Below are 114,120 nucleotides of genomic sequence, written 5' to 3'. Positions count from 1 at the left end.
GGAGAGGGTGTAGCGAAGTTGGAGCAGATACCCTCATCTCCCTCACTACAAGTTTAACCAGCTAAAATCAAGAGTTCTACCAACTCGGGAAACGGGGAGATCTGATCCATTTTCGGGAAGCTATGGAGTCGTGAATAGGTCATTTCAAGACGGCTTGTCTCAGTTCTTCACCCCTTCCCCTCCCCCTCACAGTGTAGCTCGTGGTCTGGCAGTAGAACTCCGCAGCAAAAAAGTTTGGTACGGAGCGCGGGACTTACCAGTGCAGTGGCAGGGAGCAGGGAGGGGGCTCGGACGGCTCAGAGGGTGGTCTGGGGCGGTGGGGGGGAGGGGGCCCGGCGCCGCTCCCGCGGTCTGCACGGCTGGAGGTCAGTCCGGCAGCTGGACGCTGCAGCCGCAGCTCCTCCTGGGCGGGAGCTCCGCCCGGCCCAGCGCTGGGGCTGGGGCTGGGGCTGGGGCTGGGGCCGCCCTCTCCCGTGTAAGCCCGCCAGGACGGCGGAGCAGTGGGGAGGGGCGGAGTCTGAGGCGGGAGAGGGAAGGACTCAGAGGCAGGCGCTGGAAAGATTAACTCCTCTAGTGAGTGGATCGAGAGAGTCGTTCTTGGATCTCATCATTGTCACTACTGCTCTGACCCTTGTGCTGCTGTATGCGCTTAGGGTGGAGGCAAGGTGCAAAGAAGACTGTGGATCGGGAATCTGATAGCATATAGAGGTGCCTACTTAGAATCAGGCGCTGTCCCTAAGGGAAAGAAAACCTGGGCTACTAAAATCCAAAGTGTACCTAAACCCTAACTCTACCTGTGGTCCCCTACCCTCTACCTCAAATACAAAGACTTACCAGAGACCGCACACCTTTGCTGTAGCTGAAGGCAAACAGAAGGGAAGTTTTCTCACCCAAGAAAGGCATCTTTCTGACAGTCTGAACTGCTTACTAGTCCTTCCTCCAAAGCCTTAGACTTTCCAGAGGCCCCATTCTCAACTAAGCTCGTCATTCACAGTCAGATCCCTTGAAAGTACCAACTTTAGAGCAGTTTACCCAAACTAGGTAGTTGAAAACTCATAGAATTTCATATTAGTTGGCTGGGACCTAAGTGATAACTGTCTTGTTCAATAAATACTTGAATGCTGTTCAGAGAATGTTAGGTGCTGAGGACATAAAATCCTTGCAAGAGTTCTCAGTCTAGCATCAGTGACAAGATGGTTAAACCAATAACTGGCAAACAAAGAGTGCTTTAATAAACAATATGAATAATCCTCACATTTAGCTTAAACCTTCAGTATTACCTTTCCCATGAGACCTCACAGCCATAGGACAATATCCCCAAGTACCTGTTGAACTAGATCGTGCCCAACTACATTGCAGATTTTATCCCTAAGGAGGATATCCACCCTCTCCTGACACTCAGGTTCTCACCTTGCTGCTCTGCTGCCAGCAATGGTGGGAACTCAAGTTCAAGTATTTGGTTCTAAATCCCAACTGCTCCCTCCAACACTTGAGTCTGCACAGGCCCGGAGCTCATTTTTCTGTTCTCTTAAATCCACTAGATCAAAAGTTACTATGGACTAGTTTGTATCTTCTAGAATTTTCAGTGGTTTCAGAGAGAGAGAGATGGGGGTAACTCTTTGGGAGTGATGGATATGTTCATTACCTTGATGGTGTGATGGTTTTATGGGCCTATACATATGTCAAAATTTATCAAACTGCACACTTTACATGCGGTTTATTCTATGTCAATTATACCTCAATAAAGCTGTAAAATGTAAAAGAAAAAAAGAAAAGTCAACATCACCTTGATTTCTAATGATTTCATGGAGGGGGCGGGAATCTCCTTTAATAATTAATTTGAGTCCCCAAGAAAAAGAGGAAATTCTCTTCCAAGGAGGAGCTGCTCAGCAGTGGACCTGAAGAGGCTGCTGACAGCAAGAGCAACAGCTCCAAGAAAAAGAAAAAGTTCCAAAAGCTATCCCAGGAAGATTGGAAAGGACATTTCCCTGATGCGGCACAATCCACAGAGATATTTCCCAACCCACCCCCTCTATCCTAATAAAAACAATTCACAAGAAAAAAAAATAGTTAATTGAGATTATAAGTTCTAGCATCCCCACAGTATAACATAAAACTAGGAACCAGGGCACCTGAATCTGATCCTGCGTGCAAGCTCGCTCTATCCCCAGGGCCGGGCACATAATAGACCCTTTAAATCTCAGTTTAATAAATTACTGTTACCAGACAAAGGATGGAAGCTGCAAATCAGGACCACGTTTCAGATGGAGGGCATTCAAAAACATAGTCTGAACCCCATCATGGCTCACCAGGCTTCACCTACTCTCCTGCATACACTCCAACATCTAAAGCCAGGAGAACGAAGAGGAGTGAAACAGGAGTAATTAGTCCCTGCTGAAGTCCCAGTAAACAGACAGCCCAAGAGGAAAGAAGGGAACATTAAGACTACAGTTACTTTGGGAAAGAAAGATTTATTTATGAAATCAAGGAAACTGTCAGGGCTTGGGGTTATTGAGGTAACAATTTATGGGGGTGTCTAGAGAAAGGCTGCTTAGGAAGACCAGGAGCTGGAGAAAGTTCCATTTCTGTGTTAGCATTAACATCACTGACCGTTCCCACAGCTCAGCCATCCTGGGATCGGATTCCAGGAGCCGCAGAGGAAGCCAAAGCCCTGCCTCCCATCACCAAAGTTGTTTCCTGCTTCGTGCTTGAACTGCACAAAATGATCCACCCCTCTCTGGACCCTGTTCTCTGCAGTTTCTTCATTCTTCCCACACCACACCACACCACATATATTATATGGAAAGTAAATCCTTTTCTATTATTTGGTAACTCTAAGAGCAGGAAGGAAAAGAGAGGTTGTGTTCCCCTTAATAGACATGGCTTGGGTATGTATGCATGTATATGTATGACTGAAACACTAGGCTGTACACCAGAAATTGACACAACATTGTAAACTGACTATACTTCAATTAAAAAAAGAAAGAAAGAAAGAAATGGCTTGGACCTTTTGATGCTCCTTTGGCAGCTGCACCCTTCTTTTTCTCCATCAGTCTGTCCTCTCTGCATTCTCCCAGACCCATTCACACAAACACCAGAGCTGACTCTCCTGTAGGAACTCATCTACATAGCTGCTCTCTTCCTGGCCAAACCTTGGAGCCAGGCTCTGCAGCTTCCACCCACTCCCCGCGCCACTGTCCCTCCCCCGCTCCCCTCCCTGCCCCTCCCCCCGCCCCCGTCCCCGACCCCCACCCCGCCGGGGCCCCAGTCTTCCTTGACCGCTCCTCCCACTCTTCTCTAGGCCCATCAGTTTCTGTACTGCCAAACCCCAAATCCGCGGGGTTGGCCCAGCAGAACCCAGAAGGGGGCGGGCTGAGAGAAGGGATGGGGGGATCAGTGTGGGGGCCACCAAACGGCAATTCCAGATTTTGGAGGAGCTCGCTGCCTCACTCTCACCTAGTAGTCCGGAACGCTGGCGGAGAGGCAGGAAGGGGAGGAGACCCAGGGGAAGTGGCCAAGGAGAGATACATTTTTTCAGCCTGAGAACAGAACTGGAGGGAAGAAGCCAGCTCCGAGTATCCCTTTGTCCCTTTTCTAGGTAGGAATCAAGACTTTTCATCCCTCTTTGCACCTAGAACAAAGAACACTGACCACAAGAGACCTTGTACCTCAAATCTAGATACATGGTTTAACATATGAGAGAATATTTTAGATTGTACATCTTGAAGAAAATCCAGGTCTCTCAATTGCTCTTTATTAAAAATGATAGTGGACTCAGGAGTCCAAAGGTAAAGAAAAAAGACCAGAGCTGTGTCAGTCAGTAAAGACACACTTGAGAAGGAGAAAGGAAGTGTGTCAAACCTCATTTTTGCTGTTTTTCAGACTGAGTCTTGACCTATCAGTGGAGATGTTGTAACCAATATTTTTTTGATGGAATATAGAAAAGAATAGAAATAGTAAGGGTAAGTATTATTTCAGGTATGTAAACACAGGATGTAAAATGTATTTCTTACTATGGATCATAATCAAAGTCTGAAAGCAGCTAACTTATGAGGCCACTTGTGATCAAAAAGAAATGAGAAAGATTCCTTCCCCCACTCCCTCTTAGAGAGAAAAAAAAACAGACACCCAACACCATCCTGCCTGCTGCTTTATTTTCCTTAGCGTTGCCTTCCAACCACACCTCCTCAGGTTTCATCCATGCTGATTCCACGGCTCAGGTTCTCAGGTCTGGAGTTCAAATCATCAGGTGAAGCCCCACCCACACTATCCTCAGTGGCCAACCACCACCCACCACAGCCTGATGGAGCCTCTGGCAACCAAGGATGCTCTGTTCCCTGAAAGAAGAAATTCAAGGGTGAAATGCACATAATTCCATACCCTCAGTCTCCTCCACCCACACCAAGATGCTAAAGATGATCCTCATCTCTTTGGACTGGAGAAGACAGCCAACTGTATGGAAGCAGGGAGGAGAATGGAGGATGACCACACTGAATGAGTGGTGAGGGAGTGAAGGAGGGATTCTGGAATTTGTAGAGTACCACACTGGGAATCAACTGGGCACCGCTGTCCCACCATCACTCATCTTTCACTGGTGTCTATACCCCAGACTTTAGGAGAGTCACTCAACTCCTCTTTTCAGTCTCCATCGCATAAGTCAGACCCCTTCAGTCCATCTACTCACTGACTCCTGACTCCACCCAGTGATTCCCCATATCAGGGTTTCTCAATTGACCTCACCTCGAATGCTCTATGCCCCACAGGACCCCCTAGTGTCAGCTACCACATGGGACAAAAGAAGACTCCAGTTTCCATCCATCCTTCTGCTTCGTCTCCCAAGCCCTTTCTCCCAACCCACGACTCACAGCATGTTCTTCAGGGCACAGGCTGCCTCACTCCTCCTGCATGCTGAGGATTCGCAGTAGGATATTGTACACATCCTGTTCCATGTAGCCCTGTAGGTGGCAGGAAAGAAACAAAAGGAGAAGAACAGAAAGTGGGAGAGTTTCTGTGGTGCAGTAGAATGCTACTTACCAACTGTGTGCCCTCGCTTATGGTACTTAACTTCTCAATGGCTGTTTCCTAATCTTTACAAGGAAGATAACCATGTCTACTTTTCCAGATGGCTGTGGGAGTTACAAAGCACCTAGTGCATAATAAGCGTTTGATTCTTTGTAGTTTATTATTTTTCCTAATGAAGGAGCAAGCCACCCACCTCTTTTTCAGGAAAAAGCCTTACAGTGGACCAGAGAATTGAAAAGGAGGGGCAAACACCTCTCCCCCCCCCCACATTCATGCACAAACTCTCTTGATCTGCCTCTGAGATCCAGAGACCTGGCACTGGAATATCTAAAGTCCAGCCTTCTGAGAGATGACAGGAATGTGCAGGTAAGAGAAGGGACCCCAAATGCAGTGCCGCCTGCCCATCTCTCTACCTCTGCCTCCTCCGATGCTCACCTGAGCGGCATTCAGCAGATGATTCCTATAGGTGGAGATGATCTCTTCGTGGTTCTTCTGGGAATCCTGGGAGTGAGCATCAGTGGGAGGTCATGTGCCCCACCTCCCACACTCACCCGGATCCCCTCAACACGAAGAACAATGGGGTAAGGTGGTCAGCTGTGCCAGGTAGGCTCCCCTGGCCATCCCTGACTCAGCCTAGACCACTGCCTGCCTGGCCGGGCCCCTGGAATCCCCAGAATCTCTCCCATGGACATATCACTTCCACTGTGCACCCCATTCTCTAGCAGCGTACATCTCCCTGAGGGCCAAAACACACCTGCAGCTGTAGGGTGAGGCGAGCACTTTCTCCCCGAGCTGCTAGCACCTCCTCTGAGAGCTGCTCCAGCTTCTTCAGCAATTCCTTGATCTGAGGCCACAAGAAGAGAAAGGGAACCCACGAGGCCCCCATCATTTCCCACCTGGAGTCAAGTCAGTTTCATTTTACTGGGTATTCAATATCTGCCAGATACGTTTACACTCATTGTCTCACTTCATACTCAAAACGGCTCTTCTTCTGTTCCAACAAGAATAGTATTTCTCAGAGGGACGTATTGGTCACATTTTGTAGGTAAGGAGCCTGAGTTAAGTAATTTGTCAAAATCATACAGCTAATAAATGACAAAATCAAGGTTTGAAGCAAGATCTCTTTGAATTCATGGTCCATGCTCTTAACTCTGAACTGGATCCCAGTCTTCTTCTGGCTACTGACCACTGAGGGAAATGGAGATGAGTTTTTATGGCTTGTGAGGCTGAGGCACGAATTCGGTGAATGATAACCAGCAGGATTAGGAATGGTGGTAGTGGGAATAATGAAAATAGCTAACTTTTATTGAGTACTAGCCATTTGCCAAAAATTCTTCTGAGTATTTTTTAATAGAATACCTCATTTAATGTAATCCTCACAATGATTCTATTATTATCCCCATTTTATGGTGATGAGAAAATTATGATGAGAAAACTGAGGCTTAGAGGCTTCGATAACTCACCCAAGATCAAACAGTAAGTTTTGCAACTGAAACTCAAATGCAGATAATCTCAGTTCAGAGCTGACGGCGCTACTTATTTTTGACCATTTTTCTACTTTTACCTTCTCCTTCAACACCAACACAACATTCCTTGCTTTAACTAGCCTCACGCCACACTGATCCCTATTCTGTATAACATCCCTTCTATTTTTCTGTACTTTATCTTATGTAAAATGTATACTCCCTATATTTTTAAGCATTCTAACTTTGGTCACGTGCACACATTTTAATGAGTCTAAATTCATTCATTTCACAGATAGTTCTAGAATTACTAAATTCATTGGTAAGCTGATTTTTTAGAATTCATAAAACATGTCTCTTAGAAACATGTAGACTTGCATTTAATTTTAGAGCAATCCTTAGGAAACTCAGGTATCTAACAACAGTGCTCAAGCTTTTTTCTTCGCATTGGCACCCTCTTTGTCAATGGAAATCTTGTGCAGAATCTACTCTGAAGTGGGAGGGGAAAAGGGGGCTATAGCTCAGTTTACTTTTCTTAACCTCTCAGCCCCCGGAGTCACCTCCTCAGAACCCTAGCAAAACCATAGCTACTCGCTGTATTATCAGATGTCTTAAATACACTATTTAAGTCAAAATCCTAATAAACCAACGGTGGTAGCCCTGAGCACACTGCTGCTGAACCCTGAGTCCCAAATTTTAATACCTAAGTGTCCCCTTCTCTCTTCTATTTATAACTTACCTCACCTCCAGTCTCAACCCCAAGCCCCCCAAACTCAGGAGAACAGAGCATGGTCCTTGCAGATGACTGGTGTTCTATTTGGGGGATTACTCTGATGAACCGAAGGTAAATTCAGGTTAGCAGACCCCTGAACACACAGAAACCTTCCCTGACGCTCCCTCGCCTGCTCACCTTGGCCTCCTTGTCCCGGCAAGCGCCAATCAGATGCTCCACCTTGTCTTTCAGCAGCTCCGCCGTTTTCTCGAACTGCTCCGAGCGCCCGCGCATCTCGCTGGCCTGGCGCTCCTGCTCCGCGGCGCGCGCCGCTAGGTCCCCGCTCCTGCGGCGCTCCTCGGCCACGGCCTCCCGCAGCCGGCCCGTCTCTCGGCAGGCGGTGTTATACTTTTCCAGCAGAGCCTTCAGCTCCTGGCCCCACGCCTGGGCCTGGGCCACCAGCGATCCGCGAGTCCTCTCGTGCTGCCGCAGACTGGCGGCCTCCCGGGCCCTCAGCGCGGCCACCTCCTCCGTGGCTTGGTAGAGCAGCTGCTTCAGCTTCCCGATCTCCTGGCTTTTCCCGCTCATCGTGGCCTGGACTGCCCGCAGCTCTTCCTCCAGCTTCCCCAGGTCTTGCTCCAGAGCGGCCACTTGGGGGGGTGCTGAGACCTTGCAGGAGGCCCCCTGCTCCCCACGTGGGGCAGGGGAACTTCGAAGCCGCTGGTTTTCCTCTTCCAGCCGAGCCAGCGCCTGCTGGGCCTCGCGATGCCTGTCCACCAGGGCGCTGATGCAGGCCTGCAGCTCCTCCAGGGGCTCGGCCACTGTGCTCCGGGCACTCGCCTTGCCCACCAGGTCTGGGGGCAGGCGGTCCCACAGCCCTTGGAGGCCACTGCTCTGGGAGGCCAGGCGCTTCCGCAGCTTCTCGGTGGCCTGCTTCTCCATGGCCAGTTCATCTGTCAGCAGCCCCACGCTCCGCCGCAACTGCTGTAGCTGGACCTGCGCCTCTGGCTTGGGCACAAACTCCCGCTGGAGTCGCTGGCTCAGGGACTGCAGCTCCCCCTGCAACCGCTGCCGCTCCCGCCCCAGTTCCCCCAACTCCTCCAGCAAGTTACTGTTGCTCAGTCTCAGTGCTGACACCTCCTTCTCCAGCTGCCCCTCTGCCAGGCCTCCTCCTGCCATCTGTTCCCTTCCAGGGGCCCCTAGAGGCTCTCCCCGGACCCCAGGAGCCCTTTTTTCTCTCCCTTCATCCTCTTTGGTGATGGCCTCTGGGCCTACCTTTGGGGCTCCCTCTCTGGGCTCCTGGGCGGGGGCCTCAGGTTTTAGTTGCAGTCCTGCCTTTGCTCGATCCAGCCTCACCAGCACCCGCTCCAACCTGGCCTCCATCTTCTCCCAGGCAGCTGCTGCTGCCTCAGCCCGGGGCGTCCCCAGAGCTCCCTCCAGGACTGGTCTTGACAAAGCTCCCCAGGCAGCATCCTTTTCTCGCCACACCGCAGCCAGATCCTCCCTCAGTTGTAACAGGAGTTGGTTCATGGCCACTGTGCCTGTTGGTTCTGCCCCTGGGGCCTGGCGCCTCTCTTTCTGGCCGGCACACAACTGGTGTGTATGATCGGGGCCGAGGGCCTGCCCACTACTAGTGGTCAGTTGCTGTCCAGTGGCTTTCCCCATGGTCTCAGACTTTGGGCTCTGGGGTGGCCCCTGTTCTTCTGGTTGGGACCGTCCATGAGCTTCATACTGGATCTCCCCTGGGGCCGAATCCTCAGCCTTGTTGGAAGCGAATACTGGGTTTGCTGCACCTGCTGCCTGCAGCTGCTTCAGCTCTCGTACGCGCTTAGCCAGCAGGCCCAGAGGACAGCCCTGCTCCATGCCGTCTCCTCCAGGCCGGAGACTAGAGCTCTGGCCTTCTGGACCTGCGGGCTCTTGGGAGAGGAGGAGCCCCAGCTCCTGCACCTGCTCGTGAATCTGGTTCTTCAGGTCCAGGTAAGCTGCGGCTTGAGCCTTACACTCTTCTGTCTTCCGCACCAGCTCCTGCTCCAACTGAGAAACTTTCCTCTGCTCCTCTTCATACTTCCATTTCCACTCTTCTGAGCATGGGTCTTCCTCCTCCTCTTCCTCCGGCTCCTCCTCAGGCTCTGCTCTCCATGGGCTCTTAGGTGGAGAACCCACCTGAGGCTCAGCTGGAGAGGCCTATGAAGAAAAAGGAAGAGTGAAGTAAATCCAGGCAGCTGACCCAGGAGGGCCTTTCTTCCCTTAGACTGTCTCGATGCCCCAGTGATCACTGCCTGGGAGAAATCCCAGTGGGAAAGCCTGGGGTGGATCAGGAGCAAAAGGGGCAGGCACTTAGGGTCTTACCTGGGATGCAGGATCTGGGTGTTGAACTAGCTGGTGACCTATATGAAAAGACATGGGGGAAATGAGAGAAGAGATGGGGTCCCTGTGCTTCTAGCCCACACTCTGTCTTCAGCCCTTTTCTGAGAGGAGTGGGCCCTCAGCGCTGATGACCTTACCACACATGTCTTTCTGGTGCCAGAAGCCACCCCTATCCGATGGGTCCCTAACTATCTGGCAACCTCGGTTCCCTGTCTCAGATATGCCAGCTCATTCATTTTTTTCACTCACTTATTCATTGGACTACTGTGCCTGGTACCGTTATTAGGCACCAGGACCTCAGTGGTGAGCAAAACAGAGATGGCCTGTCATCTGAGGGGGTTACGGTCTAGTAGGGGAGAGAGAGACTGACCATCGAGCCACACATGTACAACTACAACTCACAGATGCCAGCGACAGCACTGGTCAGAGATGCCTTCAGGGAGAGACAAGGCTGCAGTAAAGAATTTGGGGAATTTGGAGTCATCTCCCAGCAGCAGCAATAAATAAGAAAACACTCAACTAAAGTGACCAATATTTGTCACGTGGATTATTTCCATGGGAACAAACGGTGTTTTAAGAAGTTTCTTTGATTCTAAGTCGATCGTGGAGCATCTTGAAGTTACAAAAGGGTATCCGCTTTACCTCCACGCCCCTGCCGGCTCAGGGCCTGCTGCAGCAGCCTCCACAGCGTCCCGTCCTGCGTGAGCAGAGCGTACTGCAAAGCATCGTGGCCCATGCTGTCCACAGCCCCCACATCTGCTCCATGGCTCAGAAGCAGCTCAGCCACTTCGGCACTGCCCTTTTCACAGGCCAGAATCAGAGCCGATCTGTGGGTTGGGACAAATCTGAGCATAGGCTTCTCCCATGGAATCCAGGAGTCCTGGTTTCAGAAAGTCACTCACAAGGTCATCTCTCACACAGTGTGCTCAGGGGAGCTGCAGACCAATGCCGGCCAGTGACAAAGCACTAGACTAGACCAGAACTTTTCAAATGTTACTCCTTGCAGCTGCAGCATCAGAAAGCAGAGGCCCAATTGGAAGGGCTCCATTTTCATCTGCTTTATATACTGAGGTTCTGCATAAATTCTTTATTGGGAAAAAAGGATTCCACTGTTTAGAAGATAGTTTGGAAACCAGTAAATTAAACTAGTGGATCCAGAGGAACTGATTCTACTGGCAGAGTCTTCTGTGCTGGGAAGATGGTGGTGGCAACAGCAGAGTAGGGACGTATGAGGATAACGTTCTCAACTTCCCGGGAGGAAAATAGGGAGGCAGCGGCAGAGCTCTTCTGAACCACTGCTGGGAAGGAGGGAGCTTCCCAAGAAAACAGGGACTAACCTGCTTTCTTCCCCAACACACATACACACACACACACGCATACACACTTTGCCCAGTGGCTCCTTTCTAGATTGGTCAGGGTCTAGATTTGGGGTGGAAAGATGGAGAAGGCTCACTTGTCATTCTTGTCAGTGACATTAACCCGGGCGCCTCTCTGCAGTAGCTGTGAGCAGATAGCTGCGTGACCACCCAGGGATGCAATCATCAGGGGTGTGCGTCCATCCTGCACAGATTGTGGGAAGGGTTCATGAGGAGCCAGGGGAGTCAGGGCTTTGACACACTCCTACCAGCCCCCTCCTCCCCGCACCGCTCCAGAAAAAAGCTCCAGGGGGCTCAGTACTCCTTCTTAGAGGGTTAGGAGCTCTGAGGAAGAGGAGGTGGTACTGCACAACCCCTGGTCATGGAACTTGGCTGATTAAGTTCAGAGAGAGCTGCAGCCTCCCCGGGTAGGGCCCTGCCCAGCTGCCCGGCTGACACTCACATTATCCAGGACATCCAGGAAGGCCTCGTGGTCACACAGGAGGAGCACACTTGAGGCACAGCCAGAGGAGGCTGCGGAGGGCGGAGGGGTGATCAGGTTAAGGGGAAGCGGGAAGACACCCAGTCAGACCACGATGCAGCATCCCCTCCGAGCATCTCAGCAGTCAGCCCTGACCTGCCCTTCCCACCAGATGTGATCCTCCCCTCCCTTCTCGCTGTCTGCCCCCTGCAGCCCTGTTTCCCACCAGTCCCTCAGCACACACCTACCTGCCCAGTGCAATGGACTACGATTATCCGCATCGACTGCGTCTTCGTTGGCACCATGCTGCAAACAGCCACAAAGGGAAGCAGCCTGGAGCATGGTGTTAACACCCTCATCCCATACCCGCTGTGGGGTCACTGACTTTCACGGTACTATGGGGAGGGACAGGAGGACCACGGCTTTGGCGGACGACTAGGCAAGCCCAGTCCAGTCCTGGCAGGGGATAGGCAGCCTTGAATTGTAGCCCTGGTTCGTAAACCTAGGGCCTAAGAAAAATCAGATTACTGGTGAATAAACATGTTAGGGAAAATGACACCTGTGTCTATGTTTGGTACTTTAGGATCATAACTGGGAAACTTGGACAGGGCCAGGAAGAACAGAAGCAGAGCGGCCATTTGCACAATGGCCTATCGCACTGTGCCTTTTGAACTTTTGGGGACTAATGTATGAACTGTCCACGTGTCATTTCACACGTATGTTTCTCTCTGTACTCCTAGACGACAAACTCCTCATAAACAGACAGTAGGCTTTGGGTTTAGCGTGAACACCTCTGTCACCCTTCCACCTGCCCATCGTCACAGCAGTTAGTCTCTGCCAAAGGCCGGGCGCAGTGCACGCATGTTGACTGACTGGCAGTCCGTCCCTGGCAACTCCGCTTTATGATGTGCCCCCAGGGGCAGCATTAAGCAGGGTCCCTGCATACGGTAGGTGTTAAGTAAATGTTTGCGAATTAATGTATAAGTGGTTACCAGCTCTCTTATGAGGACAAGAGGGCAACATTTGGCCAAATATGGCTGGTGAGTACCAGACAACGTTAGGAGTCTCTGATCCACTCCTTCCTTTCCCAGGAGTAGTATCGAGGGTTGCTCTTACCTGCAGCAGGACCTTGACACACTGTGGCTGGCAGGAAATGGTGGCCAAGTGCAGGGCGGTGCTTCCTGAAAGAGAAAGAAGTGGAGAGGGAGGGTGGGTGGCCCCATGCATGCGGATGACTCACAGGGAGGGAAGGCAAGAGACACACAGATAATAGGCGGGAGATTAGAGAGAGAAGCTCTCAGCCAGCTGGGGCCAGAAATTCCTGTTCCCCGAGTGCCTGGTACCTGCGGTGGAGGTGGGAGTTGGGGTGAGGTATGCCCAGCTTGCAGGGAGGGAAACCCCTGGAAGGATGCTGGCCGGAACTTATGAGGAAAGAAGGCGGGGGTGCTACAGTTGGAACCTCCAGCAGGGCCCAGCACTGGCCCCCCTGCTGCTATAAAGCGAAAAGCAAGCCGCTGACCCAGGTCTTAGCCTCACTCACCATCCTCATTCTTGCTGTTGATGTCAGCCCCGTTTGCAAGCAGTATAGTCAGACATTCTGTCAGACCTTTGGAGGCTGCCAGGTGAAACCTGCCAGAATCAAAGCCAAGAGGCAGAAGGATGAAGGGCCCGGGGGTCGAGGAATGGGAGAATCTTAATAAGCACTGCCTGCCATGCTCCCTCACCCCAAAGCCAACCCCAAAAGCAGAGAGGGACACTCCCCTAGCCTGACTTTCTGAGAAAGAGATGCCTATATACGTGGCCTACTGTCAGAACGTCAGGGGAAGCTGGAAGCAAAGATAGAAATTCTTATAGCTATGGGTCTCAAGCAATCTCAGAGTATCGCAGGGGTACCCAGGGAACACATAAATACCGTTGCTCTGAGGACAGGAAACTTAGCAAACTGGAAGTGTCGCAGGAAGAGTCGGCCAGAGCAGAGCAGAGGGCTGGACATTTGAGGGCAGAGACAAGGGATGACACCCCTCTTGTCTGAGCACCCCTTCCAGCCACATGTCTCATGGCTGCTGTGCACTCCCAATTTCTCACGCATACACCCCTTCCTCCTTGTGCAACGGAAAAATACTCTATTTAGTGTTGTTTCACTTTTCTGTTTGTTTCATGGTCTTTCTGGCCTTTTTGGTCAGTTTTGTCGATGTGGGCTGTGAGGTGTATGAGCTCAGGGACAGTGCCTTCTACCCCACTCTGTGCAACACGTGGTATGCAGAGACATGCGGGTATGCTTGTAATTAAGACAAAAAGGGCTCTGAAGTTGAAGGTATTCCCTGGTCTTACATCCTATTGGGGCTTGGGGTTTTCAAAGGGAACCACATGCCAAGGATGGGGTCAAGAGGACTTACTTACGGGGACTGACCGTTCGAGTCCAGCTTGGTGGGTCGGGCAGATTTCCTGGAGGCCAGGGCAGCCACGCGTCGCACGTCCCCCCGCTGCACTGCCTCCAGCAGCTTCTGATCACGGCGGTTCCATCTCTCCACCTGATCCAGAACCACAAATTGTGTAAATATAGGTGGTGAGAAAGGAGTGGAGAAAGCAAAGAAAGAGATGGTTAGGATGCCAGGCAAGGGAAAAGGGACATCCCTGAGAGCCTTTCAATGTTCCACGAGTCACTCTAGATCAGTTAGTCCTTCTTAGGTGGGCCAGTTAAATAGTCACCAACTCATATGCCACTGAGGACTATGGCCGGTGATTGCCAGCCCTGAACCAAAAAGTGCTTGGACTACTGAATTGAAAATCATTTTTGAGTACTGCCTGCCCATAGTGTTTCAAATGTCTGTTTAATTATCATTGAGATTATCGTTGGTAGGCGCACAACCCCGAGCAACCCTAGCCAGGACTCCTTTCCCTGTTGTTCTTAGGTCTTACTGGAGCAAATGGAACCCAGCTGACCATTCTGGGCTGGGTTTACATTGCCTCTCTACTCCCCAGGCTGCTCTGGGTTTTTGTTGCTGTTGTTGTTCTCATATATTCGAGAAATCAAGGCGCCTGGCTTCAGGTCACAGCTAGGAGTCCAAATACCAGCCATACCATCTCTACCCATTGGCTTTGGGGCCCAAAAGTGGGAGGAGACGCAGAGTTTCTGTTTTCCATCCTCATACCTATGCCCTTTGGCTAGTCAGTCATTCTTCCCCTTCCATGGCAACAACAACCAAAGGAGAAGGCCAGTCTCCAGCTAGGCCCGAGGGGGCAGCAAGCAGCAGCTCCCCTCCCACCCCTCCCCTCCCTCGTCATTTTCCTGGCGGGGAACAGCTGCCCAGACAACAGCCGCACCTGGGCACGCATTGTCCCGCCCTTCCAGCTTGACTTTTGCAGGCGGCGGGGTAATTACAATAACTGACATGAGACATGTATTACGGGACGTGAGAGAACCGCTTAAAAACACCCAGGGCTGAAAGCACAGAAAAGCCTGGTTTGACCCACGGAGGGGAAAGGAAAGGAAGAAGGGATGCAAAAATTTGAGGACTGGTGAAAAGGGCCCTAGATGAATGTCTGTCAGCAGGCCTGAGTCTGGGGTTCAGCTACTTGCTCAGCTACGTGACCTAGGTAAGCCATGGAACACCTCCAACCTGTGTCCCCACCTGTAAAGTGTGAAAAGTAGTAACTACCTCATCGTGTTGTAGTAAATGAGCTCATGCATATAAAATATTTCTGTAAACTGTAAAGAGCGATACAAGGGCATGGCATTCTTATTAAAAAAACAGGAAGCGGTGGGGGATTGCTGGGGGCACACTGGACTTTATGAGGTGTAATCCCGACAAGAAAGAGGCTATGGGAGGAGGTGGGGAAGAACAGAGTCTACGGATGAGGCCAAATAACTCATTTTCAAACACTGTTTACACAGTCATCAAGAACAGGAAAGATGTTAAATGCCCAAGTCATAAAATTAGCTAGGGCAGATGGATTCTGAGGCGATGCCCTGCACAGCGCTTGGAACTCCTCAGAGCCCTTTCAAGTGCTATTTCAGTTAGCGTCTCGGCGTCCCTGCAAGGTAGCGAGGGCTGACAGGATCTTATCTAGTTGACAGAAAAGAAACGGAAGCACACCGAGGTTAGATAACTGTCCAGGGCCACACCACAAAATAGTGGTGAAATTGAGATTAGAGCCCCGGCCAGCCGATGCCAGTCCTAGTTCTTCGCCGCTGGACCACACTGCCAAAGAGTTGTGGAAGAAGGTTCACTTGTTTTCAAAGGAACAGTCCATGACCACCTCCAGGGCGAAGCCACCCACCTTCAGACACTACTCCCTGCAAGGAGAAGAGTCTCCAAACAGGTTAATTCTCAAAGGACAAAATAAGCAAAATGCCTCCTCCACATACCAAGAGACTGAGACGTAATATTACAGTATCCAAGGTCCCCTGGGGGCCAGGCCACCCTCAGAAAAAGCAGAAAGCTGGAACTCCACTCCGCCACAGGGCACTGCCATCCGTCTGAAGTTCTCTGTTTAAAATCCTGATTCTAACACCTTCTATCCTCGTGACTTTAGGCGAGTAGCAACTTCCCTGAACCTCTGTTTCCTAATGATATAACACTACACGAAGCGCCTAGCACTGTCTGTCATGTAGTAAGTACACAGTAAGTGTTAGTCCCAATCCCCATGCTTCCTAGCCTTGCCGGGCACATTTTGGATATTCTTGGGCTCAGAATTCTCCATCCAGAGGAGTGGGAGGAAGGAGATCTTGCTCATATCAGCCAGCCAAGCTGTATAGATGGTAATGGTGTTTCCTAGCAATGTGGGTACTTCTCTTTCCTGCTCAATAGTTAGAAATCCAGCCAGTTCACTTCCTATAATCTTGTTATACCAAGAAGAATTTAGAATAGGTGGAAATTCTTCATGGACAAACTTCTGCAGAGCTAAGGTAAAGAAGAACAGAAGTATTCTCCCATACTCCAAGATCCAGTCTATTGCTCACCCCAGCGCCTTAGAAAAGAGGCAGTGGGTTACCATCACAGCCTCAAGGGCACAATCACCAAATTAATCAGCAGACTCAGAAGCAAGGATAAGCTTTGCATTTCTGTAGCCAAGATTGGGGGCTCTTTGTAGAAGTAATTGCAGCCTCTCCTTATCTCTGGCTGTGTTCCTATGGGAACCCCATCAAGATGGAACATGCCAACAGGAGAGAGAGAAAGAGCAGCTACCGCTGTAGGACAGGTGAATGGAAATAGAAAGGCTGCCCAGGAGGAACCAGGAACTGACTCTCAAGTTTTAAAATGCAACAGCCATTCCTCTAAGCTGATCCAGTGCCAGTGGTTTAAAGCTGTTTTCTGGTTTACTTCCTACATAGGCACAGTAAGCTAATATGCAAGACACCTTTAAGGTCATCCTCTACTTGAATAAAACGAAATGAGATTATAGGAGTTGGCTTTTATTTGTTTGTTTGTTGAAATTCCTATATTCTGGAAAATTTAGATTAATATTTAACTGATCACTGATCTTTCAGTCCTTATCGAAATCTGAGGGTGTGATCTGGACCCAGGGATGGGAGAGGGGATAGAAAGAGGTGATCTTCTGCTACGACTGGGAAGCTAGGCTTTGGGAGTGGTCAGGAAGGCTGTCACACTATTTCTCTGACAAACTGGTCCAGAGTGGTTTGCCACCCAGGGAGTGGAGGAATTTATCATGAGACGTGTGGGGACGTTTCATGAGGAAACAATTCGTAGCTGAAACTGGTCCATCGTCAAGCTTGTTGGATCCCTACCCTGACTGAGGAAACAGGTTTTTTTTTTCCCAGCTAGGAAGTCCTGACTCCACCCAATTTACTACCTATAATCTCGTTATACTAAGAAGAGTTTAAAATGGGTAGAAATTCTGCATGGTCAAACCTCTGTAGAGCCGCAGTGAAGGACAAATCAACTTGGTGATTGTGCCCTCGAGCAATTTTCAAACTCCAACATTCAGCCCGTAGTTCGCCCAGCATCCCAGAAAGGAGCCACTGACCGACAGCTGGAGCCACAGGAAGTACAAAATAGTTTCCCTGTCCCTAAAGAGCAGGTAGACTCCACAGACCTGAAGGGGAGGGCACTGTGGAGGACTTTTAGTAACCGAGGAAGAGTCCATGTGAGTAAGAAAATCATTATGAGGTAAGCAGAGATGGGCAGCCTCAGTTTCTGGTACCTAGAGCAGTCAGTCATTCAGTAAATGGCTTTTGATTGGTTGATTAATGTGTGGAAACTAAGTGAGGAAGCAAATGTAAGTAGGCCGAGAACAGGCCTCAACAGAGTTCCTACTCTTGCCTCATAGCTCACTTCCAGGCTTCCACGGCCCACCCATGCAGAGTAAGCTGAGCATTTCTCATGTTTGCTTGATGAGAGAAACCACGAGTCAAGTCGGGTTAAGCAATATCACTATAGGTAGTCAGCTACTTCACTTCTAAATGAGCCATAATCCCAGTCTGCACAGGAAATTTCATCCCCAGATAAGGGGTCTCTCTGTAAAAGACCTTCACAGAAGGAGAAGAGGTAGCCTCCCTTAGCCACTACCTTCTGTAGCTTCTTCCCTGTGTTTTGTTCTGAGAGAACAGTGGAAGGAGAGTGGCTGCTACTGGGAACTCTCAGAGTGAATCCACTTTATCCTCTCCTCCTCTCACTGTCACCGTTCCCCAGCTCAGTCCAAGGGAGCAGAGAGTCCAAGCCCTAAACAGCTGGGTGAGGGTTTAGAATGAAGGAAGATTCTGGAGAGAAGCAGGCAAAAGGCCTTGACTGGCCCAAGAACCAGTCTGATGACCAGAACTGCAGTGAACTGGCCAGGGTGGATTCTGCAGACAATTTACCCATTCCTTGGGGAGCAGCCAGGCAAATGTGCCTCCTCTGACACTGCCTGTCAGGCTGGCCAGGCCAGACTGCAAGATTAACTCACAGAGAGCAGGCAGGAGGAGATCGGGACAAAAGGGGGGAAAGTGGAATTGAACAACTACTGGACAGAGAGGGGCAGATTTTGAAGGGGAGAACAGGAAGGCTGCCGCAGTGGGAACACCAACTGGAAAGAGGTTTGGAGTGATGCCTGAGAGCCAGCGGTGGTGATGGGAGAATGGGAGTGGAAGTGCCATGGGTGAGGTGGGGGCAAGGACAGAGAAGACTCTATGAAGAAGGGCTAGAGGAGGGCACAGGGCTGGGAGTACTTATTAGGCTGAGAGGAAACAGCAAAGGTAGGGCCATATGGGAGGGTTGAGTTGTGAGGACAGGGCAGGGCTGGAAAATGGGGCCATGGGGCACTTGGAAGACAGAAAAGAGCTTGGGGATGAGCCGGGGCTGGGGAATAGGACAGATACTTTAGTTCAGTACTGGGAAACAGAGCAGAAGTAGAAAACAGAGCCTTAGGAGGGGGCAGGGGATGTAGGACACATATCAGAAGTTGGGGGTGTAGATGATAGGAAGACCAGAAAGCACTAAGGGAAAGGACCTTGGAGAGGACAGAGGTTGGGAAGGCAAGTCAGAGGTTGGGGGACAGGGTCTTAAGGAAGGCAGGGCTGGCGGGCTGCACTGCGGGAGCGGAAGAGCTAGAAAAACCGGTGAAGAGAAAAGGCATGGAGATGGGACTCAGGACTTCTGTCACCATAGGGCTTGGACCCCAACCCCATGCTCAGTCTGCCAGACATTTTAGCACCTACCGCCACCTGTGAACTGGAGCAGGAGAAGATGCGCTTCATGGCCGGGGCCAAGGCGACGGGGGGACGGGGACGCGAGGAGAGAGGGGCCACAGGTTCCCGAACCCACCGGACTCAGCTGCGGCTGTGCACAGGAGCTGTCAAAAGCAGAGCGGGGCCCGCCCCAGGACCCACCCCAGGACCCGCCCCAGACCACTTCGTTCAATCAGAGACAAGAACCCGAGGGCTGGGCTTCAAACTCCGCCCCTGATCCCGCCCCACTCCGCTGTTGCGGAGGCAAAAAGCCTGCAGTCTTCGGTTACGACGTAGTCTTGGCTTCAGCCTCGCTTTCCCAAACCGAGCCCGCCCCCAGCTCCGACCTGCCCTATAGCAAAAGGGAACCTACGGGCTCCGGCTAAAACACACCCCCAGCCCCGCCTCTCCCCGCTGTTCCAGGCTGCTGTTCCAGGCTGCTGCTCCGCCCTAAACCCCGCCTCAACCCCGCCCCCGAGCGCCGCCGCGGGAGGAAAGTAGGCCTTGGATTCTCCCGGTGTGCTCCAGTCTTACCAACTGTCGCTTTTAACTACTGGTGACGATGTTTTGATTATATCCAGAGACTTTTTCCAACCTCTACTTCCTGCCCCTATTCCGCGGCCAAAAACATAGGCACAAAATCGGATTTGAACAGTGCATTTTGGAAACGGGAGATTGTAGTGCAGAGCCAAAGGCTGAGCGCAGGTGATTCATGACCCACCACAACGTGGGGAAACCGGATCAGGCTTAATACCCTAAGGAACCTCTAAGATAGGAAAGGGTAGAGGGAGCGGAGAGAATTTTTTTTCATTTTAAGCATCTCCTTCCGCAAAAAAAAACTCACAAAACTGTCTTCACCATTTCCACTGCCCTTTAAATTAAGATTCTCAGCAATTCGTGCTTGGTTTGTCGCAGCCAACTGGTCTACTAGTCTCTCCTTTCTCTTCCCTGCAGCCAGAGTCCACTCCAATGCATATGAAAGCCTACCGGATGAAGTTCAAAGTTCTTAACGTGGTTTGCTAGGCTCGTCAGGAGTTGCACGCTGCCTTCTCAAGTCTCATCTCTCACTGCTTTCACAAATAGCTGAATGCTCAGGCTCTTACAATCTACGACAGCTCCCTTTCTGACCAGTGGTTAATCCTCCTGGAATGCCTCCTCTCACACTTGGTGGTCCCTCAAAGTTTTCCCTTATAACCTTCCCACCCCCACCCAAAAAAGTGTGCCTCTTGTGTGTGACACACTTCTTAATACCTCCTGCTATGTTGTCCAGCAACCAGCTTTCTGTATTTGCCATTATTTGTTTATATGTTTGCTTCCCCAACTAGACTGGGCTCTTTGATGGTAGGAGTTGTATTTTATATTATTCCCATTGCCTAGGACATAGTTGGTGCTTAATTTCTGATGAATGAATGAAGGAATGAAGGAAAGAACAAAGGAGCAACAATGAGAAGAAAGCAACACTTGTGTGTCTGGGGACAGCCTGTTGTTTCTACAGTTGCTTCGCAAACCAGCTGGGCTTCAACGAAGAGGTAATAGGCTTATTGAAGAAGAGGTTGGGATAAAGAGGGGCGATCTGTCAACATATCCATAGCTTCAGTCCCCACCCCAGAAGCAGTATGCTCCATAAAGTTTGATCAAGCCATAGCTTATATGAAGTGTATTGAAGGCCATCATGGACTTCTCTTGCCACAAAATAACTCACCAGCTTGCCACAGAATGGTTGTCCCTGCCTAATAGGCAAAACAGGCCTATTCTCAGGGTTAGGCAGCAAAGGCAGAGACATGGTCTCTAGAAGGCCATTGTTGAAGTGCACATGTTCCTTGAGGGTACTGGAAGAACTCTGGGTGTATGAAGAAATTGAATAGATTTGATTTCTGCCATTAGAACCTTAAGTTAATCATCTAAGTATCACCTTAGTGGGCACAGAGGGTTTAGAGGGCTTATTTCAAAGGGAATGAGGCATAGAAAGGCTAAGAGTTAGTGGGAGGAGACAATAACACCGAAGAAACAAATCTTCAGGGTCTGTGGAGGGCAGGTGAGTCACCAGATCAGGTGCACCACCTGCTGCTTCAATGCACCTTCTCTCTTAGTCCGCGCAACACACAGTAGGTGGGGTAGATTATTTTATAACAAAATATTTCTGTAACAATAGTTACCATTCATTGAGTACTTACTATATGCTCACTTTACTTGAGTCATCTCATTTAGTCCTCACACCCTAATAACTTTACAGTCAAGAAAGCCAAGACTTAGAGATGTTAAATCTGTTCAGGGTCAAATAGGGTTTAAGTGGTATAGCTTAGGTTTAAACCCAAGTCTGGCTTGATTCTTAACCACTGTACTACACAGCCTCTTATTGCTATTTGAGCCTCGGGTAGTTATGACTTGCCCAAGGCCACACAGCTAATAAATGGCAGACCTGGGGTTTCAATCTAGGTGTAAGTGCTAACCAAACCCACACGTTTACACCCTGTGCTCACCTAAGCAGGTGAGGGTTTCAGGAGGCTAGAGAACACCTCCAGTGGAAGAGTCCCAGAAAACATTTCAAATACTTCATAACTTTGCCTTCCAGGGACCAACTGTATAAGGTCGCAGGTGAACCAAGACTCCACCCCTTAACATTTGCGAGCAGCCTGCATACATCCCAGGGAACGCACATAGAGCCAGAAGTCATTTGACACTGAACTTTATTTGTTCTGACCATCTGATACACTGTCCACCCTGCTAGGAAACAGAGACAATGCCGTCTGCAAAAGGCCAGAGACACATCAAAATAAACACTGTAACCAGAGCTCAAGAACAGCCTTGCAGGACAGGGTCTGTGGCTGCTAGTCAAACTGCCCAATCAGGTCCCCTCTCTTTTCAGCTCTAAATGGGTGCTAATTCTTTGAATGGCTGTCAGAGCTGCCCTCTGGAGACCAATAACTGACTTTGGTACCCAAAGTCTTGATTACAAAAAAATATAAGTTACCTAGGTGTCAATGAGAATCCAACTCTCTTTACTGGCCATGACCAAAAAAATGGGAGTCAGGGGGTGGGATGGTCCAGAAATTAACTTGGGACTTTCCAGTAAACATCACGCAAGGGCTGGCAAACTGATTCCACCAGAGAAGCCCCACAAGATATGACTGGAGATCCTCCAGAAGCATTTCCTAGGAGCTATCTGTGCTACACAACCAGTGCCAAGCAAGTAAGGGCTTGCTCCTCAGAGATCTCCTGCACCTACTTCAGCTGCTTCCCTAACATGGACCCCATGTGTTCAGACCCCATAGGGCTGCAGCTTCCCAAAGCTGGTAAGCTGAAAGGGTTTCCCACCATCAAGCGGCAATCCTCTCCCTTCTCTCTTTCTATGACGAGGCTCCAAGGAGGGCTCAGGAGCTGGTGAGGCCTGAGAGAGGAGGAAACTGCCTGGGGCATTCAGTCTTCTGTTATTCCTGCTCTAGCCACGTGGGGGCCTCTGGCTCCAGAGAATTGGGCACCCAGCCCTGGCTTTGCTCCCAGGGAAGGCTGCGGAGTTGGGAAACCCTTGCCCAGCAGGCCTGGGGCAGCTCCCTTTCGCCAGCACCTGAGGGCGGGCGAGTGCACCAGGAAAGTCTCAGGTTTCAGTGGGATGGCAGTTGCCTGTCTAAAGGCTTCTCTGTTCCTTGGAATTGTACAGAATGTCTCTTGTGGCTTCTCCTCCTCCCTCCTTTTTTCCTGTTGACGCTCCCCATCCGGCTCTCTGAATCACCAGACTCCACAGGAAAGCAGCAGATGTTGACTTTACTTTTTCAAGCCAACGTCAGCTCTCTCCTGTGGAGTGGGGAGCAGGCAGGAAGGTGAGAAGCGGGAAATGGAGGAAGATGACCCCCATCCCTTCCAAATTGTGAGCGAGGACGTAGAGGGAAACTGAAGGAAGTCAGAGAACAAGGCAAAAAATTTTAGATTCCTGGGGGTTGGGGAGAAAGGGCCCTACACCAAAGCCCCAGTGTTGGCTCTGGAACCAGGATCATGAGGAGGGAAGCACAGGGTGGGGGTGTTCCTGGTTTTGGTTCCAGCCCTTCTTGTCTGAGGTAAGGCCTCATCTCTTGCCAGCAGCATCCTCGTGACTCAAAAGTCAGGCTGCAGGTCTGGGGAGATCAGAGGCTTCTTCTTGTCCCATCTGAGGCCCCCAAACTCCGCTCTTATGCAAGTCTTTTGGAGAAGCTGCCAGGAGGACTTTCTAGAGTTTATTCCACATTCACTGTTCCAGTTTCTCTTCTCTTTTTTCTCCCTCGGGGATTTTCTTACGGGTAAAGAAGCCAAGCTATAGAGGAAGAGATAAGAGTCATTGCCAAATGCCCTGCCTAGGGGCCTTGCCAACAGCCCTGAGATGTATCTGAAGTCTTCCATTTTGTTCTGCTTCCAAAAATGAGGTTCAAATTTATTGTATTTGGCTTAGTTTAATTCAACCAACATTTGCGGAAGAGAGTGAAGGCGATCTGGGCATGACACCCACAGCCTGCTTAGCTGTCCCGCACAAATCCAGTTCTCCGGTGCTATAATCAGGGATCCCTTAACGCGTGGGCGCCGTGCCCAGGACTCCTCACCGGAGCAGGGCTTACCTTCCAGAGGCAGAAGACAAGGAGCGCGAGCAGGAGCAGCCCTCCCAGGATGCTGCCAACGAGGACCCACAGGGAGAGGAGCACGGGGCGGGTCTGAATCACCTCCAGGAGGCTCTGTACAGGGAGGAGAGTTGTTTTTTACTTGCACACTTTGGGCCGGCTAGCCTCGCCCCACACTGTAGCAAAGCCAACCTTAACACAGGAGAATAAAAGGAAAGAAACTGAGGTAGGAAGGGAGGCGGTGGGACCCCCACCATTCTGATTTTTCCCTTCTGACCCCCTGACTGCAGCCTAATGAAGATGCCTCTGTTCTGAGAAAGCTCACAGGTGCCCTTATCTCATCCCCACCCTCACAAGTTTCACGGCTCTCAAACTCAGTCTCCAACCTACCTCACTCCAACGGGAGGCTTCAGTCAGCCGCAGGACACTCCCCTCCTCAGTTCCCAGCTCAAAGGTGCTGACCACTGTTAGAGACTTGAATTTGGCCTGTGGATGAGAAGACATTTAAAGTGAGCCATCATCACGGGATATGGCTCCCAGAACCCCTATAGCAAGGGTGAGGCTGAGAGGTGCAGCTCCCAGGACCCTCCAGACCAGAGGAAAAGATTGGAGAACAATGGGGAAAGAGAGGAAGGGTTATAGATGGAAAGCCTCTGACCCTTCCTGTACTGTGTTTGCTCAGCTTGAAATTCATTCAACTCCTACCCTTCCTTCAGGCTGAAGTTTAGATGTCCTCCCCTCTGGGAAGCAGGAAAGTGTCTTTTCCAAACCTCCACCACCCTGGGCTGGGTTAGAATATTCTCTTTACTTCTCTTTCAGCAGTGAGCTATAAGATTTTTGAGGTCAAGGGTAGTACCTTAGTAATTTATGTGTCCCAAGTACCTAGCACAGTTTCTCAACAAATCTTTGTTGAAAGAATAAATAAATGAATTTTTAAAAGGATACCAAAGGGAGATAAAGAGAGAACCAGACTTAGAGAGGGATGGTCTGTCAGACCTAACTTCCCTGAGACATACCTACACCCCAGGGATCTTGTGTTATTCAAAGTAGATGGCACGTGGGAAGGCACAATATAAACCCCTAGCACTAAAGAGCTGTTACAACCAAGATTTCATCTCCGTGCTCAGGAAATCACACCGACTCCTGCCTGCCTGTCCTGTTAAGTTCAATTTCATCTCCCTAGCTTTAAAGAGCTTTCATACTCTAGATCCCTTTCAGCTATGCAATGTCACTTCCCAGCACCTCCCTGCATGTGATGTCAACTATTTATTCATTCGTTTAACAACAATGTATTAAATCAGCACAGTAAGTTAGGCATGGTGCTAAATGTTGGCCATATTCTCCTCAGTGTCTACCTAAGTCAGGGCCTTTTATACAGTAGGTACTTGATGGGTCGATTGAATTTAGGTGTCCTGTAAATGTTGACTGATTATTGATACAGCACTAAGCGATGATAAACGGAGGGAAATAGAAACACAAGGATAGTAACTAGCTTCTAGTGAGTCCATCTCATTGTTCATCATTTTTTCACTCTTCTCTTAAATTCTTCTTTTGGGGGGGAGTCATTAGGTTTGTTTGGTTGGTTGGTTGGCTGGTTAATAGAGGTGCTGGGGTTGAACACAGGACCTCGCACATGCAAAGCAAGCCCTCTACCACTGAGCTATATCCCTACTAATTTATTCTTTACAAAAACCCCATGAAGTAGGTATTATCTTAGAGATAAGGAGAAAGAAGCTTAAAAAAATTAAATAACTGTGGTAGAAGGAGACAAAGCTAGAACTTGAACAGAGTCGGTCTACCCGAAAAGCCTGTGCTAAAGTCCCAGATAGGAGCAGAAGGGGAGAGCAGTAAGAAAGGAAGAGTTTACCCTCCGGAAAAATTCATTGTGAACCAGCCTCAGTAGCCCGACAGACACCTCTGTCCCCTTTGCCAGTCGCCCAAGGTGGCACCTCACGACCTGACACCGAGCATTGCTCCCGTTCTACCAGAAGAGAGAGACAGATCAGGACCTTGGGGTAGAGAGACCCCCCTCCGCCCCACAGCTCCCCCCTGCATTCCCATGCTGGAAGCCCTCTTCACCCTCTGTGACTCGTACCAGCCTGCTTGTGTCCTGAAGCTCCTCTGGATGCACAGGGCGGCCTGGGGGCTCAGTCAGGTTCTGCACTGTGCAGCTTGCCTAGAGGAAGATCCAACTTAAGGGACCCTCCGATGGTGAGGGCCAGCCACTCCAGGCTAAGCAGGAGCATACCGCCCACACTCCTGCAGTTCTTCCCTGGGTAATCCCGTTCTTTCTTCTCAAGGCAGCTATGTGCGTGAAAGAAAGGTCTCCCGGGGAAGGAGGAGCCCTGAGAGCAATGACCCAGCAGACAGGGAGCTGGGTGAGTCCACCAGATCGAGGTGGCGGGGTTCCATGCGCCCCTGGCCCAGACTCACGTTGTTAGTGATGACTTGAGACAGGGACAGGAAATAATGGCCCCCATGGGCCACAGCTGGAAGGAGGGCTGAGATGATGAGGCCACTGACCACATAGCAGCCAAGGTTCTGAACCTAAAAGGAGGATTGGAAATGAGAAGAGGTGGGAGATAGAGAAGGAGCCTTCTTATCTGTTCCCTTTACCCTGGATACCACTGAAATCTACAAGAGATGCTTCCGTCACTTCCCCAAGGACTCCCCCCCTCCCCCTGCTCATGCCAAGGCCCCTCCAGCTTCTCACCCTAAGAGTGGTTTTGAATTCGGGGCCAGGGCCCACTGGGAGGGTCCCATGTGGGTGAACCTCATAGCGGTGCAGAGTGGACTCACTGCATGGACACCAAGTCAGGAAGTACATGGTCACAGCCATGACACAGACGCAGGGGCACATGATCAGCACACAGACATGGATTCAGGGGAGGCAAGGCCAGCACATGGATAAAGAGATGGGGGTACACAGAGAAGACAGAAACGGGACATGACATAGACTTGGCATATACTTCATGACCACATCCCATTTTCCCTCACCCGAGCTCCAATCCCTAGGGCACAGCAAAGCCCTACGCCTAGGAGGTATAGGTATACCCATGCCCAGGGAAGTAAGATGTTTAAAAGAGAAATTTCAGCATGAGTGGGACTGAGGGCAAAAAGATGGAGGAGCCCCAGGGGTTTGGTGTTCAGGAACGCTGAAGCACATGGAGGGAGAGGGAGGAAATGGAGTATGAATCTGAGGTCAGGATGGAGTCCCAGCGGGAAGCTAGGCCGTACCTAGCAAATAGGAGGTGAGGCTCATATTGGATGTAGGCTGAGGTCTGGACTGTGTTGTCTTGAAGGGTTCCGTTTCTCTCCAGGCTGTTGCTGTAGGGTCAGGGGGAGAGGCTCATGTCCCAGCCCTGTCTCAGGCACCCCTCTCTGGAGTAAAGGAGCCAGTGCTGTTTCCACCCCTCCACCCCCTACCTCCCCACTGCCAAGACCCAGCAGGAGAGGGCCAGGAGGAAATTCTCCTTGTCCTCACCTGGCAGCAGTTAGCCTCACAAGGACCTGGCTCAGGAGGAAGGAGCAGCTAAACTCAAACTCCAGAAGAAAGGTCACCTGAGGGCAAGGGACATGGGGTCACAGGAGATTTCTTTTCATGGGGCCGCTACAGAGGAAAAGGAGTCATTGTGTGCCTCCTCCCCTAAACTGCCAGGCCCCACAGATTCCAGCCCCTGCTCTCTCAGAGCCCTTCCTTCCTTCCTTCCTCCCTCCCTTCCTTCCTCTCTCCCTCCCTTCCTTCCTTCCTTCCTTCCTCCCTCCCTTCCTTTCTTCCTTCATTCCTTCCTCCCTCCCTTCCTTCGTTCCCGCCCTCCCTCCTTCCTTCCTCTCTTTCTCTCTCGCTCCCTCTTTTTCTTTCTTTCTTCTTGAAATAGTCCCCTGGGCTATACAGTAGAAACTTGTCACTTAACTATTTTATACACCGTAGTTAGCATCTGCACATCTCCAACTCCTAATTTATCCCTTCCACCTCCCTTTCCCTCTGGTAACCATAAATTTGCTTCCCCTGTCAGAGCCCCTTTCTCATCCCGGGCCCCAGCTCACCTTGCCTCCAGACCGGAAGACAGGATGCCCCACGCTGCAGAGTCGGGAGTGAGGGGAAGGGGCTGCACATTCCACCTTTACTGCGCTGTCCCTCTGAGAGCAGAGCACCGAGGGTGGAGGCTGGAGCTGGGGCTGCCACTGCTCTCCTGCCTGCAGCTTCTAAATGCAGCCTTTCCCCAGAGCCCCTCACAGCCAACACCCCAGTCTTCTTCCTCCTCCTTCCCCGACTCCTCCCCAGCTCCCTCCCGCAAGGGCACCTGAGGAGTGAAGCTGGACAGATGGAGGTTTCTAGAAAAGCTGAGGCTCAGGCTCGTGTTGTAGGCGTTTTCCTCCCTGTTCTCCAGAGCTGCTGACACGAGCACCTTTCGCCGACCACCCCGAACCACAAAGGGCTCCTTCCTAGGAGGGGCGGGTAAAGGAGGGCCCAGACTTGAGGGGTGCCAGAAGCCTCACTTCTCTTTTCCTGGGTGAGAATCAACCCTCCGTCTCCCTTCAGGCCCCCTCTGGTCTGTCTCAGGTCACCCTGGTTTGGCCAGGTCATGTCCATCCCACCTGGAGCCTCTGATGTCCATACTGGCTCGAAGTGCCAGATCTGTGACACATTCATTGTCGGGGCCGCAGTCCTTTGAGAAGGGGACCTAGAGGGGAGAGAAGGGCTGAGGGCTGAGAGGAAGACAAGGAGAAGGAACGGGACTGGAGGAGAAGTGGAAAGACAAGAGGGGGTGCCCAGGTCAGATTCTGCTGTCGTCCCATGTCTCCTCCCTCTTTAAGCTTGAATGCACTGAGAAGGGCAGTGTTGGGACCCAGGGGCAGGGCAGGGCTTGGCACTGCTGACCAGCTTTCGTATGAAGGTGGGTGAGCCCTCTTCCAGCACAGGTCCTGGCTTTGTGGTGTTGTCCAAAGCAAAGGTCACAGTCAAGACGACTGGCCGGAGGTAATCTGATGTGTCCTGAGAGAAACCAGGGTCAAGGATCACGCAAAGCCGCGGTTAGGGATACAACCCAGGCCACCGGCTGAATGCGATCATGAGGGTGATCATTTACTGAGCATTCTCCGTGTGCTTGGCACTGTCCTCAGGTTTTATGAAGACTATTACATTTGCGGGGAGGGTATAGCTCAGTAGTAGAGTGCACACTTAGCATGCATGAGGTCTTGGGTTCAATCCTCAGTAATTCCACTTAAATAACTAAATAAACAAATAAATAAATAACCCTAATTACCTCCCCCTCAAAAGACTATGACATTTAATTCTAAGACACCTCCTATGACACAGTCATCTTCACTATCCCCCCTTTCCAGGCAGGGAAACTAAGGCTTGCAGGTTATGTGGCTTGCCGGAATTCACAGGTAGTACATGGCAGAGCTGCGCTTCAAACCTGGACTAGCCTCGCTCCCAGGTTTGGACTTTCTCACTTTCCTGGCTTTGGCTTTCTTGCCAGTCCAGCAGAAACCTCCCCTCTGATCCAGCCTTCCTCTCACCCCCAGGCCCTGATGCAAAGCAGTTCCTGCCCACTCCTCACCTGCACGTGGAAGTGAAGCTGCTCACAAGTGACATTCCCCACACTTAGCCAGAGCCGCCGAGGGGACAGTCTCTGGCCAGAGCCATCAAACGCTGCACGGGCCCCAGCTGTCCACTCATCCAGTGATGCTGTGAACCGCACATCTGAATGAGGCAGGCAAGAGTGGAGGTGGAGAAAGGTCCAGAGACCATGGCAGGCTGGGGTTCAGAGTTGCCTGGGATGCACTCTAGTCACTCACAGAATCGGCGATCCCAGCGGCCAGGAGTGCGGGAGGTCACTTGGAAGCAAAGGGCTGCGGATAGGCAGGCTGCCTCCTGGCCTCGCCGCCTGCAGTCCCTCTGAACCACACTGATGGCTGGCGGGGTCACTTCCAGTGAAGGGGCCAGGTGGACAATGGGCCGGGAGCTGGGAATAGGGAGGGAAAGAAATTCTACCAGTGGAAGGAAAGCCCTTTGAGAAAGGCAATCTCCAGTGATTCCCTCCCTGAGGTCAAAGGAAAGAATAAGGGGCTAGGTGACAGGTGACACATGTGTCTCCACCCTGCAACCTTCTGACAGAAGTAAGATAACAGCCAACATTTAACAAGGACTTTGCACGTGCTAGGCCCAGTCTTATGGTCTTTACATGGATTATTGTATTTAATCCTCACAACAAGCCTACAAGGCAGGTACTATTATTATTCTCATTTTATACACTAGGAAATGGAGGCACAGAGTAAGCTGATCAAGAAATCCAAATCCAAGTTTGTGACCCCAAAGCCCTTGCTTTTAACAGCTGTGCTATGCCATCCACTGCTACCCGAGCTGGGACCGCTCACCTGAGCAGGACGGCTGCCCCTTGGGCACCCACAGCCACATCTACCAGGTCATCTCCATCCAGATCTAGCCGGCCATCCACACTCCGGCCAAAGTAGCTGAGGGCCTGTGGCATGGAGACAGCAGCAACCCGCTGAGAGGGAGAGAGGAGGGACTGAGCAGGGGCTTACACACCGGGTTCCCTAGGTCCCCCACCTGGCTCTTTCTAACTCTTCCCCCAGGCATGAGGCGGAACAGGAGGAGCTTGCCTGCGTTCAACAGTCCCTGGTACAGCAACACGTTTCCTACCCTACCACTTACCTTTTCGACTACTGATAAAAAAAGCACTGGTTCAGTTTGGGTTTCAAGCCCAGGGGAGCAATGATCAGCAAAGAGTGCACCTCCCTCCCCCACCCTTCCTCCCACCACACCCCAGCTTTATCTGGGCACTCCTGACCTGGGCAGGACGGGGCCTGACTCCACTCCGGCTCCCATGGTATATGTACAGAGCTCCGCGGTGCCCGTCCTCCTAGGGGCGCCCCCACAGCCACATCAGCAAAACCATCCTGGTTCAGATCAGGAAGGGCACCCATGGCAAAGCCAAACCGAGCATCCTGGGGGGGTTCTGGCTGAAGTGTTCCCTGGAGTGTCAGCAAGGACTGCTGATGGAGGTGAGAAGACGGACAATGCTGATTTGACAGTCCCAGCCTCTCAGCCAGCCCTCAGATGCACGCGCCTTCCCTTCTTCCCTCCCCTTCCCCCCGACAAACAAATTCTAGGAGGTCCAGCAAGTCTCACCTGGCCCACCAGATACACATAGACACGTCCTGTCTCCTTGTTCTGGGGCCCCAGGAACATGGGGGCGGCCACGAGTAAGACGTCAGTTGTTCCATCTCCATCCGTATCCAATGGGCAGAGCTCACTGCCGAAGTACGAGCCAATCTGGGGAGTGGTGGGTAGTGGTGACCCCAGAGGAAGGAGAAGGGAAGATTATAACAATGGGAAGCACCTTCCAATCTGGGCCTCACCCCCTTGACAGACTCTGCCAACTAGAATTCAACGCAGACTTTTCAGGCCCCTTCACTTCCCAGCCCCCACCCCCAGCCTGGAGATCCCTTAGGACCTAAGGGTCCCACCCTCCCTTGGATGCCCTACCTGCTCCCCCTGGAGGCTCTGGGCGACCCTCACAGCCCCATCTTTCTTAAACTGGAAGGCGATGACCTTTCCTCGATGTCTAAACCGAGGAGCCCCTGAGAGAAAGAGGCGGCGTCCACCCCGCAAAAGCATGGAGGAAACAGAGTAACCTGGAAGCGGACAAGGAATCAGGGGTGAAAGGAAAAGAAGACGGGGCCAGAGTAGGAGGGCTCCCTAAAGGTATACAAAGGGTCCCAAGGAAAGTAGCAGGTCAGCGAGGACCTGCACAAGTTAAGAGTGAGAACCTTACACCCCGCACCGAGGCAGCATTTTTCTCCCTCCCCTCCACCCTCTCTAGTCCTTTGCAGTTCTCTGCTACTCACCCAGGTAGGCTGCATGGTTCTGTAATGCAGGGGGGAACTCATCTTCTAGGGCTGTCCGTGGCGGGAAGAGGCGGTGATCTTCTCCAAGCCATAACACTGACCCCCCCCAGTCGTAAGCCCCTACCATCCCAAAGAGAATCCCATCCTGTAGGGCAGAACCAGATGGATTTGCTGAAAAGACAGTAGGGAATGAGAAGAAACACACTTTCCGGGAGTGAGAGGGTCACTGAGGGCATGCTTTGGTCAGTTAGAAAAGCATGGGAAGGTCAGCGTGGACACTGGTTAAGGGAGGAAGCTAGAAGAACCCTGGGGTTGTTGTCTGAATTAGAGGTTGGAAGGAGTCATGTTGAGAGGAGTTGTGGAGAGGCCAGAGTCTGTCCAACCTTTAGCTGATGAGTAGAGAAACCAATCTGAGACATTTCCAGCCCAAAGGAGCTTTCATTTTCTCCGTGGGACCCTGAGCATGAGAAAATACAGAGGCAATACAAGAGAAGACCATTCCCTCCCTGACCTACCAAACTCCTTCTAGAACCCCACCTTTATCCCAGCGCTTCTCCTACCCTGTCCTCCACCTCTCCAAGGTAACCATTACCCTCAAGGCCAAAAATTCGGTCCCCTAATGCATCCACGATATCAGTCAGCGCAGCTTCATCTGTGACATTGAAGAAGAACCTCTCGTCTGGATCACTGGCAATAGCTCTGATTTCTCGCAGGAAAGCACTGGGGTCTCGCTGCCGCCGGAGGTAGTGACCAAGGACCTGGGGTCAGAGATCAACATGGGGTCTGTTGGCTGTGCGGAGTGAGCGTCAGAGCTGGTACAGATCCCAGCCAACTGAAGAGAAGAAAGGGAAACATGGCTGATGTCTGGGAAGTGGTTAATGCCCGTGTTCCTCAGGTTCCCAGTCCTCAGTGTCGCTACCCCCACCCGCTGCCGTCCTTTCAGATCTGGAGCTGATTCTCACAGCTATCCCGTAGCGTGTCACTCTTCCAGCCTCACAGGCCTTCAGTGCTGTGGGGAGCTCCTCTCCATCATGTGATTCTCCATCAGTGACAACCACCAGTAGCCTGGCAGCCTCTGGTCGGCCCCCACGGGACTGACTGAATCCTTCTGTGCTAAGAAGAGAGAGGACTGAAGTACAATGAGATGTATGCAGACAGATACACGCCCACACAGTACTTAACACTGCCAGCCATCCACTGAGGTCAGGCCTCTTGCCTGTAGCCCATCTCTCCAACTGTCTAGTGCAGAGAAAGGCACGGAGTGCAAGCTCAAATGTCTGAACATCATAGAACATGTGGAGCAGCGTATCATCAATCCAAAGAAGTTTAAATCCACACATTCATAGATTCAATCGGCAAATATTGTATTTGAAAGGACAAATATTAAGGGAATGTAGAATAGAGAAGAATGGCCAGGCCAGGGAAGTCTTCTGGGAGACGAGTTTTGTCACGTTTGGAGAATGAGCTAGGACATGAGTGGCGGAGAACCTGAGGGCCAAGGTCAAAGTGGGATGGGGGTGTACAGACAGACAGAATTCCGTCTACAGAGAGCAAGAAGCGGAAATGTGGACAGACACAGACACAGACACTGTGGAAACGCAGGGAGAAGGAGCGCAGGGGCAGCCTGCCTCGCCTCTCCCACCCACCGTCCCGGCGCAGACAAAGATAAGCTTGCAGGACACCTTGGGACGTACACACTGCACTCCAAACCCGCCTCTAACCCTTCTAGACCCTCCCACTCGCCTCCCACGCTCCCCCTCCCAGTGCCTCACCAGGCCACCGTGATTGCTTCAGCAGTCTTTGTTTCTCGCCCCTCTCGTCGGCTCAGGTTCCTTGCTGCTCTCACCACTTCTTCTTTGGTTCGGAAATCCCCCAGGGACCACTCGTGTACAGAGCTCTCTCCATACTGTACCAGCCCGACCTGAGAATGCAGTGTGCACGTTGGAATGGGATGTGCGGGGGGCGCAGGGGGTGGGGGTGGCAGAAGAAGGTATGTGAGGGAGGGGAGATGGGCACCTGGATACTACTGAAGCTACTGTCCACATCTTCCTCCTCTCTCCCTGTCTCTCCCCCTCCAAGTCCATCTGTATTGCCTTCTCTTACCTGTATCTGCTCCGGGTCAATAAACAATCTCCCTACCAGTCTTCGTAGGAAGGTCTGAACTTCAGACCAGGGATAGATGCTGTTGGAGCCATCCAAGACAATGACGACATCCATGTAGGTGGGGCAGCCTAGGAGGAGGGGCGTGGTGATGAGGAACAGAGGGGCAGGGGATACTGGGCATGGGGGTGACAGGGGAAGAGGTCACAGGAAGGCACGTTCAATTCAAACATTTATTAGGCACTTCTTACATGCAAGGAAGGTAGTGTGCCAGGTCCTGGGTAAATACAGAAATAGGTAAAAGAAACAAACAAACAAACAAAAACAAAGCGTAAATACAGGACAGAAATAGACTCATAGACAGAGAATACAGACTTGTGGTTGCCAGGGTGGGTGGAGGGTGGGAAGGGATAGACTGGGATTTCAAAATTGTAGAATAGATAAACAAGATTACACTGTATAGCACAGGGAAATATATACAAAATGTTATGATAACTCACAGAGAAAAAAATGTGACAATGAGTGTGTATATGTCTATGAATGACTGAAAAATAGTGCTGAACACTGGAATTTGACACAACATTGTAAAATGATTATAAATCAATAAAAAATGTTAAAAAAAAAAGAAATAGGTAAAAGAGAAGATGAGCACACATACAATTTACTAAAAAACAGAGAAGAAGGAATTAAGTGCTAGGTAGAAACATAGCACCACTCTGCTGCTGGAGAACAAAAGAGGGTCAGTTCTGCTGGTGGGGAAGCAAAGGAGGCAGCAACTGAGAAGATACTGAAGACTGGAGGTGCTGGAGGAGCGGGGAATATGAGGAAAGGCATCTGGGTGGAGAACACTTTAAACAAAGGGAGGTAGAGGTATAAAGATAGATGACACACAGGAGAATGGCGAGGTGAAGGCTACAGACGAGGTGCAGGGTATGGAGGGACACAGGTGGAGTTGGTTAAATCAGTTCGTGGAGTCTTGATACCCTCGTAAAGAGTCTGAATTCTAATCTGTTAGGAAACATGGAGCTTTTGCAGGCACATTAGGTAGCAATGAGGATAGCCATGCAGGCCCCCCGCCAAGCATCACACCCTGCAGCCCCATCTTTTCCCCACCCTGCACCCTGTTCTGGGAACCGAGTCCTCAGTCCCTGCTCCTGGCTCACGTTGCGCGGTGGGTGCCAGACTTCCCTGGGGCTGAAACGAAGCATCTACGTGGGTGCAGATCCCAGAACTGAAGACAGAGGAGCCGCAAGCACGCGACCAGAGAGGGGCACAAGCCTGGGGATGGGTGGGGGGAAACAGTTACTCCCAGGCTTGGGAGGGCACCCTCAGAACATGCTCCTGGTCAAAGGAGCCATTGAGTCCACTCCCCGAGAGTCCCCTCCTTGCTGTCTAGGTTTAACTCCTTGACGGCTACACATAGACCAGTTTCCCTTACCATGCCACCCTTTTCTCTACCACGAACTTTCAGAAACCCCGCCACCACCCTTTCCTTAGCTTACCATGAATCCCCCGTCACCATCTGTCTCTAGTAGTGACATCCCCAGGTGCATATTCACAGCAGGACGAGATGAATTTCCTAGTGGGTAGTCACCTGGTTGGAGGGGAGTGGAAGAGATCATGGGGGTCACAGATGGGGTGCTGGAGTTCAGGGTGATTTGGGAAGAGGGTGACATCAGGCTTGAGTCAGGAGCGGGGAGTATGTGGGATATGGAGGTGAAGTGGTGAGGTGTAAGGGGTCAAAGCTACTCATCGAGGTTAGAGTTTAGGAGTGGAAGCATTGGGAACCTTCTTACCCAAGTGGCCCTTGGCACATGGGGCATTGTGAGAGCCCCCTACAGGGCAGCGATAAACGTCCCCTCTTCGGTCGCCTGAAGGCCCATCCCAGGGGGCACCCACCAGCATCCTGGGAGGAGGACATGAATACAAGCATAGTGTGAATATGACACTTGAGATAGACCAGAGGGAAAGGGCACGGGGATAGCAAGTCTAGAGCTCCAGCCACTTCCAAAGAACCAGACAAGTTTACATATCCATCTACTTCACCTCCCCTTTAACAGCTCTAGCACAGTCCCAGTCCCATGGCTCTCTGGTTTCCTCCTCACCATCGCTGTCCACCCACAACATGTTGCAAGACACTGTATCCAAATTCAGCCTCAGGTGGCCCTGGAAATAGGCGTGGGCGATGCACATCCAGGTTAAAGGGGCAGCAGAGACCTGGGGGCCAGGATCATAAAGTTAGCAGGATTCAGTTGGTGTGGCTAATGAATGCCCAGAGGTACAACCAGAGAGACGCCATAAAGAGCATGTTTTGATCTCAATCTCTCTCCCTTCTTCTTACTCATAAGCTCTCCTGGCCTCTGTCAATGTCATGCACCCAGAGCTCCAAGCAAGGACGAGCTCTTTCCTGTGTTTGGGTCAGATGTCTAACGTGTGGCCCTCTGCCATGCTGTTGCACAGCTGTATTTCCATTCCCACCCCCGAAATCTCATTTACAGACATGTCTGAAAGGGTCAAGTTCCTCTTTTCTACATCATTCCTCCTACACATCCTTCTCTCCAAGCTATGAAGGTCAAAAGAGGGAGGCCTTTCTGCAGCCTCAGAACAACTGTTCCTTCCAAAGTCTCCCCAAACCCAGGACCACAGGGAGACAAGAGGTTAAGGAACACTGCAATCCAGGTCTCTCCTTTCCTTCCTCTCTCTTCTTGACTCCCAGCGTCGTTACATCCTCACTTCTTTCTCCAATGTCTAGGTCTCTGGTTGATTCCAGCCCTGAAAACCTCAGTGGTAATTAACTGGGTGGAGCCACTTGCCTGCCCACACACATGGTTTGCCATCCATCCTTTCCAAGTGTCCCATCACCCCCAATTTCTCACAACCCGCTTCCTTTCTAACTCATCCCCCAGCCAGCTGCCCCTACCTACCTGCCTTTCTTCCTTAACTCTCAGCCCACTCTAAGACAACCCCTCCATCTGTACTGGCTGATTCTTCCCTCCCAACCCCTACCCCTTTAAAATCAGAGCTGGTATTTTAGGAAACGAAGATTACAGGGCACTGATGAGGAAAAATTCCAGGCCTCTTGTCCCTCCCATGGTTCTTTCCCTAACTGTGTCTTGTTCCTTCCTTTCAAGCAACCCCCTCTCAGGTCACCCTACCACCACTTACACCAATGGTCACAGTTCTGTCTTACAGCATGCTCAGTTTCAGAAAGGTGTATGTGAGCCTTTTCACATCTAGGAAACCGGCAGGACTGTATGAGCAGGAACTGTATCTCATTGGTTAGGTAAACCCAGGGCTCTGACCATAGTCAATCAGTTATGCCTAGGCCCCAGAGACCACCAAGAATAGGCAGAAATAGGGAGGCGGTAATAGTAATCAGACTAGCCACGAGGAAGGTCAGATCATGTTTCCTCTTGGTCCCTTCACTCCTCCAGGGCTTAGGAGAAAGTTTTAGATGATTGCACACAAATATTACACAAGGCACTGGACAGCTTCAGCCCCTGCCAGGCAGTCATCTGTGTGGGCATAAGAATGCAAACGTGTGTGCACGCGCGCACACACACGCACACACACACGAGGAATGTAGAAATCAGTTAACCCCTCAACCTAACTCCCAAAGAATTTTAACCATAAAGGTCCCAATGCTAAACAATCTCTATCTCTTCCATTCCCACCAGAAACCAAGAACTTAACCTCCCTCACCTGTCAGGAGCACCAAGGGCAAGGACAGGTAAGGGATGAGGGGGAGCTCCATGCCTGGTCGTTCCCTGTCCGTGTGAGAAGTCCTCTGTGCCTCTGTCCCTCTCCTTCTCTGTTTTCTTTACTTTCTCTCCCATCCTGCCCCCTCCCACTGGCAGCTAAAAATAAAGTTGGGAGGAATGGGAGGAGTAATGGTGGGGAGCCCCAGACCAAGGAAAGGAGGACTGACCGATTTTAGTGTATTTCTCTGCCTTGGTGCTGCCCCCTGGAGGCGTCGTCTTAGCATCCAAAGAGAACACAGTTCTTGACTTTCTGTCGTTTCTTTACCTTTCTTTTAGTCTATCTTTGTGGTTCCAGGCAATGCTTTCCTCGAGTTTGGAATAGAAGGCAGGAGCGGGAGATAGACTCTTTTTGCTTCCTAACCTTATTTATCTCAACCTGGGATATGGAAGACGAAAGAGCTGACAACAGTGATACATTTCCCACCTACCCAAGGGAGTCCCACCGTGTGAAGACACAGCCAGCCCACAAACCACGACTTACCATCCCCGCTCCACTTGGTTTTGTTTGTGACTCTTCGCCTATGCTGCCTATGACACCATAGTTTTTGGAGGAGCTATAAACTAGGAACCTGGTGGGAGATGCGCCTTGTGGAACCAGTGTGACTACTTTGCCACAAGGCCCCCAGCTCCTCAGCTGGGCTCTAAACTTCTGAAGTGGGGGCCGTGGAGCCTCTCAGCTTTTTGTGTCTCTACCATTTAGTATTATGCCCTGCACACTGTAGGTGCTCAATAAAAGTCTGTGGACAATGATGCCAGTGGCTAATTCCATGGAAAACCCAAACCACAGTGACAGAAATAGGCGCCTCAGAGGACCAGAACACATGGGACCAGACCAAACTTCAGTGAGTGAATTGATCTTTAATCTGCTAACCTGGAAGGCTTGCTCTCCATCATGGGCAAGGGCCTCAGCTATTTACACAGAATCATTGTACAGTATTTACAGCAAGATGCCAGACACAGCATCATTGGATAGGCAAAGAAGGGGTAAGAAAAGGCCAGATCAAGCCATGAAATCAAAGTGTAGGCAGAAATCTGCAGGTGTACACAGAGGGAAGGGTAAGGGCAAGTCATGAGGAAGGTTGGTGAGGCCGACACGGGAGAGGAAGAAGAAGCGTGAAGCCAGCTCTGGGGCCCGTGGGAAGGGCTCACTGGAACGTAAAGCCCTTAAATTTATGATGTGGAGTATGAAGGGGGGAGTAACTGCCACAGGTCACCCTTGTGAGAAAAAAGAAGGCAGTTAGAACTCCACAGACCACATGGGACTTCTCTTTCTGACTATACTTCAATAAAAACAATAATAATTTAAAAAAGAACTTTACAGACCATACCTTCTACCTCCCACATCAAAAAGTAATTCTGCTGTGGATTAAATTCCTAGGATAGGGTACTGAGAAGGTAAAAGAGATGCAGACGCAGAATCTTAAACAGACTTGAAAGAGACACAGGAAAAAGAGTCAAGACAATACAATGAAAGAGGAAAAGAACAAGAAATCAGCAGATATGAACATCAGAATCATCCCACCGACTTTGCAAGACAGCTTTCCTTCCCTCATCTTCCCCAAAGCTTCCCCCTCTACCCTTGAATCTCTGGATTTCAACTTTAACCAAGGAGTAGAGTTAGAATGGGACTGCTACATGGGGACAACCTAAAATTCCATCCCACCAATTCAGGCCCCTCCTTATCCTGTACCACCAGAACATCAAGGCTTGAGTCGTAGCCAAGGGCAGATTAGGGTGAGAATAGACAGGATGGAGGACACAAGGCCACAAAACCCCACAATCCCAGGGCCACAGTGCCAGAGGCCTAGCTTGTCCAGTGGAATGAAGAGATCGCAGGCATTTCTGACCACATCGAGCAGAAGAGGGGGATGACCTCGAAGGACCCGAGCCAGGAGCAGGACTCGGAGTCGAAGCTTCAGAGCTACTTGGGGCAGGCTTCCTCCTGGAGTTCCTGGACTCCCAGCTCCCCCAGTTTCAATTCCTCCTGGGACTCCTCCTCCAGAGCCCTTCAGTCGCCGGCTACAAGCTGAAGACTCTTGTTCCATCAGGAGGCGAATCTCATAAGCATCACGGCTCAAATTCATGATGAGGGAAAACAGATAATACCTGGGATACACAGGGCAGTAGAGTCAGTAAGGGTACGTATACCTACTTACATCCAACAGAACACTTACACTTCTTTTTTCCCCCCATAGTGCAAAAGGATTACACATTAGAATACCAGAAGGGAATGTTATTGCCCACTCTCACAAATGGCCTTCCACCTTTCTGTAACTAATGGGATTTATGTGCACCTTAAGATCCTCGCTTAAAATTCATGAGTCATGAAATATTCCAAGATCAACCTCAAATTTCACTTTTCCACTTGGCAACCCATTAGTGCACACACATTCAACTTGAACTATAACAATGCAAATTTATTTTAAAAGAACAGCTTCAGTTGTTTCAAAGACTCAGATGTATAGACCATTTAAATCCAATCCTTCCATTAAAAGAAAAAAAAAAGCTAAGCCCACCTTGCCAAATGAGTTGGATTATAAATTCCTTAAGAACAGTCTATGTCTTTTTTATTTTTAATCCATTCTGACAACAGTGGTCTGTATTCAATATAATTGTCCTAACTCTAAAACGTATCCTGACTCTGACCACATCTATCTTTTATACTCCACCACCACAGTCTGAGCCACCATCATCTCTTCCTTGAACTACTACTTTAGTCTTTTAACTGGTTTCTCCACAGCCACACTTGCTCCCCACTCCCAACAATCTAATCTCATACAGTAGCTGGCATAAACATAAATCACATCATTATTCCCTTTCTTAAAACTCTCCAAGGTTTCCTCCCTACCACATTTAGAATAAACTACTTTAGGCAGGCATATAGAACTCAACATCTGACTCTGTCTCTCTAACTTCATCTTGTACCATGCTTTCCCTTAATCGCTATGCTCCAAACACATTAGGTTCTTTCTGTATTTTGATCCTATTAAGCTCGTTTCTGTTTTAGAAACTTTATACCACATACTCCCTCAACCTGAAATATTCTCCCTCCAAAATCTTCTCATGGCTGGTTCTTCCTTGCACTTCAGGTTTGAGCTTAAATGTCACACTTCAACGTGATACATACACACACACACACACACACACACACACACACACACACACACACACACAACTGAATACTACTCAGCCATAAAAAAGAATGAAATAATGTCATCTGCAGCAACATGATGAACCTAGAGAGCTTATCACACTAAGCGAAGTAAGCCAGAGAAAGACAAGTATCATATGATATCACTTATATGTGGGATCTAAAATATGACACAAATGAACTTATTTACAAAACAGAAATAGATTCACAGAAAACAAACTGATAGTTACCAAAGGAGAGGGGTGTGGGGGAGGGCCATATTAGGAGTATGAGATTAGCAGATATAAACTACTGTATATAAAATAAACAACGAGGTCCTACTGTATAGCACAGGGAACTATATTCAATATCTTGTAATATACCATAATGGAAAAGAACATGAAAAAGAAAAAAATTTATATATATATCTCTGAATCACTTTGCTATACACCAGAAACTAACACAACATTGTAAATCAACTATATTTCAATTAAAATAAATAAATAAATAAATAAATATTATCTCTTTAGGGATGTATTCTCCGACCTCCCAATTCTAAAGTAGCGAGCCATTTACTGTCTACCACATGACCTTATTTTAACTTCCTGTATTGCATTTACCACTCTCTGTCATTTTTCTCATTTATTGTTTCTTTGCTCTTACTGTTACAATGTAAGCACCACTGGAGCAGGGATCTTGTTTGTCTTTAGCACTGTGTCTAGACCAGTGCTCGGCACATACTAAGAGCTCTATAAATATTTATTGAATAAAATGAATAAACATGGCATATAAACCCTTCTGGGGAGTTGTTTCTCCATACCACTCCAGCCATGCCTCCACTCCCACCCCTCATACATCCTAAGCCATGTTATAAATATAAATGATAAAGATGAAGAGAAAAGCAAGACATAAATGTAGAAGGAAAGATGCTAATGTAAAATGACAAAGAATCATTGGAGAACAAAAAACCAATACAGATGATATGTATACAGATCATTTAACTCCCAAATCATGATTCTTTCCACTTTCATCACCAGCCTGCTCCTCAGTCCAAGCCAACATCATCTCTTGACCACATTAGGGCATCTCCTCCTCTTTTGCCCTACAGCAATCCATTTTCCACACTACAGCATGAGAGATCTTTTTTGAACACAATTTGAATTATGTCACATCTCTGCTCAGAACCCACTGTACTTAGGATAAAATTTAAACAAAAAAAAAAAAACCCTTACCATTGCCTACAAGGCTTTGCATGAATGACCTGGACCCTGTCTGCCTCTCCAGTTTGAACTTTTAGCCTTAAGTCCATCACACTGGTTTTCTTTCTATTTCTCTAATTCCATGAAGTCTTTCTTGGCTCAGTCCTCAAAGTGTGCTATTTTCTGTTTGGGAAGATCTTCTCTGCTACTGTTTGCTTTGTATAACTTCTACTCAGACTTCAAGTCTGAAACAAATTTAATTTTCTCAAAGAATTCTTCCTTGACTTTTCAATCTAAATTAGTTCCCCGTGTTATATATCTCATAACATCGTGTACTTCCCCACAAATATTTGGTTTGGTGATTATTTGTCTTAATCCCTGACTCCTCCACTAGACTAGAAGCTTCATGAGAGCAGGAACCATAACTGTTTGGCCCTTTGCTGTATTCCCTGGCTCACAGCAAGAACCTACTAAATATTTTTAGAATGAATGAATGAGCAGGCAATGAGGGGCATAACCTGTGGTACAGACAGACGCAGAATTAAAGAAATAGAATTAATATCTAATCTTGCCCGATCTTAGTCATTCATCATGGAAGAGCATCTGTCTTCCATCTTCCCCTATTCATTATTCTCTGATAGTTTAAGATCTAAATGAAGATTGGAAGCCAAGTGATTAAGATGTGTATATTCTCAGAGAAGCCCCTGAGAGACTGTTCTTTCATAAAAGGCCAGCTATGCAGTATGGAGAATACAAAAGGTTTTGAAGGATAAAAGGATATCAAACCTGAATGAACGCTGGGCCCACTTCTCCTGATCCACACGGGGAGCGAGTCCAGACTTTCCAGCCCACAGGACATTGTCACAGGCGAAGTACAAGGCTCTATTGAGGTGACTAACAGTGATGCAGAATCTCAGGACAACATCTGATAGATGCACAGCTCGTTTGGCTGACTCAAGGGCATCTGCCGAGTTACCGAGGCGTAGGACTTGCGGAGGTTAGCAAAGAAAAGCAAGGATTTGGGAAAGCAGAGAGGCAAATAGAGAGCAAGACACAGAGAAAGAGAGAGCGCAAGAGGGTGAAAGTCGAGCAAGTGATAAAAAACAATAACAAACAATTTTAAGTGCAGAAAGAGTTCATTCTATTTTACTTCAAGATTTAGTCAATTTGTGTCCCAGGTTAGTTTTCTCAAATTTGCCCCATTCTTTCTAATCCTTCATTACTCTTACCCCTGCTCTCTTGTCCCGGTCAGGAGGCATGCAGAGAGTAAGTGCAGAGGAAATGAGGGAGAAGAACCGGCAGAGAAGGTCAAAAACAGGACGGAGGGGCTAAGGAAGAAAAGCTGGGGATGGAGGAAGTGTTGGATTAATAAAAGGAAAGGCACAGTTACTTACGCTTTCTTCCTAGGCTCAGATGGCCCTCCAGTTGTCGAATCTGTTTCTGTAACTCAGGACTGGCCCCATGTTTCTGTAGAGCATGGCCAAGAAGGGAGCAAGCATACTGGGCAGCCCTGGAGGAGAGAGAGGACAGGTAAGGTAAGGTGGAGGCCTCCCTAACCTCCCTCTCAAAAGTGTCCTCCAAAAGGCGAGTCCTCCCTGGACCCCTCCTTTTCCCCGTTTGAGACATTTCCCTCTCCTCCTCTTCATGCCCACATCTCACCGTTTCTCCTCCAGGCCAGGGGAAGAGAAAGACGTAAGGATTAAAAAAAAAGGAGCCTAGAAGGGGGTGGGGAGCACTCTCTAGAACTGAGGAAACGAGAGATTTGACAATGACGAGGACTGAAGGGGATAATGAAGGCGGCAGGGGGTCCATCACAAGCACATCAGTGTGAGCATCTTTGTGATATGTGAGGGAGTGGGGGATAGCTGGAGGGCAGATTATTCTTCAGAATAGGTGGACTAAGATTTTCAAGGCCCTTGAGATGAATCGAGACTAAAAGCCAGGGCGGGGAGACAGAGGAGTTCGCGGGTGACAGAAGGCTGAGGGGACAGGGAAACTTCGGAGCGCCTCGTCAGCCCTGGGGACAGAGTCCAGGTCGCTATCCGCCACGGGGCGAACGCTCCTCGTCCCACCGGCGCCCAGTGAGGAAACTGTCGGTCTCATGTCAACACGCAACCCTGAGCGACCTCCCCGCTGGCCCACTCGTGCCTCAGTTTTCCCATCTTTCCCGCGGGCAGAAACGAATCATGGCCTCATAGCCGGCTCAACAGAGAGCCTCGCGTTCCGTCCGGGACCCCGTACCCTGAGTTGACCCTTTTTGACCCCCGTAGTGGGAACCTGACCTCGCCTCACGAGGCTCTTCCCCTGCCCGCCCTCCCCCAACTCCTCTTCGGGCCGCACCTACACAGCCGCTCCCGGGCCTGGCTCTGAGCGCTGAAGCGGACCCAGGCGTCCATGACAGCGGCGGCCCCGGCTCCGCAGATCTGCTCCCGCCCCACTTCCCGCCCCTAGTCACGCCTCCCGGACGACCCGACGGTGCCGCGCGAGGGACAAACATCATCAGGAAAGAAAGCGCCTGCAGCCGGCCCCTGAAGCGGCATTTCAGAACGAGCAGCACTTGTCTCTGGGCCTACACCTGCGTGTTTTTGCGCGCGTCTCCATCAGCGCGTCCTTTTGTCAGATGATCTCTATTTCTTAAGCCCGCCTGCGGAGGCACATTTTCCTTTAAATAGTCTGGACCAAGGGCGGGGCTTGCAGGATGCGGGCGGGGCCAGAAGGTGCCGCAGTGCTCTCGCCGGGGCCGCTAGGATAGCGTTCCCTCCACCCGTGGAGCGCGTTCAACAGAACACCCCAGTCAGTTCACACACTGACTCACTCGCACGCTCCAGACGAATCCAGGACTCTGGGCGCTAAAGAAGTCAATGGAAGCAGAAGCCTACACCGGATTCCTGTTCCCTGCAGGACCCTGACAGTTGGACAGGTGACTTCCAGAATACGGATGGAGTCTCCAGAGACAGACGCTTTAGTGGACGAAATTCGCCAAATAACCAACTTCAGATCCTAAAAGGGAGGGAGAACAATCAGCGGACGCAGCTAATCTCTTCAAACCCACACTTTATCCCCTCACCCCTTGCCTTTCCAGGTCACCATGTCTGCAGGAAACGGCACCCCTTCGGGGTCAGCAGCAGGGGAGGTCTGGGCGGGGTCAGGAGTAGAAGTGGAGGGCTCAGAGCTGCCCACCTTCTCAGTTGCAGCCAAGGTCCGAGTGGGAGTGACCGTTGTGCTGTTTATTTCTTCGGCTGGAGGGAACCTGGCTGTGCTGTGGTCAGTGACACGGCCGCAACCTAGCCAGCTCCGCCCCTCTCCGGTACGACGACTCTTTGCTCATTTAGCAGCTGCCGACTTACTGGTCACTTTTGTGGTTATGCCTCTAGATGCCACCTGGAATATCACTGTTCAGTGGCTGGCCGGGGATATCGCATGTCGGACACTCATGTTCCTGAAACTAATGGCTATGTATGCCGCAGCTTTCCTGCCTGTGGTCATTGGGCTCGACCGCCAGGCAGCCGTACTCCACCCGCTTGGACCCCGCTCAACTGGAGGGAAACTTCTGGGGGCAGCCTGGGGACTTAGTTTCCTGCTTGCCTTGCCCCAGGTGAGTGACTTGCCGGCACTTACGGCTAGACTCAACAAGAATTTGGGTATACAACATGAGCCTTCGGTTTCAAGGGGTGTGCGTGGCCGCGGTCACCATTAATCCTCAGCGGGGGAGCCTCTGCTATCTCTTTTGCAAGTTACCATCATCGAGTGTTAATTTGTATTTTTGTAAAGAGCCTTTGATTTTACTACACTTGACTTCCACCTTTTTGCATCCTCCCTCCCAACCTTTTTCAGATGCAGAACTCTAGGGCAGGGAGGAAACATATATGGGAAGAAGACAGTTAAGTCAGTGACTTTGGACAAAACTTTGTGGTACATTCATTCATCAATCCAAAAAATAATGTGCATCCCCTAGGTACAATCAAAAGTTCTATCAAGGATAGAGCGACAAAGTCTTGCCTCCAAGAAATTTTTAAACTAGTGCAGAGTCAAATTAATATGCAATTAGAACACAGTGTGTAGTCGAGCGTTAATCTAAGCATAAGGAGCTAAAGAACAACGGAGATGTCTGACCCACTCTTGGACAGTTAGGGAAAGCTTCCTGACTTCCCAGAGACGTTAAAAGTTGATTCTTGGAAGTCAGACAAGTTAAAGCAGGACTGCTGGGGAGGGTAGAGGGTAGACAATCTCACAGTGGTTGCAGCTCAAGATGAGGGCTAGAGAATGGTGAATAATGAGCCCTGGGGGGAATGAAGAACCAGATCACAAATATTAGGCTTGTAGTTTATCCTGAGGGCAGTGGAGACTCTAAAGTAAAAGGTAGAGAGTGACAATTAGATTTGCCATTTTTTACTCTAACTTTATGGTGGGTGTCAGAACCGGGGGAAAGGGGGAGCATCTGAACTTGAGGACCAGTTAATCAAATCTCAATACTGAAAATGAACTAGAAATCTAGAAAAAAGCAAGTCTTTCAAAACCAAAACCACTACCACTATCTGGGAGGAGGGAGTAAAGCAGCATCTCTGAGACAAGGATTAGGGTTATGTCAGGACGGAGTCTATAATTTCAGCCTCTGGAATAATACATTCTAGAGCCAGATTTAAGATTTGACCCTTAAATCCTTAAATATTTTAAATTAACTATCAGTTAGTCTGACCGTAGTTCTAAAGTAGGAAGTATTGCTTCCAACAGTATGTTGCAAACAGGACCTCTGCTACCCCAAGTTTTAAAAAGCAGCCTGTTGCCTCCATGCAAAAGGAGTTACAGTTGAATTTATATGAAGCGAATTTTAGATGTGAGCTGGGAGTTAGGAAGAAGCCTGTTTTTGACGTTTGCTTGTTTTACTTTTGCTTTTTGAGTCTAGGCTCTACCACAACTAGCTATATGACTGGCTAAATCCCTTGAAATATATAGGCCACAAGATAATGGAATAGCAAATGAATTTCATCCTTTCTTGCAGTCTGAAAACCTGACAATAGTGCAACCTCCATTTGCTTCAACAGCAACCTGGTAACATCATGATTGAGGTTCAAAAGGTGCTATTTTGGGTTCCACATTAGCATCCTCCTATGTAAATTCTGCACTGCCCTTATGTTGCACTTAAAATATTAGTGTCAGTAAAAAAAAACTTTTTTGTTAGTGTGGTGAAGGGAACATTGTTGTAGTTAGAAACTATTTTTATAGACTCGAGTTTCCAAGTTATCAGAAGTAGCTGAAAAGGTTTCCACAGTCGATGGTAAATTGCGTATCAGATAAGAAAAGAAGAGGCAGAAGTGGGGCCATGGACCAAAATGTGAGTCCAGGAGCCCTGCCTATTTTAAACTCCTTCTCACAAGGTGTCAAGTATTTCTAGGTGTACTATAACCCGCCCCCCCCCACCCCACCAAAACAAAACCCTCAAAATATATGGACTCAAGATAGGGGAAGAGGAAAAACCACTCCCCAACTGACTTAGAATCGCCTGATCCTAAGTCCAAGCAGTTCATTTAATTGCATGTCTGTGGCTGATACTATTTACCTTTCCTAAAAGTCCCTCATGTTTGCTGAAATCACTTTCCAAAATGACTTATATCTAAGAATCTGATACCTACAAAGCTTGCCTTCTATCAAACTAATAGTGACTCAGTCCACCTTACCTGAACTGAGGTAGTCAACCTGAAGCTCTCAACTGAAAAATACTCCCTACTGACTCAAAGCAAAACCCCAGCAGTTTGCCAAAAAGGGGAAGGGGCAGCCAACAGCATTTGGAAAATGTTAGATTTTATTTAACATTGTTTCACCATCATAGTTACTGTACATATGACTATTACTAAAGGTCACTTTACAGAGTGGCTGCAAAATGGCCTGAAACTTTAGCAGCACCTGTTTTATACAAGATTTCTTGTTTTCACAGAATCAATCACACACATCATGAAAATCATTTCAGCTCAAAAGGTTGGTGAGGTGGTAGATACCCTTTTATGAAGTTCAATGTTAGAATAGTATTTGAAAGGGCAAGGTTTTTTTTTCCTTTTTGTTCTAAATGTAGGTACTGGGGATTGAACCCAGGACCTCGTGCATGGTAAGCATATGTGCTACCTCTGAGCTGTACCCACCCCTTGAGAAGACAGGATTCTTTAAATTCCGGATTTAACAAACATAGCCTAAGGGGAAGAGGGATTTTCGAGATACATTTCTACACTTTTAAATATGGCACCATGGATGTACAATTACTCGGCACTGCAGAGAATTAAGAATGAACTGGAAGGAGATACTGCTGAACTGGTGGGTAGGCTGGTGGGGAGGGTAAGGGGAACCAGCTCTAACAGTCCCCAACTCCATTCTAGCTATTCCTGTTCCATACTGTCCGCCGAGCTGGTCCAGTCCCCTTCACTCAGTGTGTCACCAAAGGCAGCTTCAAGGCTCAATGGCAAGAGACCACCTATAACCTCTTCACCTTCTGCTGCCTCTTTCTGCTGCCACTGACTGCCATGACCATCTGCTATAGCCGCATTGTCCTCAGTGCGTCCAGTTCCCGGACAAGAAAGGGGAACCATGGTGAGACCCCAGACCCCAGGCCCTAACCCATACCCTACTGCTTCTAACCTCATTTATTTGATAGTGATCTATCAAACCAAAAGTGAAATACCACCCATATCTCTAGCACCTGATGCTACACATAATGTTATTGAATGCCTTCAATTCTAACTTCATTCTCTGAAGTTGAGTTAGCTGGGCAAGAATAAGGAGAAAAGGGATCAGTATTCTCCTCTGTTAGACACCAGCACGTCTTCAAATAGACTTGGCAGCTTCATGTAACACAGCATCTTAATCGAAACCTTTTTTTTCCCAGCATGTCTATCATAATCCCTGGGGGGAGGAGAGTGTATCGTCCTAGGCTGGGAAGGGAAAGGCGGCATGCAGCATTTTCTTCCTTGTAGAGGGGGAGAGCTCTATTTATGCCCATTCATCAACTCAGGAGCTGAGTGGTTCTGAATTTGAGTGTGTTTTCTAAATTCCCAGCCTCTGCCGGTGAATTTGCCCTCCGCCGCTCCTTAGACAATCATCCCCGTGTTCGTCTTCGGGCCCTGCGACTGGCCCTGCTTGTCCTGCTGACCTTCATCCTCTGCTGGACACCTTATTACCTGCTAGGTCTCTGGTACTGGTTCTCTCCCACCATGCTAAATGAAGTGCCTCCCAGCCTCAGCCACATCCTTTTCCTCTTTGGCCTCCTCAATGCTCCTCTGGATCCTCTCCTCTATGGGGCCTTCACCCTTGGCTGCCGAAGAGGGCATCAAGAACTTAGTATAGACTCCTCCAGAGAAGGAGGATCTGGAAGAAAGCCCCCGCAGGAGATTCAAGCCCTTAGACAGATGGAAATACAAGCAAATGTGGCAGCAAAAGAGGCAGGAGAAACAAAAGAGACATTTCTATAACATCCATTTGCTCAGGACAGAGTACACAGGAACAGAATAATTATTCTTTAGTATCACAAGAATATCTGACTTCTACCCTGCTCTCTTAGCTTCCAAGAAAAAGAAATACTGAGCAGTCTCTACTTTGACCCCAGCTGAGACTTGAGACTATGTCTACTGTAGAAACTCACACAGAATTCAGTCCCTGGGAGAAGTATCTTCACAGTGACCCACACTACCTTACTGTAAATAGTGCTTCAGAGCTTGCAATGTCAGAACAGGAAAGTAATTTTAAATGTAGAAAACAAAAATGGGACATTTATTCATAACTCAAAAGAAACACTAAGCAGAAAAGGGTAAGAGATTAAATATAAAACACAGTGAGTTCCACCCCAGCCCTATTTTCCCAAAGCTGCATGGTCAAATGGAACCTCTGGAGAGAACACCAGAACAACAGAAGATGGGTCAGCGACGCCTTCGGTCTGGACTCCTGCTGCGTCTTCGGCCACCTCTAGGGACAAGGAAAAGAGATAGGGCCCATCAGAGAAATACAATACAATGTCCTTATTCTGTTTTGCTCATATTCTCTTCACTGAGATAGTGTTTGCCCTCTCCACTTTACCTCCTCTTGCCCTTGGGTGGACCCCGAACAAAACACCAGTCCACGCTGATTGGCTGTCCCATCAAATCCTGGCCATTGAGTCCCTCCATAGCAGCCTGGGCCTCCTTGTATGTTTCATACTCAACTAGAGTATACCCCTAGGACAAGTGAAAAGACAGATTATGAAAACCCTCCTATTCCAGCAAGCTATTTTCTATTCAAATAGAAAAATCCATACTCTCAACAACGAATATACATCATATACCTCTATTATATATACAACTGTGTGTCTGTTTCTGTCTCTTTGCTATGTCTAACAAAATCAATTCCCAATGTCATTTTATTTTAACTTTGCTCTTGGCCAACCACAACAAACACGGGAGAACTACCAACGCTGTCTAAGGGTTATGGGGGAAGAGAGGTAATGGAGTATCACTCAGGATACCTTCAGATATCCTGTTCGCCTGTCCAGGTTGAGATGGATGTTTTTTATTTCCCCATACTCTGCAAATTTATCATGGATGTCTTCTTCCGTGGCTTCCTCATGGACTCCAGTGACAAAGAGAATCCAACCTTCAACAGCTGTTGGGGAAGGGAGGGAGGCTGTTTGAGCTTATGAGAGAAAAACTTCAAAACAAGATCACAGAAGTAGACTATGTGCAGACACCACAGAGATTGGTTAAGCTACCTCTGACCCCATTCCTACTGGGTTTTATTTCATTGTTTCCTAATTCTCTACAGACAATCTCCATTTTACTTACAGCGCTGTGGTCCGGGTTCATCACCATCCTGCTCCACGCTGTCATAATCCTCACGCATCCGCGCTCGAGACCCCTCTTCTATTAGAAACATACACGAGATCACCGGAAAATCCCCCATCTCCCACTGCTCACCATAACTCTGAATGGGGACTCCAAAACTCATAGTTCTCACCATTCTAGACCCCATTCCACCCACAAACACTCACCAGAGCCAAAGCCACGACCTTTCCGTTTCTTTGCTTTTTCTTTCAGTTTGTGGATGCTCTCTGGAACCCCAGAAGTGAAAGAATAAGTGACAGAGATAACAGTTTACAACTAGCGTCTCTTTTCCAGACATCATTTGAAAGCCGACCTCACCACCTCCAGTCTCAGTCCCTTCCTGGACCGCCCCCGTTCCTCCCGAAGGAGGCGGGGTCTCCAAGCCAACGGAAAGCCAGTTCCCCGCTCGCATCCTCCTCGCTGGGGAGAAGGGAGATTACGTTTTTCTAATACGCCCTTCTCTCGCACCTTCCCCGCTTCCCGCAGCCGCCTCCACTGTCCTCACCGTCCCCATCCTCATCCATGGCGAAGTCCTCGCCCCCGGCCTCGTGAAGATCCAGCACGTCAGCCATCTTGCCTTCGCTCTAACTCCCGGCCGTGCCTCTCAGGCCCGAGGCTCCTCCGGTAGCTGTCGCGGAGGGGAAAGGTCGCCAGTCAAATTGACCAATCAAAAACTAACTCTAAGTCCCGCCCTCGGCGCGGTGAAAATACGCAACGGAGGCGGGCCTAGTTTGGGAATATCCCGGAAGTGTTCCGTAGCCATCTTGAGCGGGTCGTGAGCGGAAGGCCCCGGCTCTGAGAGGGACAGGCGAGGGGGTGGGCGGAGTCAATAACTTCCGCTGAAATAGGGTAGCTGACAGAGACGCCCAGCCTGGTTTTTTTTTTGTTAAAGGCTTGCTTCGCGTCTCCTTTCACTCCATACTAGGGAATGGAAGTTGAAGAGAGATTTTTTCTCTAGAAACTTCCAGACCTATACTGTGCCGAGGAGCAGCCTGATCTATGATGGAAGCATTAAAAAAAAAAAAAAAATGTAGTTCAGTCAGCAGTTCTGCCTCAAAAAGCTGCTTCTGGAACGTACTGCAGCACGAATTTTCTCTCCTAAAAAAACCCTAGCAGACCTGGTTGTCCGGTAAAATAAGATTGGGGAGACAAATATCAACCTTAAAGAAAAAGAAAACTCACTCAAATTCTTTCCTCCACTTACGGAAATTAAAAAAGAAAAATCACGGCTTTGAACAAAATAGGAGCTTTAGCTTCTCTGAGGATGGTACAAATATTTAACATTTAAAAACCTAGGAGTTGAGGCAAAACCCATGTTGCCCCCACATTCTGGAATCTACATAGACCTTAAACAATAGTGGACTGTGGGTTTATTTATTAATGTTAAAGTCAAACAGTTATGAATGTCGATATGTGTGTCTAATATTTTAAGAGGTGCTGGCAGAACGGGGAAATTCCTGTGTTGTCAACAGTCACTTTATAATTACATTAGGAAAGTGATCATTGCCATAGCACAAAGTTCTATGGCGGAACAAAGAAAATTTCTAATAGGACTGGAAGTAAGGAGAGTGCATGTAAGGGGGGCCCTCCATTTGAACTAGGACTTTAAGGTTGGGTAGTTTTACAGGGAAAGCAGTTGTACTGAGACTTAGATAAATCTGTTCTCTGCAGTAGGTACTGTGGTCTTTGGAAAAATGAGTTGGTTACATCTCTACTGAAAATCCTCCCTTGACTTACTTTTGCACTTAGAATGAAAAAGTTCAGGCTCACACAGCCTGCTCTGCCTCTCTCCCACCTCTTCCACCACCATTCTTCCCTCTCACCCATTAAACTCTCCCTATACTTTCTCTCAGCTATGTTGTACTCCTTCCCATCTAAGGACTTTTGCAAATCTCTGTCCCTGATCCTCTCACTCCAGCTCTTGGGGTCTTCACTCTTATTTCCTTCACAGGATTTAAACTCAAAGCTTTAATTACCTTGCTTACTTTCTGACTTGTTTATTGTCTATTTTGACTTGTTTATTGTTTATTGTCAGAATGGCAAGAAACTCTGTATTCCTGATGCTCTATAACTAGGAAATAAAGCTGGAAGTATAGTTTATGGTCAAACTGTATGCCATGCTAAGGATTTTGGAACTTACCCTGTAGGCAAGAAATGTTTCTAGTTCAATATTTTAGTACTCATAATTTTTAATGTTTGCAAATAGCCCCCACACTATTTTTGGTTCTTATTTTTCCTTAAATAGACTGGCATTTTAAAAAGTTTACACTAAGTTTAAATATCACTGCCATAAATGGAAAAAAAATTTTTTCTATTACAAACTCAGATTAAAACATAACTAGTAAAAATAAAAATGTTTCCCCATCTACCACCTAAAGTCATCTCAGGTAACACCAAGGGTTCACATATAAACCTTTGGGAAGTGCTGCCAAAGGTAAAGATAGCTAAGTGATGGTTTAAGCAAGGGATTGGTACAGCTATAAGTATTTTAGAAAGAAATCTGATAGGAGTGTGGAGGATGTTAAGAATGAAGGTAGAGACTAGTTAGGAAAAGACTGCTGTGGTCCAGCTCAGAGGTGAAAAAGGACTGAACTAAGAGAGTAGATATGGACAAAGCAGGTTAGGAAGTTTATATAGGAGGTAAACTCAACAGTAAGTGACTGATTAGATGATATTAGGGGAGAATTGAGGATGAATCTGAGGTTCTAGCTTAGATAACTGGGCAGATAATTTCAATAACAGATCTGGGGAGTCAAAGAGGAGCATGTATGGAGAAAAGGATTTTATTTTAGTTATGTAAGTTCAAAGAGCTTGTGTCATCCGGGTGGTAATGTTCAGTGTGTGGAAATATAGATGTAAGAGCTCAGGAGAAAAACAGAAAAGCTCAAAACAGGTTGGGATGGAAGAAATAGGTTTGAGAATTGTGTGTATGATAGCGTTTAAGCCACCTTTGTGGGTGAGATTGCCAGCAGAAGTGGGGAGAGCTTGAGGAGAAAGTGCCAAGGACAAAATCCAAGCTCCTCAAATGTCTGGAGAAGGGGAAACGGAATACCCTCCCCTGGTAGTACAACCTTATTTCTACCACCCCAAAAATACTCATAGGAGTTCTTTTTAAGTGTATATATGTAAGAGAAAGTATCCTCTGATACATAAGTCTCAAGAAAGAGTCAGTCTGGCTTACTAGACAAAAATTTATTTTTAATTGTATTAAATTGTACATATAAAATACAAAGAAAGTACTAAAAAGGTAAGTAAAACTTTAACACCAGAAGTGGACAGATACGGGAACAATTTTTCTCAAGTTCTTTGGGCTCTTACTGGTAGATATTTGAGAAAAATAATCCAGGGGGTGCAAGGACAAATTCTTCCCACAACTCACATGCCTTAACACTTCCCAGAGAAAAGAGCACAGGAGAAAAGAGGGTTTATGATTTCTGGATTATAAGTATCCATAAAGACTGAATAGACACACGTCTTATTTAATGTAGGAGCCTCTGCTCAAACCCTACATTTGCTTCATGGAATACAGAGATGGGGCTTGGAGAATTCAAGGACATCTCTTTCAAGCACTAATACAATTGCTGCTAGATTCCTTACCTCTGATCCCACAAGTACTGGTCACCAAGATGATTTCAAAAGTAAGAAAGCTAACTTTCATCTTTTCCCTATCTGATCCAAAACAGCAAATTGTAGCATGTTTCCTAACCTATCTCTAAAAGCAAAGTGCATAATTGTTAAATGGGAAGTACAACTGCAGGAGCATTGAGTTTCTCAAACTCAGTTTAGAAAGTGCATTGAACTATAACACAGCATAAAGGAGATTACAGAAAAAAGGGGGAAATATATTTTAGAGAGACCCACAAAAAAACTTCCCAAAGGGAAATGCTTTCGCTGTACTCCAGATCATTTCTGTCCTATTTCCCCTAGGAAAGAGGTGGGGGAAGAGAACAGTATTAAAAACACAAGCAGCTGATCATTGATTCTCTTTCCTTTCCTGTAGTCTCTCAAGGTTCCAATAAGGAAGTGCCATAATGCCAAAGTCTCATCTAATTTTCCTGATCAGCTCATGCTCTAATAATCAAAGGAAAGGAAGAGGAAAGAAAAGAGAGAAAACATGAATCTAAGGTATGTACATCCAAGGTAGTAAACAGCAGCAACTTCGTGGGAATAGGAGGGACATGGCCCTCACCAAATTGGACAGATACTGTTTCCAAAGGGCAAAATGATGAGAGGAGAGAGAGGAGGGAAACATGTTTTACCTTCTACCAATCTTTGCAGGCAGGAATGTCTAAAGACAGGGTTTGACTAAGGTAAGGAGGGGAGGAGGAATGAAAAGGGAAAACTGAAGATAAGCGGCTTCAATCCTGACCCCTTCAGCAGAGCACATCTGGAGACCTGGACTGCTGGTGTGGTACCTGTGCCCCAGAAGCAGCGTTACATGATAAACCCCTACAGGTTGTATTTATAAGTCTTCTCTTATTCCTGGGCAGTTTCTCAGCAATAATTTTAAAAATAAGAAACCAGATCTTCACTTCCTTCTAAATAATAAAGTAAGGAAAGCCTCAAAATGAAGTACCATCTGGAGGCAGAGGAGGAGTAAGGTGGTGGGGGGAGGGGGGAGAGGGTGGTGTAGGCTATGAAATATCTGGTTACTGGAGGAACAGCTTGGTACCACATAGGCCCAGCTTAAGATAAGCCAAAGCCAAAGTCTTCATTTTCATGCCCCATTGGGTCCAAGAGAAAGGAAGAATGAGGGTTAGGGTGGGGCACACAGTCCTTATTCAAGCTCCCTGTTATTTGAAAAGAAGGAAACATGAACACAGTCAATCATTTTGCGCTGTTAAAATGACTACAGAGTTACTGGGAGTGTAAGAGCCAACAAAGCTCCAAAGACAGCCTGCTCTGTTTGTCAAGCGACACGGAGATGTTTCAAATGCAACTACATCCCAAAACTAGAAGTAAGAAAAATGATCTCTTAGCAAATAGGAATCCAAGTGTAGAATTTATACATACATACACATATATATTCTGTATTTTAAAGTATAAAGTTGAGAAAGTATGTACAGGAATCACACTAAGTTTTAGAAAGGACATATAAAAAAGGGCCTGGGGAGGATGGGGCGTATGTGGGTGGATGCCTAGCAGTTGGAAGAATGCATATTGCCCAACTGCCCAGCAGCCAGCATAAGAATATCTTTCTTCTCCTTGTGGAAGCGCAGCTCCTTGCCTGCCAGCCGAGCTTCGTCCAGTTCCCGCTCAGTAGAGGCCAGCTCTCTAGACAGTGCTCCTGGCACACTCTGCTCCCGGCTCACCCAGTCCAGTGCCATTTGGTGGCGAATGTCGTCATCTAGGGCCCGGTGTGAATAATGAGCCAGTACTTCCTGGAGGGCGAGAGGAATGTGAAAGTCACTGACAAAATAAAGGTTCCCACCACATTGACCCAACTGGGACTAGGAACTCCCAGCCTTTGAGTCCTAACTGGAGTCAGCACTTGAGTCCTCTGAGGAGATTCTTAAAGGAAACTTCCTGGTGGGAGAAGCAAGGCAGGTAAAAGAATCACAGTTAAGGTTTAAATAGGAAAGATTACAAGGATGAAGAGGGCACCCTAAGTAAGGCTTTCAGTATTCACAATCTGGTAGGCCTGTGTATTTCTAACACGACAGTCACCTCAGAATTGTCCTTCTGCCAGACTCCCCTCCCCCACAGGGACTCTCACCTGCCGAGAGCACTGTCTTTCCCTCATGGCCTTAAGGCTGCCATTCCAGTGCAGCAGTTGAAAAACTGTCATCAGCTCCTGGAAGAAGAAAATATTCAGTGCTGGGACACTGGGAGGCTGCGTCAGAATTACAGGCGAAAATGTATTTGTGGAAACATCTCATACCAACTCTGATATGTCCCTGGGGGAAGGAAGATATTTACATTTTGAAAAATATTCTCATAACTTTCTCTCCTTTCCTTTCCAACTGAGTGTTAGTGAGTTAGGGATTAGTAGGAGGTGTGTGTGTGTGTGTGTCTGTGTGTGTGTATAGACAGCCAGACAAATAGTACATATATATTGTGTTATATATAGTACAATATATAGTGTATATATATATACACACATATATGTGTGTATACGCAGGCTGACCCATGTTATTAGAGCCAGGGGAGTGGGAGGAATAGTATAATACCTGGAACTCCAACATTGACTTGCCCTTGTTGGATTCCAACATGAATCGGAAGGCACCAATCCCTGTATTTGGGTTGTCAGCTTCCTCCCTGTTGCCCTGGTAACAGAGGAAAGGAAAAGACAAATAGATTTTCAGTCAGGATTATCACCTCAAGCAGCACTGTCCAAGAGAAATATAATGCAAGCCACATGTTTCATTTAGTTGCCACATTACAGTAAAACTAAACAATAAGTATTAATTTTAATAGCATATTTTATTTAACCCAGTATACTCAAAATATTATTTCAACTATAATTAGTATAAAACTTATTAATGAAACATTCTTTTTCTTGTACTAAGTTTTCAAAATCTGGTGTCTCTTTCATGCTTACAGCACATCTCAGTTCCTACTAGCCACATGTCAAGTGCTCAGTAGCTACATGTGGCTAGTGGCTATTCTGCTGGTCAGCACAGTCCTAAAGGACTCGGAAGTCATCATACATTTTAACTTGAGTGATAGAGGAAGGTCAGGCTGATTTTCCCTGTTTTACAAAGGGGGAACACTGAGACATAGAGAAAAGTCCTGATTTACCCAAAATAACAGAGTGAGTTCAGCATACAGGACTGGACTAGCCTAGAGGACAACTGGCAAATGCATTTTAAAGGGAGACAGTATGAGTCATAAGCATGGCAAATTCTGGGTGGCAGTTTGGCCTCCTGGACACTTGCCTCCTGTGTCTTCTATTGGTGACATGACCTGCAGGGGTAAAACTAAGACATACTATCCTATCTGCAAGCCTAGTATATGCAAAAAACAATGCAGTGTAGAAGGTAAGAGCATAGCCTGGAGCTCCTACCAGTCTTGTGGCCTTGGTGAAGTCACTTAACCTGTCTGTTCCTCAGTTTCCTTTTCTGTAAAATGAGAATAATCATAGGTCTACCTTATAGGATGTTTTAAGAATTAGAGATTTTTTAAAGTTTATAAAGGGATAAATGTAGTCTAACAATTCCAGCCAATATAAAATGTGGGTGTATCATTGTATTGGACTTGGTGTCCAGTTACACAGTCCAAATCCAGGCTCGTACTGGTTCTGGTTTGGTGCTATTTGGTGGTGGTTTCATATTGCTGGAGATAATTTCAGATCCTGGGGCTCTCTCGGACTTCCAAAATAAGGGCACCTCCTGGCTTATTGGTGACCCTTTTGTCAACCTGATCTAGAAAAATGAGGCCAGGAGACTGCTGGGAACGCAGGAACCCAACTTTCTCCTCCTGCTTCCCGAGAGGTTTCCTGGTTGTTCCAGCCAGTTCCACGCTCCCCCCTCCCCTCAACCCCATGCCACCTCCCAAGATAAGAACTTTATTCTGCTCTCTTTGAGCAAGGAGACTGAGTAGAGGTCAGGAGCCAGCAAGTTATATCCAAATTCAGTTTATCGTGGGATTTTCTTGTATATGTATCACAGATAAAATAATGCCAGGCACTTAGTAAGTACACCATAAGTGCTAGTTGTTTATTATTATTATTATTATTATTATTATTATTATTATTATTATTATTATTATTAATTTTCACAGTGCTAGAATCAATGAGAAGTCAGAACTACTCGAAATGAACCCATTTTGTTTTGTGGCTCATGAGAAACAATCATGCCACATGTAGTCAATCTTTGTGGCAAAGCAAAAATCACAAAATTTCTATTTAGAAGTAAAAAGCTGGAAGGAGGAAGGAAAAAGGTAGTAATTTTCATTATTAGGATTTAGAGCTCTGACGCAAGCATCTGTTTTCATTTTTGTCTATAATTATTGAATGTGATACCTTACTTAGTACCTCCAAACGTTTCCATGGTATGGCACATAGAAAATTATGATCCTATCTGCACAGCCAGCTGGAGGATACAGAGCAGGCTGCGGGGCAGAGGAGTCCATCTGCCCCAGGCCTTGCTCAGATCCCTGAGAGTTGAGGGGATCAATATCATGGCACATCTGTAACCTACTTGGGGTACAACACAGTGGCTTGATCCACCATTGGGAACTTCTGCCTCATATGACACTTCTACACCTAACAAGATTATAAATGAACTCTATTCATTGAATAAGCATTTAATCACAGAATACTTGGTTAGTGGTAGGAACATCAGAATATAATTAGAAAGGAATTAGAATTAATTTTAATTTAACCTACTTATTTTACAAACGAGGAAACTCAGACCCACAGAGGCTAAATGATTTGTCAAAAGACATAATACAATACAGTGTCAGATTCAGGACTTTTCAAGAACAGAAGCTTAAAGCATAGAATGTGGACATTATACTTTACCCATGGCTAAGACCAAATGAAAATTGTTATTCTGCTGAATGGGAATTCCACTGGTATATTAATGAGAAATCCACTAAGTTCTCAATTTTGAGGGTTAATTATAAAAAAATAATAGTTTACATTATTTTTCTTAAATACTTTGTAGTAGACACTGCTGTGACCTACCCACCATCTGCTTCCTTCTTTCTTACTATAGAACCTTAATCTTGTTCTAGTGCCTAGTCATCTCCAAATTGCCTCAGAGAAGAGCAATTTTATCCTAACTCCAGTGAGTAAATCCTAATTCCTTTTGCCTGTACTGGTTTTTAAGGTGAGAATTCTGGGCTTTGGGTGGTAGAGAGGAGATCTGCTGGAGAGCTTCTGGGAAAAGATTCCATACTACTAAAGAGATGATTGAAAAGATGATCTCTTTCTGTCTCCGGATGTAGTTGTATCTGTATTTAACACCTGCAATTCTGTAGCTGTCTTGCACCCTGAAGGGGGTCAGCCCAAAGGCAAAGCCAGTACCTAGAGCGTGGCTGAGTGGAGAGATGGAAAGAATTTGGGCCAGTAGATGATGGCATTTTTGATCCACGGAATCATCCAGCCCTGAAATCTGCTCTACTTCTGGACTTCCTGTCATGATAATAAATTTCCTTCCTTCATTTATTAAGTCAACTTGATGTGAGATTTTCTATTACTTGCATGCAGAAGCATCTAAAAAGATAACATGTGCTAAGTGCTGGAATATATTCTCTTTTCTCCAATGATAGGTATAACTGTTATCCTATTTTACAGGTGAGTAAACTGAGACAGATTAAGTAACTTGCTCAAAGTCACATAAGAAGTAGAACCATAACGCTATGAACTCATCTACAAAACAGAAACAGACTCGCAGACATAGTAAACAATCTTATGGTTACTGGGGAAAGGCGGTGGGAAGGGATAAATTTGGGAGTTTGAGATTTACAAATTTTAGGCACTACATATAAAAATAGATTTTAAAAAAGTTTCTTCTGTATAGCACAGGGAACTATGTTCAATATCTTGTAATAACCTTTAATGAAAAAATATGAAAACGAATATATGTATGTATATGCATGACTGGAACATTGTGCTGTGCACCAGAGATAGACACATTGTAACTGACCATAATTCAAGCCAAAAAAAAAGTAGAACCATAATTTCAAAACAATGAATTCAGAGTCCATGCTCATAACCACTGCTTTCTATAATCCAAACTACTGTTCCATTGTATAATACATTAGGTGATTTAAGGGTGAAAAATATACTTTCTTGATTTGAATTAATTTGATTAATATTAAAAATGTTTTTATTTCCTGCAGATACTGCTGACTGGGGCAAAGAGTAAAAGGGGAAAAGCAGGTGGCTCTTAGGTAACAGAGGGACTATGATTCAAAGTGTAAAACACTCATCTACAAACAGGTGACTGAAGCAGTTTAATATATGTAATTACATCTTAAATACAAAGAAAACAGACACAGAAAACTGGTCCGACTTTATCTCCCCATCGGTGATCTTGTGTGGAGGGAAGAAGAAGGCAGTGCTAATTTCTACGCTGTCCCTCTAGACTAGAAAAGCCTGTCAATCGACCTGGGTCCCAGCCGCCACTTTACCATCTGCAGGCTGTTTCACTTGAGGCAAAAGTTCACTTCTGTGTTTTTAGTTTCCTCATCTGTAAAATAGCAATAATCATAGTACTTACACCTCATGGGATTATTGTAAAGATCAAATGAGATAAAATACATATAAATCCTCTAGAATAGTCCCTGGCACAAAATAAATACTCAGTTAGGATTAGCTATGGTCATGTCATCATCATTAGCATTTGAAAGAACAGATCTTCTTTTTACAGAGAGTAAATAAATCATCTTCCCCATTCCTAGAAACGTAAAAAGGCAAGATATTGTATTTTTTTAATTCTTTATTAATAAGATGAAGTAATGCAGGCAGGAATCAAGTGACAATAAAAACAGTCATATAAAAAAAAGGAACGGTAAAGGAAGAAGGGACTCAAGTCTTAAACCAAAATTAGGAAACACAAAATTCAAGCTCAATTATTATTTTGTAATACCTCTAAAGTTCTATAAATCTTGAAATAAAGGTTTCTAGATATCAAAGAGATACGATGAAAGATACAAAATAACAGCAAAAACATAAACGCATATATAGAATTAGAGACTGAGACATGTGGAGCATGTAATACGGAAGACTGACAGAAAATAAAGAAAGAACAGAAATGTAGACAGGAAAGAAAACCAAGAGTTCACGCTCTGTTTCCTGGTAATATGTAAGACTTCCCAACCTGCCGGCTCTCCCACGCCCACTCTCCTTCCTTCCAACTCCAAGCAACTTACATTGAAAGATGCCAGGGCCTCAGAGACACTCTTCTCAATGAACTCATCAGTGATTCTTCGGGAAGGATGTTCATTAAACACAGAATTCATTAGTGCAATCTTTGCAGCACTCCGCCGGGCTTCAGCTTTTGTGGGGCAAAACTGGGCAGGGGAGAGAGAGAAAATATGTGTACGTGTGTGTCTGAGAGAGAGGAAGAAAAAATGGGAGAGAAACACTTGGGATAGAAAACACTTGGATACTCTGGATAAATCAGTTTGCTCAACACACTCTCCAAAGTTTTTATTGTAAAATGGATGGGACATTTGGTAACATAAATTTGATTCAACATCCTGAAGTCATTAAGGAACTGGAGACAGCTGCAGCTCATACCAAACTGAATGCAGAATGAAGACCGCTGAAGTCAGCATATAATCACTGGATATGAAAAGTACCCCTGTTTAAACTGTCAACAGAATTAATTACTCAAAAGCCAGATTCTGTCCAGTCTGTTAGAAATATCTACCTTGTTCTCTTTTTCTGCAGATGGGCAAGATCTTTTTTATCCTAAGATTAGAACAAATTTGTGTCTGAGCTGCTTCTGCAGGGCAGACCTCTAAGCTCTATCAGAAGCACCCATCTAGAATTCTTGGACTTTACTTTTAGTTGTGTGCAGGCAGTTCCCCCAGTAATGCAGTGAGCTAAGGAGCTATCCCTGAACAGAGTCTATGGTCTGAGGAAGGATTTTATAGTCTTTTTTTCCCCACCAGTGGAAGCAAAGAGGAAAGAGGTGGCTAGGAAAAAGGAAAGCTGACCCAAGGAAAACAAGAAAAAATTTAAAAATTAATTCATGTTTTTTACATTGTATCCAACATAGGTATCATAAAACAGGTCTGATTTTCAGACGTCTTGAATCACACCGCTTCAGATCCCTAGCCACCTTTATAATTCATCTTTACTGGCTGCCTCCAAGGCCTCTGTGCCCTTTGTCATTTATGATTAGGATTAGAGAAAAGGAAGAAAGTGATGTCATAGTTTTAAAAAGTAGACAAGGATATGTTTGCTACTTAACCATCCTTAGTATCAATAATCCCCGGTTTCCTTTAGCTGACAGGTCCCTCTGAGACAGCGTACAGGGCTTGGTGCATTAACCCTAAGTATTCTTGCTTCTTTAATGTCTCTGTTTCTACTCCTCTCTGTTTATTAGCCTGCTGCCCATTCTACTGTATAGTGCTCTTTCTGAAAAGTCACCTGTGAAGAAAACCACCAGGAGAAGTTTCACCTGCAAAGTTGATATGAAGGATACAAGCTAAAAGGGGCCAAGATAGATAATTCTTCCCTTTCAGGAAATAATGGAATCAAATTACTGTAATAGTCTAGTTGGACATCACCATAAAATGATCAAATCCTTATTCAGCAGTATGATGAGGTGGGAGAAGGACAGAAAGATCTTATCTTCCACAAGAAAAAGATAAACATTAGTCATCATCATGGTCATAAAATTGTATTTCTGAAATGGGTGGGGTTCTGAGAGAAAAAGCTGGTCACCTGACTTGAAATGAAGCTTTCTTACGACTGTTTCTGTTTGAGGCAAGAACTGAGCTGCAATGGTACTCATTCATGCAACAGATGTACTAAGTACCTGTTCCGTGCTGGGCACTGAGTTTGGTGGTAGGGATTTAAACTGAACAAGAAGACGGACGCTCTCTCTGCCTCTGCAGAGCACAGTCAACCAGGAGAGAGAAACAGTCAGTTATGGTATGTTGTGGTAAGTGATCTGATAGCAGACATTGAAGGCGCTGTGGGTGCACGTAGCAGGGGGTACACCTTTGTCTAAGGGTTATACAAACCATATGGAAAACAGAACATAAGTGTCTGGTCTCTTCTCTAACGTCCTTTGCAGGTTCTAAGTCGACATTTCAGAAGATTACCTTCCTGTCTACAATGTGAAAAATCCACTTTGATGATAATATTTATACTAGTCGAATTTCTCATTATCCTATGATAGCATCACCTCTTTTCATCATCAAATATTAACAGGTCTCCCATAGACTTGTAGAATGCTAGTACTGCAAATACTGGTTAGAAATCATCTCATCTATCTCCTTCATGTTATAGATGGGGAAACTGAGGCCCAGCGAAATTATCCGATTTGCCCTGCTGGCAGTCAGGGGAATGAGAATTTAGATCTCCTAATTCTTAGATGAGTACTACTCCCACCATATATAGTCCCTCTCCTTTGATCTCTTAGAGAACTCAAATATTGCTTTCCTTAGTCATAGCCTATGAAAAAGTACTGAGGGCAAAGAATTTTATTCTGTGTTCTCAAAAAGAGATAGCAGGAAGTTGGAAAGCCAGATCAGAATATGAGTTAGGTGCTAACCGTCTGCTTTTCTTTCAGCCTGCAAAAACTCAAACCCACTTTGAATTGGAGCATGGTTAAAAGAAAAGCATGTTACTGAGGTTCTTTTGTGGTCACATGAGCCTCAGATGTTTATCGGAATGATTTTCCCAGAACTGGTTCAAGTCTTTAAATCTGTGATTTTAGACAGTGACTTATGGCCAAGTGATAGAGAAAGCCATTACTAGCACATAAGCCTTTACCTTTGCTACTGCTGCCTCACAGCTCTTACCTGGAAACTCCCAAAGCAACTTCCCCCAGGCAGGGTGACATAGCAGACATAGGGAGGGCTGCTGGAGGGAACCATCTCATAAACCACCAGAGCCCCATTCTTCAAGTCCGCCCCGCGGGACTGCTTCATTTGCCAGAATTCCTGAAGCGCCTCCACCACATTCACTACAAAAAGAGAAGTGGTTAAGTTCAGCAGTGAGAACGCTTCCAAGTGGTGCTGTGCTTCAGTTCGGTACCTGTAACATGTGCTTACATTAAAAGTCCACCCGCTTAGTTCCCTACCCATCACCAGTAACATTTAAATTAATAAGCCTAGGCTGTGATTAAGTCTGTTTGCATAGGAAGACCAGAGTAGGCCTGCCCTCCCCAACCTCTCTAGTTCACATTTTGATTAGTCCTAGACATCAAAGGGAAGTAACTTCAATATAGGAGGCCAGAGCTTCCAAGGTCAGCATACCATTATCACTGCCTGATGAAGTACAAGTAGATTATTCCACGGTTGGTCAGCTGGCCTAGAACAGTAGTAACGATCACAATCATAAGTGCTAGTATCTGCTGAATACTTACTGAATGTGGTGCATTTTCTCTAAGTGCTTTACCCATTTGATCACAACCACCTCATGAGGCAGGCAGTTTTATTATTTCCATTTTACAGATGAGGGAAATGACGCATAGAGAGGTTAAATGACTTGACCAAGGATGTAACAGCTGGGAAGCAGCAGAGCAAGAATTCAAACCAGGCAGTCTTGGTTCCAGAGCCAATGTTCTTACCCTTTATGTGATATTGTCACTCACGGAAATACGGCTGTATTAGCCATCTTCCAGGCTATGCTTCCGGTGAGCAAACCCATGGCCTAGATTCCTTCTCCATCCTGCAATACTATGTGTATACTATATATATGAGAAAGATAAAGAGAGAGAGGGAGGGAGGAGGAGAGAAAGAGAGAGAAGGGACGCGAGAAAGAGAATGAATTCCGAAGCTTTCCCTAAGCATGAACGATTTTTTGGAGGGAAACACTCTTCCACGGGTCTCTTGCACTTCTCTCCATCTTGCTAGGTGTGCCAAGATGTCAAGGCCCTGCCTGCTCTTTACTTGGGCCATTTCTCAGGATTGAGTTTGCAGCAAGAAACCTTGAGAGATAAGGTAATGCCTCCCTTTAGGACAAAGAATAAGCTTGTTTACTACTTGCTATAAAATGGCAGGTTCCCCAAGCTCAGTATTCCTCTCCTGTAATGCAACCCATGGCCCATGTAAGCATCACCTGAGCCCTCCACGTCAGACTTGGCAGGCAAAGGAAACCAATGCAAACAGGATGCTTCTGCTACTTGCTCTGCTGTAAGTAATAAAGCCCTTTGTCTCTGACTCAGAAGTTTCTTGACTTCTGCCAGCATCCATGAAACAATAAACAGCTAACTGATTAGTGGTAAATAGGGTGAAATCAAACTCCAGACTTGACACTGTATTCCAGAACAGTTCTCCTCATCCCCCAATACTTGGATTCAGTTATTTCACAAAATGTATTGAGTGTCTACTCTGTGCCAGATTATGTGCTGGATGCTAGGCTACGAAAGTGAGCAAAGCCATACTCTGTTGCTTTTCCTGTGTAGCTTTCAGTCTAAACTGATCAAACCCAGGACCTTGTGCATGCTAAGCACATGCTCTACCACTTGAGCTACACCCTCTGCAACTCTGACAAGGTGAAATTTAAGCTCAGATATAAGTATGGATTCATTTGGCAAAAAGGTGAGAGAAGGATGCTCTGAGCAGAAAGAACAGCATGTACAAAAGCTCTGTAGCAGCAGGGAACATGGTGAATAAAGGGACTAGTGTGGCTAGAAGAAAGAGAGTGAGGGGTAGTATAATGCAAAACGAAGTTGCAAAAAGAAGCAGGGACCAGATCAGGTCAGAGCTGGCGGGTCATGTTAGAATATTGGCTTTATCCCAAGGGCAATGGGAAGCTACAGAAGGGGTTTAAAGGAAAAGAGGGATGAGGTCAGTTTGCCTTCGGAAAGGATTGCTTTGACTCTAAGGTTCCAAACATTTCAAATGGCTTTAAAGCCTTATAATAATAAATTATCACACACATTCTCTAGTATCTTCCAACATGACTGCTCTCTACTCTTAGTTACAATATGAGCTCATTCATTCTTTTATATCGCATTAGAAAACACCAAGATGGGACAGCCGTGCAATAGATTTATTCAGGAGGAAGTAGGAGGAGGGAGAGCCTTCAGACCATGTTCAAGGTCTGACACCCGTGGAAGGAGAGAAGAAAGGCAGGAAGTTCGGATATGAGAGTCTCAGACTGCAGCCCAGTTCCAAGAAAGCTTTGGCCAGGCCAGTGGGAAGTCCTCGAACTAAAGGAATCCCACATCTCACCAGGACGTGCCTGAGTTAGCGCTCCTGCTGCGCTTAGTCATTGACTGGGAGCAGTCTGCAGCATGTGTGGCCTCAGTGCAAATGTGGTGATGGACTCAGAGGGGACAGCATTTTAAGGCTGTCAGTGAGTTATGCTCCCTGCAGCAGGAGACACAAACAGCCCATTTCATGGCTGCCACACACACATTAAGCAAAAATTTGAGCACTTAATAGGTACATAGCTCTATTCTAGGCATTAGAGATGCAAAGATGGATAACAAACATTCCCTGCCAGGAAGGTGTTCAAAATCTAGTGGCCAATAATAACTCATCTCACCTGCTCTGCAACTGAAGCAAGCACCCCATGTACCAGAGTTTGCAAAGCAGCATACGCTCTTTTCTAATACCCTATATTTAACTGACTTTTTAAAATGTTCATTCTTCCATTAAAAGACAGCATGAAAAGGAAACTCTCTCTTTCTCACTCTTAGCTTTAGCAGGGGCTCTTCAAAAATCACTGCTGCCCAGAAAGCTTAGCCACCTTTGTTCTTTTCATTGAGATCTTTTCAGCCCCAGTTCCCTCTTCGAGACAATTTAGCACAACGTACTGGGTGACAGCTCTCCTGACAAGCAAACAATAGGGAGAATACTGAAATAAAGAAGAAGGGGAGGAGACTGCTATAATGGGGAAGGTCCTATTAAGAAGCATATGTCCATTCTATATCCAGTTAAATCCCTTCTGGCTCAAGAGTACAGGACCATTTTCTAATGATTACTGAAAGCCAAAGGAAATAGGAAGTCTTATTTCAGAAATGTGAGTATGAAATGAGAAACTGGGCAAAGTGATCAGGAAAAAAAAAAAACAATTAACTGTGATCTGCATTTGAAAATGCTCACAGACTCATTCATTTCTAGAGCTGAAAGGGATTCTAGAGATCAACTAGCCCCAATTCAGGCTAAGGAAAGGTAAATGACTTGGTTGAGGTCACATAGCTGTGGCAGAGTTGGGGCATGAATGTAGATATTCTGATGCTAATGTTATTTGGGAATCTTAGCCCAGGGTCCAAGGTCCAGTTCATGGTTGAGCTTCCTGGGGGTTCACAAGCCCCCTAAAACTTTAAGTAAAATTATGCCTCTGTGTGTGTGTGTGCACGTGTGTGCGCACATGTGAGTATTTATGTGTATGTGTAAGGAAGGTGCTCATAGTGCTTCTCAGATTTTCAGTAAGACACAATAGATATAATGGGTTAGTTAAGGATGGTTAAAGGACAGAGAAGTAGGAGGGTAGCAATTACTGAGACATACACAACTGACAGCTACCACTGGGTTTAGGAAGTCACTGATGGATGCTGGGCTAAAAGGGACAAGAAAGACCAAGATAGGAATATTTAAGTGCTTGTACCATAATGCTGAACAACAAGAAAGAATAGTTTTGGGTTTTCCCTTAGGAGATAAAATATTAGATGAACGTCTAAGTAGTAAGAGAGACAGACTGTATATCCACCAGAGTAAAAACATTAAAATAACACAATAAACTACAATAAAAATTTTATAAAAATAAATACAGTTTTGTGGTAGGGCAGTATGGATAGACAGATAATAAATATAATGAAATTGAGAGGTGAGTGAGAAGGTTCTCCCCGATCATACCGGATGGTGAGAATAGGCTGGACTGGCATAATTCACATTATTATTAAGATAGGGAATCTGATTAACAATATTTCATCTAACATTTCTATTTCAGTTTGTAGAAGGTACCCCTGAATAGCCCACAGTGCTATTCAGTGTTATAGATTCTGGAAGGGAGGGATTGCAAAGTGACAGTGACTTTGGGAGAGGACTAGGATAGGCTGAATAATGCACCCTGAGATATCCAGGTCCTAATCCTTGGAACCTGTGAGTGTTACCTTATGTGGCAGACTTCGCAGGTGTGATTAAGTTAGGGATCTTGAGATTGAGAAATTATAGTGGATTATCTGGGTGAGCCCTAAATGCAGTCACAGATGTCCTTAGGGAAGGAGACTGGATGTAACACAGGAGAGGAGAAAGTTTGAACATGGAGGCAGAGGTTGGGGTGATGCAGTCACAAGCCAAGGAATGCTGGCAGTCACCAGCAGCTGGAAGAGGCAAAGAAACACTCTCCCCAGAGCCTCTGGAGTGAGCACAGACCTGGTGACTTTGGCCCAATGATACTGATTTTGGACTTCTGTTGTTTCCAGCCACCAAGTTTGTGATAATTTGTTAGAGGAGCCACAGGAAACTAATAGAGGGTCTAATGCAACATTCCAAAAATTGGAAATATTCAGATCAATCATTTTAACTCTACAGTCACGTACAACACAGAAACTGTCTGTAGTTCTGAGGAAAAGGAACAACTAAACAGAAAATATCATGTAAGATTCATTTGTTCAACCCAGTGGAGTAGCCAGGCAGAATTTCCAATCATGTGACCAGATTGTGATATAAAAGGACAGCAATAATTTTTAAAAAGATAGGTTTGAAGAGGGCAACACAGAAGTTACAGAGCAAGGAAAGTGACTTGGTCATTCAGTCAATTGTGCCAGCTTAGAGATTGCCAGCTGTCAACCATCAGAAGGTGGGTCTATATGCCATGTGGGAAAAGGGGGCAAAGGAAATGGTAAGGTTAACAATCCCTATCAAATGCACAGTTTTCAAAGCATTTCCACATGCATAATAACAGCAACCATTCATCGAGTCCTAGCTAGGTGCTGCAGGCTTTACATTCATTATCTCATTTAATCCACACAAAACTATTAAGAGAGGTATTATAATACCCAGTTTTTACCAAAGGTGAACAAGTTAAGGAACAGGCCGCAGTGGCAGAACCAGGATTTAGAATCAATGTTTGCCTCCCAAACCAACCCTCTTTCTGTTGTACTATCCTCTTTTATTGCACACATGCTCTATAAAGTTGACTGTGAGCTCCAGGAAGATAGGGTCTGAGTATCTACCTGTCTTGTTCATCACTGCATCTGTGATCAATAAATATTTGTTGAATGAGTGAATGGAACAAATGAGGCCTAGAGAGACTAAGCAATTTATCCAAGATCACACAGCCACTACTTGGCAAGACCAGGTTCTCTGATTCCAAATCGTATACACATAAACTGATTAAGGTCCGACAGCATACTGAGCTATATGTGTATCTTGGGTTGGGACTAGGGGAAGAGATGTAGGACAAACAAGTGAAAAACAGAGGAATTGTTTTGTATAAATGCTGAGATCCTTCATGAGTGAAGGACAATCTAAAGACTACGCCTAGAAAAGGTCAATTTGGAGCAGTCAGGAAGAAGATGAAAGATCTGAACTGAAGATGATACGGTAAAGCATTACTGCATTGGGGAATGGTCTGTGAAAAGACTAAAGTAAATTGTATTCAGGGGAATAGAGCCAGCCCCCAAATACCATGCCATCAGTCACAAGGTTATGTGGGCACATGCCAATGGCAGCTTTGTCTATTAATTGAAGCAGAATAAGTGATTCCATGTGGTGAACGACTTCTGAGCCAAATCGGCAGAGATTCTGCTTCCCTGAAGCTGAACTATCTGCCAAACTCTCCCAAAGTACTGGCTGGACACCCAGACTGGAAATGAGAAACTCAAGAATAAAAGAAGGACTGTGGTGGGAGGTAGGGAGGTTGGAAGAGAAAATTGTTGGAAAGTCTAAATCCTGACTGATCTTTGTCAGTATAATCCCCTTATTCCCTCATCCTTTCTAAGGAAATGAAAAAGTTTTTACAGAATACTCAGTTTAGACCAGAGCCCCTCCAGGTAACACAGATAAGAAAAAGGGTATGCTCCTCTACAATATTAATAAACACCTGAAAGTTTCTCAGAAGAATTGTTCAGATTTAGGGTGACCACTCCTGGCTACTCCTATGCCCGGAGGCAAAAACCTTCCCTTGGTCTCAACTTAAAGAGACCCGAAACAACAGGACAATAGCTGATGGCAATTCCATTACATAGCCTTGTTAAATCTAGGAATTAAACTTGAAAAACAATTATATTCCCTCATGATGAACTTCAGGCTCATATGCATTTGTATTCCCAGCACCTAGCAAGGTGCCTGCCCCATCGTAGGAGTTCAAATTATTGAAAAACAAAGGAAAATTTCTGGTAAATTTATCATTGGCATATATAACAAAATGAATCTAAAATCTGTTTTCATAGAAATCTCCGTGTTTACATTGTTAGGATTCAACAGTGGGAGAAAATAAGACATGTTCTTCTCAAAGAAATATGAACCAGTACATTTGAGAGAGTATTTGTCATTTTTTTAGTACCCATTATGTGTCAGGTGCAACATCTCACTTAGTCCACATCATAATTCTTGAGGAAACTGAAGCTCAGTGAGGTTAAGTGGCTTCCGCAAAGGCACAGCTGGCAAGTGACAGAGATTTAATCTGGGATTTAATCCAGACTTTTCTGACTCTAAAGCCTGTGTGTGCTCTTTTCACTACACTTTTTCAGGGAGGAAAAAAAAAGTCCTTACTATCTATATTGAAAGCCTCATAACCCTTTCCATGTATTATTGGTAAACTAGAAAGTTAAAAATACAGTCACTTCCAGGTCAGGCAGGACCTGGCCAAGCAGAGAGAAGTGATGTCTCAGAAATTCCAGACCGGAATTCTGTATCTCACAGCCCTCACTATATATTCCTTGTTATACTATAGATCTGGAACTCAAACTCTGGAAATTCTGCACTGGTTAAACAAAAACAACAAAGAAAATCCTCACATCCCCCTTCTCAGAAACCCTAGAAATTAGGCATCTTTCAGATGAAGATTTCTAATGGAAGGGTTTCTGCCTGGCTCATTTCCACTGAATTTAACATTGAGAGAGCCAAGCCCTGGGATTTATCCTTAGTTCCTGGGCAAGGGCCAGGAAAACAGAGTCAGACAGAGAGGCTGGAGTCGTGAGGCTCCATACTAAAAAAGACACCAAAGTGAGGTGCTAAGTCACAGGAAGCTGGTGTGGACTCAATGGTATGGGTCCAGATTTACAAGCACCATTATAAGTGACTTGTGAAAGCACTGCCTAATTTCCCAGCAAATCTGAAGTTGCATTGGAAATTTCAGAGTGACATAAGTAAGAAAAGAATTTAAAAGTCAAGGTTAAGGAGATGGAGTAAATTAGCCGGAAGCCAGGAATTGCTGAGATCACAGAAGATTGAGAGGGTATGGTTGAGAAATGTCTTGGATCTGAGATAAAGGATAGGATCCCACACAATGGGGCCTGGTCCCCAAAAGGAGAAAGATGTTAAGGCATTAAGCTACAGGAGGAATTTCATTCCTGAAGGAGAAAACATTGGGAAGAAAAGAGGGTTATATCTGTAAAAAAAAAAAAGGATCCCTGGAGAATATAATAGTAACTCAATAAAGGGGAAGGGTGGGAGGCTTAAACATGAATATGAATGTATGTGTGTGTGTCCCAAAAGGAAATTCCCCAAAAGGAAATGCAATGTGAGGGCTCTGCGCCAGGAAAAGCGATCCAGAGGACTGTGGGAGCAAAACTCCCTTACAGAGGGTGTCCCGCAGGAGGCCAGACCCGCAGACTCACCTCGGCCATAGCCCTGCGTGTGCTTGGCGAAGCTCCTCACCACGGCCTCCACGGCCTCCCGCAGCACCGCGGGGCTGCCAGCAGCGCCGGGGGGCAGCGGCAGCCCCGCGGCCCCAGAAAGGAGCAGCGGCGGCGGGGGCGGGGCGGGGGGCGGGGGGGCCGGAGGGGGGCCCGCTGGGGGTGTGGCGGTGGCAGCCGCCGCCCCAGTCACCCCGGGCCGAAGCGCTCGCAGAGTGCCCCTTCCGCTGGTGCCCACTCCAGGCTGCAGCCGCTGGGCTCGCAAGGTCTCCATCCTGGCCGCCAGCGGAGTAGCGGCCCGGAGCCTGCCAGCCCGGCGAGCTAACGGTCCCAGCCACCCCCGCCAGCGAGCGCCCAGGGACTGAAGGAGCGGCCGGAGCCCAGCCGTCAGTCAAGCGGGGGCGGGGACCATACACGTCCTATGCCAATCACCGGCGAGGGGGCGGGAGCTGGCCTGCTGCAGTTCCGCCATAGGCCAGTTATTGAGGAGGGCGGAGGTTCTGAACAACCAATTGCAAAGAGAAAAAGTGATAACCCTCCATAGCGCAGAAGCTTAGGTTGGGCGCGTCTTTGGGAGTCCTGCGGAGAGTGCTAGAAAGCGGGTCAGACCCCTGGGGCGAGGTTTGGGGTCAAAAGATAGGCCTACGTGCAAGGCTGAGGGGAACTGTAGACCGGATGAGAGGATTCTCAGAGAGCCTTTGTCCCCGACCATTGCATTACATAAATATAGATGAGGAAAATGGTTCAGAGAAGTGATGTGACTTGTCCAAGATCACATGCAATCGGTGGTGGAGCTAAAGGGAGGAAAGATACTGACATTTAATGAGCGTATACTTACTATATATCAGACACTAAACAATATACTGTAGTGCAGTTTAATTTAATAATCACAATCACTAACTAGATTTTCTTATTTTACAGATAAGGAAGCTGACTGAGAGGCTAGAAAAATTGCCCAAAATTAAATAGTCAGAAGATGGTAAAGGGGATTCAGACATAAATCTTCTGATTCCCAACAGTTTTATTTTTTTCATTACACCACATCATTGGGTAATTTTCTGATTTCATATATTTTAAACTTGAGAGAGTAAGAAAGAGTAGAATGGGTTGCTCCCCTACCTCTCATTAGAGTAAGGAAGTTAGAATATAGGAAGAAAACCAGCAAGCTGAAAGGTCCACAGGGAAGATTAAGACAGGTACTTTTGTTCATTAAACCTGTCAGGCTGGGTTCCTCCAATTACTTCTACACAATTACACACACACACATTACACAGCCTTTGTCAGTTGACAATCATACCATTTTTACCTAGGTGAGGTCATAATAACTAATTCTCTCTCCCTTTGTCTCTCTCTCTCTGTCTCCAGATTTCTCTCTTTCTCTCTCTCCATCCTACAGTGGCTCAGAAATCAAAGATGGGGAAACAGAAGGCAGAAGTGGAAGAAAATGGATAAAATACACCTGGTAAGGTGACAGTTAAACCCCCAAGGAAAGACTGAGTGGTTAAGAAATAAGAAGCTTGAATGTATGTGTCTTCGTGTATGACTGAAGCATTATGCTGTATACCAGAAATTGACACATTATAAACTGACTATACTTAAATATATGTATATACACACAGACACACATTAAAAAAGAAATAGGAAGCTTGAAAGAGGGACAGTTAACCTACTGGGATATATCTGCTGATGGTGGGAGGGATTCTTTGTAGGAATCTTAAGTAAAGCATTTGAGGATGGACATAGGAGAGAAATGAAAACCTATCAAATGCCTTAAAACCTTCAGGACACAGGACACGTACCTTTTCTTCTACAACCACAGTTGGTCTGGAAAGAATGTGGCTAGAATCTTGACGTATCCTCTAGATACTTACAGCTGCAGTTAGCATCACCCTCCCTCCCTATTCCTCATTCCCCACACCCCCCACTCCCGGCAGAAGTGACAAAACAGAGACTTCTGAACACATTTATTTGATATGTCAAGTGGAGAGAGAAGTGATTTAGGGTTACTCCCCACTTCTACCTGTGGGGGTGTTCATAAGCTCTGACAGAAGAGCAGCTTAGAGCCCATGACCCACCCCCTGGGAAAATGAGACAACCTGTTGTATTGGTTGGGGCAACAGGGTGGGAAGAAAAAGCAGGAAGTTGAGAAGTAAAGCTGAAAGCAGGAAGGGCAGCAGCAGAACTGAGGCTTAGGATTGCTGCAGGAAACCCCTAAGGAGAGTAAAGAAGATATCCTGAAAAGTGTTTAGGGCTGGAAGCAGGGTGTGAACAAGAAGCCAGTCCTGGAGAGAGAAGCAAGACCTGCAGATGGGGTGGAGATTCACGAAGAGGGTGGAGTGTCCAAAATCATGAGCGGGCTGTGTTGCAGGGCATACATGGAAAGCAAGGGATTGCTATTGCAGGAGGGTAAAGAGATTTTAGACTACCCCATAAATAGGGGCTCACTACTGCTTTTGAACAAATGCAAGTGAGTTTGGGACCCTTTTGGGGCCCTAGCACAAGTGGCCCTGTGTGTGTCGTGCCTGTGGGTACACAAGTAATTCCCACATGCATGTGAAGTGACCAGGGCATGAATGCATGTCCCTATGCCCAATAAATTGAGTACTTACCCTTCCCTGCAAATATGGGTACTGTGCTTGTGGACACATGTTTACCCATGTGTGTGTGCACCGTGCCCATGAGCACATGCAAGAGACCCCTATGTCCGTGGTGTGTGTGTGAGCTGGTTGTCCCACCTGTCCCATCGAGGTCCTGATCCCCACCCTTCTTGGCTCCTCTCACTCCTCTCAGCGGCCGGGCTCCCCAGGCCCGCCTAGACTCTGGAAGCCCCCTAGCAGGCGGATCTGCTCAGTCTGCATGGAGTGGCGCCTCACCAACTTGCGCTTGGTCCTGGGAGAGCCTGGCGCCCCCGCCTGGGGAGGGGCGGGCAGCGAAGGCGCCCGACCTCCGGGTTGGGGGCGAATGTCGGGGATGGGAGGGTGGGGGCTGACATTGAGCGGGGGCAGGAAACCAGGCCGCGTTTGCGCGATGTGGTCCAGGAGCAACGTCCCCGAGCCCCTCCGCTCCAGCAGCCCTGGACTCCGCCTCCGCCCGCTGAGTGGAGACACAGCCCCAGGCAGACTCTCTTGGGACTGGCGCGGGGAGGGAGCCGAGCCAGCTGGAGGGAGGCTCAGCGGGGAGGCGCTGTATCGGCGGCGCTCCAGGGACAAGCGGCTGCACTCCGGCGAGTCGGGGCAAAGATTTCCGGGGGTATCGAGCTCCACCGGCTCCATGCGGCTCAGTTTCTGTCTCAGCCCGGAAGGAGGGCCAGACTCCTGAGCTTCTGGCGCGGTGTTTCGGCGCGAGAGAGGACCCCCACCGGTCACTTTCTCCGCCCACGGGGGCGGGTCCTCTGGGCCTTCAGTGCTGTGACGTCTGGAAAGACGCGGTCGACCTGTCAGGGTCAGGCCGTTGAATTCGGCGGTCAGGCGCTCGATCCCCGGCCTCCCTTCGGCGGGTGGGACTGGTTGAGGAGGCGCAACTAGGCCCCAGGGCTCGGAGTTGAGCCTTTTGAGTGGTTTTGGAGGATGACGGGGTGGTTTGGGGAGTGGCTCAGAAGGGGAGGGGTCATCGGGGGGTTTAGGAAGAGGGAATTCAAATACGTCCCGCTTCTCCTCTTCTTCCTGGGCGCGAGGGGATAGCAACCCCCGTCCTCCTCCTCCTGCAGTCTGCAGCTGGATTTCCGAAGGCGACGTGCAGACCCCTGGGCTAGGAGGAGCGGGAGCTGGGTCCTCTACCCCCGGGGACGGTGGGGAATTGAGATACTGCCGGGTCTTCTTGGTGCCCGAGGGCGAGGTGTCGGTGGTGATGATGATGACCTCCGTGCCTTTGGCCTTACAGGCGTCCAGCAGCGTGGCAAGGGTCTCGCGATCCCCGCGGTCCAGGGCGTGGACAAGCGCCGAGGCGCCCGCGTGATCTCGGACTGAGGGGTCTGCGCCATGGGCAAGAAGCAGAGAGGCCACGGCGGCGCCCCCACCGCCCGCGCAAGCGTGCATGAGGGCCGTGCGTCCTAGGCGATCTGCGATGTTGGGGTCCGCGCCTTGCTTCCAGGAGGTAGCGTACCATGCGCGCCTTGTTCTGGGGGTCGTCGTAGCGGGCCCGACAGGCCGCCATTAGCGCAGTCTCCCCTTGGGCATCACCCTCATTCACGTAGGCGCCCCCCTCCAGAAGCAAACGGGCCAAGCGTAGCTTACCCTGACCCACGGCCCGAAGAAGAGCGTGGCCCTCGGTGTGCAGCATAGCTGCCGCTGGGCGGAAGCACCGATGGAGCCGGGACTAGGACCTGCCGAGGGTGGCTAGGGGTGTGGGGGTGGTGGCTGGCAGAGGTCTGAGGGCTCAGTGGCGAAGCCAGTCCCTGCAAAAAAAGAGAAAGATCTTATTGACTGATTTAGGCAGGGAAACTGAGGCACAGGTAGAAGGACCCGCGTGGGGCGGGGGAGAGCTTCACGGCACGGCACACAGTCCTTCTAACTCATGCCTTTGAGCCGCCCCCATCCCCCCAGCGCATGCCTGAGGAGGTGGGAAGGGTGCACCCGCATTGAAGGATGAGCGCGCGTGCAAATGCGTACGTGCACGCGCAGGAATATCCGCACCCCCACCCTCACCCCACGGCTTATCAGACCTTTCCAGCATCCCCCTTTTCTTATCCGCACTTGGAATCCCCCTTTCTAGGATGCTGAACGCCACCCACCCACACACATGCACCCATACATTCACACACATATTCCCATTCCTAACCTCTTTTAGGTTGCCACAGCCCCATAATTTGAATGGGGGGAGGGAGGCAGCTTGCATTTGGGACCTAAAACGGGTGGGGGATAATTGGGGGATTCTTTTGCCCCGGCTACGTTCCGCATCACTCCTTGCTCTTTCCCCTCCCAGACTGTACACCCAAATAGATACCTGTCTGTCCGCAGAATCTCCGCCGGGCCAGGACTGAGGCCAGGGCCACTGGACAGCTGGGGTGGCGGAGCCCGGTTCCTGGGGGCCCACATGGCGTGAGGGGGGGCACCCGGATTCCCTTGGTGTCAGTATCAGCGCCTAGGCACAGAATCCTGGTCCCTCCTCCCGGTGCGCCCCGGGCACAGCGCCGGCTCGGGAGGAGAGAAGCTGGCTGGGGGGGGGGGGGGGGGCGGAGCTCTGCCTCGCTATTTATAGCCTAGTCTCTGCGGTTGGGGGCGTCGGGCACCAAACCGTTACCCCACCCATGCACACATAAACCCTCAAAAGCTAGAGGCTCCAATCCTGACTTCCCTGGTTTAGCCGACCTCCCCTCAGCCACAACAAACCTAAATGTTCCTTAGGAGACTCCTCAGCGACCCGGACTGGGACCATCCCAATTATTCATTGAGCATCTGCAATCTGCAGATCCTCATTCTCCGAGCATGGTGTGTTGAAGCGCGCCTGTGCGCCAGAACTGACCTGCCACACACGGCACATGGCACCCAGTGCAGAGAGGTGGAGAGAGGCAATGGGGATCCATAGCCGTGGTCCTTACTGTGCAGAGAGAAGCAAGCGATCCGGCTGCCTTCTCGTAGTTTAAATGTCAGCGGGAGCTGGAGTCAGACACAGCGACACATCTTCATTCTACCTTCCCCAAAACGAAGCATGCAGCACAGATAAACTTGGACCTCAGCTCCCTTGTGCAGACCTCTTAGATAAGTATGAGGAGGCTGGATATCTGGGGTCATTTTTAGATACAGCAAAGGGCATTCCCGGATGCCGCCTCCCCATATTCTTGGAGGAGGGGTGGGAAGAGAGATGGAAAAGGAGTAGAGAAGAGTGAACCTTTTAACACATCCTCTCTCACTGCATCTCTTAACTCTCAGTGTTGCCTGGATTCATTATTTTTCCATTTTGCTTGAAGGCCTCGGTTCGAATTGCTCCTTAAAGTCTTTCTCCCTGTCTGTAGCAGTCGGTTTCTCTGTCTGTCTCTGACTCTCCTCACCACCTGCCCTGTCTCCATGGTTACCATAGCTTCCATCTGCATATTTTAGGAAAGAGTTTGTGTCCAGCTGGAAAGCATCAGGGGAAGTAGAGGGTGCAGAAAAAAATCCTAAGGATGTGGAAAACTCACTTGAGGTACTTTAGAGGCTGGAGGCCACCAGACACAAGATACTAAAAACAACGTTCCCGGAGAAGGGAGAGAGAGACGTATTGGCAGGGAAGCTACCCATTTTTCACTAGCTACCATTTATTGGACACCAACTATGTGCCAAGTACTTACATACATTACATCCAATTCTCACAACAATGCTATAAGGTAGGAATTATCTTATAGATGAAGAGACTGAGAGTAAAGTTAAGCAAGTTCTCCGAGGCCTCACAGCCCTGTTTCTGTCCTATTCCAATGACTGGGTGCTTGCCACTCTACTTACAACCATCCCAATCCAGAGGCTTCACTCCCAGGGCCATTTTCCCTGACATGTGGGTTATTCCTCTTGATTAACTCCTAGATCTGTTTCTACTCTGAATGCTTTCCCTCTGTTTCTGCTTTTTGTGAAAGTGGGACTCCTCCTCCCACTATGCCCTCTTTTACCAAAGGCTAGGAGGAACTGGAAGGCAGTGGAAAATGGAGGAAACACTGGGCTCCAGCCCTGCCTCCCCAGCTCTGGTTTTCTGACTCCTAATCCTTCCTTCCCCAAACTTTCTTTCCATCTTCTCACAGACATGGCAGCAACCCACAGGACTTTTTTTTTTTTTTTAAATAAGTATTCATTGGTAGTGTTGGAGAGAAGCAGTGATGTAGGATTGAGGGGAAGATTGGAGTAATGTTGGAGTAATAGAGGAGAGGCCAGGCTGTGAAGACAGACTCACACAAAGACTGACCCCTAAGGAGCAGGTTTCATGGGGGTTCATTTCTCTGCAGAAGCTCTCTCGACAGAGTCCCCTGGTGAAGTCTGAGTGTCAAGTTCCCTCTGTGAACTCTTGCTAGCCAGCGGGGTCCTCCATCTGAGATGAGGTCTGAAAAGACTGACCCCCGGTTGATTCTGCAACCCCATCTCTCTCCTCGCCCGGCTTCTCAAGCCTGAGTTTCGGCTAATTCCCTCGGTTGCTCCTTCCCCTCCCCGGCTTCAAGTGGGCGGACCTCCCTCCTTGGCTTCTCCTAGATTGGCTGGGAGAACTCACCAATGGGGAGCTCTGGGAGGCGGACCTAGAACGCCACCAGCTTGAGGAAGACAGCGAATTTCAAGTTGGCTGCGGCGTGTGCTCCGCGTGGGGGAGGGGCAGCAGGTAAGGCTCCGACCTGGTGGCTCTGATCTGGTTCCGTCCCACACTTCCCGAGCTAGTTCACCAGGGCCAAGCTGCTGGGTGCACAGACAACGCTTTTCGGCAGCCTGTTGGATCAGCCTCTTTCTAGTTCCCTACGCTTTTCCTCTGGTCTCCCATTGCTGTGTTGTTTGTATACTGGAGAACCGTAGTTTTCTTCCGCGCATAGGGGTGTTATATTAAAGGAGAAAGTGAAAGAATCACTCTGGTACCTCTGACTCTTTGTTATGGCATCAGCTTCCCCTGAATCTATAAATATTATTCCCCTAAAAGGCTGACAAGCTCCGGTTATATATCAAGACTCTGATGAAATATTACCTCCTACCTGTAGCTTTCCTGAACCACCTTTTTTTTTTTGCAGAATTAATTGTTCCCCAGTCTGTCGATAGCTTTTTACGCCTACTTCTATTAGAACCCTTAGTGCCCGCTCCACCTTTAATGTTTCTATTCTTATAAAGTTTTGTAGGGCAGGTTCTAGTACTTAATAATAGTGTCCAATAAAGGTTAATTGAATGGAATTGATTGGGGAGTAAGAATTTAAACTCCTAATGTAATTGGGGAACAATCAATAAAAGACAAAATAAAATGCAATACAGCATCTAATTATGATCTCTTAAATTAGTGGTTCGTAATATAATTGTTCCCACAGTCCAGAGAAGGGAGAAAGCTAAGAGGACTGGGATGGTGAGGGGAGGCTTCAGGAATCAGAGGATCTCAAGTTTGGAACAGCCCTTAGAAATCATGTATTCCTTCCTTCCTTCCTTCCTTCTTTTGGCAAATATTTATTGAGCATCTACTGTATGCCAGACACAATGCTAGACGATGGGGATCATAGCGAAGCCTCTACTATAGACATGCATCCTTCCTCTCATAAAATATATTTAGTAAATTGTTATCCTAGCTTCAATTTAAACTTCTTCAGTAAGAGAACTCCCTATCTCACTTTGCAGGTCATGCCATTGTTGGATATTTGTCCTTCAATCAATATCCAACAAATAAAGCAAGAAATCTATGGCTCAAGAAAATGCATTCTACGTTTCCATTGTAAAAGAGAGAGAGCTATCCTAGTGGTAACATTCTTGATAAAGAAAACCATCCCTTTTGTTTTCTGATTATAGAAGTAATATACATGTATTCTAGAAAATTTGGAAATCTATAAAGGTATAAAATACCTATTTCATGACAATTACGTGATAATAATTATTGTTTAATATGTGTCCTCCCAATTCATTTTCTGCATGTATGTATGTGTGTGTGTACGTATTACACAAATAGAGCCATACAACAAATACAGTTTTATGTCACGCTCCACTCACTTTATATTATATTGTAAACATTTTTCTGCCTTTAAGTATTATTTGAAATCATTTTTATGTCTACATAATAGTCTAAAATGGATATTTGATTTTTTTTAACCATTCATATTTTGTTGGACTATTTAGGTTATTTTAAAATTTGAGCTACCACGGATAGCTCTTTGATGAACATGCTTTTACTTATATCTCTGACTATATAACTGATTTCTTTAGAATAGGTTTTCAAAGTAGGATTACTGGATTAAGGATATGAACATTTAAAAGGCTGGAGCTTCAAGCGGTCATATTGCTCCCCTGAAAGATTGGGTTTAGAGTCCTTCCAGTGAGGTATGACAGTGTCCATCTAAAAAAAAAAAAAACTCATGCCGAGCTAAAGCTCTAAACGTTCTTAGAAACGATGAACAGTACATATATGTAAATTTTAAAAATATGTACAGTATATTATGTATATGTATTTACATGCAATATATTGTATATGTGCAGTCAAACTGTAACAATTCTACGTAATAAAACTGAAAAATGAAAGAAAACCAAAAAACCAAAAAACAAAACAAAAACTCATGCCAGCCTGATTATATTTTAAATATTTGTCAGTTTGATAGGTAAAGAGTGGTTTCATTGGCCATTCTCTGTTAATTGCCTATTCATGTTCTTTGCACATTTATTCTTTTGGGGTGATTTCTTTAAATTTGGATTTTCATGAGTTCTACTATAATGAGTGTTAACTCCTTATCTTATTTATTACAAATATAGCAAACTCTAAGCAAACCTCAGTCCTTGAATCTCTTCTTTGTTCACATCCACTCCTTCAGGGATCTCACCCAGTCTCATGGCTTGAAATATTTGTGTACTGATAACTCCACTAGAATGTAAGCATCATTTAAACTCCATGGGTGCAGCAGTTTTTTGTCCTTTTGCTCACTGCTACATCCCTAGCACTTGAAACAGTTCCTGGCACATAGTAAGAACTCAGTAAATGTTTGTTGAATGAATTAGATAGTTTTATTATTATTATTACTCCCATTTTACAAATGAAGAAACAGTTCTAGAGTTATTAAATAAATTGCTGAAGATTGTGTAGCTAGAAAGTGACAGAACTGGGATTCACACCCTGTTATCTGGATAACAGTTTACTAAATATGATGTATCAGACGAAGGATGCATGTTTAGAGCAGAGAATTCACTATGACCTCCATTGTGTCTGGCATATAGTAGATGCTCAAAAATATTGGGGGAATGAATAAATGAATGAATGAATACATGATTTCTAAAGGGTGTTCCTAACTTGAGACCTTGTGATTCCTAAAACCTCCCCTTACCATCCCAGTCTTCTTAGCTTTCTGTGGGAGCAATTATATTATGAACCACTAATTTAAGAGATCATAATTCTGTACTGTATTGTCTCCTATTGTTCCATAACTAGCATGTTGTTAGTATATAGCCTTAATATAATGTGTTGAAAATGACACTTTATCTCTGTGATCCCCCTCCCCCAAACATACAACCCCAGTCTAATCAAGAGAAAAACATCAAAAACATTGCAACAGAGGACCACCCTGTAATATTCCTGACCAGTACTCTTTAAAACTATCAGGGTAATAAAAAACAAGGAAGGTCTGAAAAACTGAATTTTGAATTGCTACTCAAGTTTGTTTCTTTTTTTTAATTAATGGATTTTATTTCTTAAAACAGTTTTAGATATATGGAAAAACTGAGCAGATAGTTTCCATATGCCTTGGCACCAGTTCCTGCTTTTATTAACATCGTATACTAATATGGTACATTTGTTATAACGAATGACCCAATATCGATACGTTATAATTATTTAAGGCCTGTACTTGATTTGGACTTCCTCAGTTTTACCTAATGCTCTTTCCCATTTCAGGATCCCATCCAGGATAACCACATTATCATGGCCTTGCACACACATGCATATATACACGTGCACAAATACATGTGTGTGTATATATACAAAAATGCAATTGAAAGGATACACATGAAAATATTAGTATTGATTACTACTACATCATGGTCATGAACTAATAAGTATTTTTCTTTATAACTTTATGTCTTTCCAAGTTTTCTAGAATAAATACGTAACGCTTGTATAACTAGAAAACAAAAGGAGTGATTTTCTTTATTTTTAAGTCTGCCACTAGAACAGCTCTGTCTTCTTTACAATGAAAATGTGAACATTCCTTGGTTTTGATGACCTTGACAGTTTTGAAGAGTACAGGTCAGATATGGTATAGGTGCTTCTCCGCTGGAATTTGTCTGATATTTCTCTCCTGATTAGATTGGGGTTATCAGTTTTGGGGAGGAGAATCACAGAGGTAAAGTGCTGTTTTCATCACATCGTATTAAGGGTGCACACTAACAATATGATCTAATGTTGTTGATGTTGACCTTGGTCACCTGGCTGAAGTAATGCTTGTCCACTTGCTACCCTGTGAAGTTACTCCCTCCACCTTTTCAATATTGTATTGGACACAATTCCCTCAACACAGGCCACACTTAAGGAGTGGGAAGTTACATTCTCCCTCTTTAGGTGGAATCTACGTAATTTATTTGGAATTCTGCAAAAGAGGTTTGTTTTTTTCTCTCCTGTATGTTAATTTATTCAAACGTTTATTTATATCAATATGATTTCATGGATGCTTATTTTATACTTTGATGTTATAATCCAATACTGCTTTGTTTTGTTGCTCAAATTGTTCCGACTTTGGCCATTGGGCGCTCTTTCAGTTGACTCTTGTGCCCCCTTGACATAGCCCCATCAGTGTGTGTGCTGTCGTTGTTGTTTTGGGAGCACTTCCTTACTTTCTGGCACTACAAGATGCTTCAGTCTCATCTTGCATATTTCCTGCCCCATCCCTAGAATCAGCCTTTTCTCCAAGAAGCCCTGGTTCCTTTTGTTGGAAGATGGTATTAGAAGCCAAGATCTGGGAGCTAGGTATGCTCCCTGCCACTGGGACATCATTTCTTTCAACTTGCATTCCACTGGATTGAATTGGGGCCTGTTTGGGTTTGGAAAGCCAGGAAGAGAAAAAAGTCAAAGGTCATATGGAGATATGCAGATGGTGATAAACATACAATTAACTTAAGGACATAGGGAAGCTTTATCCCAGGGTGCTCCAGTTACGCCACATTGCAATTATCGGTCCTGTTGGGGCCATGTCTCATTCATGTTTATATTTTTAGAAATATCTTGCCTGCCACTGTGCCTTCTCAAAATTTATGGAATTAAACTGGCTTTTCAGGTCTCAGGGAGAAATGGTTGAATGTCTTGTACCTCCCTGGCTTCCTATTCATTCCTCTGTACTTTTTCTCTTTGCTTTTGTCTTTATCAGGTTTTCCTCATTGGATCTCTGACTCCCCAGGCCCCCTCCACCATGGCCAGCCGGGGCGGGGGCCGGGGTCGCGGCCGGGGCCAGCTGACCTTCAGCATGGAGGCTGTGGGCATTGGCAAGGGGGATGCCTTGCCCCCACCCACCCTGCAGCCTTCTCCTCTCTTCCCTGTGAGTGTCTGCCCTCCTTTCCCAAGACTTCCACATGTCCCTGGCTGACTGTATGTGATCCTGGGTTCCTCCTGGGCCATTATAAAATCATCCTCACCTTGCCCCTCCCTGTCTCTATACTCCCAACTTACATGGGATGTTTTCCAGGTAAGGAAGTGTCTACCCTTACTTCTTACACTCTCAGCTCCCCAGCTTTCAAAATGCTGTGTTGCTTCCCCCATTTTCCTTTGGTCCTCTGCTCAGCAGGAGTGTTGGATTGAATTGGGGGGAGAGGAGAGACCCTTCCAGATTTGTACTCCAGCATTTTCTCCCTGAACTGACCATTGCCTCTGCCTCCTCAGCCCTTGGAGTTCCGCCCAGTGCCTCTGCCCTCGGGAGAGGAAGGGGAATATGTCCTGGCACTGAAGCAGGAGCTACGAGGGGCCATGAGGCAGCTCCCCTACTTCATTCGGCCTGCTGTCCCCAAGAGAGGTCAGTTAGAATGTAGCGTCATGTTTTCAGTGCCTTCTGTGAGTAGTATCCTGTACTTAGCGCCACTGGGGCCCAGAGGGGCCAGGAGAGGCACAGGAAGCTCACTGCCTAACAGGAGAGATCATAATTATTACCCCTGCACTTGAAATGCATTACAGTATCCATGGCTTGTTTTGAATCTTGCAATAGTCTTGGACAGTAGGAGGCTAAGTATTAAGATGCCCATGTTACAGGTGTAAATGGGGGGTTGTATAAAAACTTGAACAATCTGGATATTGCAGGCACCAGCCAATCAGAAGGGGTTGGGAAGAGGTCTCTGAGAAGCCCTGCTAATTAAACTATTACCCCTTTGGTGTGTGGATCAGGGCGAGGTCAGGGAGTCCGGGAGGGGCTAGAGAAGGGGGTGCACTTGAGAGGCTTGGGGTAGTGGATATTTACCAACTGGTGTGGAAGTACAGTTTTTCAGTATTTTGACAACCGGTGTTTTCCTGCTAAAGCCCTAGAAACTGAAGCTCAGGGAGATGAAACACTTGCCTGAGTTCGTCCCATTAACAAGCAGGAAAGAGGGAAGACTGAAACCGTAGTTTCTCGCTCCCGTATAATTTCCACTGTACCACACTACCAGTTAATAGAGCCGTGCCTTTAGGTTAAGGGAGATAACCAACATTGTCACTTTGGGTGGCAAAAGGGCAGGTTAGGACAGTGTCGAAGGTCCTCACTGAAGCTGACCGCCTGGGCTCTGGGTCTGAGGTGAGGGAACAGAGAGGACTGGGCACAGAGGAGCAACCCTGTTCTAGGGCACTGAAGGAATAAAACTTTGAACCCTGGCCTCTGATCCCTTAGATGTGGAGCGTTACTCGGACAAATATCAGATGTCAGGGCCAATTGACAATGCCATCGACTGGAATCCAGGTAGGTGATGGGCTCTTTCATTGACTTGCCTTCTTTCAAATGCTTGAGATGTCTCAGGCCATAAGACACCAGCCTGCTTACCCTCCTCTGTCCCCACCTCCACCCTATCAGGAGCCTTAGATGTGCTACAAAATACTCTTCAGACTCTACCTAAAAACCTACTGAATAGCCCCCACTCCTCTGGAGGCATCCAAGCCAGTTTTGTTCTGAGCAACTCTGGCCCAACCCCAACCTTCCTCGCCCTTACCCTGGCCCTCATCTCTCTTTTAAAAGTCACCATTCATAGGAGACCCCAGGCAGAGTCTTACTGACTTTTACGTTCCCGCTCTTCCTAGATTGGCGACGTCTACCCCGAGAGCTAAAGATCCGAGTAAGGAAGCTACAGAAGGAGCGTGAGTGTATCTGGAAAAAGGAAGGAGAAGAGAGGTTTTCTTTACCACCTGGAGGGCCAAGGCTGCTGGTGGTCTCTGCCCTACCCGTTGCACCCAGTGTTGTTGCTGGATGCCATGGTGGCCACATGAGGGCAGCAGAGTGACACGGTGGATGCAGGAGGGTGGGGTAGGAAGTCTGTTCCCTGATGGTTCACCTTTTGATCCTCTCACCAGGGACCACCATTCTACTCCCCAAGAGGCCCCCTAAGACCACAGAAGATAAGGAGGACACAATACAGAAACTAGAGGTAAGGAAGAGATTTGCATGGAGACCTCCCGGGCCCTGGTCCATCCCTCCCCTTTGACCCTAAGCTTTCCCTTCTGTGGTCTGCACCTGCATCTCTCTTCCTATTCACCCTCACACAAGACCCTGGAGAAGAAGGAGGAGGAAGTGACTTCAGAGGAAGATGAGGAGAAAGAAGAAGAAGAAGAGAAGGAAGAGGAGGAGGAGGAGGAGTATGACGAAGAGGAGCATGAGGAGGTGAGGGGCCTCCTTTCACTCCTAGTCCCGCTCCCTTCCACTCCTGAGCTCTGGGGATCGCAGCTCCGTCCACGGGATGCTGTCTTCAGAGGGCGGGAGGGCCAGAGGGGACAGTGCCTCCAGAGGATTGTGGCCTCTACTTTCTCTGTCCTCAAGCGCTTCTCAAGAGTGAACTACAGCTTGGAAGGCCTTCCCATGCCTGGAATGGTGTGATGGGGAGGGAAGGGGACTGGTACGCAGGGAGGAAGGAGAATGCTGAACGCCTGCCTGATCCATGTTCCTTCCATCCTTTCTTTCTTTTTCTATTTCAGGAAACTGATTACATCATGTCATATTTTGACAATGGAGAGGACTTTGGGGGTGACAGTGATGACAATATGGATGAGGCTATATACTGAAGAAGGACTCTAAACAATACCCTGGACCTTCATATCTTTTTAAATTTAGGATACAGAGAGTAATTGTCCCCTATAATTTGGTTTTGTGGACAAGCAAACCATTTGCTCACAGTCCAGATAACCTGTTTGGTCCCTGGAGATGGGAATGGAGAATGACAGCAGATAGCTCTTTTCTACCCTTCCCCTCCCTCTCTCCTCTGACATTGTAGTACCTCTGATATCCTGGGGAAAGGGCAAGGGACCAGTGTCTGAACTGTATGCAAGGGAGAAAGGAGGGTTGAAAGAAGGACCGAAGTTGTTGAGTTTAGACAGCTGTGCACATGCCCCTACCCATTTTTAATAGTTCTTTGTGGAGATAATGGTGTGGGAGCAGTTAGGAGGAGTAAGGACAGTTTTATATTTTTAAATAAAATGTTTTTATCTGTCTCTCTGACCAGGTGAGGCTTAGTGGGAGAGGGCTGGAGAACGAAGGGGGTGCCCAGTGAGCCATTCTTCTCTCCTTCCCTGCTAAGAGTCCAGGGTCACACAGTGGGGGTTACAGCCTTTGGGTCCTTTGCCCCTTCCCTGCTACCCACTGCTGGGACCCCCAGTCTAGCTCTACAAGGACTGTTCAGGAACTCACCTGCAGGGCTTTGCAGGGTGAGTTGTAAAGAACAGCCCATGCCCTAGAGACCAGCTGGCTTCTGAGCCTCTGATCCTCAGGCAGTGGGGACACAATTGTCTCTGTTCACATGTGTTCACAGGCCCTCGCTTTCCCACACTTGACCTTGATCCTGTCCTTGTTTACAAGGAATGATTAGAGCTATTTTTGTGGGGAGAGTCAAGAAAGCCAGGTGCGGGGAGGGGGTAGGGAGGAGGTGCTGGTTCTTCTTTAGCTCGCTTGTTCACTCGCTCACCCTCTTCCAGGCCCTGGAGGCCCCACTTCGATGTATGTCTGTGAAGAGGGAGCCCCTGAACATCCTATTCTCTACACAAAAGCTGCTGTGTGACTGAGTTTCAGTTTCTCTTCTGGTTCTTCCTTTCTGGAATTTAGTTAGCCTTTCTCTCACTCTCTTCTTGTGGGGAAGGGAAGGGGGTGGCCGTCTTGCTTTACAGGAAGTAAGGAGGGTGGGGAGGAAGGGAGTGACTTAGGGACACTCAGCTCTGAGAGGTGCTTTCTCGCCCACACAGTTCTCCCTGGGGTGAGGTCACTTCCCGTGGCTCTGATTGGCTTCCAGGGGAGCCCTAAATGAACTGATTGGTTCCAGTCACTTGACATGCAACAGTCACGGGCGAGCTGCGTGTCCAGAATGGGGACTGGGTAAGGAGGCAGGCACAGATCTCTGGGATGCTGTCATAGCGACCTCACTAAACATTTGAAAGCCATAAAGATGGGATGCAGGAGAATCTTCAAGAAATTCCCCAACCATATTCAGGCAGGCAAGCTGAATTCCCTACAGCGTCAAGGGGTAGAGACGGGCCATCTAATGCTAGATGTTTCTGACCCCATTGTAAAGAATGAGTAAGTGCTGTGACTCCATTGAGGGGAAGCACCTGAAAAGCCTGGTTTGGGTGAGGTGGGAGGTGCTAAGACAGAAGCAGGCAAGAGAACAGAGAAGGAAACAGGAATAGACATAGAACATTCCAGAGCTATTGAGCAATTTGTGCTGATTGATGTGTTTCCTTTTCTAGTTGTCTGAGGTATGGTGTGAGTGGAGTAGGGGGAGGGGCCAGGGAACCTGCCACTGGGGTTTCCCATAGTCACCCTGTAGTCTGTGATTGTCGCTAGGAAGAAATCAGCAAGAAACAAAAATAAAAGACCCTGAAAAATCTCCTTTTGCCTTTCTCCCCGGCACATACACACATACCAGACCTAATCTGGTTAACTGTATCTGTGTCTATGCTGGGGGCACAGCTGACCTCCTAAATCCCACCTAAGCCAGCATGGGGAACTTACAAGAGTGGGAACAAAGAAGATTCTAGACAAGAGACAGTAGAGGAGAACTGAACACATCCCCGCCCCCACCTCTGTATACACTCATCCTTTTCCCATGAAATAGGGGAAAGGATAAAGGTTAGAGTGACCACTTGGGATCAACTGTGCTGCCTCAAAGACACAGTGTCAGAAAGATTAGACCATTCTTGGACTGTTTCCTATCTGGCCTCCTGTCCCTCCTGGCAGGTGACCTTGCTGAACAAAGCCAGACGCAGGGGACCCAGCAGCTTGCCCAGATTCCGGAGCAGTTCCAGGCGTGAGCTAGACTGTTTCCACTGACCTCTCCCCTACTTTCCATAGGTTCCACTGGGCAGGCTGAGGCCAAAGCCTATGGCTCAGTAAATGGAGTCAGGGCTCGGGAGGACCACCCGAGCGTTCAGAGGCTGAGGCCCTGCTCGCACACATTTAGGGAGGACCCACGTGGTTCTGGCTCAGCCCTTTCCTACATGCCTGCTAGGGCCTGCTCCTGTGGAACAGACTGTTCCCACGCCTACAGCCTAGGCTGCTCTGGCCCCAGGCAGGGTAGGTTCTCAGGCAAGAGTCTTACCCTTCCCTATCCCATGTTCCATCCCTAACCTCCTGGTCCTCCCGCCCACCCCCCAACCTTGGAGGAGGAAGCTTGAGATTGGAGTCTGCAAATTTAAGTGTAGGGACTCAAGCAGTTGGAGGGAGGGCTGAATGGGAGACCTGGATGCAACCTGCAGCTTCGAAGGTTGAGAGTGGAGACCAAAGAAAACTGAAGGGTCAAATGTTGGGTGGACAGGACACCCATGGTTTTGTGCAGAAAAGACAATTATTTTCCTCAATTCATTTTTATTGCTGTTTAAATTTTGAAAGGAAGGAAGGGTGGCTTATAGGCCTAGGCAGGTTTAAGAACTAAGCCAAGAGGGAAAGCTGCCATCTCAGCTGAGCAGAGCACTGGCTTATGGTCCCAGTTTCACCAGTCCGCAGCTCTGTGCCCTTGGGAAAGTCATGTCTCCAAGCCTTAGACTCCTCACGTGTGAAGGAGAATTTGGGTTGGATGTCCACTAGGAATCCTTCCGCTGATGCTGGTCCACCCGCAAGCATCCAGATGATTCTGAGAACAAAGGTCAGGATGTGTCCAGCTTTTGCTGAATTCATTCTGTCTGCTGGATTTCCTCACCTTTTTTTCAGCTGGGCAAGCTAAAGATACCTCAGGCATGTAGCCAGTCCTTTCCAAGAACCTGCTTCAGCCAGAGTAGCAGGAGGATCAACAATTCCATTAACCAGCAAAGAAGGAGACAGCCCTGCAGCAGAGTTCAAGGTCACTATCAGCCAGCCAGGACTCAAGTCAAGCAGACCACCAAAAAATTTCTGACCGAGGAAGGGGCCTGTAGGGCAGGTCCTCTCTGTCTCCCCGCATGTAACATATCTGGCCAGAGGACAGAGAAGGAAGAAGGGAAATGAGCTGGATAGGAATAGCTCAGTTAGCTAATTTGGCCAGACCAGAGGTGACCCCTTCACTGGCTTTTCCCCTATACTGAGGCTCATTTTTTTCCCCCAAGGTCATCTGGGACCAGAAAGCTGAAAATAAGTTCCAGTTTCTTAGTATCCCCTCAGAAAGGTTTGTGCCCTATCCCCAACAGGACTTAGTTTGCCGTTTTGTACTCTGGAGGGAAGGGAAGTTCTCCCTCCAGCTATAATGGGAGTCGGTGGGAAGACAGCAACCCAGCCCTGACTGCAGGAGCTGAGAGGCTAAGTGTGGTCGCCTTGGGGAGCCAAGGCTTCAGGGGAAGGAATGCAGGGATTCCTCAGACCCAGTCCCGACCAGGGCAGGGTGGGGGCTATGTCCCCTATCCAATTCTGTCTCTAACATTCTCTGTCACACTGAGGGCAGCATTGACAGTACCAGAATAGGAGGGAGGTTAGACCTGTCTCTGCCTTTTACCAAAAGAGGGTGGGGGAACAAACTCATCTAAGTCGGGGACACAGATTTGGGGTGTTTCTTGTCTTGGAGAGAACAGATCGAATCCCATGTGGACAGAGAGAGAAGCCCCGGTCCTCGCCCTCCCTATGCTCTGCTCTGGCCAGAGATGCAGCCATCCTGGAGAGGCAATGCCCTCCTCTGAGGAGGCCAAGGTAACTCCTTCACCTTGTTTTTCTCAGGCCGCGGTTGTTAAAAGGAAGTGAAACAAAGATGGTCTCAGCGAGAGAAAGGGCAACTGCTGGCCAGTCCGTTCTCAGCCCTGGGCTTCCTGTCTCTGAGCCTCTCTCCTGGCCGCTGGACGGTCTCTCCTGTCTGACCATACTTGGCTGCTCTTGGCCCCTCACCTCTCTCTTACTTGGCTTGGCTCCTGTTTTGAGACTTGCCTTTCATCCTGAGCCACCACCCTGACACCTGTCCAGAGAAATCAGGGACGTCTACAGACGTCTCAGGAGCCGGACGGGGCCAGGTCAGGAGGGCTGAGAGCCAGGAAGACAGCTGCCATTCACATTCATTCTTCTTGTCTTTCAGATTCTTTTCCTTTTTTGACTCTCTCTTCATGTCTTTCTTTCCATGTCTTTCCTTGCCTTACATTTTTAGCATAGTGCTACTTAAATTAGGTTATCAGTGGGTGATGAAGTGAGAAATATTTGGAGCCACAGACTACGACACAGCACATCTTCCAGAGTGCCAGTTGTAAGGAGGAGGGTGTAGCTCAGTGGTAGAGTGCATGTTTTGTATGCTCAGGGTCCTAGGTTCAATCCCCAGGACCTCCATTTAAATAAATAAAGTTAGTTATCTCCCCCAACCCTGCAAAAAAAAAAAGGAAATAAAAAAAGCTAAAGAGGCAGAGTGTCAATTTTACTTTTAACATTTGATGGGGGAAGATAAATTCTTTTTATACTAAAACCACACAAATATATTCTTCAATGTAAATCAAAATTTGCACTTTTTAAACATAAAGTGTTCAAACACATTTCTGGCTTGTGGCAGGCTCCTTTGGACTGTTCCAGAATCCCAGGGGGGGAATTCACTCTCCCTAATCTTAGGGGTCCTTCAGAGGAAATATGTGAGAAGCTCTACTTAGAGCAGAGATGGCAACCTGAGAGAAACCCTAACACCAGACAAGTGAAGAGTATAAAGGAGTGAAGCAGGTGGTGTAATGTGATAGGGAGTGGTGGGAACTGGCAGACGGGAGTCGGCCTGATCCTTTTATTAGCTCTAGGGGTTCAATGCCATGAAGGAATGTGGGCTCCGTGTTAATAAATATGGTTGCTTTTTAAGGGAAGCCGGAACAATAGATTTTAGTGAAATCTAAATTTTTAATGTTTACAACCAATTCAAATATTTAGGAAGAAACCGTACAACTTTCTAAATGTCTGCAAGCTGATTCCACCTCTGGGCCCACAGCTTGCTGTCTCTGACCTCTACCAACTACCAATTTCTTCTACTTTCCAAAGGTATGTGAGGCCCAACTCTGGGCTTCCAAGGTCTCAAATTCTGTCCCCAAGAGTTGGAGGCCGTGAGGTTCATGAGGCTGCAGGAGAGTGTGGAGCTCTCCTGCAGGACTGCTTGGGGAGGCAGAGCTGAAGAGAAGCCTGTGGGTACCAATGGGAGACTACACCTTTCTCTAAGGGGAGCACCTTTCCCCTGATCTACAGGGATATGGAGCTACAAACATCTTGGGGTCTGGAATAGAAACCAAAAGTTCCTCAAAGTTGGAAGGTAAGACAAGCAGGAAAGACCAGGAATAGAGAGAAATGGGAAAACAGGAGACAAAGGAAGGAACGAAGCTGTGAGCCTGGATAGATGCAGGAGGAAGTCAGAATTTGGACAGGTGAAGTGGGGAGAGAGGGATGGTTAGCCACAGAACCATATAAGGGAAACACAGTTCTCACGCCCCTGAACCCCACCTCCCCTCCCTGCAACTGAAATTCTTCCTCTGTCCATCTGTTCAGGAGGTTAAAAATATTCACGCTGGGTACCCAGCCAGACATTTCCAAGAACCTGTTTACTGACCATTTGATTGGCTTGGAGAGATGGTCAGCAGCTCCATCGCCCAACAAGGAAGGAGAATGGAGCTTGCTTGACATCCCAGAACTCCAGGCATGTGGGAAGCACAATTACGTCCCCACGTTCTGCCTTTCCTCTTCCTTCTCGCATCACTCCATTGCCTGGAGATGACCAATCAAGTGGTAGTCAGAAAAACCCCAGCCTTTGGAGTCCGTTCATTCTTTTCTCCTTACGTAACAGGCCCAGCAGAGAGAGCAGCAGGGTCACACCAAGGGAGAGTTCAGGACAAGACAGGAACAGCCTACATAAACTAAATTGGACCTCACTGGGGGACTCCCCTCTACTGGCTTTTGTGCTACTCAATCTGGTCCACCTCAGAGAAATAAATCAAATGAGGTGCAACACCTTCAAATGAGGAGTGTGCGAGTCCTCTGTAGTGTCACACTGTATGTCCAGCCTCTCTGTTTCTCAGTTTATCACTCCAAACTGTGGGAAGCTTTCCCCTGGAGTTGTATCCTGAAAAGTTACGAAAGTTCAATGAGTTAATTTCCAGAAGGTGACAGAGTTACTCCAGAGGCCTGTGAATCCCACTGGGAGTGTGAGAGGGAGAGCTCTGGTGCTCCCAGAGCTGTCCCGTGGGCATGTGCCTGTCCTGGCCTGGGGGTGACAGTCCCAGAGTGAGCCACCTCTCTCCCACCTCAAAATTAACTCAGGTTGAGTCAGCTTCTACACACTGACCTCTTCTCAGGAATGTTTCGTTCTCCAAACACAGGAAGGGAATGAAGAGGGGCAAAGAGAGAGTGGAGTCACTTCTGATGGGTCAGAGAGGAAGAGCGATTTTGGGGACATGCCGGGAATGAGCTACTTTAAGTGGTGGCGATGGATATGCCTCCTCTTTTATTTTTGATAAGGAGCACTTACTTGCCATTGTTCTAACACTTCACACATACTTTTCAAAATCCTCACAACAATCTTCTGAGGTGGGTACTATTATTATTTCACATTTGACAGATAAACAAACTGTAGCACAGAGCCAAGTGACCCAAGGTCATAGGGCTTGTTAGGTAGTAGAAGTAGGATTTGAATTTAAATAGTCTGGCTCTGGGGTACCGGTGCTTGGTTACCACACTGTACACTCTCTCCCTGAACTTTTCCTAGGCTATATCCGCACCTACTGGGCCAGAACCTGCAGTCCTGAATCTGCAGCCATCTGTAAGAGGGAGTTTTCCAGCTTAGGAAATGGAGGTGGATGTAGGCTCAGAACAGAGAACGAGACAAGTTTCTTCTTTTCCAGAACTGTTGAGGTCAGGATGCTTGGGACAGGGGCTGGGCCATTGGAGGGTCAGTAAAATATTTTCCTTATCCACCTTATGCATTCCGTCACCTTGAGATAGTCCAAGGGAAAAAACTACCAGGACGGGGTCTATATGCTACTGAAAGAACTGGGCAAAAGTCAGCCCTTCACCTCACTTCATAACCGTCAGCTCTGATGTGATTGCTTTTTGTTGACCAGGTGCTTGGTCAGAGCTTCTCACCACACTTTTCCCTTCCAGTGCCTCAACCCCAATTCTACTTCTTGTGTTTCTAGTCTGTTCAGGGCGATCAAGGTAGCCAAAGACCCTGGTTGGGGGACTGCTTGTGTTTTCTCGTGAATTTTACTTTCTGTAGCTCTTGTCTCTCTTTGGGTAGTTTTCTTTCTGTCTCCTTTCAGATCTTTCTATGCCAGATTGGACCTAATGAATAAGTGATACCAAGAACTGAATTTTCTTTAATGGCTGTGCATGTAGGTTATGGCTCTTTAAAAATTAAAAGACATGTGAGGAGAGCATGGGAAAGGAAGACCCAAAATATCCACCCTCATAAGTGGAGAAGCAGCTGGGTCAGCACCCAAGGAAGAGGACTTAGCAAGCCCATCTGCAGCAACTGTCCTGGGGTGAGTAGAAGTCGCGTGTAGAAGGCAAAGGGAAGTCCAGGGGAGAACCCTGCACTGTGAGGGAGGCTCTGGGTTTCCTCCGGGTGAACAGCTACAGCTGCTTGCTTCCTTCCTCAGATTTTGCTGCTCTGTTCAGTATGATAGTCACTTGTCACATGGACCTAATTCAATTTAAACTAAACAAAAATAACAATTCAGTTCATCACATTTCAGAGCTCACTGCTCACTTGTGAGATATGTGATGGATAGTGGCCACCGTGTTAGTACAAATATAGAACATTTCCATCATCATAGAGAGTTCTGTGGATCTGAGGTGTGAGGGTAGCAGGAGAGGGTGCTTATGTTCTGGCCTTTCAAGGATCAGATCTCTATCAGACCTTGGGTGTAATTTATTTGCCCTCTCCCCACTATCCCATTCTCATCTCATGTACCAGGCTGTGCACACAAACAACCAGGCTTTTGTGCTCTGTGCTCTCCAGCTCCTTGTCCTGCCCTCTGGCTTGCTCTTGTCCTTGCCCCACCCCTCTGGCCCCTGGAAAACAAGCCCCAGAAAAACTTTTCCATCAACTTTGACCTAGTTTCCTGGTTGGTCACAAATTTGAAAGATGGAGGAGCCACTAAATTCTCGAACAGGTAAGAAAAGGAGGAGGCAGAGGTAAGAGTGAAGGTGACAGTCACCATGGAACAGAGAGCTAGAGATTGACACCTTGGTAAAGAAAAACAGACAAAGAGCCAGGAGAGAGCAAGAAGCTACTGAGAATGAAAGTTAGACACAGACAAACAAAGACTGAAGTGGAAAAGAATCTTTTCAATCTCACTTTCTGTTCAATTTATGTTGATTTTGTGAACTTACAGGGGTCTGAGGTTTGGATTTACGATGTGGAAATCCACCCCCAAATAAGGGCCAGGACTAGATTTGTCTGCAAAGTTTAAATGAGACAGAAATTAGAAAGTAACCTCTGCCGTCTCAGGGTTTCTCATCTTAGTCACTCCTTTAGGAATAATAAAAATCATTTCAATTAGAGGTTGACTTGCGGCGTCAGCCTATTGTTTTTCTCTACAAGTAACAGGACCTGCAAAGCATATTCTAAGGCGTTAAGAGCAGGGGTTGGGTATTTACAGTTATGTGCTGGGATAAGAAATGTGCTGGGAGTTGCCTTCCAAGAATTTGATGAACACTGTTAACTTTCAATCCTTAACTCCTGTATTTTCTTCTGCTTCTTGCATATAAACCAGGCTTGTTACTAGGAAGAAACTCTAAGATAGAACCAAATTATAAAACAGTGAACCGTAATAACTCCTTCCTTCCAAATCGCCTCACAAACTTCACATCCCTGTATTTCAAGGGCTTGTTTAAAAAAACAACAAAAAGCCTCATGCACTCCAAGGACTTTGGTAATGATTAGCTATAGATGTAGAAGACTAGCTTAGACCACCAGAAGATCCCACTAAAATTCTTTACTGAGTTGGAAAAAAGTCAATGTAGCTTAAATTCCTTCCCTGTTCACCCCTCCACCCCAACTCGGACTATATTCACTGGAGTCAATAGGAAATGTTCTCTCTACAGGGTTTTCAACACGAATTGTGAAGGAGGGGGGAAGCTCCTTAGGCACCCTTTATTTCTAGTAACTTCTTCAATACCATCTCACAGACAAGAAATCAAACATTTTGCCATTAAAAAATTATTTTTATTTTATTTTTTTACAAAGAATATTCCCATCTGGGGTGAAAAATATATCTGGTTAAGTACAAAATATAGTCTTTGTCATACAAAAAGATACACAATTAAAAAACAAAAAAAGTGAAACCAGCTTCAGCCCACATACTTTCTCTGAAGAGGGTAGAGCTCAGTGCTCTGACACAGGACAGCGAACAAAGTGCTAAGGCTGAGGGTGACTGCCGAGTGCTAGGAGCTGCAGTGGAAGAGAGGCTGTCAGCGTCCCTGTCTCCCAACACTGGGCAGGAAGGGAGCCCTGGGGGCTGGTGTGGAAATCTGCCCTCTAGTTTCTCATGGCAACACCTGGATGCTCTGATCACAGTACTGGGGCATTCTGATCTCGAGTTCCTCCTTGGGTTTGGAGAAGTCACAGTGAGCAAGGCTGATAGCAGCAACCCTTCTCATATAATTAGAGTGTCAGAATTGCAGAATTCGGTACACTGGGACAAAGTCTCAAAAGTAATGAACAACACTTTTTTTTTGTCATTGTGCTTACCCCTGGAGACATAGTAGACCAGTTTTAGCTTACATCTGAGATAGGAAAAAAAAACCACCCAAATTTGATACAAACTAAAGTGCTAAGAACATCACCTCAGAATCAATTCCAAGGAGTCACATGAAAAGAAACACACATTCTCCCACATGAAAATGTTTGCAACAGGAGAACACAGTGCAATAGGCTCTAAAAATGGCTTTAAGACCTTTGGTAGGGCATAGTTACTTCTGCTTTAAGCCAGATTAAAATACTTCCTAAACGAAGACAACTTTAGAGCTTCTTCCCTTTAATTCACATGGAAAGCTCGCTCCAAAGTCTAAATCAAATCAGCTATGGAAGGTTTTTTCTTTTTTCTCTAAGTGTACAAAGGGGAACAATGACTTTAAGAACACCCTTTTCCCAAAGTTTTGACCATGGCTTTTTTCCTTTTCATTTTCCTAGTTTGCTAAATTGGCTCTGCTCCACATGGCAGTTTTAAGATCTGATATTGTTGTAACAACCTATAATCCCCTCCATAAAACCTTGGGAAGACGATGCCAGGAGGCCATTTCTACCCCTGATTCAAAACTACTGAAAATGCCTCAATTTTTAAAAAGATCTGAGAAAATGGAATGGGCCTGAATTTTTCTAGATGTCTTTAGGCCCATCCAGGAAAAAAAACACCACCACCCATATCACAACATCTTGCTGGCCGAGGACAAGTGCGCACCCTTCAAGGCCCAGGAGATTGCCCGCTGATCACCTCCTACCCTGGAGAACCAGAGGCTGGGGCGGACCCATACCCCACTGTAGAGACGGTTGAGTCCCTAAAAAAGTCAGTGTCCAGGAAGAGAGGTGGAAAGAAACAAGTAAGTACAGCTGCTTCTTTTCTTCCACGTGCTCACTGCACATTGTTGTTCAGGATGCAGGGATCCACCTGGGAGGAAGAAAAGAAAAGAGCATTTTAGTTTAGGTAAGAACTAGAAGAACCACCCAGTTCAGCAATCCCCCCAAGCCAACTCCCCGCAGAAGGCTCAGGACAAATGTAGTGGTAAAATGACAATTCTCACCTCAGTGTAAGTAGGTGGTGGCATGAACTTGAACTCAGGAGCATACATAAAAATAGGGCTATCTTGAGAACCATCTGTGTCATCAAGCAGAGGAGTGGTGGGGCTCTCCAATCGGTGATCTTCAGGAATGATATCCATATAGCAAGGAGGAGCTGGAGAGAGAAGGTATGGGGATAAGAAGCTGACCAAAAACAATGCCTGAGGGTCACAACTTTACAAACCCAAGCGGGTGAGAGGGGAAGAAAAGACATCAGAGGTCTGGCTCACCTTCTGGGGTATCAGGGATGTTCAGATCTACCCAACTCATCTCAGAGCTGGTTCGGCTGGCCATGCTGGATGTCCGGCTGCTGAGGCCTGACCTGCCGCCGATTACCAGGGGCAGGTCAAGAATGACTTTCTTGGAGCCAGGGACGCTAACATAGATCTGGAAAGGAAGATGGCAATTTGTTAGGCTAGAGATCTGGAGAAAACACCACTGTTGTTTTCACAGATGAATAATTTATCTCTCCAACCCCACCCACTCACCAGTAAGGAGTATTCAACTCGAAGGATGTTGCAGCCCAGGATAGAAGGCCTGATCTTCTGCACCCGAAGGCTCTTGCCACGCCATGATGCACAGGTTCCTGAGATAATGTGATTGCCTCTGACCGATGACAACTTCTGCGTCAGCACCTTGGTTTGGCCATTGGCAAGGTAAGTGTGGCGGGCTACAATGGCAGCTTTGGGAATCACAATGCGGGAACATGTATTCTCAAAGTCAGCATGTATGGAAATCTCATCACCTAGCAATGAGAAAGACGAAAACGGATGCTTAGTACAGTCAATGACTTTTCTTCTGTCCCTGTCTCCTCCAAATCCACAGTTCCTGTTTTAACAGTCTCCCATTTTAGGCACTAGACTTTTACCTTCACAGAATCCTTTTCTGTCAATTCGGGCAGAGACAGACACCCGGCCATCAGGAATGAACATGCAGGAAACTTTCTTCTCCTTTTTAGCAGACACAGGTGCCTACGTAGAACGGAGGAATAAAAGGTGTCTTGAGCATTTCTAGAGCTCTTTTCTCTGCTTCTCTTTCCTTTCCACTACTTACTTATAGTAGGCAGCTTTCCCTCCCACCTCGATCACTTAGGACCTGATTCCCTGAGGGGCTTCAATCTAATTCCCAAGACACTCTTGACTTATCCCTGAAACCCAGAAGGACAGCATCTTAAAATGAAACTCACCATTAAATCGGGGGTGTTGACATCGACTAGATCCATCACTTCAAAGTTTTTCTTTGTCTCTTGAGTTGGCTGGCTGGGGCGATCAAGAAAAGCCTTCACCCAGTAGTCTACACACCCATATTTTCCTTTGAAAGATGTTCCCAGAGGCCTGTATCAAGAAAAAGGAAACAATTAATTTAAAAATGCTCTCCAAGAACAGCAAGTGAACAAAGGAGAAGATTCTTAGAGATAAGTGCAAGGTGCATTCAGCTGATACCTACCCTTCAGGAAGCTCAAAGCCGAACTTGTATTCATATTTGTTTCCAGGTCTCATGATCACCATCTCATTCTCACCTGAAGGGAGAGAAAAGCAAGTAGGTTTCTTGTTACACTTAAAATGCATCTATGCGATAAGGAATTCTTGGGCAGCATGCAAAACTATTGTAGAAATCCCATTTTCACCCCTTACGTTTTCTAATAAGAGATTCTGATGCATTTTATTGGACAAAAAGTTGCAAAGCCCTGCAGGTGCTTAAAAGGCTCAACCAGGACAGTTAAGCTACTCATCATCTCAAACAGGAAAACAAGCAAAGAATAAGCAACTTATGCATAGAGAATCTCTAAATGTCTAAGGCAACATCCCTCGGGATCGCCTTCAAAACACAGCACCATAAGAAACTGTGCAAATCACCCCCTTTTTAGCGGGGCGGGGGAATGTTTGCAAATTAAAATTTTAAAAGATAAGGAAGCAACACACAATTCAAATGGCACAACCCACGAAACTTAGAATACTAAGTATAGACTCCCATCTATTCGTTAACAATTTTCTTCTCAAATGAGCTTTCATCCTTCGGCAAAGAACAGCTGGGTCACTCACCTGTTGGCTGGTCGTCCAGGAGAAGCGTGTCTTCGTAGCGCAGGTAGTCCAAGGTCTGTTTGCACTGCTGGGATCCCTGCATCCAGAGGACTTTGGCCACTCCGCAAGCCAGGATCCTGACAGCTTTGACTCGAGTGACTTCACAGACCTCCACTATCACCCGGCCAGCCACCTTCTCCCCACTGCCGTACACCTTTTCAGGGTCGTTGAAGACCACTTCAAAAGACTTGATCTTCTTGAACATCACCATGATCGGGCTGGGTTGGCTTAAGAGTTAGAAACCGGGAACAAAACCCCAAATCAAAAGACTCTTCGCAATAAATTAAGATTTCAGTCTTCCAACTCTCTACTAAATTTTTAACAAGATGTCAAAAAATAAAACGTAAGCTGCTGGCTATGCAAGGGATTTCAAGAGAAAAATATGCTCGCTCTTTTGTTTCTTGCCTCCAACAGCCAGAGGAGAGCTCCGGGTCTCCGCGGCAAGGCTAACAACACACCGCCCGGGGAGATGAAAAGATAGTTTCAGCCGGGAGCCGGAAACTGCTCTTTATAGTAGCCCGGGCAGGCAGGGCCACGCGAGCGCTAGTCCCGAGGCTCGTGCTCCCCTCGTGCACAGCCCTCCCATTGGCTGCACCCTCCTTGTTTACCAAGAGCCCGACCAATCAGCGAGGTCGCAGCGGCGCGTGGACACAGTGTGCTCCTGGCGGGGAAAATGGTTGTTGTGCACGGCTGCCGGGCTGGGAGGAGGGGGCGGAGGGGCGGAGGGGCGGAGGGGCTGCTTCCCTCCCGCCCAAAGGAAGGCAGGCTTCGGCGACCCTAAAATCTATCCGAGGCCCGTGGCCTTCGGAGGGCGGGTGCGGATGCTTCTGGACTGGGACCGGTGTTTGGAGGTAAAAGGAAAATGTGCTTATGAGGGAATTTCGTGCCAGGCTTTGCCAATGCAATTAATTTAGAGGCGACCGTTTATTCCCGGCTCACAAATTGCAAGTCGTGTGAAAAACAATCCCAGAGCTCCAAGAATACTTTAGGATTGGGGCGGAGGACGGAGAGTGCTGCTGTTAACTGTTCAAGCAACTCCCCTTTGTCCGCCTCTGGCCCCGGACCTCTGTTTAAAAAAACAAACAAACCCCCTCAAATGGCTGTGTGTGAAGGAAAAGAGAACTTGTCACAAAATTTTAACCTGTCTTCAGCACTGGAAAGCGAGTACGTGCGCCTGATTGGCCTCCTCCCTCCCTTTCTAGCCCCCGGGGCCGGGGCCGCGTGCGGGGCCGCGCGGTCCCTCAGCCCCTGAGCCCTCCGCGCTGTTCTCGGTCCTCTGGAGCGGAAATAGTGAGGGCGCGTCCACATCCTGTTGCTTATCCCCTTCGTCTGAAGAGATCAGTCCCTACCTGCAAAGCTGGGGGACACTCTGTTCATGTTGCCCGAGTTACCTCATTACCTCTTCAATAAAGTGTGTTCTTTTGGCTCTGAGTCTCGCTCCCTCCCGGCTTCTCCAAGAAAGGGGGAAAAAGAGGCATGCTTCACTCTTCCCTTTTTTCCTGAGCTACTTGGACTCTTTCTAGTCTTCGGCCCCGCTCCAACTTAACTAAATCAAAGATACATCCCTAAATCTGCTGCGCACACTCCTCACAGCCTTTAAGTTAGTTGTAAGCAGGAGAGTTACTTTGTAACCAGTGTCAGTGGAAAGATGGCCGTGTTCCTGTCTTAAGGGAGCACTTAGCTGTCTGTGAAAAGTTGGTGTGTGTGTGTGTGTGAGTGTGTGTTTTACCTAAGCTGTTTAGAAATTGGTAAAGACAGGAAAGTCACTAGCACACGGTAAGTTCAAGCTAAAAGAGACCCTGACTCCTCGTCCTGTGCTGTCATTTGGCTCCCTGTCAGATGGGTTTTTCCTTAGCTAGCCATGAGATGCCTTAGCAGCTGGCTCCTGAGAAATTCTTCTTAAATGCAGTGAGAAAAACTTGTGTGCAGAGATACAGGGATTCTTCTCCCTTTTCATTGATTCCTGAGCCCCTCCCGTGTCTGTGTTGGAGATTGTTACCTCATTTCTTGTGCTGGAAAGAAGAAGACAATGTTCCCAAGATTGAGATGGGGAAGTAAATAAGAAGCATTAGTTATACAGAAATCCTACCCTCTCAGCAAGAAGAAGCCTGTTCATTGCACTTTCACACACACACACACACACACCCCCCAACCTCCAGGAACAAAAGAGGGAACATTTTGATCCTTACCATGCGTAGGTTTGAGGTGGCACCCTGTTCAAGAAAGTTAACCAATAAGTCCTGAATTGTTTTCAGTTGGTCAACAATACTGATTGAATTATCTAGAGCAGGAAAGGTGGGGCTCTCACTAAGTCATTTTTAAAATTCCATTTGTGGCTTCTGGGAGAATGGGAGAACTTTTTGTTTGATAGGTATGAAAATGTACATAAATATGAAATAACAAAATGTTTATCAAAAATACATGAGTCAGTATTGTGAAACAGTGTGTAACATGTAACTACCTAGGTTTTGAGGGACTGGAAGAAGAGGTGAGTACAATAGATCAGGGTGGTGATGATTTGGGACATCTTAGAGAAAACAGAATGCTGATAGTTACTTGGGCACCTATGAAGTACTGACTTTTTGAGTTTTAAAAATTATTAGTGCAGTTCTCTCTTGCTCTAAGTTCCTCTCTTGGGCTCTAGTTTCTTCTTCCTTTCCCATTTTGCAAAACTTGGTGCAGACCACTTGTTTGCTCTGTGCTACGCCTGGGTTCCCTTAAATGCCAAAAAATGATTTCCCTTTGGCAGCAGCAGCAGCTGCCTACCGGGCCTGTAGCCAAGGCATGTTCTGAAATGGAGTCCTCCTGGACAGAGTTGTTTACAACCTTTCACCTTATAGCCTGGTATTCTGATAAAAATGGGCCTTCTGATTCTTCTTGCTCAGTTCTTGGGTCAAAGGAAGAAAAAAGTCTTGTAAGCCGTTGTCCTGAAAACACAGCACAAACGCCCGTGGAGTGCAGGGGAGAAAGAGGGCAGGTCCAGTAGAAATAGCAGAGGGCGAAGTCCAGGAGCCTTGTAAGTTAGATTGCCTTTATCTGCTCTTCTCCACCGTCTTCAATCCCAGTGGCAATGGGAAACCCAGTGGTGACTGTTGTTTGCTTTACTGGAGGTGGTTGAGTAAAGCCAGAGCTTTCAGGGAGGGAAGTGCCTTCAGCACTGTTGCCGGTCAGAGACAGGGAGCTAGCGGCAGACCTCTGGCCTGCGGAGCGTTTAGGACGCCAAGGACTCAAGGTTCCTAATAACCCCTTTCTTTGTCCTTTTAATCATTACTGTCATCACCACTCTGTAAACTTCCCCTTTACTCTTGTCACCAGGTTCCATTTTTCCCTAGGGAATATGATTTTAGAGAAAAATAAAGGTCTGAAAGGCAGTGTGGAATTTGAGACTGACCAACTTTGTGTATGCCTCCAAGTCACGGATAAATAAGAACTTAGAGTTCAAAGTGACTTTTTTGCTATTTATCGAACACTTACACAGGTCCTTTACATAATTATCTCGATAGTATTTTATTTATAGATTCATCTGTCACCTTGTTCCAGAAAGGATTTAAGGTTAAATTAATTCGTTTAATTCTCACAATAACCCTGTGACTCAGGGTTGGGTTGGTTAAGTCAGGCTCAGAGGGTTAAGTAATTTGCCTGCAGTCACAGATTTTGTAAATAGAGCAAGATCTTGAACCCAGGTCTGTCTGATCTAAAGTACATACTATTTCTAATATATTGTCATGCCACTCAATGCTTTAACATTTGGTATCTTGTTCGATCTTCATTGTAAAGGATTCAGAGCAAGACTCATAAAATTTTAGAGTTGAAGGGGATTCTAGTAGTCTTTTAAAAAAAATGTATTCTCTTATTTTAGTTAAGTGACTTACTCTAGGACATGCAGCTAGTAACTGGTGCAGCCACTTTCCAAACCCAAAATTCTTAATACTTCATCTAGAGTTCCTTGTCTCTGGTTTGCTTTGTGAGAGTTCTTTTTTTTAAGTTTAGCTTTAATTGCTAAAAATAGTTCATCTGAACAGATTGGTAAGTGCCAGGAGTAAGGGGTGGACAAAACGGGTGAAAGGAGTCAAAATGTACAAAACTTCCAGATGTAAAATAAAGAAGTCATGGGGATGTCATGTACAGCATGGTGGCTATAGTTAAAAATACTATACTGCATACATGAAAGTTACTAAGAGAGTAGATTTTAAAAGTTCTCATCACAAGAAAAAAAATCTGTAACTATAAATGGTAGCAGTTGTTAACTGGACTTATTGTGGTGATCATTTCTCAATATATTCAAATATTGAATCATATGGTACACTTAAAACTAATATAATGTTGTATGTCAATTATACCTCAATTTTAAAAAGAACCTCATCAGGAAGCCCATGTTTCATGTTTGTTGGGGTCTATTTTTCTACTATGTTGAAGAAAGAATGGAGTTCCAGGAGTTGCCCAATTTAGAGGGCAACTTTAGAAAGATGGGGAGAGGAGGAAAATTAATTTGTTCAGAATTATTGTAGACTCATTTAAGATATTTCTTTTACAAAAATTACTTATTTTATTGAAGTACCATCAGTTACAACGTGTCAGTTTCTGGTGTACAATGTCATAGTCATGCACATATATACATATATTCGTTTTCATATTCTTTTTCATTAAAGGTTATTATAAGATATTGAACATAGTTCCTGTGCTATACAGCAGAAAAAATTTTTTAAATCTATTTTTATATATAGTGCTAACATTTGTAAATCTCAAACTCCCAAATTTATCCATTCCCACCCCTTTCCCCTGGTAACCATAAGATTGTTTACTCTGTCTACAAGTCTTTCTGTTTTGTAGGTAAGTTCAGTGTCCTTTTTTTCTTTTCTTTTTCTAGATTCCACATATGTAAGATATTTCTTAAAGTTGCTTTACTATATAAAAAATTTATTTCCCTTCTCATGCTATCACCCCATATGTTTCCTTTACTGTGAAATTTCTTAAAATGATAAGAAATACCAACTTTTTCTTTCGACTAAACTCGCCCCTTTGTAGTCTGGCTTCTACTATCACTGAAATAGTTTCCTTTAAGGTTTCCAGAGGAATCCAGAGTGGTGTTTTAAGCCTTATTTCCCTTGACTCCTGTATAATTTGAAAACTGCCATCTTCTTAAAATATAAATATCTATCTTGACTTTTGGACTTTATCCTGTTCTCCCTTGCTGCGTTTTTCTCTACCCCCTGAAAGCTTTTCTCAGGGGCTTGTCCTTGGCTCTCTCCTTTTCTTTCTTTAAGCTTTGCTGTTCAGTTTGCCTGTCTGCACATCATTTGTGGAAAATCTCCAGCCTGTCTCCAGAGCTCCAGCTGGCATCTCAGATTCAACTTGTCCAGGGTGGAGTTCAGAACTTTCCCCCTGAGGTCAAACTCAGTTCTCCTTGTTTCTTTTAATAGGACCATTATATATTCCCTCACTTTCAAGGCATAAAATCCAGGAAATGCCTTTCCGTTCCTCCTTTCTGACATTCCCCACATCCAATCAATTGCTAGATTCTGTGGAGGCCATCTTTCCAGTGTTTCTAGAATCTCTTATTATTCCACTGCCACCACTCTGGTTCATGTCCCTGTTACTTTTGCCTAGATTATTTTAATAGCTTTTAACTGATCTTTCTGCTATAATCTATAGACCACAACTAGAATAATCTAACACAATTAAGTTCTGTCTGTTCCCATGATGTTCCCAAACCCATTGCTTACTGAATCAAATTCAAGTGCTTCCACGTAGCATTTAACGCCGTCACATATTGAAGCCAAACTTTCCAGTCTTGTTTCCCACTGTGTCCTCAAATATGTACCCTACATCTCCGCCAAGCCTGAGTACTCAGTGTTCCCGTGATGCGTACTTCTCTGCCTTTGCTTAGCTTTTGTCTCTGTCTAGAATGCCTGACTGTCCTCCCCAACTCTGCATTTTGAAATCCTTCCCACTCTTCAGTAGACAGCCAAGTGTCTTTTCTGCTATGAAAGCTTTCTTGATTCCTAATCCCCTCATCTCTTACCTTGCAACCAAACAGGATTTCATTTTCTTCTGAATACTCCATTGCATGTTTATGGTTCTCACATGGAACTTACTTGTAAATTTCCTTTTCTCGCCTATGTAATGAATTCCTAGAGAGCAAGAATTGTGTCCTTTTTAATCTTTGAATCCTTCGTAGCGTACATTTTGTAGAGTACATTTTGTAGAGAAAATAGGTTATTAAATATAAATTGAATTGGTAGATTGGAATATGTTTCTGGAGAAGAATATGTCACTAATTCAGAACTAGTATTATATCTTTTTTTTTTAAAGTTTATTTTGAAAGATTTTTGAAAAAAAAAAAAAACATAGCCAAGAATTTCGATTCCACACAGGAGACAGAAGCAATGCCAGGAGGGCTCGGGTGTCTTCCTCGTATTGTTTCTTACTAGTGTTAGACTTTAAACTTCAACCTTAGCTCCTTCTGCTATAATGTAACATATAACCAGTCCCTTCTCAAAGCCTATGGCCCAGTTACGGATGAGAGCAAGGGTGGTGAGGCGGTGAGAGGTGGCGGTTTGTTTTTTTATGAGGGAAATTTGGACTGTGTTGATATTTATAACCATGAGAGAGATGGGACATTTTGTGCTTAACCCAGCTTCCCCTTTTCTGAGAAATTCTTTCTTAACACAATTCAGAAATCCAGTTGGCTCAGCCCTGCCACCCTGTGGGTAAATTGAAGTACTGTTGAGATCCTTAGTCCAAGAATTGTCTTAAACACAGGGAAGCTTTTCTGAGACCTGAAACTTGATCCCGACCAGTCCCCTCAGGGAAAAAGATGATTCTTTGATCACAAGAAGAAGGAGCAGAGGAAGGAATATGGTGGTCATAACTGAGAGGAAGAAATTACACATGAAGACAGTGTTCTGTTTTTTATCCAGACTGACATTTAACAATACTTTCCTTGTTAATAGCATTTTATAAGTGTGCACAGAGCTAAATATACATGTGCATTATAAAACAATTGCACAAACATTTGATTCTCACTAGACAGGCAGGCGGAAATTTTATAGAAAGGAGTATTGTGATTCAGAGAGCTCAGGTGACTTGCCTAAGTTCTCACAACTAGGACAAAATTCATCTGATTTATGCTTCAAAGATCTTTCCACAAAAGCATCTCTGATCCTTAAAAAAATGTCATCTCCTTTGTAAAGATTTCTCTGATTTCTACAAGCAGATTTAATTGTCACATTCTTTGTATTCCTAACGCCATGTTGGACATACTTTTATATAGTATGAATATTGATAATTTATCTGTTTATCTGTCTGTTCCTTGCCACTAAACTGAGCTCCCCAAAGGTAGAAACCATGTTGCCTTGTGGCCTGGCATAGACTAGATGCTTCAAAAAGTGTAAAGAAGGGACAAAGTCAATCCGTAGGATTATTTTAGCCTAAGTAGCTAACGTGTAGCATATCTAGCCCATCCCATGGCTCATCCTTTTGGCCTTGGTCTCTTCTCCAGCACTGATGGTACATCATCCCCAGTCTGTAGGCTTGGTTGTGGTACATGTAGTGACCTCCATAAAGAGAAAATTAAACCATGGCAGACCCTTTCTGTTTCAGGTATTATAGTTTCAGCAAAGGACCTTTCAGTTTTTTGCTGGGATGAGGTGGGGGGGAGGGCAGGATGAAGAGACATTAATTTTTTAAAAATCTGACTTAACCAGTTCCTGAGAGGTAGAAATAGAATAAAAGTACTGTATCAAAGGCCTATTATACAAAACCCTTGATATTAAAAATAATAGTTCTTTGAACATGGAAACAACCTAAATGTCCATCAACAGATGACTGGGATAAGAAGCTGTGGTGTATATATACACAATGGAATACTACTCAGCCATAAAAAAAGCATGCAGCAACATGGATGGACTTGGAGATCATCATTCTAAGTGAAGTAAACCAGAAAGAGAAAGAAAAATACCATATGATATCACTCATATGTGGAATCTTAAAAAAAGACACAAATGAACTTATATATAAAACAAACAGACTCACAGACATGGTAAATAATCTTATGGTTACAGGGAAGGGGGTTGGGAATGGATAAATCAGGAGTTTGGGATTTGCAAATATTAACTAATGTATATAAAATAGGTAAGCAGTAAGTTTCTACTGTATAGCGCAGGGAACTATATTCAGTATCTTGTAGTAACCTATAATGAAAAGGAATATATGTATGTGTATGTATGACTGAAACATTATGCCATACACCAGAAACTGACACATCGTAAACTGACTGCACTTAAATTAAAAATATGTGTGTGTGTGTGTATATATATATATATATATATATATATATATATTCTTTGAATCAGTAGCAAAGAATGATTCCAAAATAGCCCTGCAGTGGAGGCAGAACCCTGTTATCTTTCCTGACTTCTCTTTCACTTTCTCAAAGCCCACCCTCCATTCACACACAGATTTTTATCTCAGGAAACCTATGTAACTTATTTACATAGTAAATTTGGTTTGGGAATAGGCAGAAAAATTGGAGAATTTCAATTTTATTTTCTAATGTTCTTTCCCTTTCTTAGTGTTGGTGCAGCTTCTTGGCACTGATTTTGAGAACTGTAATTACTGGACTGTGGAAATTATCTCTGCTCCCTTGAGAAGAAATGTGGGAAGGAACCTTCCATGAAGAACACCCGGTGGGGTGAAGTGGATAAGGAGGAGGTTGGGTGGATCTGGGAAATGGGTTAAGGTGGCCATAAGTATAAGAAGTTAAGGGGAAAGGCTGAAGACTGGCCAAAGTGGAAATGTCATCTCTTTTTAAAATCAAAATAATGTAACAAAATATAGTTAAAATCACACAATATTTAAAGCTTACACACACAAAAACAGCAGTCATCAGTTCCCTCTACTGAGATAATCTCTTCCAATTATTTCAGCTTTCTCATCTGATGTTTACTTCATATTTGTAAATTATATATTTCTCCTTTTATTTCTTAATGTAGAAATATTAGACAGTAAGTCGGATATTAAGCATCTTATATCACATTGTATCCCTACCTTCCCTTCCCTCTTACCTTATCCTCCCAATAGAGTTATCATCACAATTTTGGCCATATCAGTAGTCATATCAGTAGTCAGTGCTGACATGATTATTACTGTGTAAATAACATCAATTGTGGAGCCAAGCAGTGTATTTTGATTGTTTCATGTTCAAACAACCCTTTGTTGTGAAATTATAATTAAGTAATTTATTATGCACCTGTCTTCAGCTTATTTCTGAAATGACAGTTCTGTTAAGTTCTTACTAATGTTTTCTCTCAAATGGTCAACATATCAGATAATCAAAGAAATTAATTTTCTTTTTTTCTGGAGACTTGCCCCACCTCCACTGAGTAATTCTTTTTGGTCACCAGCGCCACCTTGCTGACTATTGGTGGAGTGGAAAGACAAAACTACGAGGCACAGAGTTGGTGTTTTTAAACCAGAAAATGTCCTTTCTATGGTCTCTGACCTTGCGAATGACAAGCTGGAGGAAGGAATAAGGTCCTTGTGTTAAGGGTAGAAGAGAGGGTTTAAAATAGTTAAATGTCCTCTCCCTTTGCCCTGTCATCCTATTCTTCTGCCTATTCTGTTGTATGAATTTGCCACAATTCGTGTATCCATTCACCTGTTGATGGACATTTGGGTTGTTTCCAGTTTTCAATTTTGGGTTATTATGGACAAAACTGTTACGAACATTTGTATGCAAGTCTTGGTGCAGACACATTATCATTTCTCTTGGCTCAGTACTTAGAGGTAGACTGTTTCGATTGTATGCTAAGGGTATACTTAACTTTTAAAGAAACTGCCAAACCATTTTACAAAGCAGTTGTACTATTTTGCATTCCCACCAGTAGCATGTGAGAGCTTCACAATTTGCCAACACTTACTTAATATGGTCAATCTTTTTTTTTTTGTCAGTCTTTTTAATTTTAGCTATCCTTGTGGGTGTGTTGTGTTTTCTCATTGTGGTTTTAATTTGATTTGCATTTCCATAATGAATAATTATGTTGGGCATCTTTTCGTGTGTTTATTTTGAGTTACCCATTTTTAAATAGTCCATTAGTAATAGGGTTAACCCTAAGTTAGGGCAAAGGAAGCAGTGTTACATGACAGGTGCCATAAAAGAATCTACTCACCAACTGGCTATGAAATTCTTCTTAACTTACTTGAAATTCCCACCTGAGGCATAAAGGTACATGCTCTTTTGAGCTGAGAGAACCCATATAAGGAGCAGTTTCTAAAAAAGATGTTTTGAATTGAAATGCCTAAGTTATCTGTAAGTGAAGACAGCAATGGGTATGCTTCCTCCCATTTTCTTCCATTAGAACAGCTTGTTTTCTAGATTAGCTAAAGGTCATTTTTATAAAGTACAGAGACTGTGCTTTGAGGGAATGGCAGAGTGGCTGGGGTCCTTGGAGAAAGTGGAAAGGCAGGAATAGGGGATAAAGAATTGCAAAAGAAATTTGAAATAGCAGACCAGACAGGACATCCTGTCTGGTAAGCCCTGGCCGGTGCCTGTATGTGTTCTGGAGGAGTATAGTCAGGTGGGTGAGACCGAGAGGAGAGGGAGGAGATAGGGTAAATGCACAAATGTATCGGAGGGTGGGGGCAGGCCCCAGGGAATGGAGTGCCTGAAGGGGAGACTGACACCAGAAACAGGGAAGATGCTGAATGTTAATGTTACCCTCTTCATAGTTTAGTTCCGAGGAGCACTATTACTTTAAAACATCTTGGGCTAGAACAGCTTCTGTTTTCAGTCTTCTCTTCGACCAGCTAGATCCCTTTAATTTGGGGCCTTTCCCCCTCTTTCCTCAGCTCTGTCTTTTGGGTTTCATGTGACAGAAGAAGAAAGTAGCTTTTGTGGTGGCGGCCACTGCATGCAACTCCCCTTCCCTGCGCGGCTCCGCAACCAAAATCTTCAGTGGCTGCTCCCCGGACAGTACAGTGCCGTGGGTAAGGGCCCAGGCCCTGGAGCCCCACTGCCTGGGTTCAGTTTCTGGCTCTCCCGTTTATTAGCTGTGTGACTGTGGGCAAGTGGCTTAATCATCCTGTACCTCAGTTTCCTTATCTAAAAATAGAGATAATCTGACCTTCTTTAAAGAGTTGTGAGGATTAAGTGAATTAATAATTTAAAAGTGTTTAGAACATGGGCTGGCAGGTTATAAGCTCTTGATAATGTTAGCTATTAATTGAATTTAAACTCCTTGGCCCCTCTTTCAAGGCACTTTATAATCCGGCCTCTGCCCGTCTACCCGTCTGTCTCATTATTTCTTGTCTACTTCATTTGAGTTTTGCTGGTTTCCTCACTGCATCATGAATCTATGCATAGTTCCACATGGCTTCCATTGCCTGGAAGGTCCTTAATTCAATTCCTACCCAGTCTTCAAAGATCACTTCAAATCCCATGTCCTCTATTACCTCTTATTACCAATTATTTCTTGAGTTCGCATCAATCATCTTCCCATTTGAGTTCATAGTGCCATAGAATTTAGTGAATAATTACACACTCATCACTCCTTCATATGAAACCGTTTTTGTCTCCCTAATAGCCTGTAAACTTCCTGAGTGCAGAAGCAATGTCTGATACTTCTGAGCTCTGTTTCAGTGGAGTGAACACCTTGCCTTTATTCCATTTCAAGTGTCTGTAAAGAGATTCAATGCAGGCAACAGAGGAGGATGTGGATAATTTATAGCTTTAATAACAGATTAATTAGGGGTGGGGATGATAGCTTCCTTCCTGTCTGTGGCACTCTCCAAAGACAGAGATTCCCTTCCCCAAAGGTCCGGACAACCCCTGCTTCATTTGTGAACCAAGAAAGCAGAACACATCTTACCCACATAAGCTTATCAAACAGACTCTTGCCCCTGTCATTTCCTCTTCTTTCCATCTTCCAAGAGAAAATATTAGATTTTGAGTTTCTGATGGGTTATGATCATGTCTTTCTCTTTCAGTTCTTCCCTGTTGAAAGTCTCAACCCTTAATTTTTCTACTGATCATCAGGACCCTTATAACCTCTAAGCTTGTAGGGGTGATCTCAGGAGTAGATGGACTGGAACAATTTGCTTATTATAAACAAGACTGGGAAAATTGGTGAAGAACCCCTACAGAGGTCTGGAATGCAGAAACCTTGCCCAGAATCCTTATTCTGTGATCATTTCAAGCCTGAACTGCAGCCTTACCTTACTCCAGATAAATGTCATTGTTTCATGTGTCTTCTAGTCCCCCACTGTTTCCTTCAGTGATTCTTTATGTTCTTCCTTGTCAATCTCTATCCCCAAATCATTTCTAAGCCAGTCACAGGATTGCTAGCCTAGTTATTGAGTGCAAAGCCACAGAACAAAGAGCCCAGAAAGGAGTGGGGCTAGGAGGGTTGCTGAGAAAAGAGGAACCCCCGCATCTGAGGGGAAGAGATGCAATTTTTCCAAGTCTGGCAGGAAGGCTCGGGCGTCCTCCAGAGCTGCCTGAGCTGCCACAGTAAAGTTGGGGTCACCAGAGATTAAAACATCAAAGACACAGGAATGGAAGTAAACGTCTTCAACTGGTAGCCCTTCCTTGCACAGCTGTCTGGCGGTATCAATGGTGATAGCTCCCCGACGACTGCGCTCTGAACGAGAAAGTCGCTGGCTTGGAGGGCATCCCCCAACACAGAGCTGCAGGTCCTGCTCAGCTGAGAAGGCCCTGGCCACATCCTCAGCTACTCTGATGGAGAAGGAGAGCTGCTTAGCTGTCTGCCGAATGATTATAGTTGTGCCAATATAGGCAGCTTGGATCTCCACATGGCTCCCAGGGTTAGCAGTTCGAATGGATAAACTTGAGCCCCCAGGTCTGTCACCTCCGTTGATAGATCCATCTTCAAAGGCTGCAGGAAGATTGTCCACCTCAGCCTGGTAGACCTTCTGATCGATGCATTCCTGCATGTTCTTAAATATAATGGTGAGCTGTGAGGGCAAGAGGGAAAACAGCTTATTTGGGGCGCTGTGCATCCCCCTCCACTTATCAGGCCTCATTACCTATTCAGGGATCTGATCCCAGCAGAGATGCAAGGCTTGTCATGGTCCTCACAATTCGATCCCTTCTTTATGTTCCAGTATTGCCTCAACCCTGCTCCACCCCTCTCTCCTTTTTGGTCTCAATTTCAGAGACTCCCACAGGAGAAGAAGCTTCCCTTCTGTAACTCCTCAACCCAGGGCTCAGCTTCCCTCTCCCCAACTTCCTTTTCAGTGTTTTCTGCTTTGGAGCAAAATTCCCACCGAGGGGAAGTGATTTACTGGAGCAAGTGTTGGGTGGGAGGGAGTGATTCAAGATGTGGAAGTAGTCGAGGAGGAAAGGGAATAGGGAGCATTGCTATGAAACAGTGGGAATGGCATGGGAGAGGTACCCGGGGGTGACCATGAGAGGGTCTGGAGGAGCAGCTGAGTCCCTGACCTTCCGGGTGGTGGTGGCGTTGGCCCCCGATGCCACGGGGGAGCTGGTGGCCTGGACAAAAAGGAAGTCATTATCCAGCAAGGGCCAGGCTCCTTGGACACGACACGTGTGAAAGTGGTGGTGGAAGCTGCGCACGTGGGGGTCCCCGAAGGAGGCGCAGTGCAGGAAGCCTGGGGGCCGACCGTGCAGCCGGGAAAACCGGCCTTCATAGTCACAGGGGTCAGGGGCTGGAGGGCCAGAGGACCTGACCGGGCCGGCGCCCGGCAGGGCGGGGCCTCGGGGCGGGGGAGGGGCGGTGGGGCCCTGGCGGGAGCAGTTGTGCTGGATCATCAGGTCTTCGATGCCGTGCACCGCAGAGTGGAAGGCAAGGTCCCCGCGGCAGGTGCGGGCCGTGCGCCGAGTGCAGAGTGCGTAGGAGCGGAGGGCTCGACAGAGGCCGCTGGAGCCCACCCCTCCACCCCGGCCTCCTCCTCCTCCTCCTCCTCCGCCTCCTCCTCCTCCTCCTCCGCCTCCTCCTCCTCCTCCTCCTCCTCCTCCTCCTCCTCGGAAGGCTCCAGGCGAACCCCCACCTCTAAGGCTCAGGGTGGACGATACATACTCAGCATTGCAGCGGAGGATCTTGCATTGAGAATGAGCTGAGGAC

At 46.7% G+C, this 114,120-nt stretch overlaps 9 protein-coding genes and 1 long non-coding RNA gene across 24 annotated transcripts in view; 3 read left to right on the top strand and 7 right to left on the bottom strand.

The window, feature by feature from the left end:
• Positions 1-4,132: 4,132 nt before the first annotated feature.
• Positions 4,133-19,213, bottom strand: ANKRD35 (ankyrin repeat domain 35). 4 transcript variants are annotated; one of them, XR_004314064.1, is made up of 15 exons: positions 19,058-19,213; positions 13,811-13,931; positions 13,313-13,502; positions 12,941-13,029; positions 12,517-12,581; positions 11,649-11,706; positions 11,383-11,453; positions 11,018-11,124; positions 10,207-10,391; positions 9,547-9,584; positions 7,396-9,381; positions 5,777-5,918; positions 5,458-5,523; positions 4,866-4,955; positions 4,133-4,337 (listed from the first exon to the last, which is right to left on the bottom strand). XR_004314064.1 is itself a non-coding variant. In XM_032464418.1 (15 exons), exons 1-14 carry the CDS (start codon positions 19,094-19,096, stop codon positions 4,893-4,895), a joined length of 3,168 nt encoding a protein of 1,055 aa, XP_032320309.1. In that variant the 5' UTR covers positions 19,097-19,213; the 3' UTR covers positions 4,133-4,337; positions 4,866-4,892. The 4 variants fall into 4 exon arrangements, 3 of the variants coding, with proteins under 3 accessions (XP_032320309.1, XP_032320310.1, XP_032320311.1); XM_032464418.1 differs by having other exon boundaries at positions 5,777-5,866; XM_032464419.1 differs by having other exon boundaries at positions 5,777-5,866; positions 13,313-13,385.
• A 2,523-nt stretch (positions 19,214-21,736) lies between these two features.
• ITGA10 (integrin subunit alpha 10) lies at positions 21,737-38,102 on the bottom strand. Its single transcript, XM_006172746.3, is given in 31 exon segments — positions 21,737-23,351; positions 23,650-23,763; positions 24,040-24,135; positions 25,517-25,630; positions 25,745-25,825; positions 26,083-26,196; positions 26,363-26,447; positions 26,887-26,976; positions 27,134-27,210; positions 27,697-27,789; positions 27,954-28,095; positions 28,249-28,334; positions 28,532-28,645; positions 29,217-29,359; positions 29,455-29,621; positions 30,034-30,164; positions 30,468-30,539; positions 30,541-30,672; positions 30,809-30,952; positions 31,166-31,314; positions 31,528-31,672; positions 31,911-31,984; positions 32,120-32,285; positions 32,490-32,640; positions 33,300-33,448; positions 33,631-33,758; positions 34,791-34,905; positions 35,130-35,221; positions 35,424-35,533; positions 35,733-35,844; positions 37,330-38,102. Coding segments are annotated over 31 exon segments (3,504 nt in total). The 5' UTR covers positions 37,382-38,102; the 3' UTR covers positions 21,737-23,285.
• Positions 38,103-38,226: 124 nt separating this feature from the next.
• PEX11B (peroxisomal biogenesis factor 11 beta) lies at positions 38,227-44,192 on the bottom strand. The gene is made up of 4 exons (XM_032464417.1): positions 44,058-44,192; positions 43,112-43,227; positions 42,504-42,705; positions 38,227-39,494 (listed from the first exon to the last, which is right to left on the bottom strand). Exons 1-4 carry the CDS (start codon positions 44,111-44,113, stop codon positions 39,089-39,091), a joined length of 780 nt encoding a protein of 259 aa, XP_032320308.1. The 5' UTR covers positions 44,114-44,192; the 3' UTR covers positions 38,227-39,088.
• Positions 44,193-44,674: 482 nt separating this feature from the next.
• Positions 44,675-49,266, top strand: LOC102518691 (gonadotropin-releasing hormone II receptor). Its single transcript, XM_006172744.3, has 3 exons — positions 44,675-45,312; positions 48,083-48,293; positions 48,759-49,266. Exons 1-3 carry the CDS (start codon positions 44,806-44,808, stop codon positions 49,169-49,171), a joined length of 1,131 nt encoding a protein of 376 aa, XP_006172806.1. The 5' UTR covers positions 44,675-44,805; the 3' UTR covers positions 49,172-49,266.
• Positions 49,267-49,439: 173 nt separating this feature from the next.
• Positions 49,440-51,214, bottom strand: RBM8A (RNA binding motif protein 8A). 2 transcript variants are annotated; one of them, XM_006172743.3, is made up of 6 exons: positions 51,057-51,214; positions 50,719-50,778; positions 50,513-50,587; positions 50,197-50,333; positions 49,773-49,909; positions 49,440-49,661 (listed from the first exon to the last, which is right to left on the bottom strand). In XM_006172743.3, the coding sequence occupies exons 1-6, from the start codon at positions 51,121-51,123 to the stop codon at positions 49,616-49,618; spliced, it is 522 nt and encodes a 173-aa protein (XP_006172805.1). In that variant the 5' UTR covers positions 51,124-51,214; the 3' UTR covers positions 49,440-49,615. The 2 variants fall into 2 exon arrangements, with proteins under 2 accessions (XP_006172805.1, XP_006172804.1); XM_006172742.2 differs by having other exon boundaries at positions 50,513-50,590; positions 51,057-51,213.
• A 2,510-nt stretch (positions 51,215-53,724) lies between these two features.
• LIX1L (limb and CNS expressed 1 like) lies at positions 53,725-72,322 on the bottom strand. Its single transcript, XM_032464407.1, has 6 exons — positions 71,920-72,322; positions 63,983-64,146; positions 61,373-61,513; positions 56,722-56,817; positions 56,268-56,345; positions 53,725-55,932 (listed from the first exon to the last, which is right to left on the bottom strand). The coding sequence occupies exons 1-6, from the start codon at positions 72,209-72,211 to the stop codon at positions 55,690-55,692; spliced, it is 1,014 nt and encodes a 337-aa protein (XP_032320298.1). The 5' UTR covers positions 72,212-72,322; the 3' UTR covers positions 53,725-55,689.
• Positions 65,081-74,985, top strand: LOC116658761. The gene is made up of 3 exons (XR_004314063.1): positions 65,081-65,158; positions 67,129-67,138; positions 74,976-74,985. It is a non-coding gene; the product is annotated as an uncharacterized LOC116658761 (long non-coding RNA).
• A 183-nt stretch (positions 74,986-75,168) lies between these two features.
• Positions 75,169-88,583, top strand: POLR3GL (RNA polymerase III subunit G like). Of its 10 annotated transcripts, XM_032464415.1 has the most exons (12): positions 75,291-75,433; positions 75,817-76,029; positions 79,086-79,209; positions 80,196-80,315; positions 83,440-83,514; positions 83,912-84,079; positions 84,421-84,550; positions 85,394-85,462; positions 85,798-85,854; positions 86,068-86,141; positions 86,261-86,374; positions 86,686-88,583. In XM_032464415.1, exons 6-12 carry the CDS (start codon positions 83,954-83,956, stop codon positions 86,770-86,772), a joined length of 657 nt encoding a protein of 218 aa, XP_032320306.1. In that variant the 5' UTR covers positions 75,291-75,433; positions 75,817-76,029; positions 79,086-79,209; positions 80,196-80,315; positions 83,440-83,514; positions 83,912-83,953; the 3' UTR covers positions 86,773-88,583. The 10 variants fall into 10 exon arrangements, with proteins under 10 accessions (XP_032320302.1, XP_032320301.1, XP_032320306.1 ...); XM_032464411.1 differs by lacking the exons at positions 75,291-75,433; positions 83,440-83,514 and adding an exon at positions 75,169-75,186; XM_032464410.1 differs by lacking the exon at positions 83,440-83,514 and having other exon boundaries at positions 75,255-75,378.
• A 7,721-nt stretch (positions 88,584-96,304) lies between these two features.
• TXNIP (thioredoxin interacting protein) lies at positions 96,305-100,524 on the bottom strand. The gene is made up of 8 exons (XM_006172740.3): positions 99,980-100,524; positions 99,384-99,456; positions 99,124-99,271; positions 98,806-98,908; positions 98,426-98,682; positions 98,168-98,324; positions 97,901-98,052; positions 96,305-97,767 (listed from the first exon to the last, which is right to left on the bottom strand). The coding sequence occupies exons 1-8, from the start codon at positions 100,227-100,229 to the stop codon at positions 97,732-97,734; spliced, it is 1,176 nt and encodes a 391-aa protein (XP_006172802.1). The 5' UTR covers positions 100,230-100,524; the 3' UTR covers positions 96,305-97,731.
• Positions 100,525-111,728: 11,204 nt separating this feature from the next.
• The window catches only part of HJV (hemojuvelin BMP co-receptor), a 4,452-nt gene continuing 2,060 nt past the window's right edge, over positions 111,729-114,120 (bottom strand). For both annotated transcript variants that reach the window (XM_032464406.1, XM_032464405.1), the window contains exons 3-4: positions 113,478-114,112; positions 111,729-112,990 (exon numbers count right to left, since the gene is read on the bottom strand). In XM_032464406.1, coding sequence (XP_032320297.1) covers positions 112,367-112,990; positions 113,478-114,112 — 1,259 coding nt within the window. In that variant the 3' untranslated portion in view covers positions 111,729-112,366. The remainder of the gene's footprint in view (positions 112,991-113,477; positions 114,113-114,120) is intronic.

This window comes from Camelus ferus, chromosome 21 (genome assembly GCF_009834535.1).
Source record: "Camelus ferus isolate YT-003-E chromosome 21, BCGSAC_Cfer_1.0, whole genome shotgun sequence".
In the NCBI taxonomy this organism is placed as follows: Eukaryota; Metazoa; Chordata; class Mammalia; order Artiodactyla; family Camelidae; genus Camelus; species Camelus ferus.
Note: the sequence above shows the minus strand (reverse complement) of the source record. Positions and strands in the feature narration are given on the sequence as shown.

Excerpts from the sequence above, each read along its gene's own strand:
- ANKRD35 (XM_032464418.1), bottom strand. The coding sequence starts at position 19,096 with ATGAAGCGCATCTTCTCCTGCTCCAGTTCACAGGTGGCG. Across the intron at positions 11,125-11,382 it reads TCCTGGATGTCCTGGATAAT|GATGGACGCACACCCCTGAT; the intron begins GTGAGTGTCAGC and ends CAATCTGTGCAG. Across the intron at positions 10,392-11,017 it reads GTCACTGACAAGAATGACAA|ATCGGCTCTGATTCTGGCCT; the intron begins GTGAGCCTTCTC and ends CCCAACCCACAG.
- PEX11B (XM_032464417.1), bottom strand. The coding sequence starts at position 44,113 with ATGGACGCCTGGGTCCGCTTCAGCGCTCAGAGCCAGGCCCGGGAGCGG. Across the intron at positions 43,228-44,057 it reads GCCCGGGAGCGGCTGTGTAG|GGCTGCCCAGTATGCTTGCT; the intron begins GTGCGGCCCGAA and ends TCTCTCCTCCAG. Across the intron at positions 39,495-42,503 it reads TGGGCCCAGCGTTCATTCAG|GTATTATCTGTTTTCCCTCA; the intron begins GTTTGATATCCT and ends TGTGTATCCCAG.
- LOC102518691 (XM_006172744.3), top strand. The coding sequence starts at position 44,806 with ATGTCTGCAGGAAACGGCACCCCTTCGGGGTCAGCAGCAGGGGAGGTC. Across the intron at positions 45,313-48,082 it reads TCCTGCTTGCCTTGCCCCAG|CTATTCCTGTTCCATACTGT; the intron begins GTGAGTGACTTG and ends ACTCCATTCTAG. Across the intron at positions 48,294-48,758 it reads GACAAGAAAGGGGAACCATG|CCTCTGCCGGTGAATTTGCC; the intron begins GTGAGACCCCAG and ends CTAAATTCCCAG.
- RBM8A (XM_006172742.2), bottom strand. The coding sequence starts at position 51,123 with ATGGCTGACGTGCTGGATCTTCACGAGGCCGGGGGCGAGGACTTCGCC. Across the intron at positions 50,334-50,512 it reads TGAACCCGGACCACAGCGCT|CTGTTGAAGGTTGGATTCTC; the intron begins GTAAGTAAAATG and ends CTTCCCCAACAG. Across the intron at positions 49,910-50,196 it reads GGCGAACAGGATATCTGAAG|GGGTATACTCTAGTTGAGTA; the intron begins GTATCCTGAGTG and ends CACTTGTCCTAG.
- LIX1L (XM_032464407.1), bottom strand. The coding sequence starts at position 72,211 with ATGGAGACCTTGCGAGCCCAGCGGCTGCAGCCTGGAGTGGGCACCAGC. Across the intron at positions 61,514-63,982 it reads GTTGCTTTGGGAGTTTCCAG|TTTTGCCCCACAAAAGCTGA; the intron begins GTAAGAGCTGTG and ends TCCCCTGCCCAG. Across the intron at positions 56,346-56,721 it reads AGTCAATGTTGGAGTTCCAG|GAGCTGATGACAGTTTTTCA; the intron begins GTATTATACTAT and ends TTCTTCTTCCAG.
- POLR3GL (XM_032464411.1), top strand. The coding sequence starts at position 80,199 with ATGCCATTGTTGGATATTTGTCCTTCAATCAATATCCAACAAATAAAG. Across the intron at positions 80,316-83,911 it reads GAGAGAGAGCTATCCTAGTG|GTTTTCCTCATTGGATCTCT; the intron begins GTAACATTCTTG and ends TGTCTTTATCAG. Across the intron at positions 85,855-86,067 it reads AAGGAAGCTACAGAAGGAGC|GGACCACCATTCTACTCCCC; the intron begins GTGAGTGTATCT and ends TCCTCTCACCAG.
- TXNIP (XM_006172740.3), bottom strand. The coding sequence starts at position 100,229 with ATGGTGATGTTCAAGAAGATCAAGTCTTTTGAAGTGGTCTTCAACGAC. Across the intron at positions 99,272-99,383 it reads GGCTTTGAGCTTCCTGAAGG|GCCTCTGGGAACATCTTTCA; the intron begins GTAGGTATCAGC and ends TTCTTGATACAG. Across the intron at positions 98,053-98,167 it reads CATCCCTGATACCCCAGAAG|CTCCTCCTTGCTATATGGAT; the intron begins GTGAGCCAGACC and ends TTCTCTCTCCAG.